General features: G+C 33.5%; 10 protein-coding genes and 2 pseudogenes across 15 annotated transcripts in view; 6 read left to right on the top strand and 6 right to left on the bottom strand.

The window, feature by feature from the left end:
* Window positions 1-3,021, bottom strand: part of LOC118057298 (rust resistance kinase Lr10) — a 3,275-nt gene extending 254 nt beyond the window's left edge. The window contains exons 1-4 of one of the 2 annotated variants that reach the window (XM_035069833.2): window positions 2,206-3,021; window positions 1,902-1,934; window positions 1,100-1,129; window positions 1-992 (exon numbers count right to left, since the gene is read on the bottom strand). The exon at window positions 1-992 is cut by the window's left edge and continues 254 nt beyond it. In XM_035069833.2, coding sequence (XP_034925724.1) covers window positions 1-992; window positions 1,100-1,129; window positions 1,902-1,934; window positions 2,206-2,944 — 1,794 coding nt within the window. In that variant the 5' untranslated portion in view covers window positions 2,945-3,021. The remainder of the gene's footprint in view (window positions 993-1,099; window positions 1,130-1,901; window positions 1,935-2,205) is intronic. The other variant, XM_073404807.1, reaches the window with a different exon arrangement.
* A 3,559-nt stretch (window positions 3,022-6,580) lies between these two features.
* LOC118057302 (rust resistance kinase Lr10) lies at window positions 6,581-9,161 on the top strand. Its single transcript, XM_035069836.2, has 3 exons — window positions 6,581-7,362; window positions 7,685-7,711; window positions 7,811-9,161. Exons 1-3 carry the CDS (start codon window positions 6,681-6,683, stop codon window positions 8,923-8,925), a joined length of 1,824 nt encoding a protein of 607 aa, XP_034925727.1. The 5' UTR covers window positions 6,581-6,680; the 3' UTR covers window positions 8,926-9,161.
* A 3,824-nt stretch (window positions 9,162-12,985) lies between these two features.
* Window positions 12,986-15,528, top strand: LOC118057301 (rust resistance kinase Lr10). The gene is made up of 3 exons (XM_035069835.2): window positions 12,986-13,792; window positions 14,107-14,133; window positions 14,233-15,528. Exons 1-3 carry the CDS (start codon window positions 13,108-13,110, stop codon window positions 15,345-15,347), a joined length of 1,827 nt encoding a protein of 608 aa, XP_034925726.1. The 5' UTR covers window positions 12,986-13,107; the 3' UTR covers window positions 15,348-15,528.
* Window positions 15,529-16,274: 746 nt separating this feature from the next.
* On the top strand, window positions 16,275-20,394 carry LOC118057299 (rust resistance kinase Lr10). The gene is made up of 3 exons (XM_035069834.2): window positions 16,275-17,085; window positions 18,033-18,059; window positions 18,162-20,394. Exons 1-3 carry the CDS (start codon window positions 16,386-16,388, stop codon window positions 19,274-19,276), a joined length of 1,842 nt encoding a protein of 613 aa, XP_034925725.1. The 5' UTR covers window positions 16,275-16,385; the 3' UTR covers window positions 19,277-20,394.
* Window positions 20,395-23,757: 3,363 nt separating this feature from the next.
* Window positions 23,758-28,330, bottom strand: LOC118057303 (putative RING-H2 finger protein ATL21A; annotated as a pseudogene).
* Window positions 28,331-28,476: 146 nt separating this feature from the next.
* Window positions 28,477-29,080, bottom strand: LOC118057235 (uncharacterized). Its single transcript, XM_035069751.2, has one exon. The coding sequence runs from the start codon at window positions 29,018-29,020 to the stop codon at window positions 28,655-28,657; it is 366 nt and encodes a 121-aa protein (XP_034925642.1). The 5' UTR covers window positions 29,021-29,080; the 3' UTR covers window positions 28,477-28,654.
* Window positions 29,081-31,067: 1,987 nt separating this feature from the next.
* Window positions 31,068-42,699, bottom strand: LOC118057296 (glutamate synthase [NADH], amyloplastic). 3 transcript variants are annotated; one of them, XM_035069829.2, is made up of 22 exons: window positions 41,922-42,699; window positions 41,718-41,837; window positions 41,212-41,325; window positions 40,965-41,117; window positions 40,650-40,750; window positions 40,468-40,564; window positions 39,896-40,005; window positions 39,633-39,736; window positions 39,324-39,503; window positions 38,880-39,223; window positions 38,722-38,792; window positions 38,155-38,624; window positions 37,158-38,027; window positions 36,661-36,815; window positions 36,212-36,373; window positions 34,500-36,110; window positions 33,945-34,157; window positions 33,574-33,842; window positions 33,001-33,306; window positions 32,522-32,789; window positions 31,977-32,234; window positions 31,068-31,724 (listed from the first exon to the last, which is right to left on the bottom strand). In XM_035069829.2, exons 1-22 carry the CDS (start codon window positions 42,330-42,332, stop codon window positions 31,431-31,433), a joined length of 6,681 nt encoding a protein of 2,226 aa, XP_034925720.1. In that variant the 5' UTR covers window positions 42,333-42,699; the 3' UTR covers window positions 31,068-31,430. The 3 variants fall into 3 exon arrangements, with proteins under 3 accessions (XP_034925720.1, XP_034925722.1, XP_034925721.1); XM_035069831.2 differs by lacking the exons at window positions 40,468-40,564; window positions 40,650-40,750; window positions 40,965-41,117; ... (1 more) ...; window positions 41,718-41,837; window positions 41,922-42,699 and adding an exon at window positions 40,267-40,380; XM_035069830.2 differs by lacking the exons at window positions 40,468-40,564; window positions 40,650-40,750; window positions 40,965-41,117; ... (1 more) ...; window positions 41,718-41,837; window positions 41,922-42,699 and adding an exon at window positions 40,275-40,298.
* A 26,070-nt stretch (window positions 42,700-68,769) lies between these two features.
* LOC118057225 (uncharacterized) lies at window positions 68,770-73,734 on the bottom strand. 2 transcript variants are annotated; one of them, XM_073404760.1, is made up of 7 exons: window positions 73,491-73,734; window positions 73,329-73,382; window positions 72,518-72,595; window positions 71,475-71,548; window positions 70,812-70,929; window positions 69,588-69,646; window positions 68,770-69,243 (listed from the first exon to the last, which is right to left on the bottom strand). In XM_073404760.1, the coding sequence occupies exons 1-7, from the start codon at window positions 73,590-73,592 to the stop codon at window positions 69,165-69,167; spliced, it is 564 nt and encodes a 187-aa protein (XP_073260861.1). In that variant the 5' UTR covers window positions 73,593-73,734; the 3' UTR covers window positions 68,770-69,164. The 2 variants fall into 2 exon arrangements, with proteins under 2 accessions (XP_073260861.1, XP_034925630.1); XM_035069739.2 differs by lacking the exon at window positions 72,518-72,595 and having other exon boundaries at window positions 73,491-73,726.
* A 567-nt stretch (window positions 73,735-74,301) lies between these two features.
* LOC118057211 (splicing factor SF3a60 homolog) lies at window positions 74,302-80,166 on the top strand. Its single transcript, XM_035069714.2, has 12 exons — window positions 74,302-74,608; window positions 74,697-74,810; window positions 74,954-75,058; window positions 75,652-75,794; window positions 75,959-76,055; window positions 76,587-76,751; window positions 77,456-77,527; window positions 77,908-78,066; window positions 78,264-78,341; window positions 78,961-79,089; window positions 79,449-79,595; window positions 79,768-80,166. The coding sequence occupies exons 1-12, from the start codon at window positions 74,435-74,437 to the stop codon at window positions 79,912-79,914; spliced, it is 1,530 nt and encodes a 509-aa protein (XP_034925605.1). The 5' UTR covers window positions 74,302-74,434; the 3' UTR covers window positions 79,915-80,166.
* Window positions 80,167-83,382: 3,216 nt separating this feature from the next.
* LOC118057191 (probable plastid-lipid-associated protein 14, chloroplastic) lies at window positions 83,383-88,437 on the top strand. Of its 2 annotated transcripts, XM_035069692.2 has the most exons (13): window positions 83,383-83,954; window positions 84,112-84,155; window positions 84,232-84,310; window positions 84,399-84,512; window positions 84,765-84,947; window positions 85,048-85,134; window positions 85,612-85,718; window positions 85,813-85,900; window positions 86,216-86,296; window positions 86,424-86,500; window positions 86,628-86,763; window positions 87,162-87,224; window positions 87,683-88,437. In XM_035069692.2, exons 1-13 carry the CDS (start codon window positions 83,640-83,642, stop codon window positions 88,316-88,318), a joined length of 2,010 nt encoding a protein of 669 aa, XP_034925583.1. In that variant the 5' UTR covers window positions 83,383-83,639; the 3' UTR covers window positions 88,319-88,437. The 2 variants fall into 2 exon arrangements, with proteins under 2 accessions (XP_034925583.1, XP_073261000.1); XM_073404899.1 differs by lacking the exons at window positions 84,112-84,155; window positions 84,232-84,310; window positions 84,399-84,512.
* Window positions 88,438-94,271: 5,834 nt separating this feature from the next.
* Window positions 94,272-124,438, top strand: LOC118057192 (probable plastid-lipid-associated protein 14, chloroplastic; annotated as a pseudogene).
* Window positions 124,439-130,235: 5,797 nt separating this feature from the next.
* On the bottom strand, window positions 130,236-131,625 carry LOC118057207 (probable carboxylesterase 7). The gene has a single exon (XM_035069710.2). It carries the CDS (start codon window positions 131,583-131,585, stop codon window positions 130,497-130,499), a length of 1,089 nt encoding a protein of 362 aa, XP_034925601.1. The 5' UTR covers window positions 131,586-131,625; the 3' UTR covers window positions 130,236-130,496.
* Window positions 131,626-144,179: the final 12,554 nt, after the last annotated feature.

Raw genomic sequence — 144,179 nt, 5'->3', positions numbered from 1 at the left:
ATCTCCTTCAAGCATCTCCACAACTTTGCTCATTGAAGGACGATTAATAGGCTTCATCTGTATGCACCACAGTGCCACTATAATCATCTTCTTTGCCAATTCATTTTCATCTTTTGTGGCATCTCCAATTTCAACCCTTCCATCAACAACTTGGTTGTAAACCCAGTCAGGGAAATAGTTTTCGCTGTTACTCTCTGTCACCGGATTTGTACTCTGTCTCTTTCCAACCATTTCCATTAACAACATACCAAAACTATAAACATCAGCTTTGTAGGAAACACTACCGATGTTTTTATAGAACAATTCTGGTGCTATGTATCCTATTGTTCCTCTTGCTGCAGTAAGCATGACAGTGTTGTTATTTGTAGGATATAATTTAGCAAGTCCAAAATCAGAAACTTTTGGAGTGAAATTCTCATCAAGAAGAACATTGTGAGGCTTAATGTCAAAATGTAGAATCTGCATGTCACAACCTCGGTGTAGATATTCGATGCCACGAGCCACTCCCAGAGAAATTTCATGCATTTTTTGCCAGCTTAAAGTAGTATTCCCTTGTCGAGATAGAACATATTTGTCAAGTGATCCATTAGACATGAAATCATATACAAGCGCACGCTTTGATCCCTCAGCACAAAAGCCAATTAATCTCACAACATTAACATGGTGAATCCTTCCAATTGTTGCTACTTCATTGATGAAATCTTGACCATTTGCACTGGACTTGTCCAGCATCTTTACTGCTGCAAGATGTCCACTACGGAGCTTCCCTTTATAGACAGATCCATAGCCTCCTTGACCTAACTTTTCCTTGAAACCATTGGTCATCTTCTTAATATCCGAGTAAGAGTACCTTATAGGTGCAAAGTTATTTTGACTTTGCAAAAATTCTTCAATAATGTCATACATCGATAAATGCCTCCTTAGCCATCTATATACCAAGAATGCGAACACAAATGGACTGCATAGTACAGTTCTTGCAATGATGAGTCCCGCTGTATAGTAAAAATTTCAGGGAAAAGAAAGTCAGCTGCTATTGGCATCTTTGCCTGCTGGAAAAGATGATTTAAACTTATAATCCAAAGAACAGAAAGGCTCTTACCAATCATCATCAATATAAACCACCAAAGTACTGTAAGAACAAAATAACATTAATCAGGGAGTCATAATCAGATAGCTGAAACCCAATTACACTATCTTCTATTAAACCAAATGCAAGCTGAGATTGGCAGGGGCTAGAAACACTGTCCTCATGAATACACACCCTGCCTAACATGATCACATTCTTTGGCTACCTATGCATAGATTCAGAGGCTCCTGCTATTTTTTGGTATTTGTGCATACTGTTGGTGTAACATCCCGGTTGACGAAACATAACATGTTTAGTAATGGGAATAGCAAATAGTATGGTAACTTGTTTTTTGTTCTCAATTCATTTGGTGGTTATGGAATTTCTACCGAAATTTCAGCGGAATTTCCCCTATAGTTAAGTTAAGCATGTTATGTTTTGCCAACCGGTGTGTTACATTTCGGCATTAGAGCCCTGGTTGGGGTTCTAGGAATGATGTGGTGATAAAACTAAGCATGTTATGTTTCGTCAACCAGGATGTTATAGTTGCAGCTTCGTTTTGTAATCCATATCTATAAACAATGGCTAGCATCCATTTACCATTCTATCAGGTCCGTATGCATTGTGAACTATTTTCCATTTCTAAAATTCACTGCCAAAAATGACCTCTTTAAAGACTACATTTTTATCTACATTATGATGACATCTTGTTGCTAGATAAACATTTTCTGCAGAATTTTTTCATGGTGCTGTGGGGGAAGTGATCAGTGCTAGCTGCTAGGTGTATGCTTATGCAAAGCAAGAGCCGGTAATAAAATGGAGAGAGAATCCTTACATCTGATTTGGTTGATTATTTGGTCAAATATACCTACACATTACGAAAAACAGATAACATCAGCAAAAAAAAAGAGGGAAGATAAATCTATAACAGAACAAGAGTGCTGCAATTTTAAACAAAAATGGAATAATTTATGACCAAGTGGCTCAGTTGGTGCCATTAACTCTACCCAGATGGTTTCTTTATCAAAACAAGGTTGGTATTGTCACATATGCAAGGAATTCAAAGTTTCAGCTGAGCTATGATTTTTCTTGAAAACAAAGGGATCCGCACAAGGTAAAACAAGACAGTAATTGCTTACTTTCTGTGGGACAGGAAAAACCTTCGCTTGGGAGGTAGCACTTTTCTTTTCCTTTGCAAATTCCACAGTTTACCTCTTTCCACCAAAGCTCAAATCCATAGACAAGTCTATTGTGGATGTCCATGTAGGAAATGTTTCTGTAATCTTTTATCGGCGACGATGACATAGCAATTAGCTCCACTCTGCACAAGTTCTCCACATATGACAAATTGGCCTCATTTAGAACATAAGAATTTGTTCCATTGATGCAAGGAGCAGTGTCCACATAAAGAGGAGACTTCACCGGATTCGCACACTTCATGAACATCATTATCTTCTGTGATTCATTACTGGGTGACCAAAAAGAGGTTCGCCAATCAAAAGGGTCTCTGTAACTGAAGTTGCTTCCTGTCAAAGAATGCTGAGGGAGAGAGGAGCAGTTACCCTTAGTAACATTAGAATCAACAACTCTAATTGTGGAGTTATTGTAATTAATGGACTGTACAAGGTATCTTCCTGAATACATGTACAGGACTGTCTGATTGTTCTCACACGATAGCTCGTAGAAAGAGAACCCACAGTTTGGTGGATCCCCTTTCAGCCTAAAAGGCAAGCTGATGTTATGGAGACTGCCACAAGAAGAAGGAGCACAAACATGATCAGTCTGTGATGTGCAAGTTTGGACTTGGATACATATGATGAGAAAGAGAAGAAGAGCTGTGCCTCTGTGACTAGCAAGGAGGATCTTTGTTGCAGACATCTCAAGAAAGTCAGAGGTTCTGCAATTACGAGGGCATGAAATGTGTTGATAATGTAAAAATAACTAATGTGTATTTAAATATAATTAGTTCTTCTAAGAGGCTATTTGGCATTGGAATACACGTTAAGAAAAGCATTTACACTATTCATAGTCATATTATCAAATGTGATGTCAGTCATGCGCACAAATTAATTCAAATTTGACTTATTCCCTGGTTTGGAAAGGTATCCATTTATTGAAAAAAGAAAAAAGAAAAAAGCCTATGGATATTGCATTTTAAAATGCTATTGGAGTCCCTTTCAAAATTATTGGGATTTCCTGCATATGGGCAGAGTTAGCTTATGCATCTTTAAGAACAAAAACAAAAAATCCATATTCATAAAGAAAATCATAAATATGAGTTGTGGAAAATGCAAAGGTGACAAATTTGACTTCACTTTCCCCCACCCTTTTCTTTAATGTATCCATGTTTGACTTCTTCTTAGCAGTTCCCCATCACGACATTAACTGCTCCAAGAAAAAACAATGGTATCCGCTGCATCTGTGTGCACCACAAAGCTACAATAATCATTTTCTTTTCTGTTTTCTTTTCATCTTCTGCTGCATCTCCAATTTCAAGTCTTTCTTCAAGAATTTGGTTATAAACCCAAGAGGGAAAATAGTTTTCACTGGAACTCTCTGCCACTGGATTAGTGTTATTTCTTTTTCCAGCCATTTCCAACAACAACATTCCAAAACTATAAACATCAGCTTTATATGAAACACTGGCGATGTTTTTGTAGAACAATTCCGGTGCAATATATCCTATTGTGCCTCTTGCTGCAGCAAGAGTGACAGTGTTGTAGTGTTGTAGTTTGTTGGATACAATTTAGCAGGCCCAAAATCAGAGACTTTTGGAGTGAAATTCTCATCAAGAAGAATTTGATCCCTCAGCACAGAAGCCAGTTAGTCTTACCACATTAACATGGTGAATCCTTCCAATTGTTACCACTTCATTGATGAAATCTTGGCCATTTCCACTGGACTTGCCCTACATCTTCACTTCTGCAAGACTTCCACTACGAAGCTTCCCTTCGTGGACAGATCCATAGCCTCCTTGACCCAGCTTGTTCTTAAAGTCATTGGTTATTTTCTTAATCTCTGAGTAAGAGTATCTTATTGGTCTGAAGCTATTCTGATGTTGCAGAAATTCTTCGATATTCTGATACATTGATGTATGCCTCCTTCGCCATGTGTAAATCAAAAAAGCAAACACAAATGGACAGAAAAAAATTTCCCTTCCAGCAATTAGTGACCCTGTGCAGTAAAACCATCAGGGAAATGATTTCAGTTGCTGTTGGCATCTTTTACCACCTGGAAATTATGCGATCGAAAGAACTTATGCATTCAAATATAAAAATTTTAAGTGCTTAACAATGAGCATCATTGTGAACCAACGTTCTACTGCATGAACAGGAAAATAATTAGGTGGGTTAGATATATTAAGTTGAAAGCTAGCATATTTTCCCTACCCCATTCTACTACCATCTAAAACAAATGACCCGATAGAGAAGCCAGGGATAGCAACTTCTTGCAGTTTAGGATTGAGGCTTTGTTTGTTGTTTTGTTGTATTTTATAGTATCTTGCTTTTAGATAAACATGAACATTGCAGTTGCAACTCTTAATTATGCTGGAAAGAGCAACCACAGCTTGGTGGATCCCTTTTTTAGCTGGGAAAGGTGAGCTTACATTTCGGATATTGCCACAGGAAGAAGGAGCACAAAGGTGACTAGTCTATGCAGTGCCAGTCTGGACTTGGAAACTTATGATGATGATGAGGAGGAGGAGGAGGAGGTGGAGCAGGAGGAGTAGGAGGAGAAGAAGAAGAAGAGAATCCATGTTGCAAACATCTGCAGAGAGAGTGAGAGGCTCTACGATCTTTGATGCATGTATAATTAAAACCTTTCCTTAGTTTCTGTGAACATACCAATTCTTCACCCTCTGTATAAGAACATAAGATAATTTCAACAAAACAATAAACTCTGTAATTTCCTTGTAACATTTTACTTACCATGTATCAATAATCATCAAAATGCATGATATACGACGCTGTCACAAATCATATATTATCATTAGGCTCCAATAAACTCTGTAATTTATCTGTGAGTACTAATCCATAAATCTGATTTGCTCATGTAGACCCAATTGAATGTCAATCATTGATTTTAAGAACCAAATCATGACATTTCAAACTCCAATGACTAGAATGTATCATTATAAACTTACAGGGACCATTGATGATTTTTACACATCATCTTCCTCAAATTTCATGCGAATCCCTTCGTTCAATAACAGTAACAAAGCCAAATCAAAGATCATTACAACAACAACGATCCTCTTACTTCTAAATTCATATAAAACCATTAAATTTCTCAAAATTTCTAAAAGAACATTAATGCAGATAAAGTAAAAGCATATATGAACTTCAAGAATGACAAGAGTGGAGTTTGTTCAAACCTTTTACCCTACTCCCCTTGTTGGTTTGGAAAGGTGAGAGACCCCCCTCCAGGAATTCTGATGGGGAACCCTTTTCATATGGCCAACATTGGATCATGGCATTTCACGTTTGGTTAATATGTAATATAACTAATCAGCGGGTTATATATTATTATATTCATATAAATACATATTTATTATTAATAAAAACTTAATTTATTTTTAGTATTCATATAATATTATATTAATAAATCTAAAATAAAAATAAAATTCACTGGTGAAAAATATTTTGTAAAGAAAATTATAAAATTATTATAATTATGAGATTCATATTGCATCAAAGTATTGTTTCTAAAATGTTCATAGTTGATGCTTTCTTAAATACAAAATATTTATTAGAGCCGTAAAAACTAGTACATATTATTTTTATTTTTTTTATAAAAGAAAGCAATTATTCTCATAAGCTAAGGTATAAGAGATACCTCGAATTAATATGTAATTGTTTGTCACAAGACATCTACATTGAACTAACCTGCATGAGAATTTCATATGAAAAGATCATCTATATCTATAGAAAGATTCATGTGACAATACATTGTGTAAATAATTATTAGACTTGAGATTATTAAGTCATTTTATATATAGAATATTATGTTTTGATTATGTAACATGTTATTTTAATTGAGGTAATGAAAGACAAATATTTAATATAGTATAAATTATATGAAGGTATTTGAATGATTAAGAAATAATTCACCACTTTAATTTAATTAGAAAAAATATTTTATCTTTTTTTAAATAGTATTAACTAAGAAATTTTTAATTAAAATAAAATAAAATTTTATTTAAACAAACAATCACTGTCAAAATAAAAACTCTATGTTCATTAAGAAAATAGACACATAATTTAACGTTTTTTTTAAATCAATTTAGTGCTGCCTCTAGGGATGGATCATGGAAGAAGGAATCTTGCTCAGCTTTTTCGTGGAAATTGACAAACTTGACTATACTTTTGCCGTATCTTATGGTCTCAAGAGTTGATGCTTTCTCGAGGTGACAGATTTGACTCCTGAATCTTCCCAGCACCACAACATCGTTACCCCACACGGAAAAAAATAATATATATTTTTTATTTCAAATTGAGCTTTGAACTATTTCAAGTCAACTATATGTGTAAAGAGCCAAACCACAAGTTACAATCTCAAGAAAACACCATCATTTGCAGGGCAGCTGAGCTCAAAAGAACCTCTGTCTTTGGAAATGGATCTCTCTGTAGTTGGCTTGTTGATGCTGGTCCTTGTAGGTCATGGAGTTGGCCATCCTGGTCAACTCGTTCCTGATCCGTGCCCAGAAGCGAGTTGTAAGAAAGGCGGTCCAGCCATAAGATTTCCATTCATGCTCAAAGAAAAGCAGTCAGATAACTGTAGCTATCCTGGGTTTGAGCTATCCTGCGACGGTAAAGAAACGTTGTTGCAGCTACCAAATTCTGTGAAACTATACGTCAACAAAATTGACTATGCATCACAGTTGATCTTTGCTGCTGACCCAGATAAATGCCTTCCAAAGCAACTCAGAAGCTTCAATTTGTCTACATCTCCTTTCCAGTTTGGAGACAAGCAGCAGTATGATTATGCATTTTTCAACTGTACATCGTTGAAGGGAGATACATATCAGAGACTGGCTTGCCTTAGTGGTCCTGGATATGATATTTTTGCCTATACATCTGATTATCTCATCAGCTATACAGACCTGACATCCTGTACTAAGATATATAATCTGTCATCCGTTCCAATGGAAGTCATGAGGCAGGAAAACATACTAAATTTGACTTGGTCAGTGCCAGCATGTAGACTTTGTGAAGCACAAGGCAAGTTCTGCAGATGGAAGAATATCAGTGCTAGGCTTGAAATTGAATGCTATGACAGGCCTAAATCAAAAGAAGGTATGGTCTTTCTTACACCTTTCTCAGTTCACTTTTAAACTATTGGATTATTTGTTAGTTAATAAAATCAAACTTGTTTGTGAGTTCTTCAAGTGTTAGTAATGAAACATACAGTATCCATGTCAAGTTGAACAGAAAAATAAGTATAAGTAATCTTAATTGGAGATAAATCAGTCCAGTTATCAGTAGATTGGGTAGTTGATAAATGATAGGAATTAGGAATTTCTGCTAATTAGTCCTAATTTGCATAGAATGCATAGATTATGATTGTCAAATGCATGCTGTTGAAGAAACTGATGATACCATAAATTTTCTTTCACAGGCATCAGGAAAAAGATAGCGGCTGCAGGTGAGAATTCTGCGAATACAGCATTTTCAACTTCTTTCCTTATCTTGCAACTTCTAAACTAAATTGATGACTTCTAAACCACAAATGTTTTATTTGCAGTCGCGACCGTGGGTTCGTTTCTTCTATTACTGGTATTTTTTGCAGCCTACCGTGTCTACAGCTCTGACAAAGCAGCGAAAGAAAATCAGAAGAGGATTGAAAACTTTTTGGCGGATTATAAAGCTTTCAAGCCCACCAGATATACGTATGCCGACATAAAAAGGATTACGAATGAATTCAAGGACAAGTTGGGTCAGGGAGCGTATGGAACTGTGTTCAAAGGACAGCTTTCTGATGAGATCTCTGTTGCCGTGAAGATCCTGAACAATTCAACAGGGAATGGAGAAGAGTTCGTTAATGAAGTGGGAACAATGGGAAAAATCCATCACGTCAACGTTATTCGCTTAGTCGGCTACTGTGCTGATGGATTTAGAAGAGCTCTAGTTTACGACTACCTGTCAAACGAATCACTAGAGAAATTTATATCTTCAGAGCATGGCGACGCAACCGCTCTTAGTTGGGAGAAACTTCAGGATATTGCTCTTGGCATGGCCAAAGGAATAGAGTATCTTCACCAAGGTTGTGATCAGCGAATCCTCCATTTCGACATCAAACCTCATAACATCTTGCTGGACGACAATTTCAATCCAAAAATCTCTGATTTCGGTCTGGCAAAACTATGCTCCAAGGATCAGAGTGCTGTTTCCATGACTACAGCTAGAGGAACCTTGGGGTACATTGCACCTGAAGTGTTCTCGAGGAACTTCGGTAATGTATCCTACAAGTCTGATGTTTATAGTTTTGGAATGGTGCTGCTTGAAATGGTTGGAGGGAGGAAGACTATCGATGATAAGATAGAGAACAACAACCAAATCTACTTTCCAGAATGGGTCTACAACAGCCTGGATAATGGAGAAGAGCTGAGAATCAGAATTGAAAAGGAGGGTGATGCACAGATTGCCAAGAAGCTGACAATTGTAGGACTTTGGTGCATTCAATGGCACCCCGTGGATCGTCCCTCAATGAATGCTGTAGTTCAAATGCTGGAAGGCGCAGGGGACACATTAACAATGCCTCCCAGCCCTTTTGCTTCTGCAGGTCAAGGAAGAAGGAATGTCAATATGCCGGGGAGACCTCTTCATCAAGCTTTGGAAGTGATCTCAGAGGCAGAATAATCGTTTTTTTTTTTTTCAGGAGACTTCACTTGATTTACACTCTTCAGTGACATCCTTAGCGTGTTCATTGCTGAATAGAAGCCGGTCAAAGAGGTCTCCGTAACTGGAGTATTTTCCTGAACTACTCGATTGTTCTCACAAGCTAGCTCATATAAGGTGTACCACATTTTGGTGGATCCCCTAAAGCTTTCAATAAATATGATCAATGCATACAAAGCATGAATCTTTGAACTCTATTCTGTGGTCCTTGAAGTGATAAGAATGAAGGTTGATTTCGAATGTTCTTCGCCTTTCCCCTGGATTGGAAAGGTATGAGCCAGACTCCAATGGATATTTGAATGTTTCAACAGAACTACCATCACTGCTGATGCAGTTCCCCATAAAAAATATTGAGCTTTTCCATATGGCCAGCATTTGCTAGCTTGTGCATTCCACCCAAAAAAAACAGAGGAAAAACTCTTCTGCTCTGAATCAACTTCGTGAAATAGCATAGTACTGACTGTTCCAGATATCTGGTTCTGTACCAAACATCCAGTTCAAGGACTTTTGAGTTTTGACGAGGATAAATCCATCCTACTCTGAATTTGGTCCTGGAGGCCCTTCAACTTCAGAATATTGTTTGTGTGCGCGTCCCGTGCTTTCATAGCTGACGAGGTGGATGGGTTGCTAACTCTGTTAGGCTTGTAAAATTGAGGGTCTGATATGTGCCTGGGTGACAATTGAGATTAATATAATAAAATTGAATTTAAAAAAGTCTATACCCAAATTTGATTATTGTCGGTATTTTCTGAAATAGTTACTTTTCGTCCCTAAACTGTTGTAATTTGACTAATCAAGTCCCTTGACTGCTGATTTAATCCATTAATTCCATTAAATACTCGTTTTGTTTGCAATCAGACCATTCATCCATGATGGAATTAGCAACGAGTTTCCATCACACTCGATACATGACACATTTTTATGTTGACAAATCTATCATGATCCTTAGTTCTTAAAAGGCAAAAAAAGCTAGGAAGCGATATAATAATTTTAAAATAACAAAAAAAAATCAAAATATCCCATAATTCCATTAAAATAATTAAGAAAAAGAAGCAGTGATTTAAAGATAAGTTTTTAATTTAGTTACGGGATATCTTAGGGTTTTACGTTGTTGTTATTTATATTATTTAATTTTCTTAAATAATTCAAAGTTCATAAAAATCAATATAATTTGCTGATCGTTATTTTTCTTTTACAAATTGAATACCAAGCTAGATTTAGTCAATATGAACATGTATCAAAACACCGCTAATGTCTTTATAAATAGTACGGCGACTTAAATTGATCAAATTAATAATATAAGGACTCCATTAATACATTTTGTAATATGTTGAAAATCATGGATTGGAAAAGACATTTATACCATTTGATGAATAGGTAAGGGTATAAATAATTTAGGGATATTTTGGGTCTTTTCATATATTTTTGATAAATATAAATAGAAAATCAATTAAAAAAAATAGATATCTTGAGAGGGAGGAACGTAAGAGAAGAGGAGGGGAAGAAGGGGGAAAAGAGAAAAGGAGGAAGTACAAAAGGAAAGAAGAAGTGAAAGTTAGAGATCTTGATGTTTTAGGCTGGAGTCCATTGGTTTAGTTAGAGGATTTTGGGTAATTTAAGATGTTTAATTGATGTTTTAGGGTGTTAATTTGGCTTAATTGATTTGATATGAGGACGGGATATATGGGTTTTTGAGGAACAGATTAGATTATTTTAGGATATATAGTTTAGGAGACTGAAAGATTGGCATTCTAAAATCCCGATCAACTTGTTAACTAGTTGGCCTGATGGTTTTAGTTGACTAGTTGATCAATTTTGGCCGACCAGTTTTCTTGATGATTTCGGTCAACCGGTTGGTTAACTAGTTGACCGAACAGTAAGGGTTGATTAGTTCTTTTAGGTTCGATCAGTTTGAAAAATATTTAGGATCGATTGGGTAGATCTATATTGGTTTCATAATTAAGTTTTGGTCTCAAATCTTAAAGTTGTAATCTTTTATGTTATCTGCTATGCGTTGCTTTTTAGTAATTTATATATTTGTTATAGATTCTACTGACATTCCTCCTAGTGATCCTCAACAATCTCCAATTCAACATTTGTTTTTCTTTTGCCCTTATTTAGGATCGATGAGTTTGGGAAATGTTTAGAAATGATTGGGTGTAGCTATATTGATTTTATAATTATGTTTTGGTCTCAAATCTTAGAGTTGTAATCTTTATTTATAATATTTGCTATGAGTTGTTTTTGAATAATTTATGTATTTGTTATAGGTTTTGCTAATGTTCCTCTTAGTGATCCTCAACAATGTCTAGTTCTATGTTTGTTAGTCTTTTGCCTTCGCTTTTCGAGTGAGTGAGGTGCTTTTTGATATGCATGTAATATAAATATGTATATGCTTATTATACAATAAGTACAACTGATTATGTTTTGAATATTTATAAATGTTGCTTTATTTTTTGAGTACTCATCAATTCTTGAATTTGCACTCGTATTCTGATGAATTAAATTCTATTTGATATGATGACATTTATTTTCTTTGATAATTATATGAATATTTGTTATGTCTTGGAATTGGGATACTTGTTAGAAACTCCATATTAACATAGAGTAGTTAGTCTATGTGCACATGGTAATTTGTATATCTAGCTGGTGAGAGAGGCATCAGCTTGTGGCGACTAATTCTCTCACGGTAATCAAGGCCGCAAACCTTTTTGGTTATCAAAACCTTAAGGTTTCATTTGCTATCTAACATGTATTCTATTATTTTATGCTAATATACTTAATGTATGTGTGTGTGTGTTTGCGTTAGTTTTTTTCATCTATTATATCTATAAAGTATATTAAATATCATTTCCTCCTAGAGTTTATTAAACTTGCCCCTCCTTATTAATATTATTTTTGGGTTCTTAGCTTTTGCTAACATATTAACTTTGTTGAGAGTTCTTGTTTTTTTATTTTTGATTGATATATCTTTCTTGTTTCCGTAAAGTTTTTCTTTTAGCCTTGATTTGATGCTTTAAGTACATCATTATTACACTATTTATTTAAAATTTAAATTTTTATTATTATAATAAATATTGTGAAGTATCTTTTGATTTTATTGGTTTGAATAATATCTTGAAAGTTTACAAAATATAATGAAATTTTATATAATTTATTTTTGGTGTGTGTTGAGGCTTAATATAGGTGGGGTTGGAAAATACTAACAAAACATCAAAATTAGGTGTGTTGAGGCTTAATGAGGTTTGTCATTTATAATCAACTTGTTTGAAAACATCAAAACCTTCACATAAAATAATCATCACTAAATGGGTGTTAGAGAATAATATAAATTATGTACTGCAACCTCACCTAACAGCTTAAGTTATTAAGTTGAGATTGTTCTTTCACATGGTATCAGAACCTTAATGACCTAGTGGTCACGAGTTTGAATCTCACCATCCTCATTTATTTAATAAAATTAAGCATAAGGTAATGTGGGCATGTGCAAATTTCAAGCCCAAAGGGCTTTCACTTGAGGGGGTGTGTTAGAGAATAATATAAATCATATACTGGAACCTCACCTAACAGCTTAAGCTATTAGGTTGAGATGGTTCTTTTACAATGGAAACATTGTATTGCTTTAGATGACCGTACTTTAGTTTTCAAAAAATATTTGATCTCTCTTAAAATGGAAGAAAAATCACACAAAATTTAATGCTTTCTCTTGGGATGGAAGAAGGATTCTTGCTTATCTAATCCCATGGAAAATTTACAAACTAGAGTAACTAGACAACAACTTATGACTTATGCCTAACCTTTGGTTACAATTTCATGCTTTCTTGAGGTGACAGATTTGGCTCCGACTTCCTAGCAATTTCACATACCAATCTCACTACCTCACACGCAAAAATATATTCCACAAAGACAATGACAGTTCTTGAAATGTTCATACATGATTTAAGTCAAGGGAGTAAAGTATGCAGAAATTACTCGAAAGAGCAAAACCACAACTTATAATATATATTTTTTATTTCAAAATGAGAAAGTCATTGAACTATTTCAAGTCAACTATATGTGTAAAGAGCCAAACCACAAGTTACAAACTCAAGAAAACACCATCATTTGCAGGGCAGCTGAGCTCAAAAGAACCTGTCTTTGGAAATGGATCACTCTGTAGTTGGCTTGTTGATGCTGGTCCTTGTAGGTCATGGAGTTGGCCATCCTGATCAACTCCTTCGTGATCCGTGCCCAGAAGCAAGTTGTAAGAAAGACGGTCCAGCCATAAGATTTCCATTCATGCTCAAAGAAAAGCAGCAAGATCACTGTGGCTATCCTGGGTTTGAGCTATCCTGCACGGACAGGAAAGAAACGTTGTTGCAGCTACCAAATTCTGTGAAACTATACGTCAACAAAATTGACTATGCATCACAGTTGCTCGTCGCTAGTGACCCACATAATTGCCTTCCAGGACAACTCAGAAACTTCAGTTTGTCTACATCTCCTTTCCAGTTTGGAGACATGGAGCAGGATGATTATTCATTTTTCAACTGTACATCATGGAAGGGAGATACATCTCGGCAACTGGCTTGCCTTAGTGGTCCTGGATATGATATTTTTGCCTATTATTCCTATTCTTCCATCGGCTATAGCGACCTGACTTCTTGTACCAAGATGTATAATCTCTCATCAATTCCATGGGAAATCCTTTGGCAGAACAATATACTTCGTTTGAATTGGTCAAGGCCAGAATGTGGACTTTGTGAAGCTCGTGGCAAGTTCTGCAGAAGGAAGAATAACAGTGCTGGGCTTGAAACTGAATGCTATGACAAGCCTAAATCAAAAGAAGGTATGGTCTGTCTTGCACATTTTTCTGTTCATCTTGGAACTATTGGGTCATTTGTTAGTTTAGAAAATCAAATTTTCTTGTCAGTTCTTCAAGCATTAGAGATGAAATATATAGTATCCATGTCAAGTTGAACATAAAAATAAGTTTGAAGTGAACTTAATTAGAAACAAATCTGTCCATATATCATTAGGTTGGCTACTTGATAAATGTTTGGAATTAGGCTCATTAGTCATGGTTTCCATAGAATCCATGGATTATTATTCTCAAATACATGCTGCGAACGAAGCTGACGATACCATATATTTTCTTTACAGACATCAAGAAAAAGACGGAGGCTGCAGGTGAGAATTCTGCGAATCTGGCATTTTCAACTTCTTTCCTTATCTTGCAACTTCTAAACTAAATTGATGACTTATTGATCACAAATGTTTTCTATGCAGTCGCGACCGTGGGTTCGGTTCTTCTATTGCTGGTATTTTTTGCAGCCTACCGTGTCTACAGCTCTGACAAAGCAGCTAAAGAAAATCAGAAAAGAATTGAAAACTTTTTGGCGGATTATAAAGCTTTCAAGCCCACCAGATATACGTATGCCGACATAAAAAGGATTACGAATGAATTCAAGGACAAGTTGGGTCAGGGAGCGTATGGAACTGTGTTCAAAGGACAGCTTTCTGATGAGATCTTTGTAGCCGTGAAGATCCTGAACAACTCGACAGGGAATGGAGAAGAGTTCGTTAATGAAGTGAAAACAATGGGAAAAATCCATCACGTCAACGTTATTCGCTTAGTCGGCTACTGTGCTGATGGATTTAGAAGAGCTCTAGTTTACGACTACCTGTCAAACGAATCACTAGAGAAATTTATATCTTCAGAGCATGGCGACGCAACCGCTCTTAGTTGGGAGAAACTTCAGGATATTGCTCTTGGCATGGCCAAAGGAATAGAGTATCTTCACCAAGGTTGTGATCAGCGAATCCTCCATTTCGACATCAAACCTCATAACATCTTGCTAGACGACAATTTCAATCCAAAAATATCTGATTTCGGTCTGGCGAAACTATGCTCCAAGGATCAGAGTGCTGTTTCTATGACTACAGCTCGAGGAACCTTGGGGTACATTGCACCTGAAGTGTTCTCGAGGAACTTCGGTAATGTATCCTACAAGTCTGATGTTTATGGTTTTGGAATGGTGCTGCTTGAAATGGTTGGAGGGAGGAAGACTATCGATGATAAGATAGAGAACAACAACCAAATCTACTTCCCAGAATGGGTCTACAACAGCCTGGATAATGGAGAAGAGCTGCGAATCAGAATTGAAAAGGAGGGTGATGCACAGATTGCCAAGAAGCTGACAATTGTAGGACTTTGGTGCATTCAATGGCACCCCGTGGATCGTCCCTCCATGAATGCTGTAGTTCAAATGCTGGAAGGAGCAGGGGACACATTGACAATGCCTCCCAGCCCTTTTGCTTCTGCAGGTCCAGGAAGAAGGAATGCCAACATGCCGGGGAGACCTCTTCATCAAGCTCTGGAAGTGATCACTGAGGCAGAGTAATCATACAATGCTCCATACTAGATAATCGTTTTTTCAGATGAATATTTTCCTGAATACATGTAGAGGACTATTTGATTGTTCCCAAAAGCTACCTCATACAAAGTGTAGCCACAGTTTGTTGGATACCCTAAAGCCTTCAATAAATATGATTAATGCGTGCAAAGTATGAATCTTTGAACTATATTCTCTTGGCTCTTGGAGTGATAAGAGTGAAGGTTGATTCCAAATGTTTTTCACCTTTCCCCTGAACTGGAAAGGTTCGTAAAAGCCAAACTCCACTGGATACCTGGATATTTCAGCAGAAATATCATCACTGCTAATGGAGTCTCCCATGTGGCCAGCGTTTGCTTGTGCACCTCAACCAAAAAGAAAAAATTATTTTGGTGTTGAACGGTTTGTGCTCCCTGTAGTCTTGAAAGTTATTCATTTGAACCCTTGTACTCCGAATCTGATATGTGCCGAGGGGACTGGTAAGATTAAATACGCTAAAATTAAATTAAAAAGAAAAACAAGAAAGTTCGAGACCCAAATCTGAATGGTGCCAATTTTTTATGCAAGGGCTGATTGTAGATGTGGTCCTTGTTCTATTGTAGTTTGACTAATTGAGTCTCTCAACTACTAATTTAATTAATTGAGTCCCTCTATTATGCATTTAATTATTTTTTTTGCAACCGTAATTTTTATTTACTAAAATGTTTTTGACTTATGTTACTTTGTTAAAAATCTTTTTTTCAAACAATACTAATTTTTTTTATAATAAAATTTAACGTGCTCTAAAAGGAAAAGGAAAAAAAAAAGCTGCTGGTTCCTCAAGTTGACATATTTGACCTTTTTCCTAGCAGTTACGCATCATAACCCAAAAGGAAAAGAAAAATAATGGTATCCAGACTTGCAGGCATTAAGAAACACTAATTTAATGCTCAAAAACTAGCATTGATCAAATAGAGTAATAAAGCCAAGTCAAAGGAAATATTGCTAGTCAGTGGAGATAAAGGCAAACCAACAAGGATGTTTCAAGATAAGATCATTTGTTAGGGCATGGAGCTGAAAATATTCCAAGTCATGGACATGGATCTCTCTTTACTTTGCTTGTTATTGCTACTCCTTGTAAGCCATGGAGATGGTCTTAAAGATATGTGCCAAGAAGCAAGGTGTAAGAAGCATGGTCCAGTCATAAGATTCCCGTTCAGAATCAAAGGCAAGCAGCCAGATTACTGTGGCTATCCTGGGTTTGATCTATCTTGCACTGACAGGAAAGAAACATTGTTGGAGCTGCCAACTTCAGTGAAACTCTACATCAAGAATATTGATTATGCATCAGAGTTGATCACTGCAACTGATCCAGAAAACTGCCTTCCAAGGCAGCTCCTGAACTTCAATTTATCAACATCTCCTTTCAAATTTGCAGCACGGTTGCAGAGGGACTTGGACTTTTTCAACTGCACTTCAAGGCAGAGAGACTCTTATCTATGGACGTCTTGCCTTGGTGTTCCAGGATATGATATTTATGCCTTTATGTCTGGTAGTATCGTTACTTATTTCGACCTGACTTCTTGTAGCAAGATGTATAACCTTTCATCGGTTCCAGATGATTTAAATAGCAGGGACAACATTCTTCATTTGAATTGGTCAAAACCGGCATGTGGACTTTGTGGTGCACTGGGTAAGTTCTGCAGATTGAAGAATAACACAGATAGGATCGAGACTGAATGCTATGACAAGCCTAAATCAAATGAAGGTATAGCTTGTCTTACACTCTCTGCTTTAGTCCAAATTGTGTGTTTATTTTGGAACTGTTGGATTATTTGTTTAGTTAAGAAAATGAGATTTAAGTATTCTTATTTGGAATTCTTGAAATACCCATCAAAAACACTTTAAACCCACCTCTAGCTTCCATCGTCCAGTTTGCTCTTGATCGGATCCTGCTTTGATCCTTTCCAATGGATCTATGGAAGAGGAATATGATAAGTTAGTGCTTTGAGTTGTTCGCTTTGATAATTGACATTCTACAACCTGCTGCTGCATCTGGTCTAACTGCCCTGTTGCTTTCATTTGCAAAAGGCTGGTGTTTTAGTTGTTTTTTAGCTCAGTTTTTTTTAGGCCAAGGCATTGAGGTGGATGAAGGTCTGCAATTTGGTTGTTGGAATTTAGTGTTCTACAGAGAAAGTTCAGGTTGGTAATGGTTAAACAGTTGAAGGCGTTTTCAGGGGACTAGTTAGAGGAGATGGTGATCTTGCGAGGGGAGTTTTCTTGGGTATAATGCAGGTGGATTTGTAGGGTTTAGCTAGTTAAGGCGGAATGGAGTTTCTTGTTTTGAGCTACTAGTACTTACACAGTCAAATCGGAGTTTCTTGTAGTGCTTTATCATACACTGTTTTGGGTATTGGTGATTTGCAGATGTTGCTTGGGGAATGTTTGGGGACAGAATCTCCTTTTATCCAGAACTATTTAGTGAGTTGTTGTATTGATATACAGTGGGATTTGCTCGCCTTTTCCCTCCTTATTAGGATCATTTAGAGGATATGTCAGCTTTTCAAAATTTAAAAGTATTCTTAATTGGAAACAAATCGGTCCAATTGTCGGTAGGTCGACTGTGTTGATAAATGTTGAGCATCAGTTACTTGTGCTAGTTAGTCATGATTTCATAGAAGCCATAGAAGCTGACAGTTCCATTTTCTTGTGCAGGCATAATAAAAAAGATAGTGGCTGCAGGTAAGATTTCTCCAAATTTGGCATTTTGAGCTTCTTTCCTTGCCTAGCATCTCCTAAACTATGTACCATGTCTTTTCTTGACTAGAAATGTTTCCTGTGTAGTTACAACTGTTGGTTCAGCTATTCTGCTGCTGGTAGTCTTTGCGCTCTATCGTGTCTACAGCTCCGACAAAGCAGCAAAACAACATCAGAAAAGGGTTGAATCTTTTTTGGCAGATTATAAAGCTCTCAAGCCCGCTAGATACACCTATGCAGACATAAAAAGGATTACAAATGAGTTCAAGGAGAAATTGGGTCAGGGTGCGTATGGAACCGTGTTTAAAGGAAAGCTTTCTAATGAGATCTTTGTAGCTGTGAAGATCCTGAACAATTCAACAGGGAATGGTGAAGAGTTCGTTAACGAAGTAGGAACAATGGGAAGAATTCATCATGTCAACATTGTTCGATTAGTCGGTTACTGTGCTGATGGATTTAGAAGAGCTCTAGTTTACGACTACCTGCCAAATGAATCACTAGAGAAATTTGTGTCTTCAGAACACGGCAAGACCTTTCCTCTTAGTTGGGAGAAGCTTCAGGATATTGCTCTTGGCATAGCTAAGGGAATAGAGTATCTTCACCAAGGTTGTGATCAGCGAATCCTCCATTTCGACATCAAACCTCATAACATCTTGCTAGACGATAATTTCAGTCCAAAAATTTCTGATTTTGGTCTGGCAAAACTATGTTCCAAGGATCAGAGTGCTGTTTCCATGACTACAGCTAGAGGAACCATGGGGTACATTGCACCTGAAGTTTTCTCTAGGAACTTTGGGAATGTGTCCTCCAAGGCAGATGTTTATAGTTTTGGAATGGTGTTGCTTGAAATGGTTGGAGGAAGGAAAACTGTCGATAAAGAAGTAGAGAACAACACCCAAATCTACTTCCCTGAATGGGTCTACAACAGCCTGGATAACGGAGAAGAGCTGATAATCCGGATTGAAAAGGAGGGAGATGCACAAATTGCAAAGAAGCTGACAATTGTTGGTCTCTGGTGCATTCAGTGGCACCCTGTGGAGCGTCCCTCAATGAATACTGTAGTTCAAATGTTGGAAGGAGAAGGAGACAAGTTAACAATGCCTTCTAGCCCTTTTTCTTCGGTAGGTCCTGGAAAAATGAAATCACATTTACCGGGGAGACCTCTTCATCGGATATTGGAAGTGATCTCTGAAAAAGATTGACCATGGAATGATCAACAGTACACAACTCCTTTAGCAGTGTAAATTTTCTTTTATTCATGGATTCTGATCTTTGAATGCTACATCAAAAATTCAAAAATGAAGATGACAAACAAAATCTTATTTAACAGCAATGACCATGCCAGTAACAATTGTTGAATCTTACTAAAATCATAACTCAATCTGCTTCAGAAACTTCAAATATTGTATATGGAGTACAGTGAAGAGTAGAGACAAGATGCAACCAGAGTGTCTAATTAAACTAACTGAGTCTCTACAGTGTAGTAGCATAGAGCGTGACCACGTTTCATCTGTAGAATCTATCTACTGTACAGGTTTTTCTTCTGGAAAAAGAACAGGCTTGGGAGGCAATTCTAAGCTTTCAATCTCTTCTTCAAGCATCTCCACAACTTTGTTCATTGGAGGACGATCATTAGGCTTCATCTGTATGCACCACAATGCGACTATGATCATCTTCTTTGCTATTTTCTTTTCATCTTCTGCTGCATCTCCGATTTCAAATCTTTCGTCTACTATTTGTTTATAAACCCAGGAAGTGAAGTAGTTTTAGCTGGAACTCTCTGCCGCCGGATTCTTATTCTTTCTTTTTCCATCCATTTCCATTAACAACATTCCAAAGCTACAAACGTCAGCTTTGTAGGAAACATTTGGAAAACTTTTGTAGAACAGTTCTGGTGCTATGTATCCTATTGTTCCTCATGCTGCAGTAAGAGCGACAGCGTTGATATTTGTAGGATGCAATTTTGCATCAGAAACTTTTTTAGTTTTTTCATCAAGAAGAATGTTGTGAGGCTCGATATCAAAGTTTAGGATTTGCACATCACAACTTCGATGCAGGTATTGAATCCCTCAAGCAGCCCCGAGAGAAATCTCATACATTTTCTCCCAGCTTAAGGAAGTGTTCCCTTCTCCAGGAAAAACACATTTATCCAGTGATCCATTCAGCATAAACTCGTATACAAGGGCACGTTTTGATCCCTTGGTGGAAAAAAATATATATTATTACTGCGTTGACGTGGTGAATCCTTCCGATTGTTGCTACTTCGTTTATGAACTCTTGGCCATTTGCACTTGACTTGTCCAACATCTGCAGCAAGAAATCCGCTACAAAGCTTCCCTTTATAGACAGAGCCATAGCCTCCTTAACCCAACCTGTCCTTAAAACCATGGGTCATTTTCTCAATTTCTGAGTAAGATTGTCTTATTTGTATGAAGTTATTCTGATGTTGCAGAAATTCTTCAACAACAACAATATCTGCAAAACAAAATGACAATACAATAAAATCAGCAAATAAGAAAATGAAATTAACAGATCAGAGAAAATTGTTAGAAGAAAACTATTGAAGTAACGACCTTTGTTTTCAATGCAGCACCTCTCCTTTCCTCTGCAAATACCACATTTAGCTCCATACCACCCAAGTTTAAATCCTTAAACAAGCCTTTTGCAGATGTCCCTATAGGAAATGTTTCTGTGATATCTTATCGGAAATGATGTCTTAGCAACCACCTTCACTCCGCACAAGCGCTCCACTTTTTTCATATTATCAGTAACTAGAACATAAGAGTGTTCCAAGGAGATGTGTTCGCATAAAGAGGAGACTTCGCTGGATGTGCACACTTCATGAAAATAATTAGCGGACGTGACTCTTTAGTGAATCAAAGCCAAGCAAAAGGGTCTTCACAACTGAAGTTGTTTCCCGTCAAATAATGCTGAGGGAGAGAGGAGAAGGTGTCCTTATTAACACGGGCGTCGACAACTCTAATTATGGAGTTATGGTAATTGATGGACTGTACAAGGTATTTTCCTGAATACAAGTGCAGGAATGTTTGATTTTTCTCACAAACTAGCTCATATAAAGCTTAATCACAATTTGGTGGATCTCCTTTTAGCCGAAAAGGAGAGCTGATGTTATGGAGATTACCACAAGAAGATGGAGCACAAAGATGATTAATCTGTGATGTGCAAATCTGGACTTGGAGACATGTCAGAAAGAGAAGAAGGGCTATGCCTGTGAGACCTGCAAAAAGGATCCTTGTTGCAAACATCTGAGAAAGTGAAAGGTTCTGTATCCTCTGTCTCTTAGGGCATACAAGTTTAGCATGTATACATGTGCAAGCTGGACCTTCTGATGTTACCAATGCTGACAACATCAATACTGACATATATATTCTTTTTTCTATGGTCAGTAAAATAGTGCTTGATTTCGAAACTTTTTTCCCATCTTCCCTTGTCTTGGGAGCTATCTATACCAAACTCCCATGGACATCAAATTTTTCAAATGCTAATGGAGTACCACCTTCAAAACTATTGAGCTTTTGCACATGGCAGGCATTAGCTTCTGCATTCTTTTTATTATTAAGGGAAAACTCATGCTCCTAAAGAAAATCACACAACTAATGGTATCCTCACATCAGCGAATAGTAATTTTTAATTGCATTGATTTCAAAAACATCTACATCAACAAGGCCCAAGTCCTTGTAGCATTTCAAGTCAATATTAGTAAACTGAACAGAAATGGAGCTCCATTGAACTAGTGTTGGTGATGGATCTCTCTTTGCTTTGCTTGTTCTTGCTGGTCCTTGTAGGCCACGGAATTGGAGTTGAGGATCATTGCCAAGAAGCAAGGTGTAGGAGACATGGTCCAGCCATAAGACAGGCAACAAGACGACTTTGGTTATCCTCGGTATCATCTATCTTGCTCTGACAAGAAAGGAACGTTGTTGGAACTGCCAACTTCAGTGAAACTGTTGATATTGATGTGCTGAACAGTAATTATTTAGTTTACTAGAGTTAGTTCAAAGTGACTTGTGTTTAATTTATCTACATCTGCTTTCAAATTTGGATATCAGTTCCAGAATGGTTCAAGGAAATTGTACATAAATCTAATGTTGAAGAACATGGAAGTGTTGAGATTTATCGATGTTGCTGTGGAGTTTCTTCGGACATTAGCACAGTTAAGAAAGAAATTGACAAATAATCAACAACTAGCACTCACGAGTTACATGGAACTCTCTGAAATTATAAAATAATATGCAAAAAATTAAATTGAAGAGAGAGAAGAGAGAAAAAATAAAAATAAAAATATTAGAAGCTCACCGAAACTTCGATAATAATATTACCGGTACTATCAGAAAAATTTTTACGAAACGAATCCAATAACACAAAAAAAATCATCAACGATGACTGAAATAGATCACATGAGCTATCCAAAAGTAAATAAGTCTCGTTATTTTTAAAATACTCGTGTGATTCATTTTAGTCTTTATTAATAATATTTTTTGATATTATTATATTTGTTTATTCAAGATCTTGTTAATAATATTTGTGATATTGTTATTAGAGTTTTATGTACCTCTAAGTTTTTTCTTACCTTTTCTTTTTTACTCTCTTTTCTCTACTCAATTTAATTTTTGCATGCCATTTTATAATTTTATTGAAGACATGCTAGCCATGAGTTGTAGATATCATCCGTTATTTTTCTAAATACTTCATGGACTGTTATTTCATTAAAAAAAAAATATATATATATATTTGCACTGAAGCACAAAAAAATCTATGCTGCTGTGTATTATCCAAGAGTTAGATCACCATGCATGACAAAATTGTCATGAAAGATCCTAGTGACATTACAGCATACCGGAAATCCATGATCAGTACACATATTTCTTGCTGGATTGATGATTACTTTGAAAAACTATCAAAGACAGGTTACTAAAAATCCTTGAATCCTTGAATTTCTTTTTTAAAAAAAATCTTTGAATGTTGGTATTGATAGTATGGTAATGATTATTTTTTAAAATGATTTTTTATTTAAAAATATATTAAAATAATATTTTTTTATTTTAAAAAAATTTATTTTTGATATTAATAAATAAAATTTTAAAAATATATATTTTTGAAACAGAAAACAAATCTCAATATTTTATCTCACTGCAGCAATTAATTTGGACAACAACCTATGCCCCTTGTTTTTTTTCTGAAAACTTGTACTGGTATCACCTGCCTCTTGATTTTAATTACTTGATTTTTCTACTGAAAACCTGCACACTCCTCGACTGCTAAATCCACGTCCTTTCATTGAACCTTCAACCGTTGATTTTCCTTCCTCCGCTGCTTCCTCAGATAGCTGGTACAAATAAAATACAGATTCTCACTTTGCCTTTTACTTTGGAAAGGCATCCGCCTGCCTTTGTACCTCTGGCATCTCAATCTGTTTTTTTGAGAGACCTTCCGCCCCTTTTGTGATCTCCACTGGAAGTGTTTAAAGAACTCAGCACAGGTAGATGATCTCTTCCGTCGCTTAGATCAATCCTGTGTGCACTTTTCTATCATACAGAAGTATCAGACTTGCCATTTTGCTTTCAAACTTCAAAATGATCTCTTAAGGACTCATAACTAATGGAAATGTTACAAATATAACCTAGGCATCATCATCATCCATGTTATGATAGAACCGGACTCCTCTCTCTCAAGATTCAGCTGTTTCAAAAGAAGATGGACAATAGTTCTTTACAAGTAATATTAATATTCTAAGTTTCTAACACAAGCAAGCAAGGAGTGTGACCCGATACAATAGTTTTGATCAAGATTCAGCTGGTGGCAATCTTTCTGGAGAATTTCTGCAGATGGGACAAGAAGCATTCAACCGAAGCCATTCATCAATGCAATCAGAATGGAAGCAGTGCTTGCATTCAGGAATTGTCTTGAGCGTCTCCTTATGCTTGTACTCACACAAGCATATTGAGCAAGTGTTGTCGTCGGGCTTAGGCAACCTTCTGCTCTCGCCGAGGACTATCTTGGGATAGGACTCGATTGTTGGTCCATCCAGCCCAGCAATAATAACTACAGATTCTGTATCAACCGTGGAATCGACTTCCGGTACACCGCCTGATTCGCTGCTGCTTCTATGACAGTATTTGACCTTGCCACAGATGAAGCATAGGAGACCTAGTAGGATTAATGCCCCTGGTATTCCAGCTGCTGTGGTGATGGCATAGATAGCTGACCTTGGAAACTCTGGTCATGTTGTAGCCACTAGATTAGTTTATGGTATAATTCTAATATCAGGAAGAGTAATGTTATTTTTATTGAATATTAATGCTTCCCACAAAAACTCTGATATTATTCAAGTTTAACTGAGACGAACAAGAGAACACATGTCTCAACAAAGATTGAAAAATATTTGCCACTCATTTTCCCAGGACAAAGTTTACTCCCTCTAGAAAATTAAGAAGGATGTGTTGAAATTATGTTTTGTTATTTGAAAGTGTTTAACTAATCAATATATAATATCAATTATTACATTTCAAGCGAGGAGGAGGATGCTACATTTCTTCAGACCAATTCTTGGAGAAATATAGTATATGTAATAATTGGTCAACACTTCAGCTCTAGCAAGGCAGCCAATCACTAGCCTTAATTAAATTATCCAAAATGCTAACCTCATGCAACTAATTAATCTGTTTTCTATAGAATATCATACGGATAATAAGTTGCTAGGTGTATATATAGGGATAAGCTGCCAACTCTCTACTTGTTCATGAGTTGATGATCATTAAATAAATTTAACAAAAAAAAAACTTGAAACAATATCTCCATGATTAATAAGATATAAGAGGTTTATTATTTTTATGATCTCATATTTGAGCCCTGTGATTGTTTATATGATAACCACTAGAGATTTACATAATTGTTAATTTCAAAGTCGGTAGGATTAATCGAGATGCGTACAAGCTGATCCAAATATTTACTTTAATCAAAAATAAAAAGCTTATTACAGGAGGCTTCTCTGAAATATTCATATCGTTATTATAAATTAAATTATAACCCAAAAACAATATTGTTTTTTCTCTAAGTTCATATATAGTTTTCTTAAATCAAGATTAGATTTTTATTTTTATTTTTTTCAATTGGTTTCTAGGTAGCTTTCCGCACCTAATGTATTTGTCAAAAAAAAAATTAAAACTTTCTCGAATTTAAATCCGAAATGATAAATCAAAGAATAATCATACTTAATTAACAACTCACGCTAAACTAATTTACTAATTTATCAGAGTTTAACATTTCAGTCCCTAATCACTAACCAAAAACAAAAATAAAAATTCTAACCTCCGTCAGCCTCTACCAGCTTGGATCATGTCCTACCCAAATGGGATCTTTTTTAATTATTATTTGGGAACATGATGTAATAGAATTTGAGTACTTCAACTCTTAGAATTATATTTTTTATTTTAATTCCCTTGATTATAAAACCTAATCCAGTATAGTAAGTTAATCTGGTAATTCACTGATTTAAAACTTAACTTAAGTCAGGTTGAATTGATTTTTTTATCAAAAATAATATCATTTAAGAGGTTTCAAAAAAGATACTATAGAATTTTTATTTTAAAATTTTCAAAATATCAAAACTTGAATAAATGAATAACTCACGGTTACTTCACTCAACCCATGACCAGAATCTTGGATTGAGTTGACCTGCTTACCACTAGACAATTGCTATACCAAGGAGGTACCGATTGTCATGATGATGGCCATATATATATATATATATATGGGAAGAAATTAGGCAAAGATCAGATAGAGAGTATGAAGCAAATTACCATGATGAGGAAGATTTGAGCAAACAACTTCACTAGAATTGGTCTTGAGGGCACACCGTCCACCCCTCGACTCGCAATTTCCGCAGTCAGGTTCTTCCCAAGTGAGATGCAGGTCCTCGCTAAGGTCCGAGGACGAAATTTGCTGATAAAATGGCCAGTCAACTGGAACAGGAACCACCCTGATTAAATTACAGGATGAATTCCCATTCTGTAGAGAGCTTACAACCCTTAAAGAAGATGTAGCAAAAACTGTGTAAGTAGAGCCACTAAGACAAGCTATTGGATTCAGCCCGTATTTCCTATAATCAGAAGATGAGCAATTAAAGAACGTGAAAGATTGATAGTAAAGGCCAATAAAAGGAGAGCCAGAGAGTTTAAGCGAGAGGATTCGATCGGCAAGGCAGTTTCCCTGATCATTAATCCATATTTCTTGTGTGACATAGTCTATGAAGAGTGTAGCTCTAGCATGGTCTCATTGGAGCTACCACAGGATATGTCAAAACCTGGATAACCACATGCCTTCGATTGACGATTTTGAATCCGAAAAGGGAATCGAATCACTGGCTCGGTGCGGTTACAAGTAGTCCTCAAGCAAAGGTTCTGACTTGTTGCAATGTTTAGATAGGAGATCATGATAAGGAAGAGGGAGATGGAGGAGATGACTTTGAGAGAGTACACCATTTTGGTGGAGAAAATCTGATGCTTTGTGATATGTAGAGACCAAATGAAGAGCAAAGATTTTAATAAAGAGAGGAGTTGAGGGGGGTTGATACTAGTGCAGGTTCCACATGCTGTAATGTTGGAACTTAATCACACAACCACATAGAAGGAACAAGTCTACCAGGACATCTTTTGTAATAAAAAAATCTAAGTCAACCCTGTCGTTAAATCATAACAGAACCAAGGATTCAAATTGCCATGTATGATGCTTCATTTTCTCTGGTGTCATATAGGATTTACATGTAGGAAAAAGCTGCGATTGCTTATTTCAATCGATTAGATATGGAGAAAATGATCGCTTCTTGACTCGTGTGGATACAAATTCTACCATGATTTGTACAGCCATGATTGTCCTTGCCGAGCTAGCAAAATATTTTTACAATTGCATAGATATGAACGGAGTTTGATTTCGAAAAAAGCTTATGTCATTAGATTGATTTTTAGATTTTTAGATCAATTACTTCTAATAAAATAATAGTATTTTGTTTTTTCATAGAATATTTACCTGACTAGATTTAAATCAGGTTTAATTGAATCAACTGAATCTTTAAAAACGTTTTTATCGGGTCGAATGAGTTTTAGCTAGGTAAATATCCTTTTCAATTCGACTAAAAACCACCGAACAAGCTTCAGGTTCGTATCAATCCGCTAGCCCGAGTCGTGTTTAACAACTTTGGATGAGGGCATTTCAAACTACAATTTACCGAAATCAGGATGGTTGGTATCCATCATTATTATAGAATCAACAGGTGATCATGTGTTGGACGCCGATCGTCCAGATTTCTGCATTTGCGAGATGGTGTTTCTCTTATCAAGATTTCCAATCATAACATGGCTGACTGAAACTTGTTTGCATATGTGAGATGATGACATAGACAGGAAACTTTTCAAGTGAATTGTCTTCCAAGATCAATTATGGCAGGATGGACGTGAATGCATATATATATTTGAATACCTTTTGAGAAGATTTGCAGATTGGATTCTGAATACACATTGGTTACTTCAATTGGATGAAACTGAAGTTTTCAACTTCATATTCAAATATGAAGTTAAAACTCGTCAATTATGACGGCTAGATTGTATAAATTACGAACCAAAGGTTAAGATCCACTTGGTCCTGTTTGAGCCTGACTCGTAGGTGCACCAATCTCCATAGCATCAGCCTGCGGGATTAGCTCGAGCCCAGGAGGTGGGGAGTTCCACTCTGCCCGAAGAGATGCTTGACTGCACCAGAACAAACCATATAAATCTGCACAAAAGTTCCCCACTTTAAACTGGTGATGCATCTCACCCTCCAAAATCTTGAATAGCTTGCTCAATCAGCGGGATTTGAATTAAGTACTCCAACAGCCTCTCCATGGGATCTGACTCAACCTCAAGAAGTCTGCAACCACTCTCCCTTCAAAGTGCTCATCTGGAATTTCTCCACCAGCACCAGCCCGTACCGATTGCCCAGTGAGCTACCATCTACATGTAACTTCCACCAGCCAGCTGCCAGTTTTTTCCCAGAGATTTCTTGACAACCAGACTGCTTAGAAGTCGTAGCAATCCTTTTAAAACCCAGAAGAAGGCATTTTTTCTTCATATTTTGCCTAACAACAATCTGCGACGGCAGATCCACCATGAAGAAGTGCCCAATCCTATTAAAGCCATCCAGAAGACAATACAAAAACGAAACAATTTATAATAGAAGGCATATAAGAAGTAGTAACCTACATCCCATTCTGTACAAATATGCTTTATCACCTGCTCTTGGAGGACTAGAGAGAAGCACAGGCACAACAAGGCATAAATAAGCCATGCAGCGCTCTTCATAAGCGAAATAGTGTGGGCTAGCAGAAGATGACAACAATCTTAAAGAGTTGAAAAACACCACATGTCCCATTCAACACTCAACAAGATTGAACAACAACTACACCCCATTTCGTAAACTTTGATGATTCATGGTTACAACCCAGAAAATCACTACAATCAATATTATTAGCAAGATCCAAAATTAAACTAGCATTAATAAAAACAAAAAAAAGGGGAAAAAGAAATCTAAAAATCAGAGCAACGACCATTGCGTTCCCAATCACCAAATCGAGTAGGCTCAGGTCCTTTCGGCCCACCAATCTCACCAGTCTCTTTATTCACATACTCTCCACCATCTTCATCATCTTCTTCATCTTCTTCATTTTGAGAATCTTGGTGGGTTATTTCTTCCTTTTCTTGTTTCTTGACAGTTTCTTGATCTTGATTTTCTTGTGGCAGCTGCTGGGTTGCAAGCTTCACGATTCGGTCCGTGTATTCGGATCTAACGGGGGTTGTGTCTATGACCCAAGTTTTGGAGATGGTGTTGGATGATGATGATGGTGTTAGTGATGAAAACAGACGGTTCAGATTGATTCTTCTTGCTGCTGCCATTTTTGGGTTTCTTGTTTAGCTCTCTCTCTCTCTCTCTGCATCTGCTAAAGTGAAGAACAAAACCTATCACGTTTTTATAAGAGAGAGAGAAAGACAGACCACGGCGCTGTTTCAGGGCTGTTTTGCTGACACGTACTGCTCCTATAACCTGCCACGTGCTAGAAAGATATAAATTAAGAAGCACGTAATTTTTCAAGTAAATTGTGATTTAGTCCCTAATTTCTTAAAAAACTATTGCAATGCGAAACACATCTATATTATATAGTCAAGAGAATTCCAGGCATTAAATTCCCACAAAGGCTGTGATTTTCGAAATTAGTCTCTGGTAATGTGATTTATAATCTTATATATATACATTAGTTGCTGGTAGAGGTCAAAGGTACAAGCTCATGGCTCTGGTGGTACGGTGTTCTGATGCTTCTTCAAGCCCTTTCTCACCACCTTCATCCACTCTTTTTTTCTCCAGATTGCCATTGTTACCGTCAAGCTTCTACATATCCAGCACAGTTCACAATCTCAACTCTTCAGCAAACACCACTCCTATTATACACAAACAGGCTTGTGCAAATAAAGCTTCCCGCACCACCACCCAATACTGCTGAGGGGGGCACAGCTTCTCTTCATCCCAAATGCACAGTAACCATGAGTGAGGGCTTAAGAACGGCGCCGCCATCTTCTTTTCTGGTCCAACAAGCAAATCTTTTCGTCACCTCTTGCAGGTCGGTGGCGTCTTCTGACTTCACAACTAATAAGCTTATGGAAGAAGGGCAAGGTGTAATCCACGGTGGATTGGAATGGTGAAAGTGATAAAAAAAAATGGTATTTTCAGGGCATCAATTCGTCATTCTATAATTATTAAGAGGTATGTTGGTATTTTTGCAATTTTTATAGTGAAATTATTTGAATACCCATAGAAGTAAAAAAAAAAAAATGCTGTAACTATTGTCTAGGAGCATTTTTTGTGTTTCACTTTTTTAAGCATAGTGTAAATATTATATTGTTCTTAAAATCAAATTTCTCAAAGCATGGCTATAGGGACTTGTTTGTAATTTTATAATAATTATTTAGTCATAGAGATAATGTGATAATTTGATTAAAAATTATAAATAAATAAATTGTTGAGATTTATATTGCACACGTCAGCTGCTTTCCCATTTTTAAATGAAATATGTAGCTTCCTCTGGTGATAAGAATCGTTGTTCCGCCTTGTCATTCAATTCATCTCGGCATTCTTTTTTTCTTCTTAGACAATGCATGCATGTTAACTCCTTCCAATTTGGTTTAGTTTAATTTTCCTTTTTTTCTTTTATTTTTCTCTATACCTTGATTTGCACGCTACCCCTCAAATAAATAATGTAGCCCTTCAATAACCATTGTCACACCACATCATTCAATTCATCTCAGCATCCTTTTTTTTCTAGGCAGCATATACATTGTGATTTTGTTTGATTTAGAGTTAATTTGATTTTTTTTTCCTTCATTTATCTCTCTTCCACCTTGATTTGTCTGTTACTCCTAAAAAAATCACAATAACCCTTCAATTTATTTTTCCTTGTGATTTTTTTATTTGAAAAAATATTTTAAATTAAAAAAAAATTAAATTTCACCATCTTTCAATTTAATCTTATTATTTTGATTAAAAATTTTAAAAAAATAATTTATAAAATTAAATTTTTTATTTCATTGCATAATTCTTGTTTTATATTTTGATAAGTTTTTTATTGGAAGATTCCTGATTTCTTTTTAAACTTTTATAGGAAACTTCTATCTTCTATAACAATCCTAGCATTGCCTTCACCATTTTCTTACATCCGGAAAATCTTCTTATATCTGGAAAAACTTGCCCCGCCGCTGGCCATAAATAGAACACGGAGAAGCTCTCCAATCCATCCTCTAAATTGAAGGCAGCATAGTTTCAAGTTTCAACCTTGCCATAGCAAATCGAATTCAATTGAAGTCTGCACTTCTTTATGTATATAGCTAAACCATAAGGCACAAGGTTATCCTTTATATGTGTTACTCGAGAACAAATAACTGGACAATCAAGAACAAAACAATTTCCCACAAATTTCCATAAAATATTTGAACAAAACTGTACATTATTCCTCGACAACTACCAAATGAGCTTAACAATTTTCAAGCAAGCTGGTTCAAAGCTATTAAAAAATAAAAAATGAGCACCATAAATATCCTAATTTCTATACCAGCTGCACAATGCTACTTTTCACTTCTGCTCAATCCTTCCTAGTCCCCAGGGTTCACATGAGGGAACCAAGCACCATTCTGGTGATCTTCAATTTATTCCTTCCACAGCATCATTCTATGAGATGATTGACCCTAGAATGATGCGCATCCTGTGTATCCCTTTTCAGCAGTCTGAGGAAGAGAAGAAAAAAGATTCAAGGGTTGTCTACGTCATGACAGTGTGCTTGCTGCTGTCTTGATGTCTCTTGGTGAGGTCCTGGTGCCTCTTGACAAGGTCATCCTGATCGGTGTTAATGGTAGCATCCTCTTCTTTCATGAGATATTTGTCCACCTGGGAAGCAGCTTGTCGTCCTTCTGATATTGCCCACACAACTAGGGACTGGCCTCGCCGGCAATCCCCAGCTGCAAAGATCCCTTCCACATTGGTTGAGAAGCGGCCATATTCTGCCTTGAAATTCGATCTATTATCTTGCTCCAAGCCCAACTTCTCTGCCACATTCTGTTTAAAAAAAGGAAAAAAAAACAGCATGAGAATTGTTGTGCAAGTATAAAAGAATTAAGGGTGAATTTTCAATCTTTTTTACAATTCTTATAGTTCTGTTAGTAAAATGCTATTTTTTGACATTCTAATTTACTATAGTGCTTAATTATTTAAATATAAATATAACATGATGGACATTTGTGTTTATCAGATGTGATTATATTCACTCATTTTTAAAAGAAGGGAGAAGATGAGGAAGGAAATACGAACCGGCTCAGGACCAAGGAATCCCATTGCTAGTAGGACTAGGTCAGCTTCAATAACTTCCTCAGAGCCCTCAACCTCCTTAAATTGAAATTTCCCTGTGGCATCCTTCTCCCAATGGACACGTACCAGCTCAAGTCCTTTCACATTCCCATTCTCATCTCCAATGAAACGCTTAGTCAACACCTCATAAGACCTCGGATCTTTCCCGAACTTGGCAGCAGCTTCCTGGTGCCCATAGTCTACCCGGAATACTCTAGGCCACTGCCAAAAGAAATAAATTAGAACAGGTTCACGGCATCTTATACTTGGGTGTGGTGCCCAAGCCAGCATGCATTTTGATCATGTTATTTTTATCCAAGTTCGTGAAATTATGTAAGAGACCGATGGACATAAGATGAACCAACAAAACAAATAACAAGCATTAAGCACAATATAATCCAGATCCAAACAATCCCCCAACACCTCCCCCCTCCCCTAAAAAAGACAATTGAAAAAACCAGAGGGCAGTGGTTGAAATCAACATGCAGCAACAGAATGAAAGATCGTACCTGTGGCCAAGGGTTGCCTGGACCTCTAGTTCGTGGTGGCTCAGGTAGAAGCTCTAGATTTACAATGCTACTACACCCATGGCGAATCGATGTCCCAATGCAATCTGTTCCAGTGTCACCTCCACCAATGACAACAACTTTCTTGCCCTTTGCAGATATGTAGTTACCATCCTGCAAATTGCTGTCAAGCAAACTTTTGGTATTTGCATGAAGAAACTGCATAGCAAAATAGACGCCTGACAACTCCCGACCAGGAACCGGAAGGTCCCTGCAAAAACAAAATTATTGAAGTTAACCATATCATCCAACACTTCATTAAAGTATTGTATTCCTATCAGGCAGGTAAGAATGTTCTTAACAAAAAAAATCACTTCCTGAGAGACCAAAACTTCTCCAGCCAAAAAAAAAAAAAAAGGTTGTTAACAAGGATCCAGAATCCAACAATGGTATCCAATATTTGCTTTCTGCTCATGACTTACCTAGGTTTTGTGGCTCCCACTGCCAAAACAATTGCATTGTTCTCCTCTCGAAGCCGATCAAGAGAATACAAAGGATCAATTCCAACATTAGCATTTACCACAAAATTGATGCCTTCCTCCGACATAAGGTTAACACGCCGTTGAACTATATCCACTTTGTCAGTTTTCATGTTGGGAACTCCATACATCATTAGCCCTCCAATTCGATCAGCACGCTCATACACAGTCACCAAATGGCCCATTTTGTTTAGTTGATCAGCAGCAGCCAAACCAGAAGGCCCACTTCCAACAATAGCCACTCGTCTCCTGCAAGAGAAGGTATATGACATTACATTCTTCACTCATATAACATAGTGTATTCTCATACAAAAGAAATTCAAAAATATTTTAATTGTATAAAATCCAATACAATATTGCCATTTCAATCAATGTCACATTTAAAATGACACCAGTTGCATAGAAGAAACCTTTATCAGTTCAAAAGATGAAAAAACCCATGATCAGTTCAAAAGATGAAAAAACTAAGCAATAAAAGGCTTCTACTCATAATGCCAAGGTAAAAAAATGGTATACCCAGTTCTCTTGAGGGGAGGCCGCGGAACCATCCAACCCTCCTCAAAGGCCTTGTCAATAATTGAACATTCAATGTTTTTTATAGATACTGGATCATCAATTATGCCAAGAACACAGGAACCTTCACAGGGTGCAGGACACACTCTGCCAGTGAACTCTGGGAAGTTATTTGTCTCAAGTAACCTATCTAATGCTTCACGCCACCGATTTTGATGCACTAACTCATTAAATTCAGGGATTTTATTTCCAAGAGGGCATCCTGAGTTCTCCTGCATTTACCATCGAGAAGAATAAGGTGTAAAAATTCATTTCAAAATAGTGTAGAATTGACACCTGGTGCATATGCAGGATAAAGGCAGAATAACGCTTACCTGGTGACAGAAAGGAGTGCCACAGTCCATGCAACGGGCTGACTGGGTCTTTAAAAGAGGGCCAGGTTTTGACTCCTCCGTAACTTCCTTCCAGTCATTCATTCGAATATTTGGATCTCTGTACTGAACACCTTCACGCTCATAAGCAATAAACCCTCGATGTTTAACAGCATCATTAACACGGGTAGGCCTTTTCAGAGGTCCATCTTCTACCTTCAGTGAATTTCAATGTCTCGTATTAAAACATGTACAAAAACCATTTCACCAATCATAAAACTGCATATGCTCCATATATAAAGCATGAATAAGCTCAACTTATTTGGACAATTTTCACTAAACTCTAATAACCCCTTCTAGTAGTGTTTCAAATAATTATATCCACACAAATGCAACTCAGTTGTATCATAATTTTGTTTCATAAACTATATAACAAACTGTGAAAAATGAGTATTCCATTTTTAAAACTGCCATCAATATAGTAATTTTAAGAACCGTAATACAGATAAACAGTATACAAGACTTTTACATGAAAAAAGAGACTATCAAAGAATTTACCTGAATGGAATTCCCATTCAAAGATGCAGCTGCCAGCTTCTTTAGCTCCTCAAATGCATCTTTCTCCTTCAACTCTGCTTCATCTTGCTCCTCAGCTTCCTCAGCTTCTTTAGCAGCAAGGTCAGCAGCCTCTTTTGTGGCAGATTCCTCTTTCATGTTGGCAAGAACACGTTTGTAATCCCTCGGGAAGACCTTAATAAATTTAGGTAGAAGATTATCAAAATCAGCAAGTACTTCTCTAGCTAGCAGGCTATTTGTGTGACGCTGGTGTTGTTGTATCATCATTTTTAGAGTTGTAATGTCCTCCTCTTCCTCGACTTTGTCAAGATCTACGAGTTCAGGATTGCAACAAGATCTGAAATTCCCATCCAAATCAAGAACATAAGCAACACCACCACTCATACCAGCAGCAAAATTCCTTCCAGTTTTCCCAAGCACAACAACAGTTCCACCTGTCATGTACTCACAGCCATGATCACCAACACCTTCTACAACAGCCTTTGCCCCAGAGTTGCGGACACAAAATCTTTCTGCTGCCATCCCATTGAAATATGCTTCACCACATGTGGCTCCATAAAGAGCTACATTACCGATCACAATGTTTTCTTTTGGATCAAACAGGCTTCCTTTTGGAGGATAAACTACAATCTTCCCACCTGATAATCCTTTACCAACGTAGTCATTGCCATCCCCTTCCAGCTCCAGCATGATGCCAGGGCAAAGGAAAGCTCCTAGACTCTGCCCAGCACTTCCTCTGAGTTTGATGTGAATAGTATCTGCGGGAAGCCCTGCCAAGTGGTAACGCTTAGTAACTTCATGACTAAGCATCGTTCCAACAGCACGGTTCACATTGCAGATAGGTGTTTCAATGTACACAGGAAGACCTTTTTCCAATGCAGCCTCAGAGAGTTTGATGAGTTTATTATCCAAAGCCATGTCCAAACCATGATCCTGCTTTTGGACACAATACTGAGCAGCTTCAGGTCGAATGTCGGCAGCAGGTCTAAGTAACAAAGAGAGATCAATATTTTCCAGCTTCTCGTTGCTCTTAACAACTTCTTCATCAACTTCAAGCATGTCTGAACGACCAACCATCTCATTCATTGTACGGAAACCAAGCTGAGCCATGATCTCCCTGAGCTCCTCTGCTAGCATAAAAAAGAAGTTGATAACATGTTCAGGTTCTCCAGCAAACTTTTCCCTCAGCACTGGATCTTGAGTAGCAATGCCTACAGGGCAGGTGTTCTTATGGCACTTTCGCATCATGATGCAACCAAGTGTTATAAGGGGTGCAGTGCTGAAACCAAACTCTTCCGCGCCAAGAAGAGCTGCAATGGCCACATCTCGTCCAGTTTTTAGTTGGCCATCAGTCTGAAGAACTGTTCGGCCACGAAGGTCATTGGCAACAAGTGTTTGATGGGTCTCGGCCAAACCAAGTTCCCATGGGAGCCCAGCGTTCTTGATGCCAGTCCATCGAGAAGCACCTGTACCTCCATCATGACCTGAGATCAAAACATGGTCAGCATGTCCCTTCACCACCCCACTGGCAATGACTCCCACACCAGCTTCGGATACCAACTTGACACTTATTCTGGCTGCTGGATTGGCATTCTGGGAAACAAAAAGAGAGAGCCAAAGGTATAAGCAGGAGTGACCAACAGGTTGAACATATGAAGCAAGGACATAGCACATGAAGCAGTAAATGCACATACCTTGAGGTCATGAATCAATTGAGCAAGGTCTTCAATTGAATAGATATCATGATGGGGAGGAGGACTAATGAGACCCACCCCTGCAGTAGAATTTCTGGTAATTGCAATGTCTCCTATGACCTTATGGCCAGGAAGCTCACCTCCTTCACCAGGCTTGGCACCCTGTGATCCAAGACACACAAAAATCAGTCTAAATCAAATGACAAAAAGTAAACAAATTCAGTTCATATTTAATCTCACCAAATGCCAAAGCTATCACTTAAAGATGCAATGCACCCAGGGGTGCTTTGCAGACACAGCATCATCTGCCATGAACATAAATCCATAAACAATAGGAACCTCTGTTCCAACAGGAAAGCAGGGGCTAAATAGGAACACACAACGACAACAGCAGGACCATGACATAAACAGGAAGTTTCAGTTTCAAAACGTGTGATTTTGACAAATACCTGAGCCATCTTTATCTGCAGCTCATCAGCATTTGTAAGATAGTAACTTGACACTCCAAATCTCCCACTTGCAACCTGCTTAATTGCACTCCTCTTTGGGTTCATTGAACCATCAGGAAGAGGCTCCATCCGAGATGGTTGCTCACCTCCCTCACCTTCAGTGGAAGAAAAATTAAAAAGAAAGAAAGAAATTACAACAAGTAAATATGAAGCAAATGTAGCGAGACAGAAGAATAGAAAAGGAGTTTAGAACCATAATTTTAGTAAAAAAAATTCAACTATGGAAGACCAAAAATACTTGTTATTAAACTTAAAAAAGCAAACAGGGTGATTCTATAATTTAAAAGCCAAACAGAGTGATCTATAATTTAAAAAACGAAAAGAATAAAAGGTGTTCTTGAAAAAGGTGAGAACATAGCTATCCTCTCCCCAAGTAGATAAGTGCTTTTGCAAAATGGAAAGATAGACAAAAGGACTTTATGACTTGCAGAACATACCTGTGTTTGATTTTCCTCCAATTTTGTTCATAGCCTGAGCCAGTGTGGTGTGTGCCTCCAATGATATTGATCCATAACTCATTGCCCCAGTACAGAACCTTTTAACAATCTCACTGGCTGATTCTACTTCATCCAAAGAAACTTTCACATCTGCCTCTTTGAACTTCAAAAGCCCACGCAAATTACAAGCTTTGTTTAACTCCTGAACACGTTTAGAATATTCCTTATAGGCAGCCACACTATTACCTCTGGCAGCTTCTTGAAGCTTTGCAATAGCAAGAGGATCATTAAGGTGAATCTCACCACCTTTTCTCCAATGATAATCCCCCGGATTGGGCAGTGCTACAGCTTCTGCACTTCCAGGCGGGAGAACACGGGAAGGAAATGCCAACTCATGCAAATGAAGTGAATCACGGGCAAGCATCTCAAATGTTGCTCCTTCTACCCTGCTTGGAGTTCCTGCAAAGCACTTGTCAATCACTTCTGATGAAAGGCCCAGGCCTTCAAAAATCTGAGCACCCTTGTAGGAGGCCAAAGTTGAAATTCCCATTTTGGCAAGCACTTTCATCATGCCATAGTTGCTTGCCTTGAAATACTTCTTGACTAGCTCATCCTTTGTGTGGAACTTGCCAGTGGATTTTGGTGGGATCTTGCCATCAACCTGTAATCTCCAAATGGCCTCTACAGCTAGGTATGGGCAGATAGCATCTGCGCCAAAACCAACCAACGTACAGAAATGGTGCACTTCACGTGGTTCAGCAGATTCAACTATCAACCCGACTTGAGTTCGCTCAAGCTTTTTTACTAGATATTGGTGGACAGCGCCAACAGCCAAGAGGGAGCTTGCAGCAACACGCTTTGATGAGAAGGCTAGCATGAAATAAAACCCAAAAGAAGTTAATTCACTGCCCATGTAGATCACTATGCTGTAGTAAACTTCTAACTGCATGAGTTTACAAGGCCTTGGTACATGTAAATCGAAGAATAGAAGTCATACCTCTGTCAGAAAGAACCAACACAGTATAACCTTCCTTGATTGCCTCATGAGCTTCAGCACAAATCCTATCTAAAGTCTCCTCCAGTCCCTTCCTACCCTGTTCTTTTGAATAAGTTATGTCGAGAACTTTGCTTCGCCAACCTCTAAAGTTCATTTTTTTCAATGCTTCCATTTGCTCAATTGATAAAAGAGGGCCTTTTAGAGAGAGACGGTGGCATTGTTCTTCAGTTGTTTCTGTCAAATCACCTTCTGGCCCAATCATGCATTCCATTGAAGTGACAATCTTCTCTCTGATGGGATCAATTGGAGGGTTTGTCACTTGAGCAAACATTTGCTTGAAGTACTCGAAAGTGAGTTTTTCCCTGTTAGACATGACAGCCAAGGGAGCATCATTTCCCATCGAACCAAGAGCCTCTGTAGCGTCCTTTGCCATGGGAAGCATCAGCATCTCCAAGGCTTCAACAGTATAGCTGCATGAGATTTATACAAAATCAGTATAAACTGCTTTTAAAAAAGTATTGGCTTCCAGATTCAAAGAAAGTTGATGCAGCCATAAGATTCACATACCCAAAAGCTTTTAATGGTGCCAGCAAACCATGAGTGCCCATATTCTGCATGCTGGTGTCATCATCAGATGCCTGAAGTGATGAAAAATCTAACTATAATGAGACTTGCAAATGCACAGAGGGAAAAATGAAGTATTTGAACGTTTGTATAACACATACAGGAACAACCCCAGAAATGGCTGGAGCAACCCTCTCAGATTCTTGAACCGAGTCAACTATGTCACTTAGTTCAATCTTTTGCCTCTTCAGCCACTCTCCATAGGGCCTAGCTAGGGAATATTGTTGCTTCAAGGCTTCATCATCTACAACACTATGCTTCTCAAAATCCACCAGAAGCATCATTCCAGGGTTAAGTCTTCCTTTCCTAAGGACATCTTCAGGAGGAATATCCACAACACCAACTTCACTGGCCATGATAACTCGTCCACTTCGTGTAACATAAAATCTTCCTGGACGTAACCCATTGCGATCCAGAGTAGCTCCTAAGTAGTGGCCATCAGTAACTGAAAACAAAATAAAATAAAATAAATTAGCAAAAAGCAAGAAATCAAATATTGCACATGACAGCATTTGAAGAGCACATGAATTGTTCAAAACAATTACATGAGATAAGTGCAGGCCCATCCCACGGTTCCATAAGAGCTGAGAAGTATTCGTACAGTGCCTTCCTTTGAGGATCCATATTCTTGTCATTTTGCCAGGCTTCAGGAATCATCATCATGACAGCTTCAGGGAGACTTCTCCCAGCTCGAATTAAAAGCTCCAGCACACCATCAAAAGCCCCTGCAATTCAATTATAAAAAAATAAAAGTCAAAGACGAGTCAATATAAATATGATATCAAAGAGGCAAATGTAAACACACTGGTTATATTGATTTAAGCCTCTATAAATTCAAAACAAAAGAAATTCACCTGAGTCGGAAGAACTAGCATCTACAATTGGAAGAAGCTTCTTCATCTCATTCTTTGAGAGACCGAGCTCCTTGCACTTTATTAGGCCCTCACGAGCCTTCATCCTGAAAAGCAATATTGGAAGTTACTATTCTTTCCCATAAAAAAAAAAAAAAAAAAAAAAAAACCATAATCATTCCAGAGAGATAAAATAGCATATTACTATGCAGTTGTAGATCAATGACACTAAACAAGGCCAAAACTGTCTCAGTTGGGGTGCTTACCAGTTTACATTGCCTCTTAGCGTGTTTATTTCCCCATTATGGCCCAAGACACGCATGGGTTGTGCACGATCCCAGCTAGGAAATGTATTTGTTGAAAATCGTGAGTGTACCTGAACCAAAAGAAAGGAACCAAGAATGTTATTTCAAGAATTCAGCCACTAAATTCATGAAAAGTAAAAGTGGTTTGAAAACCATAAGCATGAGAGTTGTCTTTAGGGCACTTCAACAAACTTTTATTGCAGCGTCTATACAAGAAACACTCAAACCTTAAGCTACCTTGACCAAACACCAACTGGAATTTTCCACCTCAAACAAGTGATCATATAGAGCACTGCAGTAAGTTTCTTACTTTCAACAATGAGGTTTCTTACCAACTCACCCATGGCATCCAATTCAGCATCCAAATTCAAATAGAAATCAAGGGAGTGGAAGAACTTAAGAGATCATTCAACTTCAATGCCTCAGAAGTCATTCCTCAACCTTGCATATCTTCAGTTACCGGTGGTTCCCATGCTGTTTGTTGAAGCATGTGTTAGTGTAATAGGAGAAAAGTGAAAGGATAAAATATTTACCAGGGCCATGTAGCTCGTAAACCTTTCATTGCCAAGATCTGCATAATAGTAACCCTTCAACTGTTCAGGCTTCAACTGACCTTTATAAACAACCGTCCTGCAGAATTCAATCAAAGGAATTGATAATTCTGTCAAGAGAAGCATTAGACAGGACCATATAAAATAGCTTATGACACACAAACCTTGAGGAAAGGGAACAGATATAAAAGTCCCTAACACCACCATATTGAAGGTTTAGTGCAGCTCTAATAGCTACCATTGATACCCTCCTTAATATGTACATCTGCAAAAACAGTGCAAACAATCATCAACAACGTAACTGTGGAACCTGAAGGTATAAAAATGCTCACTTGCATTGTTCAGAACCTGAAACAAATCCCTTCTTCCTCTTCATCTCCCCAATTTCTACCTCAAACATGGACAGCTACAATTACTATGTGATGCTAATTACTTCTTTTGCTATATACTATTTAACAAAAATTCGAATAAAAAGCTACCTGCTGCTCAAAATCAGCCTTCGACCTAGGAGTGGCTGTAAGGAACACTTGCTCAATGACAGGCTCGGTCTGCAAAGCAGAATTTCCCAGTCCAGAGTTATCTGTTGGTACTGGTCGCCACCCAAGTACAGTATGCCCAAGAGACTCCGCAACCTTCATTGCCATCAAAATCAAAAACATTAAGGAACAACGTCCAAAAAAAAAAAAATACTTAAGGTTATTTCAATTTTGACGGTCTCAAAATCACCTTATTGAATACATTCTTGCTTTCTTCCTTACGATTATCAGATGTGGGCAAAAAGAACATGCCAACTGCATATTCCCCTGGTGGTGGCAGTTCGAACCCAATATCCTTAGCAACCTGAATAAACCAAATTGAAGTAAAATCAGCACCATGATTTAGTTTCCTTTTTAAATTAAATTCAGTAAAACTATTAATTCAAGGTCCAAAAAAATACATTATGCATGCATAAAGGGCAAGAGATTTTAACAAAAAGTGCCGATTTTCACAGTTGTTCTCAAGTATTCATTAAATTCCCGAGCCTAAACCATGCAAGGATGCATTTGAAACAACAGATATGATTTCAGATGAAATATCAGTTTTTTTTTCTGTAAAAAAATATTATAAATGGAAAACATAGTGGGAAGATTGTAAGGAAATTAAATCCATTAAATATATCACCGTAAAGTCATTTTCACCATAACAAAATAAATAAATAAAAATAGAGAACAGCAAAGGAAATAAAAAGACACCTCCTTGTAGAAATCATGAGGAAGAGCCACAAGAATACCAGCCCCATCACCAGTATTCGTCTCACATCCACAAGCCCCTCTATGTGTCATCCTCACCAACATCTCCAAAGCATCATTTACCTTCAAAAACAAACCGAAAAACAATCATGTGCATAAAAGTCTTTAAATAAATAAATAAAAAGAAATTATCTTGAAATATCATACCGTTTTACGACTGCTATCCCCGGATAATTCAGCCACAAAACCAACCCCACACGAATCCTTATCAAACGATGGGTCATACAACCCAAGCGGCTTCTCCGGCACACCGGACAATGCAGACCGGACGACAACTCGAAGTTTAGGCTCTCTACCCGGTCCATCCGACTGCCAAAAATGCAATCTCTCCGATCCAGCAGACCCCCGCACTTTACTTCCCAAAAACGATTTTCTCTCAACAACCACCGATTTCCTCGTCGAAGCACATCGGTTTGCCCTCGCGCTCCGCCGAGAAACAGATGCTACTGTGGCAACATTGAGCGAAGGAGAAAGAGAAGACGATTTGCCAAGCGAAGAAAACGGAGCTTTCACCGATTTTGGTTGAAGGAGAGCTCCAGAACTCGCTGCCGCCGACATTACTCTCGTTTACAAAAAAAACCTGAACAGTGAAGCTTTTTATTGTTCGGAAAAGCCAACGGGATTGGATTCGTATAAAGGTTACAATCTGGTAAGGATTATCAGCTTTTTTATGGTTATTTGTTGTGTAAGAAATAGTTTTTATTTTATCAGAGTTTCACTGAAAATCAACCACTAACCCACTGATTAAGATCCGGAATTCAGATTAACGGAACTTGAGAGATCCGAATACGAAGAAAACAATCAGATAACACACAGAATATTCAAAAAAAAATTGATAGGAAAAAAAAAACAAAGCAGCGCCGACGGTGAGCGGGAAGGGGGGCTGCTGAGAGAAAGTTTATGGGTAAGTGAGTAGGTGTGTAATTGGAACCGGCGAGTCAAATTTATAGAGAAGAGAGACCGATAAAAATGGAGAGGGGGGGAGGAAAGAAAAGGCGGGGGAGTGGGGTCGACATGGATGCCAAATTTAACCTCACGATTGATGAAAAGAGTTTGACAGCTTAGATGACACGTGTGTAGTATCCCTATGCGGCACGCGACAGCCGCTCATGGTGGGTCCCAAGGAGAAGGGATTGGGATAAACCCACCCACCCTTTTCCGTCGGAGGCAACAGATGAGAGGTTACTGTTTGTTTTTAGGTTCGGAGCCGAAGCTAGTTAGGTTAATTAAGATGTGCTTTTTATTTTGGGAAGTGAATGTTTTTAGTAAATAGACGTTGAAAAGGAAGGTGGTGTTTTTTTACTATAATTCGCGGCAGCGGATTGATATAATAAATTCATAACTTGACCTTAACTGAATTTTAATTAAGACTAGTTTTAATATTAATTTGGTGAATTGATCTGTTTTTTTATTATAATTATTAAATATGTAACAATGAATTAACACAATAAATTTATAATTTAGAACTTGTACTTAACTGGATTTTAATTTTAAGTCTATGGTGAATTTTTTTATTTTTTACCATAATTATTAAATCTTGAATGGTGAATTGACATGGTAAATTTATTATTCAGAACTTGATTTGGATTGGATTTTAATTTCAATTAGTTTTAATATTAATTCAGTGAATTTATTTAATTGAATATTGAGAACAATTAATTTTTTTGATAAAAATATTAAAATAATATTATTTTAAATAAAAATAATAAACATGAGTTTAGATTATAATTCATAAATTAACCCAATAACTTAATAATTATACCATTTTTCAAGTTAAACCTTGAGATAAGTATGGTAATTATATTTTTTTACCGATCTGTTTTTTGTGTGTGTGTATTATACAAACGCTACACATTGAGTATTAATATTTTTCACACTAAGTTAATTATTTAAAATTCCTGCAAATTATATTTTACTATTTATAAATTTGACACGTGAGAGTTCGTGTGAAAAATTAGCATAAGAAGTTGTTTTATTAAATTATTTTGATATATATATATATATATATGAAAAATTGTTATTAAAATTGTTCGCGGAATTGCATTGGTATATAATTTGATGTTAAAATATCTATTTTCGTCCAATAAAAGAAGTAAGTGGCGACGTGACGTGACGCTATACGACGAAAATGAACGAGACCAAAAAAAAAAAAAACCGAAAATTACATACGCGGCCAATTGTAAACGTGATTTCTTGATGGCAGGGAGGTTTTTTCTTTTTTATGCGGCCAGTAGTTAAAGTGACTGTTGCCCATTCCAGTTACCACCATAATTTTAATTAACGTTGCCTAATTAAGGTAATTCCATTAACTATTTTAAAATAATATTTTTATATATTTTTTAATTTATTCAGACACCCAGAAACAGAAACTATCATATTTCCAAATACTCACGCTTCATGCAAATCCATGAACCATGTTTGTTGCATTTAATTAGTATCTCATAATAAATAACATAGACATATCTGGTTAAAAAACATAAAAATGGATATTAAATAACTTTTTTTAAATGGTTTTTCAGTGATTTTTTTGTATTTTCAAAGCAATAACAAAATAAAAACATATTTTTTTATTCCTATAATTTTTATTAGGGGTGAGCAAAAAAATTTAAAAAATTGATTAAACGGGAAAAAAATAACCGAAAAAAACCGAACCATGAAAAAAAAATTATTAAAGCAATTAGAATTTTAAAAAAAACCGACTGATTCGGTTCAATTTTGGAATTTTAAGCCTGAAATTAAAAAAATCAAACCGAACCGAACCCAAATTAAAAAAACCAAGCCAAATCGGAAAAAAAACCAAGCCCAAGCCGAGCCAAATTAGTTTTTATCCTAAAAACTTAACCAAACCAAAATATGTCAGTTTGAACTTGATTTCAATTTGGTTTTCGGTTTTTTTATATATAAAAAAATTAATCTAGTTATTTTTTTTATGAAAACCAAATCAAATAAAAAATAATCACCCCTAATTTCTATCCTCCAACAATAATAAAATGCTACATTATATATATATATATATATATATATATATATATATATATATATCATGCTTTGAAATTATATCGCATTTAAGCCACTCATACAAATTTATATGGGAAAGCGAAAAAAAAAAAATTATCCAGTCACGTGAAATTGCCCTGGATAGTTCAATAACTTCCTTTCATTGAAAAAATCAATATCCGTCCAGAATAACAATGCCAGGAGTTCATTTATTTATTTATATAATGCAAGAGTTTTTTTTTTTTTGAAGAATTTAATCTTTTTAATTTTTTAGTTTTTCTTCTTTTTTTCTTTTTCAGTTTATAAATTTTATTTGTTACTGTTTTTATTTTTCTATTCAATATTATTAAGCTTTTATAGTTTTCTTATTTTCCTTTTCTATTTAGTGATGACAGGTGTTTATAGTTTATTTTATATAAAATGCTGTGGTAGCTTTTTGATGAGTAAACTTTTAATAAATAAAAATTAAGTATTTTGAATATCTCTATGTATTTATTATGTTTTTAATTTATGAGAGTTTTAATTTGTATAACAACCTGGTTATAATTCTTTTATCACTATGTTAAGAAATGTAGATGATAAATTTATTTATCTCATGCATTATTTTTTTTATTTAGGGTTGAATTCAAAACGAAATTACAATAAATAAATAAATAATGTTTTATGTAATATAATAATTTAGGATTCGATGAGCTTTCCGGGAAAAAAAAAAACAAAGTGGATAATTTATTATAAAAACAAAATAAAATATCCAATGACATCCCATCATAGGCAAATCATATAAAATGCTATGCAAAAGTTTTTTTTTTTTCATGAAAGTGGATAATTTATTATAACCCAATTAATAAGGGATTCACTAAGTTGATAAAAAGGTTCGGTTCGCCAAACTTGATTAATTAAAATTTTAATTTTAATAAACAAAAAATAATCTAGAAATATCCCGATTTTAAAATTAAAAAGAAATATCCACTGACATCATCTATTTTGAAAAGTTAACCAAGTTAATGCTGATTCATTTTTACCAAAAAAAAAAAAAAAAGAAGAAAAAAGGGCATTGACCTTTCACACCAATAGAGAGGGATCACACCCTAAATAAAGTACTTTAAAAATAAAAGAAGCCATTATTAACTCCCTCCCTTTCCTCGAAGCTCTCCCCAGTTTAAACTTTCAATGCAGTGGCCCATTGCGTTATCAGAAACCTATAAAAGTGATTTTTGATGGCCATCCTTTATTAATGGTGGATTTTAAAGTAATTTATATTTAAAAATATATTAAAATAATATTTTTTAACTTTTTAAAAAATTTAATTTTGACATCTGTATATGAAAATATTTTAAAAATACTAATAAAATTAATTTTCAATTAAAAAAAAATTAAATTGTAAACAATCGCATTATCAAAGACCTCTTAAACTCAACGCGGTTATAAATACTACTAGATAACTAAGAGTGTGTTTGGCAAGTGTGGTAGCGGTTGCTTTTCAAATAGTTTTTCATGCCGAAATACATGGCAATGATGTTTTTTTATTTTTAAAAAATTATTTTTAACATCAGCACATCAAAACGATCCAAAAAGTACAAACCGAACTCAATTTTAGCCAAAAAAAAATTCAAAATTTCAGCAAACGCAGGTTCAAACTCACTACCAAACGGTCTTTTATTAAACAACATTCATGAATCAAGCTTGAACGGGTCAAGGATTGGGTAATTATTTTTAAAAAATAATATAATAATATAATTTTTTTAAAAAATACATTAAAAAAATCAAATTAAATTTTAACCAGATCATAAATCAACCGGTCATGTCCCTTAAATTTAACCATGTCAATTCCTACTCAGTTTTTTTAAACCCAATCCTTGTTAGTTTCGATTCGAACAGGTTTCGAGTCTTCCCACAGGACCGGGCAGCCCGGATTTAATAACAGTAATCGCCGGTCAAGGAGCGAAAAGAGGTCAACGAGAATTCACTTAAACAAATTTTTGGGGGGAAGGTGGATTTTGCGCCACCTACTACCTTTATGATGGTGGCATCTACCATTTTAACAACGTGGAAACTGCTTCTGGGCCAAAGTTGCTGAGAGCCAAAAGCGCAACGAAACTGCCTTTGTCTTTTATGTAGCTTTTTTTTACCTATAATATTTTATTAGCCTTCAAATTTTGCTCCTGCTCAGAACTTGCCTGTCTTGATACAGGACCAGCTGGAAAGGAGCTCATAAAAAGAGAGCCAGTAATTTTTCGCAGCAACAAGTAATATTTATTCTTGCGCTATTATTTTATGGAAAATGGAAAGAGGTATTGTACTTTGTAATATATATATGTGTGAGATTATTTAAAAATAATAAACTACTAGTATATATATGAAATAATATACAAGGATAAATAAGTTTATAATACATAAAATACATTATATTATTCTAATAGTGTGTTTGGCAGTGTGGTAGTGGTTGCTTTTTAAATAACTTTTCATACCGAAATGCACGCCAATGATATTTTTTTATTGTTAAAAAATTATTTTTAACATCAGTACATCAAAACGATCTAAAAAATACAAATCATATTAAATTTTAGTAAAAAAAAAACTTTTGAATTTTTTAAAAATACGGTTAAAACTGCATTTTCAAATGTTACCTAAATCAACCCCATTTCTTTTTCAATGTGTGGTAGTTGACTCGCAAAAAAAAAAAACAACTCCGTGGTTGGTGGCTAGCAACCCGTAGTTTAATTTATATATGGTTTAATATATGATATTTTATCTTCCTTTCAGCTTTTAATCCAGCCATGAACTTCTAGGAAATGGTCCCTATATAATGAGTTCGAATGGTTTAATCATAAATTAGCAACATTATAACTCACATGCTTTATCCCCACCTACTCCCATGTCTCAATCCTCTAGCTAACCATTATTACTAAAAACTGACTGTTTAGTAGAAATTATTTTTTTAATAATTTTTATTTAAAAATATATTAAAATAATATTTTTTAATTTCTTAAAATTATTTTTGACATTGACATTAGGAAACACAAAAAAAAAAATTAAATCTAAAAAAAGTCTATAATTTTTTAAAAGTGTTGTTGGACCGAAATACCCGCTAACAAAGTAAAAGGGACATGAAATTTAATTTCAGGCAAAGACAGGGACTGCTTTGTAAGGAAAAAGTTATAAGAACTCCTTGTTATCAAAGTTTGGAGAATTACGAAGTTTTCTTAAATATACAGGATTGTATTCTCCCGGTTGTTGTTGGCCATTGTAACAGGACAGGACAGGCAAACCTTCTTGTGTTTTAAGGTTGGAGTTGGACCTTCGGGCAGACTTTTTTTTTTAATTATTCCTCTTAGAAATAAATTAGTTTGGTGAATTAAGAATCTTAATTTCTATAGTCGGATTTTGACTATTTGTTGTCTACTTACTCAAGTTATACTTACCCATTAATTTTCAATTATGGTTTTGGTTGGTTGATACATACATGTTCTTTTATATATATATAGCATTTCACTTAAGTTTTATTTATCAGCCTTGTCATGGGTATGTGAAATATATCACCACCTAACTTCCATTGACTTGTTAGGTGATAGCATGCTTGGCAAACAAATTAAATGTATAATATTTGAAATTGTGACTATAGTGGAGAAAAAAAAAGAGAAAATGATCTGGTCTATTTTTATATAATATAATGAGATAGGTTTTAATTTATGTTTATAGTTTTAAAATTGAATTTCCAATCTATTATTCTGTTTTTTTTTTTACCTAATTTTATGATTTAATACTATATATATATATATATATATATAAAAGCAATCCCTATGAATGAGGAGAGAGCCATCAAGGAGATAATTATACAAGGGAAGAAAAAGTTATAAGAACCGATTCAATCCGATAGTTTAAATCGTTAGGTGAAATTTCAGGATATAATTTATATTATTTTTTAACACACCCTTTAAAGTAAAAAAAATTTCGGCTTGCAACTTACACAAGCCTATATTATATTGTGCTTAAGGTTTTTCAAATAAATGGAGATAATAATATTCAAACTCATGACTGTCTGGTCATCAAGACTTTGATACCATGTCAAATAACTATCTACACTCGATAGATTAAATTGTTAAGTAAAATCCTAAGATATGATTTATATTATTTTTTAATAGAAAAAAGATATGAAAATGAAAGAGAGGTTTGATCCCATATGGTATTGTAAATATATTTGGGAAAATTTTAATTAAAAATTAAAAAATTATTACCTGTGTGTTTAATGAAATGAAGTAAAGATTATGATAATCAACAAATCATTAAAATAGTTGCTTTAGGTAAAGATCAAAATTAAAGAATTAAAAGATAAATATATACAACTACCTGTCATCTAATGAGACAAGGAGTTTTTAAAATTTTTCTTCTATTTAATTACAATATGAAAATATAGTTTTAGCACAAATTTAATAATTTAAATGTTGTTGAAAATATATAATTGCTAGTATAATCTTTTATTAATGTATTTTTAATAAGCCTGATCTAGTTTGTTTCCTTGTTAACATGGCAATGAAGTGTAAATACGCCCTCCATGGACAAAAAGAAAAAGAAAAGGAAAAAGATCATGAGCATGTGTAAACATGTTACTCTTAACTATCACAATTGTATTCGATAAGGTATATTTGCAAGGGTATGTTTGACTCGAACAATCAATAATTTGATGTTTTTCATATATTGTAAAGATGTTAAAATTATCCAATTAGAATCATAAAAAAAAATCAAAATATCTTCAAATTATTTTTTTAATAAAAACATAACCGTTAAAACATTTCTAAATACAATTTAAATTACCTTACTGCTCTCAAAATATGGGGATTCAACCAGGAGATGGGTTTTTTTTTTTCTAATTTGTATATTTGTATTTTTTTTTCATCATTATTTTTTTCATTTAATCCTTTAATATTTACTTAATTTTAAATTTATCTTTATAAATAATTTCAATTTATTTTATATAGTATTAACACGGTCTCAAATAAATATTTTAATATATTTATTCTTGATTTTACAAATATATATTTTTGTATTTATTATTCCAAAATAAATAAATAAAGATACATAATGGTCTACCCGTGGCAACTAGATACTGTTTGTTTTTATATTTTAAAAATATTCTTGAAAAAATTTGATTTTTTTTTAAATTAATAATATTTTAGTGTTTTTAGATTATTTTAATGTGTTAATATCAAAAATAATTTTTAAAAAATTAAAAAATATTAAATTAATATCTTTATAAATAAAAAATATTTTAAAAAATAATTATAATTACATTTACAAACATGTAATAATATAATAATAGGATGCATTTGCTACCAGCCTACCAGTATTTCGTTGCATACTTGGTGCTATACTGTTTGTCAATTATTATGTGTATAAAACAAGCTCTCTCCGTCGCGGCCACCTTAGCTCTTTAACCAGACATTGAAACTTGAAAGGATGAAACTGACCGCCGCTGTCTTGTCTAGTTTTTTGGAAGTTCCCAAGCAGAACATGAAAACAAGACATGCATAGTCTTCTACCGGCATGTATTTTGTTATTGCTATAATTTTTGGTGCTGTAGTTTTAAATATTATATTATTGTATTTTTAACTATTTTTTTATTAAAAAATCAGATAATCCATATAAAATTATAATATATATTGATTAACTAAATATTTTTAAATACATAATCAAGGCTAAAAGACAAACGACACCAAACTATATCTCAAAAACAAATAATAGAGCCTTACTGTCACATTTTACAGAGAATTCTTATATTGATCAACAAAGATCCAATCCTGTGATTTTAATGGCATATTTATGTGATAAATCGAGTAGATAACTTCACACACATGTGACGTTACCACACACATATATCCATAATATTTTCCCCTTTTTCTTTTTTGAAAAAAATGGTTTTTGATTGGATTTAATGGTGGAAATTTTGATCCCTTGTCGATGGATTGATTGACTTTTTGTTGTTTTTTTGTCCATAATTCATGTTGCTGGAGGATAAGATAATGACTTTTTGGATTATGTGCCTTCTTTCTTAACTTTTTTCCGTGGCCAATAATCCGTTTGTTTAGCTTTACCTTTTGTGTTTAAGTTAGGTGTTTGATAATATAATAAATTATATTATATTATAGGTTTATTAAAAAATTAAATTTAAAATATAATTTTTATGAAGCAGTTTTTATATGTTTTTTAACTGAGTTTTGTAAAAAATAATTTGTTTTTGTGTTTCAAAAGCATTTTTTTTAAAAAAATTATTATTTTAATCTTAAATTAATTTTTTTAATTTTCAGATCATTTTAATATGATAATATCAAAAATAATTTTTAAAAAATAAAAAAAATATTTTGATACATTTTCAAGTAAAAAACACTTTTGAAAAACAACAACAACAACTAAATATTTTATACATGTTTTTTGCTACATATAAACCTCAACTATAATTTTTATAAAAAACATATCTAAATCCACCTAACTATATATTTTTTAAAAAATTATAATCACAAAAGCTACTACAAAAACAGACACATTTTGAAACATCCCATCCTGGTAGTTGTAATTTGAATAGAAATTGAATTTCAATTGCAATTATTTTCAGAGGAGTATTGACATGATTTATTTTCCTAAAAAGTATTTTAAAACCTAACATAAATGCTCTGGGATAGCTATGAATACGTGGGTTTGAGAAACATATGACTACAAGGGATTGTCTTTTAAAGAGGTTTGCTATTTTTCTTAACTATTTGGGTTTAAATCTTGGATCATCATTTAGAAAAATTCATAGAGTCTCTCTCTCTCTATATATATATATATATGTGTGTGTTTTTAGAGAAATTTAATCTCCATTGATAAGCGAGCTAGTCCAATTTTTTTTAAAAAAAAATATTTAGGTACATAGAGTAAATAGTAAATTATAATTCACTTTCCACTCCATGAAAAGAAAAGAAAAGCAGCCTTGGGCTGTTTTTAATGACTTCAGTTTTAAACGTAATTAATTATGGAATCCATGAATAATAAATAAAGTTTCATTTATTACCGAATACTAGTTTTCCTTGGTTTGCTTCAACAGCAAACGGTCACAAGTCCAATTATCTATACACTTATTTTGTTTTTTTTTTTTCAAATTTGTTTTCCCAAGTTTCTAGTTGCCAACTTGGTAATGTATTGAGTAAAGGATAACTGAAAAAGTAAATAGTAAATTGTGGGTAGAAATTAAAATTCTTAAACTCTAAAGTTACAATATTAAATTATAGAGAAATTAACAGGAAAAACTCATATTTTGAAAAGTTTTTATTCAATAATTTGATTAAAAAAAATAACACGTAAATTGTTTATATAGAAGTGAAAACCGATATAATCAAAAGAATTCAAAGCATGTTAGAAAAAATAATAAGAAATCAAAATTAACCGGGGAATAGTTAAAGCAACAAGAATAAAAAACTTCACGTTCTAATTTGAGTGCTTTCCGAGCCTCTAATTATAGTAAGATGAATTCTTTCAGAACTTGCATGTAGAATCTCTTAACAAATTTTAAAATGTTACAATTATCAAATCTAAAATTATATATATATTTTTTATATTATATTTGATGTATTTATTTTTTTATATAGATTTATCTTATTTATTCAAGGCATGTTTATTTTTACGTTTTAAAATTATTTTTTTATTCTTTTAGAACTTGCATGTAGAATCTCTTAAAAAAATTTAAAATGTTACAATTATTAAATCTAAAATTATATTTGATGTATTTAATTTTTGTATATAGAATTTACCTTATTTATTTAATACCTGTTTATTTTTTAGTTTTAAAATTATTATTTTTTATTTAATTTGTTTTTTGTGTTTTCATATTATTTTAATATAATAAAATAAAAAATATTTTAAAAAATAGTCTCTATCAAAATCCTAAATATAAACACATTGGCAATATAAGTTAAAAAAAAATTGAATTAATTGAAGGTTCTTTTCTATAAACAAGATGTTTGTATAGTTGTGGCCATGAAAACAATGTGACGTGAGTTCAGAGGAGAGCTGATCACGCTAGTGGCAGAAAAAACAGGCATGGTCCATCAAGACGAGGCAGCCAACGACGTGTCACTGATACCAATCTCCTCGATTATTTGTCCGTGGGTGGTCATTGTGTATTTTGTAACATATAAAAAACATTGAAAAATATATATAAAAAATTAATTTGATATTTTTTAAATAAATTTTTTTTATAACATCTTGGAAAATAAAAGTCTCCATCATGCACCTACACTAAAAGCTTATTTGGTAACGTCTTCCGCCTCGAGTCTCAAATAATTGAATATATTTTTGTCTAAAATTATTATTTTTATATAATTTTAGATTGTTTTGATGATCCAATATAAAAAAATAATTTTTTTAAAAAATATTAATTAAATATGTTTCTAAAATACAAATACAATAAAAAATAATTTTTTTGTATTATGCACGAAACTGTTTGGAAATGCGGTTAAAACTGCATTCCCTCAAAAAAATTTTAAAAATTTTTTGCTAAAAAATATTTATTTATTTTTAAAATGTTTTGATATGTTGATCTTAAAAATAATTTTTAAAAATAAAAAATATTATTTTAATATATTTTTAAATAAAAAATAATTTAAACCGCAAATACTATTACAATCTCAAACAAACCAAACATAGCCGGCCATGAACTATGAGACAACTCTGTTCTCTTGTTGTTTACTGCAAAGAATTGTCTACTCGCTTCCATACATATATTTGGATGCTAAGAAGTAAGAACACACGACCATCATTTTTGGAAGATTCACTGTCTTTACCCTTCTCAACAAAACAACTGGCCTTGACATTAAGGGTAATAAAGATATTTGCATTTTTTTTTTCTCGATTTGAAATGATTATAATACTTTCTAAAGCAAAAGGAAAAGAAAAGGAATTGCCATGGTGGGCCTGTTTAGACTTTTTATCTTTTGAAATCACAGTAAAATAATTGCATTGTCCTTGAATCAATTTTTATTAAGATTATGTCTAAGCGCTCTCGTCTTTCTATCATGTTTTTCTTGGTAATTTATGGGTGGAATCCGGGGCAATTTGGTATTTTAATTGAGATAAAATATTATTTACAACGAGTTGATTGTTCAAGTAGTTGCAGGTTGCGTCTACACATTTTAGACGATGTGTGCAATGTCGTTCATTGACTAAACATTGTCTTTTAATAGTGTTTACATCCTAACTACAACTTTTTTATTCTTAAAAGACGTGAATGACCAAAAATTTTCTAGTTTGGCATAAATAAACTTTTTTGTTTTTTCATTCTTCTTCTTGATTTTGGCCTACAGGGTTTCAAAGCATATATTTTAATTTATTTTTCTTTTATATTTGGTTTTTTTTTTATTTGTTTTATTTAAAATATTTTTTTTTTATTAATTCAACTTGTATCCACAAAAATGTTTTGTTTTTATTAAAAAGCCTAGCCGGGTGAACTTTCAAGTTAATATTTTATTTGACTTGACTAAAAATCCAACTTGAATTATTGTGATTTGTTTTATCTAGTAATTACTTGTTGTGATTTGTTTTGAAGAAAGAGACAAAGACAATAAAAAGATAGAGTAAAATTCATAACCTACTAAAAATAATATTAATACTCCACTTAGAATTTTTTTTTTATATATCTATTTTTTTATATAAAAAAAAACATAATTAATAAGATATCACTATTTATCAACACCCTAATTTTTTTTTTTTTAATGAAGCCGCCTATCTCTCTCTCTCTCTCTCTTTTTATATATCGACACGTAATAATATGGCTGAAAAAATCTAGGAAATCATAGTGGCATCTAAGGCTCCGTTTGTTTGCAGGAAAGTGGTTTCCTTTTGGAAAGTGAATTCCGGGAAAGTATTTTCCGATGTTTGGCAGTGTTATGGAAAATGAACTGGAAAACATTTTTCAGTGTTTGGTTGTGTTATGGAAAATGAACTGGAAAATAATTTATTAATGAATTAATTTTTTTTCAAGTTTATCTAATATATATATATAATATTTAATATAAAATATTTAATCACTTACAATAAAAAAAATAAAATCTAAAAAGTATTTATAATGATGAATTTTTTTTATTATATCCTGTATTCATACATAGCTTATTAAAATAATGAGGAACAAATCTTACAAATTAAAAGTTGAATGAGAATGAAATTGAAAAAAAAAATATAATTTCATAAATTATCTCAAATAAAATAAATAATAATCAAAATAATAGAGATCAAATCTAAAAAATTTTTTAAAAAATGAAAGATGAAGAAATTAAAATAATAATAATCAACATTTCATAAATTATTTCAAATAAAATAAGTAACAATCAAAAGAATGAGGACCAAATTTGATAGATAAATTTTTTTTAATAAAAATATGATAAGGAAAAAGCAAATAGCAATTATAAAAATAAGGACCAAAGTTAATATAAAAATAAAATTTTAAGAGATGAAATTGAAAAATAAATATTCAAAACAAAATATATATACCAACCAAAAGTTTGAGGATTAAATTTAATATAATCAGCAAATAATGACATTTCTAAATTTTTCACAACTTCCGGAAAGTGTTTTCCCCTCAAATTTTTCAGGAAAACACTTTCCTGAAAACCAAGCCAAATTTTCCTTTTACTGGAAAGTGTTTTCCATTGACTAACTTTTCTACTGGCAAACAAACACAAGAAAGTTTGGAAAGTGATTTCCCGGAAACCACTTTCCGGAAAACAAACACAGCTAAAGGGAAAACACTTTCCTGAAAACCAAGTCAAATTTTTCTTTGACTAAAATTGACTGGAAAGTGTTTTCCGTTGACTAGAAAGTGTTTTTCGTTGACCGAAAAGTGTTTTTCGTTGACCAACTTTTTTAATGACAAACAAACACAAGAAAGTTTGGAAAATGGTTTCCCAGAAACTACTTTCCGAGAAACAAACATGGCCTAAAGCTATTTGACATGACCCATGGTTCTAAAGCACGAGTCATTTTGAGTTCCACACGTGGTTCCATTCTTTCAAAAGCTAAAGTTAAGATTGGGTCCATGCTGCCTCCTAACCCCCTAACCATGCATTATATTAACCCCATGAATTAGACCTAACTAAAAGAGCTTCAATTATTTGTTTGATTTTTAACCTTTAGACAAAAGCATGCAACTAGCATGGACACATTCTCAAAAGCCAAGGTAAACACGGTACATATGATTTTATTTATTTATATATATATATATATATATATATATATATAATTATTCTCATATTTTACATAAAAGTCAGCGTTGTGACATTACTTGCTTGCTTTACCGCCTATGTTGAGAGGTTTGGCATGATGAACACTTCCTATGATCACCAAACATGATCCCACCTACCTTCGACTATTATTAACTTTAATTTGCATTTGCATTTGCATTACATGACGTCGAAGATGATGCCAACATGGAGATTCTTGTTTTTTTTTTGTCTCTACCGACTCTTTTTTTTTTTTTTTTTAAATAAAAGTTGTAAGCCGTTTTGCAAGTGTTTGGTGAGCGCGTGATTATTGCAATCTAATGATGTATTTGATGGATTTATAGAGTTGGACGGATGAACTAGATTGAATATGATAAAACTATCATATAAAAATAAATGAGATATAACATAAAAAAATATAGTCTTTTTTCCTGTTTTATGTGCACCAAAAATATCAGAATTGAAATTGTTTTATTGCCATGTAATGAAAATCACCCAACTAATGCTTGTTTAAGTATGCAATTTTTGTTTAACGACCTTTACAATGCAAAAATATTTTCTAATTTTAAGTGAAAGAACTTTATATTTGTTTTTATTTTTCCAATTTTAAATTAACATCCACCATATATATATATACAGCAAAATATTTTACCAACACAAATCTCATTCCGACCAATGTAGAATGAACCATTTTTAACATGTTTCATTTCAAGAGCCTGTTTGATATAAATTATATTCTAGTATCTCATTTAAAAATTTAAATTATTGGGTTGAGATGATTTTTTGATATGGTATCAGAGTCTTGATGACTAAGTAATTTTAATTTCAAATATCACCATCTTTATTTATTTGATAAAAATTAAGTACAATGTAATGTAGGTCTGTACAAGTTTCAAGATTAAGAGGCTTTCACTTGAGAAGGGTGTGTTAAAGAATAATATAAATCATATCCTAGAACCTCATCTAAAAACTTAAGCTATTGAATTATTGTGATAATGATTGCTTTTTAAAATATTTTTCACTATTTAGAGATGCATTGAAATAATATTTTTTTATTTTTTTAAAAAAATTATTTTTTTATCAGTATATCAAACAATCTAAAAATATAAAAAAATTAATTTGAAGTAAAAAAAAATTTAATTTTAATTTTTTAAAAATATTTTTAAAATACAAAAAGATGCGGGCTCCAAATTTCAATTCAATAAGGATGAGAGTTCCTCTATGATAATGGATTATTCTTTAGATATATTATTAAATTAGAATAATTGGAGTAGCTAGCAAGAAAAATCGTGGACCATCATAATTTGAAAGAAAAAAAAAATCATTTCCCTATTCTTTTCCTGCTGTAAAGGATATTCGTTTCAACATATTATAATTCCCAACAAGGAATATATAAATAAAAATTCCAACATCTCTTTCGCCTGGATGATTGCTGCTTCACTGCAATTATTGGGTTCTTCAGTTTGGTTAATCTCTTAATTTCTCTTTTAACAATGGTTGCAGGTTTATTCAGGTAAATCAAATAAAATCAATAAAGTTTAATTGATTCGATTAAATTAACTAGAAATTAATTAGTTTTGACTGAATGAATTCAAATTTAAATAAATTTATCTTTAAATTAATATTAAATCAACCTGCTCGGCCAACTAGATCTGTAACTATAATCATTACAAGAAAACGCAGCTACCACGATGTTTTGTGACTTTTGTCTCTCTCTTACAAGTTCTTTCTTCAGGGAAAGGAAATTCGAAGGGAGAAAAGGGAATTGCTGCTGTGTAGTCAAGAGATGCACCTGTCATATGAGCATTATAATGGAGAAGGGATATCTAAATTAAAATCCATAGTTGTTTGAATATTTCTTAGATCGGCAACATTGCTATATCTTTGCTTAAATTTCAGGAATTTGAACACATAAATAAAGAACTCTTTCTAAATCCCTCTTATTATTAATTGGATTCTATGATAAGAAAATGTAATTGGATCATTCGATTTAAAAAACAAAACAAGAGCAAATACTAAGTTGTTTTTATTGTCTATCATATTATCTATAATTTATTAATTTTGTAAGATTATAAAATACCCATGTAGTATTACACATTATTTTTTTTTATTAATATAAATATCTGAGTCAAGTTTTCTGTACATCTCAACTAATCTTACGAGTCTTAAAGTTAACGACTATATAAATCTTTAATGGTTATCATATTAGTAACCACATGACTCGAACCTGAGACTATATAAAAAATAAATCTCTTGATTTCAACTTTTTAACACTAAGCACCTACTAAATAATTACTACATTATTTTTAATAAAATCCAAGGTGTGATTGATTTTTATAATCAGGATGACTACGATTGATTACCGATTTCTTGGTTGGTAGCAGGCATATGCATAATTCTCCATATTCAAAATTCAAGATTCATGTACTATAATACTTGCAATTCTTGAACCAACCACCCCCAGGAATTAAAATAAATAACGTGTAGAGCAGCTTGCTTAAAACATCATTATGAAATCCAAGTCAAATTAATAATAGGGTGTGTTTGGCCTTTTCTATCGTCCAATTTGTGAGGTGGAATCTTAATTTGACCACCATGAATCTAAAATTAGTGTGCAATTAGAGTTCTTTAATATCCCTTTTCCTACACTCCCAATGCTTAATTAATCGAGGTTTATTTATAATCAACCATTTTAATATCCCTGCAGGCTTTAATTTACAAAAAATTAATTATGGAGCAGAAGTGATTAACAATCAAGCAGAAATAGGGGTTGGTATTAAATTTATTTGTTAAAAAAAGAAATATTTAGGTTTAATTAGCATGTAAACTGGTCTAATTAGCGAAATAAAAGTAATAATCTTCTATGATTAACAATAAAAATGGATAAATATGTCAAAACCAGAGAAAAGTGAATGCCTCACCACACTAATGTCAAACCATAGGTTAAAATCCACAAGGGAAAATTTTGACTTTTTCTTCGCGGCAGATCCTAATTACTTACCAGCCACGAGAGTCATTTTCAAGGGACGTGGCAAGTTATTTGGTGTAATAGCAATATGATTTAATTAGGGATAGAAATTAATTATAACAACTTAATTACATGGAGGTTGCTGTTCGATTTATTCGAATAATTAAAGACGAATGTAGAGAGGTTTTTACTTTTATATATGAGGGAAGAAGTGAAGATATAATTAAAAATATTTATCAAATATGAAGGTGGATAGAGTATTCTTTGATTCGATAGATTGATTTCTATACTCGTGTGTGTATATAATTTACCGTATCTATAATTCTTAGTATATATTTAAAATAATTTATTTAGTTTTTTTCCTAAAATTATCTTAATTATTTTCGACAATTGATGCAGGGGATTTTTTCTTAAAAAATTATATTTTCCTTAATTTTTTTTTAAATTTTTTAGTTTAGGAATTTCATTCTTTTCCATTTTTATTTTCATATGTAAATAGAGAATAGTTTTCTTATTTTTATTTTTGTATCCAGTATTAATATATATATTTTAGATTTTTCCATATAAAGAGATGTAAAAGCTTTTTAGCAAGTTAGATTTGAATAAATATAAATTAAATGTTTTGGATGTCTTTCTATAATTATGATATTTTATTTATTTATTCATTTTTTTTTTATCCTTGGGGGGTTTTATTTATAAGAAATCTGGTTATCCTTTATTTTTTGAACATGCTAGTTGACATTATAGCCCAATAATTCTTGATAGTTAGATGATATATGCTAGTTTTTATTAGAAATTTTATAGGTGGGATCATGATAAGGGTGATTATTATAAAAGTGCTCCTTGTGGTTAAATGCTATGTGTTGTTGTTAGAAATTCTAGTTGTGAGGCCTTTGATTAAGACAATCTGTATAAAAATATTTAAAATCTAAAATGATATGACTTTTATAAAAGTTTTAAACATTCTGTAATAAAATGATATGTATATAAAAAAATCATTGAATTTCCAACCATGGTTTCTAATCGAAGAATATTATGTTTGATTTTTTATGGAGAAGGATAGTCTTTATGAATAATTTAAACTCAAGAATGAGTTCCTTCCAACCTATAAAGACTGATGCATGAGCTTTTTAGTAAAATAAATATTTTTTTTATTTTTTTATTTCTTCTTTCTCAATTTAGGAATTTTTTTCCTATGCTTTTCTAGTTTTACTATTTGAAGATAATTTTTTTTTTTAAAAAAATATATATATATATATATATGGTTGCAATATCTTTTTTGGCAAGGTAGATTTTGATGAATAAAAAACTGAACATTTTGAGTGTCTCCTTATTTTGTTTTTTTGGATTTTCACTCACAATAGATCCCATTATCTTTTGTTTCTTGATTACGTCAATTAATGACATGTCTTGAACCAAAGCTAAACGTCAAGTTCTATAACCTCCACACCTTACTCATACGGTGAAGTAGACATTCAGTTTTGTGATGACCGTAAGAGGGAATTAGAAATTTTAATGGTTGGAATGTATTAAAATGATATGAAAATAATATTAATTTAAAATAAAAAAATAAAAAAATTAAATTTTTAAAAAAAACACTTTTAAAATATAAAACCAAATAAGATCAATTGAAAAACAAAAAATAATGGGATCTGAATGTCTACTTCATTATACAATTGAAAAAGAAAAAAGAAAATGAGAGTGTAAAAGTGGAGGTTTCCCCCAAATAGCATAGTGAGGGAAAAACATACCCTAACCAACACAATTGAAAAAGAGAAAAGAAAGAATGAAGGCAAATACTCTTAGAGTCATTAAAAATAAATATCTCATTAAGACAAATCTATAAACATCAAAAAGTTATTTTTAAAAATTTTAGAAAGTTACATACGCTATCTAAAAATAACAATATATTTATTTATTGACGAGTGTAACACACATAATAACAACAAAAACTTTACTTACCCTTATAATGCGTGTAACACACATAATATATTATTGCTGGTGCGTGTTTTACACGCGCGATATAACACATGCATTACATGTGCCAGATTCAAAGAAATTTTAGTGCTTTCAGTCGTGCATGTAACATCTGCACGTCTTGATCTGGGTCCTGTGCGTCCCATAAACTATGCTAGTCTGGAAAAAAGAATTCCACTACACTAATTACATCAAATATTAATGCATCTCTCTTTGTTAGTGAAAAGTCGCGTGCTAATAAGCATCAAACACACTCATGAATAATTAATCTTTCATAATTTTTATAAATAATAATAAAAAAAAATCATGTGTACTTCTTCCAATGGAGACCCGCCTCGTGTGATCAAAGAAGGTTGACATAGAAATTAGAACACGAAGATAAGTGCAAACGAGGCAACAGATCTCCATCTTTCATCTTCCATCCATATACATTTTATTGCTTTAGCACAGGGTAAAATTAAATTTTACTCAACTCCAAACCTAGCAGTAGTTTGGCTAGGCAACTGAACCGAACCAAAACTTAGGTCATGGCTCCATAACCAAGCAACTAAGAAATTCGTTACATGTCTTTCATCGATCGAAGAATCAATAAACAAAGAGAGAGAGGTAGAGGAGAGGAAGGAATAAAAGGGAGATCGAGCATGGAACATGGCGCATCTTGTAAGCTCCGCTAGGTTTAGTTTATTAATATCAGCACATTCAAGGAGCTACGAGAACAAATAATAAGCTGGATCCATAGAGAGCAACCCTATTTTATTCACCTAGCTCAAGGAATCAAGGAAAACAGATCATTTCTAGGCTTAAAAAACATGTAACATTAAGTTAAAACTCGAAAAAAACAAAATCTAATTCCATGTTTATATATCATAGAACTTTATATTTTTTTTACATATTTTTTTAGATGAAAGTTTTTTGAACTTGAAATTTTCATATGCTAGCATTACTTTGTGATTAATTTTTATTAAATAAATAAGAACGGTGAGATTTAAACTCGTGTCCGTTTGGTTATCAAATTCAATCAAAAAATTTAAGATATAATTTATATTTTTTTTTAGCACATCTTTTCAAGTAAAAGTTTTTTAAACTTGAAATTTACACATGCTAACATTACTTTATGATTAATTTGTATTAAATAAATTAAGACGGTAATATTTAAACTCCTGGCATTTGATTATCAAAACTATAATACTATATTAAAAAACTATCTTAATATAAAAATCTAAATTATTAGATAAAGACTAGAATATGATTCATGATGGATATGAACATCTAGTTTTACCACCAGGACAGAACCCCTCGCGACACTCTAGTTTTGTCTTAGAGAGAGTGTCAAATTTGCTTTGTTGGAGTGATTCATTGATGATGGTAGTTGCGTGGGTTACATCAATAAATTGAATATAGAAATGAATTATCAAACAACTTTAAACAGTTTTTGTAAGTTGGAAACAGTTGCTTTTCCTCTGGCTGCATTTGCAGAACTGAAAAATCACTTGTTTAATCAAGGAATAGCATCTTCATTACTATTTAGAGGCTGTTTGAGAGCACTGAACTGCGTTTTTTTAAGATTTTTTTAGTATTAAATCAATATTTTTTAACACTAATATTAAAAACAAAAAAAAAAATATTATTTTAATATATTTTCAAATAAAAAAATATCATATACAACAAATCTCATTAATATCTTAATAAATGCCTAACGAGACACAATCACAAAGTATCTGCAAATGGGGCCGTGGACTTAGCTCTTGAGAGATAAAAAATTAATAAAATTATGATCTTAGCATTTCTATTATTAAAAAAAGAAGATAAAATCATTGTTAATGTAACATCCAATGCATCTCTCATGGCATGCACATTTAACTAAGTGGTTTGAGAGTTAACCATGGGCTTGTAGTGCTAAACAATGAACATAAATTAAAAAAAAGGGTGATTGCTACAATGGTTTCAAGTTATATTGGTACTTGGGTTTTTTTTTTTTTGTAATTTATAATGATTTTGGTTTCAATTTGATTATGTTTTTTTTTTTTTTTAATTCAACTCGATTTTTTTCTGTTCAGTTTTTTGTTAATTTTGGTTTAATTTGGTTTGATTTTTAAATTTCAGGCTTATGAAACTGAAATCAAACCGGTTAGTTTTTTTAAATATTATAATAGGTTTAATCGAATTTTTTTCACTATTCAGTTTTTTTTTGTTTTTTTTCCAGTTTTCTCTGTTTAATCAGTTTTTTGGTTTTTTTTTTTGCTCCCCTACTATTTATCTAATTTAGCTATAAGAAATAAATTAAAAATTTAACCAAAATCATGATAACTTGATACCATGAAAAAAAATATTTGAAAAATAAATTCAAAGAGAAAGTTAATGCTGATGATTCTAATCATACAGAACTCTCGGCTAGTGTTTAATTACTATATATCAAGATAAAGTATTTTGTTATCTTTTTATTTCTGTTTTGTCCAACGGAGAGTGACAAAGTTAAACTTTCTTGCTATAAAACAATGCTATATACATGCCAAGAAAATTTACACCATCCCATATACAATTCATGCCCCCAAATGGATATTTCTAAAAAATAAAAATAAAAAAATAATAATCCAATGGGGATAACTTGGAGAAAATCTTGCATTAATTTGGTGATGTAGAAAGGGTCCAATATTATAGAATTTTTCTTGCCACACCATTTTGTCACTTGCGCATGAACAAGTATAGGAGCAAACAAAGATTCCCTCTATTATATATTTCATAATTATTCCTTATAATTAATTTAACTCTCTGATCGTGCCATACAATTTCCGAATTACATCTACACATAGATTAAACAAGCCATGACCTTTGCAACTAAAATTATTGGAAAACAACAATTAGAAACTAATCAAATGCGGCTTCTCGGGGCAGATTGGCACTAAATTCTTATTATTTTATAGAGACAGGGAGAGATCCATGCATGGAAGAGACACAAGGGTTGGTTGAAAGGTCGGCAAGAATGCAAGCTCAGATCTTATAAAATGGTCAATGGATTTGATTAATAAGCTCTTTTGGATTACTTTTGATTGCAAAAGAAGCAAGATAGTGTTTGTTCATCGTGGACATGGAGGCAAGTGGTCAAGTTCTCAAGCACTAAAGAAAATTATGATTCATTTCAGGAGGTGAGGAGTCCTCTTTTCTGTACTCCTTCACAGATTCAAGGGTCCGAGCACACGCAAAGAGCCAAAGCCAACTCCTAATTGCTTATATTTTTTGCTGTTTTGGTCACTGATTGGATTGCATTTCACATGTTGGGATCTTGCATAGGACACAGGGTTGTTTTTATTACTGGCTTTCAAGTGGGGTCTCGTATTCTGTTTAATATTATAATAATAATTGTTTTTAAGATGTATTTTATTTAAAAATATATTAAAATAATATATTTTTAAATTTATTTTTAACATCAGCACACCATAATAATTTATAAACACCAACATAATAGTTTAAAGAAAAAATAATTTAAATTTTTTAAAAAATAATTTTTCATCCTAGAAACAAATAGGTTCGAAAATATTCTTGGCAGAGACTATGCCCTTTGACTGCAGGTGTGTGTCTATATATATATATATATATATATATATATATATATATATATATATATATATATATATATTTGTTGGTAGGTCCATAGTGTAACATTTCTTTTCTTTTTCACAAAAAGTTAAGCTTGGGTTTGGTAATTGGAGGTGAAATGTTGGAGGAATGCTAGCTCGCATCTTTTTTAGCCCTAATTGGTCAAATATGAAAGGAATGAAATAATTATTTGTAGGTAAGCCATGAAAAGCTTCTTTTTTCTTGCTGAGGAAAACATATCGGAATCCAATACTATCTTTGAAGATCTTCTTTCAATCAAAACTTTAATAATGACTATTGATTATAAAGTACATTCTTGTGACCTTCATCAAACCATCTTTTGGATTTTTCGACTTGCTAGGTCTTGGTCATGTTATTCCAAGCATATTTGTTAATTATGTGCTAAACATGAATTTATTTAAAACATTCAGGATACAAACTTCAACCGAGTTTTTATTTAAACCAGATAAAATATTAAATTAGTAAAACTTAATTGATTTGACTGAATTTTTAATGATTTAGTCAAGACGACTAAATCTTATCCAATTTTTTTTTAATAAAAATAGCTACCCATGAATTAATAAAGTTTAATTGATCTGACTGGATTTTTAATGATTTAGTTAGACATGACCAAACCCTATCCTAAACCTTTTAATAAAAATAGTTACTCATGAATCAGTAAAAATTTAATTAACCTTGGCTGGATTTTTAATGATTTAATTAATACGATCAAACTTGTCAAAACCTTTTAATAAAAATAGTTACACCCATAGTTTTAAGACTCGGCGTGATGGTAGGCCTGGTCCAAGATCTAGATTCTGAGTTCTGATTATATAACTTTTTAATAAAAATAGCTACATATGAATATAAATTAGTAAAATTTGATTGATGTGACTGGATTTTTAATGATTTAGTTAGCATGACCAAACACTATCCAAAATTTTTTAATAAAAATAGCTACTCATGGATTAGTAAAACTTGAGTGATCTTACTCAAATTTTAATAATTTAGTTAATATGACCAAACTTTATCAAAACCTTTTAATAAAAATAATTACACCTGTATGGTAAAATTTAATTGATTTGACTGGATTTTTACCAATTTAATTAACACATCAAACACTATCCAAATCTTTTAAATAAAAATAGCTACCCACGAAATAATCCTGAGATTCAATGAATTAAACTTCATCAATGATATAAATAAATTATAATATAAATCTACCACGCCAGCTATCAAACACAACTTTGATACATACAAAGTTTCAAGGAGAAATAAAGAAACATTGACAAGATTTATACAGTGATTTCTTGATTTTTATAGGATGGGTGGGAGGTTGGTTTCTAAAATATTAGTAGCTGTTCATGGACCCTACATGAGGAGTGGGTAGCTGGGAATGTCGAAGGAAATGGGTTTGAAACTTAAACCTAAACAAATATCATAAGAGATATAACCTTATGAGCATCATGCTGTTTACTGGGGTCAAAGAAAAATTTGACTTGTTTCAGGAAAGTGTTTTTCCTTTAGCTGTGTTTGTTTTCAGGAAAGTGGTTTCCGGGAAATCACTTTCCAAACTTTCTTGGTGTTTGTTTGCCAGTAGAAAAAATGGAAAACACTTTCCAGTAAAAGGAAAATTTGGCTTGGTTTTCAGGAAAGTGTTTTCCTGAAAAATTTGAAGGGAAAACACTTTCCGGAAATTGTGAAAAAATTAGAAATGTCATTATTTGCTGATTATATTAAATTTAATCTTCTGATATTAACTTTGATCCTTATTTTTATAATTGCTATTTGCTTTTTCCTTATCATATTTTTATTAAAATTTTTTATCTATCACATTTGGTCCTCATTCTTTTGATTGTTACTTATTTTATTTGAAATAATTTATGAAATGTTGATTATTATTATTTTAATTTCTTCATCTTTCATTTTTTTTTTTTTTAGATTTGATCTCTATTATTTTGATTATTATTTATTTTATTTGAGATAATTTAATTATATATTTTTTTTCAATTTCATTCTCATTCAACTTTTTAATTTGTAAGATTTGTTCCTCATTATTTTAATAAGCTATGTATGAATATATGATATAATAAAAAATTCATCATTATAAATACTTTTTAGATTTTTTTTATTGTAAGTGATTAAATATTTTGTATATATTAGATAAACTTGAAAAAAATTAATTCATTAATAAATTATTTTCCAGTTTATTTTCCATAACACAACCAAACACTGGAAAATGTTTTCCAGTTCATTTTCCATAATACTGCCAAACATCAGAAAATACTTTCCGGAATTCACTTTCCAAGAATTCACTTTCCCCGGAATTCACTTTCCAAAAGGAAACCACTTTCCTGCAAACAAACGGAGCCTATATCAGATTATACATACCTTAATTAATTTCTTAAAACCTGAAATTAAAAACCACAACCATGTGTTTCATTTAAAAATAAAAATAAAAAATCAAATATATTTTCTAAACAATTTTAAAGTAAAACTTGTCTTTTTAAATAGAAAATATCTAAAATAATATCTTTTTTATTCTAGCTGTTTCTAATTTTTTTTTGTTAGGAAACAACAACCAAACATTATAAAAAACCGACTTTAAATATGATTTTGAGTTTTTTGACAGGCTGACATGCCATGATAAATAGTCAGTTGGTAAAGGTGGTCTAGTGATAAGAGTTTCAGATCAAGAGGTTTGCTCCTTTTGTGGTTTTAGGTTTAAACCATGTGGTTGCTAATATAATTGTTATTGGAGGTTTGTATAGTTGTTAATTTTAGAGCCAATAAAATTAGTCCAGATGCATATAAGCTGATCTGGATATCCATATTAATAAAAACAAAAAAAAAATAGCCGGTTGATGAGTATCAATTTGGAAAAATTACAGAGGATGTAAGAAAAGCGGGGTATTATTAAGCATTTCAATGAATAAATCAGCACAATGATGCTGTATATGAGAAATGATGATGCGAATATTTCACATCTACGACAAATCAAAAGTATTTTCTTAAAAGAAATAAACTATTTTAAAGACAAGACCCAACTTAATTGCATGTCGATGCTTAATTGCCCATGTTGGGACAATTCAACATCATCAAGAATCACCTACCACCTTTGGGGTCAATTATGTTTTAGGCCCAAAGTCTTTGAATTTGCTTCCAAGACTGGTAGTGTTCACATGGACAGCAGCAGCATCAGAGGAGGGCATTTGCATTCTGCACCACAAGTTCTCAAAAATCTAGGGCGCAAGACCATACAAGCAATCATGTCACTGACTTTAATCTTGCACGCAGGACATGCTTGGGGTATAGCCATGGTCCATGTATAATGGAGAAAAGGACTGATCACTTGCCTCTGGAGCAGTAAGTAGATGCTTCTACTGATCAAAGATTTGTCTACTTGGGCATAAAGTTATGGTATTTTGAAGACACGTTCTATTCTGAGGTAGGTAGGGAGCTACCACCATGGTTGTTCAATGCAGATCTCTCACAGGCTGCTTTAGATGCAATGTTTATATCATCACAGGTCACCATTAGGTTGTGTCCAAAGCATGGATGTGGAAAGACGTCCATCATTTTCAACCTCTGATGAGCAACAAGACTGATACTAAACACCTTTTTGCTTTCCCATCTTCGAGACATGCGAGATTCCCGATCCATTTTTCTTGTTTATACCTCTTGGAGGGATGTATTTGCTGGTCCGGGACTTGGTATCCATCGGGGATATTATTTGCCTGGCCTAAAGGAGTAGTTGAGCTGTCTTTAAACTTGGCCCATTTGGGCTGTCAATTCACTTCTTGTTTTAGCTATCAAACACTCGTATTTTTTTTGAATTCAACTCTTGGATTCCTTATCTGCAACACTGCATGGAGGAGTAAAAACCCGATCCTCTTTATAGCATGAACCCCATCTAATCAAAGCATGCATGTAACTTTCTGTGGTTTATTCGAGGTGCGTCCACCCATCTTGTATTCCTCCAAGCCCAGTTCCTTTCACCTTCGACAATGGTCCAGTTTGAACTTTGAGGCATCTTTAAGAACAACAGACTGGGCTGGGTAATGGATTCTTTTATCTCATAGTCATGCCCAAGGTTCTCCATGTAAAGGTCGTTCGAAAAACCTTAAGTTATGTTATGCCTGAGGATTTTAACCAAACAGAATGCTTGGTAGGATAAGGAACTGTCAAGGTTGTTGTTTCGAATGAAACCATATCATGAGGGGGTAAGTGGCTAACTATTAAGCAAGTGATCAGGAAAGAGTTCATTCTTCATATTGTCTTTTGCATATTTACAACTTGCGAGCAGATAGTATTTTTTGCAAAAGCAGAAACTGTAGCCGAATGTGCCAGGTCTCTTCGGGGTCAAGGCCATGTTCCTTTAGCCCAAGGAAAGTTGAAAGGAGACGAGGTAAAAGTAAATGAAGTTGAAATACGAAACCAAGAACCATATAATGCCAAATTAACAATCAGAAGTGCCAAGCTCTAAACTCAAGTGGAAAAAATTCTTTCTGCACGAACTCAGATGAAAAGCAGGGAGACAGCAGCCATAAGCCAAAGGTTTCAAGAATCTCTCATTTTATTGCCCTCCTAGAATTTGCATTAGCCATGAGCCTATAACTCAGTGTCGAATAACCGGATCATCAAACTAGACACCATTCTCCGAGCAAAAGGAATATAGCTCAGACCGTACCTGAAACAGCTTAAAGAAGACATATTAGTGGTGCGAACAAAGCATTTAAAATGCCCAATTGAACTTCTTATTGTTAAACTAAGAGAAGCTATTGCAGAGATGTTGCCTGATATATAAGATAAATAGCTGGAAATCATGTACTGTAGTCTGAAAATTCTGAGAAGCGACCATGTACTGTCTATGAAAACCAAATAAGAGCGCTGTATAATTTCCATTCCGAATATTCTGAATATCCTTCTGTACTATATATGATATCGCAAGTCTTTACTGTACAATTCTAATCTTGTATCCTCATGCCTTACCATAAAACTATTGAAATGGGTGAAAATGAGAGACAAACTTACCAGATAAGGGCACAAATCTCGAATATGATTGCAAACACTGTTAAAATCTTGCTATGAATCTGCAACATGAAAAAAAAGTGCAGAAAACCTGTTTGTAAGCCATTGTGAAATAAATAGAAATGATCTAAATCTGCTTCCACAATCAGAAAGCATTTTTAACTAGAAAAATGCATATTTAGGGGTGTTTTAATGTCAGGTATTCATCCCAATTGCAGTTCTCTTATATTTATTTATTTTTTAATTTTCTTTTCCTATTTGGAGATGTCTTTGTTCTCCAAATTGATCTTGAATGTTATTTTTCTCTAATAAAAGCAGGAGAAGCTTTAGCTTTATAAAGGACAAGGGGACCGCAATGCGTGATGACAAGGCCATTTTAGTTTATCACCCTGTTCAAACCAGAAGCTTTTCAAGATTTGACCTTCACTGAAATCTTGGTGAATTTGTGAAAGAGGGAGAGAAGTTCTTCTGAAAGACAGCACAAGAATGAAAGTACAAGGAATGAAAGCTCATCAGAAGGCACAAACAGAGGCAAGAATGATTTCAAATTTACCCACTCGGCTACAATTCAGAGGAATTTCGAAATTTCAATGCTTCAGTATATCTTAGGAATTCACAGACGGTGGTAAAAGGAAGTCCTATGCTTCATTAATTAGTGTTGCTGAGGCAGAAAAGTTTCTCGGCAGTGCAACTTCATTTGCCAATTAACAATGCAAATAGATACAATGGCATGTAGTTATAAATAAAGCCTGCATTATTTAAATTTGCATCCATAACTCAGAATCAAAATGCCAAGATGGTGTAAATTCTGCTGTGGTAGATAGAAAAGAACGCGATGACGACAAAGAAAAGGAGGGAAGAAGGTGAAGAAAAGAAAACAAAATACCAGATAATTAGGAATGCACTTATCAGAGTTATCAGTCAAGAAGCACCTTAATCTTTACAAAAGGAATTGTAATGGGAAATCTAACAGCTTGAGGTAAAAACAGTTAGGTGCACATGATAAATAAATGATAAGGCAGTGAAAAGAAATGAGCATGATCCAGAATATTGATATACTAAGAGAACATGTTTGGGGTTGAAGATTTAAACAATCTAAGGATGGTAACCATATGGGTCACGAAAAGCAATCATAATTTACTGCACTTTAATTTCCCAAGTTTTCTCCGTTATTAAGGGGCACTAACATTATTATATTTGACAAATGAATTGAAACTGTTGACTTACCAAGAGAGCAAAAATGAGGGCCAGAACAACACATCCGATGTAAATAACTGTTGCATATATGCGGATAGGGTCAAACATCATACCTAACTGTCGCCCAGGTCCAATGAGGAAGGCTGTGCTGCCATTCACAAAACAAGTTTAGAATGCAAAAAACCCTGAGAAGAACAGTGATTCAGTTGAACTGAATTGCAGATGATCTCAGGGATACTATCTGTGTGGAATCATGGCACTCTTTAAGATATGTAAACTCTCTTCCAAATACACAATAATACTGCACTGAACTTCGAGTGCCCAAAATTCTCAGATCAAAAGTGATCAGATTAAACTAGTTTTTGTCAGAAGATTCAAAGTGTTTATAAAAATAAAGAATTAAAATGAAGCTATGCCAAGAATCGAAGAAAAGGAGACAAAAGTTCCTTTGTTATGATGAATAAGAACTGGTGTTTTTGTTTTACATGTGATGAGAGAAAAGCAAAAAAGCACGGAAGTTTTCTAATACCAGTGGAAGGAAAAAAGATAAATTCAAGAGTGAAAGAAATATTATAAATCAGGATGGGATGGGACAGAATATAAACTTGTTGGCCTGCACAAACCAGCAAATGGAGAGATTAAAAATATAAGATTCAAAACGTATTGCTAAATTGAGTAAAAATGACAATGTACCTTCCAACTGCCAACACATTGCCAAAGGTGAACAATAGTGCAAATTTGATAGGCTTGGCAAAGACAATCAAGGACTGCAACACATGCAAAATTTGTAAAGCTATCAGCATTTTATACAGCCAAATGCTTCCATAGAAATACAGCTTTTAAAATGTCACAATAAATGGTCACAAAATATTCCTTGAACATGCTTAGATTCTCAATGTTCTATAATCCCATATTTTCCCTCAACTAATCTAAGGTTACCTCCTTAAGCAGGAAAGAAAAGGGACTGCTTCCTAGTAATAATGGGACTTGCAGCTTCTTGAGCAAGATGTAAGCAAGACACATAGAGTTTATATGCTCATATAAAAGGAAAAAGGTTAACTTAGGAGATCAAAATTTACAGATATTGGTAATAACACACCTCTTTGCAATTAGGTATATTAACAATCTGACCAAAGGGGAAGAACCTGAGAAACATTTCTCTAGATACACATCCTATTCATTTACTGCTTTCCATTTTTTGACAGCCTCAAACTATATAACTATAACACTAATAAAGCACAACACATATCATTGTTAACCTCTAAGATATAATCTAAACTTCTATTTATTATGCTGATTTTGAAATGCGATCTTCTTTTAATAGATTGGCTTAATGATCTAATTTGAGGACAGCTTACTAAGTGTCTTTTCCATGGATGATAGAGAGGGTTAACATATAGAGGTAATGCATTGTTTGAGAAAAAGCAAAATAGATGGAAGTTTCAAAAGAAAGAAAGCAAATAAATTGAAATTGTTAGCAAGGGGCTCTATATATGGTCCATGCTTGTAGGCTCTAGACTGTTATAGACAGTCCAGAAGCAACGATTGTCAAACATCTCCAAGATGCGAGGAAGTCTCGTATTCTTCTCAAGGCAAGCTTAGAGGACTGTTCCTCAGTATATATTTCAGAGCTAACCCCTTATAAACCAACAAGCCAAGGTATGCTAACACCACCCCAAGGGAGTGATGGTTTCATATATGAGTTATATAAATGGTGCTCGAGGCATCCTACTCACAAGGTGTGATAGATGTAGTGGAAGCATGACAAAAGCCAAGTGATCTGCAGATGCTGACAACTTGTCCCTCTTAGATGCCTTGGCAGGGAAAAGGAAGTTTAATATCAAGTTTGCTATGGGCTGTACCATGTTGGTATTATGTAAAGTAGTCTAATAAAAGACATGCTGCAAGATGACAGTAGTCCTTGTATAGTTGTATTAGATAACATGCCTGAATAAAATGGCCAAAGATCAAGCAGAAAAGCTACTAACCTTCCCAATCAAAATAAATCATCACAATCTTCTATAGTTTCCCTAAACGCCAAATCATTAGCGAACAAAAGCACTACGAATGACCATATAAAATTTTGGAAACCATCGTAATCTCAAACTTCAAACTAGCTTGCTTAAGGAACTTCCAACGAATGGTGCAGTCCAGAAAAGACTGAACTGACAATATTAAATTAGTAGAGCATGAGTTACAAGACCCAACTCTATATTCAACTGAAAACATTAAACATTCTATGAACTCTTCGGAAGCAATTCCACTGTTTTATAGACAAACATTCAGTTCAAGAAAGAAATTTAAAACCTTGGACACAAATAAAAACACAGAGGAAGAAAATCTTTAAGCTCCTTAAAATACTATAATATTTCTACCATTAATTACTTTCAAAATTTCCTCTTTAAAAACCAAACTTACTGCATAATATCACTTCAAAAAGCCCATTAAAATTCAATCACTAACATTGCATAAAGAACACAGTTTATGCTTCAATAAAACCCAAAAAGAAACAAAAAGATGAACTTTAAGCACAAAAGGTGGACATACCAGAAACATAAGAATCAAACCAGCGGCCAAAGAAGCAGCAAATGCATACATTCTCTGCATAAACAAAAACCCAGATAGAAAAAAAGCTTTAAGCTATCAAAAAGATAAATTTTTTTTAATCAAGAAATAAACAAGATTTGAGGTGGAATTAGAAAAAGAAACCTGTGTAGGAGAAAGTGAACAAATCCCATCTGATTCTTCTTCTAATAAACTCTCCTCTCTCTCCCCATCATCATCTGGTATGAACTGATTTAGCTTCCACATTACTATATTTTTGGCAAAAAATTAAGCCTTTTCAATGCTTTTGATCGTTGTTCTTCTTTCTAACAACATTCTAAAGTTTCTCGCGATAGAATAACGGGTCTCTGAGAGAGAAGACAGGACAGGGCAATGCTTATATGAGCTGGCTAAGCAGCTTATACAGTCCTCGTTGAAAAGCCATTATTTCTTTCTGGTTCCTTTACTTTGGATATTTTGAGCATGATGCTCTGAGTCTGGGTAATTACATGGGAACCCCTAAAACATTTGTGAGATCAGAAAGGTTATTCAAAAGTTTTTAACCTTTGACCAAATAATGTATAGTATTATTATAATTCTTCTAAATTATAATGGTCTTCATCTAAAGTTTAATTATAATGTTGCAATTCTCATTATTTTCTTTATTATTACATCCTAATTACATAAACCTTAACCCATTTTTACGCATTTAAGGTGAATAATAGGTTAAATAATCTTATGATGAAAAAAGGATTCATCAAACAATATATATATATATATATATTATGCTAAGATAAAATTAAAATTTGAATTCATTTGCAAAAAAAAAAAAAAACTTATACATAGCAAATTATATCATTTGAAAAGCAAGAAGTTACTAAAATAATTATATCAAACTCCGGGGCATGCAGTGCAATTTACTTTCCAAAGTAAACATTACAGAAAAACGACGACGTTATCGAACATTTCTATTGTGACAATAAAAATAAAATAAACCAGACCTGCACTCACCACTGCAACTTCTTTCTCAACAGAAAAAACCCTAATCAAAACCACACTGAAATCCACCATAAGTTTCACCGGAACCGGAGGCAGAGGCCACCGTGAAGATGTCGTCGACTCTATTAGAGGTGACTCGAGCCTCTCACGAGGAAGTAGAGAGACTCGAACGACTTATCGTTAAAGATCTCCAAAATGAACCAGCAAACAACAAGGACCGTCTTTTTCAAAGCCACCGTGTTCGTAACATGATCGAAAATATCATTTCCACTACTGAGAAACTCGTAATTCTTCTCTCTCTCTCTCTAATTAATTAAGTCCTTTTCAATTATAATTATAATAAGTGTTTGATTTTGTTATTTTTTTTTTCAGGTTGAGATTTATGAAGATAAAGATAATGCGAGGAAAGATGAGATTGCGGCGCTTGGTGGACAAACGGCGACTGGAACCAATGTGTTCAGTGCTTTTTATGATAGATTAAAAGAGGTAATTTGTTTTTTCATTAATTTTGATTAAATAATTTATCTGATAATTAACGGTTACTTGTGATTTATTGAAATTACTTGTATTTTATCTTATCATTATCATTACTTTTCTTTGTTTCTTTTTTTCGTTTTTTGCCTGCGAAGATCCGTGAGTATCATAGAAGGCATCCAGCGGCGCGTGTGGTTGATGCTAATGAGGATTATGAGGCAATGCTTAAAGAGGAACCAGTTATTGAGTTTACTGGTGAGGTCAGTCTCTCGAACTTGTGTCACTTAATGATTATTTTACCTTAGTGCAGTTGTTGATATGTTAGGGCTCTAGTTTCATGTATGGATATTTGAGGTGTTTGTGCTAGGCAACTGGGATGCTGTAGTTTATAGCATTTGAGGAAACTGATCTGGGTTATTTTTATCTACTTTTTTGCTCTGTAAGTGTACCTACTCAATTAGATGGTGTTATCATATAATGTATATGTGAGCTCTAAATTAGGCGTTACATTTCAAAATCTTGAGATTTGAGATTCTGTTGGCAGTTTCAAATTCATTTACTGTGAGATTTGTTGCCTTTCAGTTTGATATTTTAGGACTTTAGTTTTATAAATTAATATCTGAATTTTTATGCTAGTTAACAGATAATTTAGGGCTGTAGTAGTTTCTAGTTTCTCCCTTCATATAAAAGTGAAATAGTGACTGCACAACATTTATTATCGTAATTGATGCATTGTTTATGCAGTGGAGAACAAGTATGCTCCTTTTTTCTGCCAAGACTTTACCTAATTATGCTGTATGTTTTTGCCCAGCAATTTAAATTAACTAATACTTTAGCTGGATTTATATTACAGGAAGCATTTGGGAAATACTTAGACATGCATGAATTGTATAACCAGTTCAATAATTTAAAATTCGAGAAGCCTATTGAATACTCTACTTACCTTGACATTTTCTCCCAACCACATAATTTACCCCGTAAAGTGAAGTTTACAAGGTATTCTCTCTTTCTCCCCCCCCCTGCCCTCCTGAATTTAGTTTTTTGAATTTACTTTAAGTTAATGATCACATGTTATATTCACCTGCATCTGTAACTCACTTGAAATTATTTATCCAAGTTAATGTCTTTTTTGTTTCATTTTTTTTTTCAATTTTCTGCAGGCAATACAGGGAATACATGGAGAATCTACTTGAATATTTATTTTATTTTTTCCAGAGGACAGAGCCCTTGCAAGATCTTGATAGGATTTTGTCAAAGGTTTGTTTTATATGATGTTTCCCTGCCATTTTTTTTTTAAATTCATCTTCTCATGGTGTTTGTGATGTTCTATTATACGTGCCTGCTTGATTTATGTGATGCTAATGCTAGTGTTGAGCTGTAATGTTTTTTTCTATCTAAATTCCAAGCGCTGCTAAAATTATCTCTAATCATTTTTTGTTTTACCTAAAGATTTGAAGTGTGAAGTTTTCATTAGTACTTTATAGGCCTATGGGGCTAAAAAATGTGCTACATTTAAATTTTATGATGCTAGACTTGGCTCAGCTACAATTCATACCATATAATGTTAAGGACAAAACAGAAAGAAAACCCTGTTTTCATTTTATTTTAAATACATTCTCTGCCACAAGACGTGCAAGACATTTGCTCACAAGAAATGATATTATGGCATTTTGATTGCCTGCCTCTTTTTACTTGCAAAAACTCAAGTCTATAGAACAAAGGAGATTTTGACCATGCTTGGTCTGAGCCAATCTGTGCTTCATTTAACAATGTAGATTATTGTTGTAGGTTACCACTGAATTTGAAGAGCAATGGGAAAATGGCATGGTACAAGGATGGGAAAAGAATGTTCAAGAAAATGGGCATGTGCCAGCTGATCATACTGTTATTGATCTTGATTTTTACAGCACTGTTGAGGAGCTTAAAGAAGTGGGCCCTGAAAAATTGAAGGAGGTAAGAATATCATTGTTTGCAGCTGCTTTATATTTCCATGAATCATTTTCTTTTTTCCTGGAAATCTATAATCATAGAGCATTCTCTTGCTGAATGCTGATAGTTTATGTTAATGTCAAAGAAACAAGGATGTACTTCTGTGTTTTGTTATCACCAAGTGTCAGCTGATGCTGACATGTTGCTACTGTTATTACTCTCCTTATAGTGTTGAGCTTAAAGTGCAAAATTGGATTCTGTTCTTTGTTGTTGATTGCTTGGTATTTTAACATTTCTGTTCTTTGTCGTTGATTGCTTGGTAGTTTAACATGAAATACTCTGATATCATACAATGTGATCAATGTTAAACTACTATGATATCATGCAATATGATCAAACACGGGAAAATATTAATTATATCCATAGCATCACTGTGGAGTCACATTTCCTTGTTGCTGTTTGCTTCATTAGTTTAATAAGAAATATTCTGATATCAGACAGTGTGATCAACACTGCAAAATATTAAAAATATCCAGTGGGTAGCCATGGAGTCATTGAAGTATGTAATATACAAACTACGCCATAACTTGGGCAACTGTTATTATTGTATTTCTCCATCATCATTTCATGTTTTGTGACAGTTTTGCTAGCAGAATTCTATCTTGTTGCTTTAGTTGTCCTTTCTAATTACCGGTTATTAAATCGTTTGCTGCATGTTTTCCTGGCAGGCATTGGCTGCATTGGGGCTCAAGAGTGGCGGTACCATTCAGCAGCGTGCTGAAAGGCTTTTTCTCACAAAGGTTGGAATAGTTCTTTTACCTTGTATGGGCTTTGTAAGTTCAGGAATGAAAAAGATCCAGTGAGCATCCCCATTGTTTCTAGTTTCTTAGTTAATCATTAATCTTCTAGTAAGGGAGGGGTTATATTACTGTGAAAATTAGGATGGCCAGATAGTGCTTTGTGTGTGCACTTTGTTTATTTATTATGTTTCTTTAGGGGGGAGGGGGTTATATATATTTGTTTGTTTGTGTTTTTGTTGTTAAGCATCTAACCTCAAGCTACATAAACAGTCTTATTTCCTTAAATTAAATTACTTCTCAACATGACTTTTTTTCCCCCTTAATAATAGATTTAACGTGGCATTTCATGTTTTACTTAATTATTTGTTCATTCTGTGCAGCATACACCTCTTGAAAAGTTGGACAAGAAACATTTTGTGAAAGGTTCATGTGCATCAGAATCGAATGGAGGTGCTGTGAACTCAAAGGAAGTTGTCAATTCAAAAGAAATTGCCCTGATGGAGACCAAAATGAATAAATTGTGTGATTTACTGGATGAGGTTAGCTTTGGTGTAGTCATCCAGTTTCTTTTCCATCCTCTTGATCAATATCGCATTGAGATTTTGTTCTTTGGTTATCTGCCAGCTTTTTTGTATGTTTTAATAATGTGCATTTGAATATCGGCTGCATGTGCCTTAAATAATTGGTATTTTTTTTGTGGTAGTTGGATATTTGATTTTCCTGTGACCCTGTGCAGACAATTGTACGGACAAAAGAAAATGTTGTGAAGAAGCAGGCTTTGACATATGATGAAATGGAAGCAGAACGTGAGGAGGTATGTTGTCTTAGGCTCTGTTTATTTTTGCGGTTGGAAAGCGTCTTTGCAAAAATTTGAATTTTGTTTTGCTTCTAATTAATTTTTTTGTGTGTTTTTAAATTGTTTTGATGTGCTGATGTCAAAAATAAATTTTAAAAAATAAAAAATACAATATTTCAATGCATTTCCAAGTGAAAAACACTTTTAAAAACAATCGCTATCATAATGCCAAACATGCTCTTAAGCTATTGCAAACTCTTAAAGTGCTTTAGTCTTTTTAACTAGAGTGCGAATCATAGCTTTTTGTCTAGCATTTCATTATGACCTTCAATTTTCTTTTGGTACCTGCTTTAATTTGAAGCAAGCCATTCGCACCATGGTGATATAATGGGATCAAACCCCTTCACAACCCATTACAAGCAGAATATATTTCCTCACATATACTGGTCGGGTATGCTATTGGCATATTGGCAACTGTGCATCTAGAGACCATTTGTAATACAAACAGCAAGACCATTTGCATGAAACTTTTCTTTCCATCTGCTTTTATTGGATGCTTGATTATTATTGTGGAAGAAGTGAAACTTTAATGTCTGGGATGACAATAATCGATAATGCGATGTTGAAACTGATGCAGGAAGAGACACAGGCTGACACTGAAAGTGACGATGAAGAACAACAGATTTACAATCCCCTCAAGTTGCCAATGGGTTGGGATGGGAAGCCTATTCCTTACTGGCTGTATAAACTTCATGGTCTTGGTCAGGTATTTCTCCCCCTCATTGTATAAACCCATTGCAGTCATTGCAAGTATTATATCTCTTCACCGGTATCTTTCATTTCCATCAGCATTTTGGTTTTGGAGTTTGTTCTTTCTACATTTGGAGAGTAGTTTTTTCTGTTGTATATTTTTTTCCCAGATGTATTTAATTGATGTGTGAAAGTTTTTATCTTCAAGTTGAAATAAGTAACACCTAGTATCATTATATATCATTATGATGCATGTAATACTTCTCTTATTATACTAGTTGTTTAGTGGAGGATCTTTGTCTGTAATCCTTGTCTAGTTATACTATTTGATAGTTTCTATGGCTAGAGGATCTCAATTATTTTTCTGCATGTCAGGAACTTAAATGCGAGATATGTGGGAACTATAGTTACTGGGGTCGTAGAGCGTTTGAGCGGCATTTCAAGGAATGGCGTCATCAGCATGGAATGCGCTGCCTTGGCATCCCAAACACCAAGAACTTCAATGAGATCACATCGATCGAGGTGCACTTTCTCAGACCTTGTTCTGAAATCGGATCCTTTCTTTGTTATATGCCTTTTATTTTGTTTATGCCACTCAAACTCTGATTTTTTTAATGTGAAATTCTTAGTTCAGATCTTGTATGTTAGTTTGGAATGTGACACTTGCATTCATTTTTTCACTTTTTTTTTTCAGGAAGCACAGGAATTATGGAAGAGGATACAAGCGCGGCAAGGAGTGAACAAGTGGCGCCCAGATCTTGAGGAAGAATATGAAGATAAAGAGGGCAACATTTACAATAAAAAGACATATACTGATCTGCAGCGCCAGGGACTGATTTGAAGTACAATATACTGCCAGAAAAGCATCCTTTTGATTTTGAATTTTCGCGGTAAGAGTGACCTGCCCAACCCAATGCTGGAGATCTTTTGCAGTTCTCAAACATTTTGACAACTTAGGCATGGCTATGTAACTTTGATGTATTTATTTGCTAGCATCTAGTCCAAAAGCTTCACTTATAAAACGGATTAAATGAAATCCAATATAATGGATAAAGCTGAATTTTTGTAAAATAAGTCGCACCTTCATTATTCATTGCTTCATCTCTCTTTCAGATACCATAACTTTGATGTGTTTGTATTTGAGGTAGCGTACGTGTTTTTTCTTGAAGTAATTTATCAAGTGTTTGATTACGAGTTTCAAATGTGTATAAACATAATGGAATTCACCACTTGCCTAAGCTTGGACCTCGATTTTGAAAAAGAAAATTTCCCCTGCCCTTTGCATGTTGGACCACAACTGCATCTCTTGGGACTCCTAAAAAACATTTCAAATTACCTTTGTATCCTCTTCCCTTTCCTCTCATTCATCTCACATTAATTTATCTTATTCATTTCACATCATCGAACAACAATTTAAAAACAACCCTCGGTACTACAGCCAACTACTCCAAAACAACAACTTCTATTATGTTTAGGTCTCTTTATAATATTATATTGGTTGTGAAATTAATTTTTATGTAATTGAAAATTAAGATTACAATTCATGTCCTTTTAGGTAATTTTATTACCAACATCAAATTGAACCATAATTTTTAGTCCAATATTTTGACATGTATTTTCATGAACATGAAGTTGAACAATACTTTAAACCAAATATATATTTTAACCACACCCACCATAATAAAAAGTAATTTATCAAAAGCTTATTTTTAAATCTTAATTATTTTATAACAATAATAAACACACTCTGAATTAGCATTTTCTATGTGCAATGTTCAGATAAAAAATCAAAGACAAGTTGAGAATATCTCGAGGATCACCTTTTTGTATACTCTCTTAATGGTTTTATATATATAGCCAGCATATCCACATGAAAACGTGCTAAACCAGTCACATATTAGTATTCCCAGTGCTGTTAAGCTTGGGTTTGAGATTATCTCTATATCAATTATACGTAGTAAATAATTATTTTTTAAAATATTTTTTATTTAAAAGTATATTAAAATAAAATATTTTTTATTTTTTAATAATTATTTTTAACATTGACATATTAAAATAATATGAAAAAATCAAAAAAATATTATTTTAAAACAAAAAAATAATTTTTTTTAAACAAATAGGGCAATAACCTAACAATCTTATTTCTCATCTCTCCCTCCTTTGTTTATTATAGTGTTGAGGCTAAGCCTAAGTATATTTGATTTCCCTTAATGTATTTCTAATAAAACTGTGATCAGAGTCCTGGTTTTTGTTACTGGGATCCAAAAATAAAAAATTAGATGTTGTTAAATAAATATAATAGAAACATAATAAAAGGATATCAAATGCAATCCCTCATTAATATCAATAGCTCAAACTTGTATGTAACCCTTTGCAAACAAAGTATTTCTCATTCTCTTGTTCATAAAAGAAAAAAAAATACTTTCTGAACATTATGAATATCAATAAGTTGTCCAATTGTGTCTTTTCTTGCCAAGTTCAAAGCTAGAAAAGCTTATTCTTGACCTTCTTGCACAAGTTGCAACACCATGCCCTTTCTCCCTTAAGTTCAAATCTAAAAATGGTTTGAATGGGTTAAACAAGTTTTTCTAATAGAAATATACATAACTTTTAATCTGATTATTGAATCATATTAAAAAATTTTATTATATTCTAGAAGTTTAATTGTATAGTAGATCATTTTGTAATTAGTTGGTAAGGTTCAAAAATTAGTGTTCATATTTTTCTTTTAATTTTCATTGTAAATCTTGAATTCATTTCCTAATTGATTTTAGAGTTTTATTTAATTTAAGATTTTATTAGTTAGTTATGGATTAGATGCTATTTAAACAATTTCTATGCTATTTTTTTTATAGAATTATTGACATTCTAATATTGAAGGGTTTGAAGGTTTAGGTGGTTTTGAATAGTTAGTTGCAAATCTACCACAAGTGGATGACATAGAAAGCCTAGTAGTTTTGTTTATAAATTATTAGGACAAAACTAAGCCTAAAAAGAGGCTTGACCATGCTAAATGACTAGTTAGTTGTGGATTTGCCATAATTGAATTGTATGGAAAGCTTATTAGATTCGTTTATGGACTATTCATATAGAGTTAAGCCCAAAAAAAGATTCAATGACACTAAATGATCAATTTAATGAGAAAATTTATAATTTTCAATTTAATCATTAAATCTCATTCAAATTTGGTTAGTGTAGATTCAAAGTTTGTAAATATATTAGACTAGTAAACAATGATATTTAATTTATCATAACAAGACATGCTAAACATAAAAATGTTTTCAAGAAAAGTTAAGAGTTTATACAAGTTTAAATGCAAAATAATAATTCATGGTAAACATGCTTTCAACATAAATATAATACTAGAATACTAACATGTATATTAAGCATATATCCAAACTTACAATTGTTATTAATTTAATTTCCTAGCATAATACTAATAATAAAAATATCTATGCTTAAATTAAAACAAAAAAAATTATTTATTTGTTGAAGCATTTTAAAGTAATAAAAATTTTTGCTGTTGTCAATGAAAGAATTTGTTATCCTTAAAACTTTATTACTTCTTACTTGTGTAATTAAGATATAATATCTCTCAAGATTCTAATAACACTGCTTAGACTTAGATGCATTTTAAACAAGATTTTAGAACCAAAAAATTATAAAACTCAAATATTTCTCCACAAGAAATATTTCTCAATATAACTTTTGGATTTGAAAAAAAAAAAAACAAAAAACTAAAGCTTAAAACGAGAAGAAAATATTAAAAATATAAGGTTAGAAAGAGTATTTAAAAATATGAAAAATTCAAGTTGGAAAATTCATTCACCCCTATGAATTTTAAAAATTAAAAGGTTGAAAAATTAATTATTATCATTATCAACTTTTGATTAGCCACTATAAATAAAAAATTAAATTTTAAAAAATTAAGAATTCTTTAAAATTAATTTTTTATTCACACATAATTTATTTAAATTATATTAATTAAAAAAAATTCAATGAGATTCTATAAATCAAATTTTATATGTAATTAATTGATTATAACTAGTCAAGATCAAGAAAACTTTCATATTAAATTTAAAAGTTATTATTTGACTCGGTGAATCAAGTTAATATTTTTTGTAAATTAATTTTATCGAGTCAACTTTCAGTCGGATTGATCAATTCAATTTTGAAATAAGATTCAAATTAATTATAATTTTTTTAAATTAACATGATAAAAAAGCTGTGCTTAACCAATATGCACGACACGGTAATAGACTAACAGCACTGCTATAATATAATTATTTTTTAGCTCCAAAACAAAAACGTGGACAACAACGAAAAGTGACGTGGCGGAGATAGGAGTGTGCACGGAACGCAAAACACAGAAAATAACGGGAGGTAAATGCCGGAGATATTTGGAAAAACAGACGTTGACACGAGCCAAGCCCAGGGCTCTGTACTCCTTCACGCAACTCTCACACTCTCTTCTCTATTTCTTCACACTTTCCTCTCCTTCCTTCTGTTAACTAACTCCTCTCTGGATCAAAAAAATTCTGAGAGTTGTAACGGATTGATCGATTGATGGCAGCGACGGCGGCAATATATGGAGTCGGATTCTGTTCTTTTTCTGATAATTTGTCGACGAAGAAACTGATTAAACGACGTGGTAATGGTAGTATCATCGGTGTGAGAAGTATTTGTTCTAGGAGAGAAGTAGGGTCGGTGGTGAGGTGTTCGTCGTCGAGTAAGGCCGTGGCTCCGTTGGAATCGGAAGGAGATGGAAGGAGATGTGTGATTGAGGAGGAGGAGGAGGAAGGAGGAGGAGGAGATGTTATGAGGTTCAAGATGTCTGATTTTAAGGTGCTTGATCGTGTCAGTATTGGCCTTGGTGGCCGGGTAAGCCAGAAAACTCTACTTCAATTATTTTTTTAATCTTTATTTGTTAAATATTGTTAATTCCGTTGTGATTTTCGGTTAGTGTTTAATGTCCAAAAGTGATTGTTCTTAGCACTGATAATTATTGCATGGATAACTGAAATGGGGTTTGTTTTAGGCGGATGAGGTGGTTTTCGAAGCAATAGTGAAGGATTCTAATAGGTTAGCTTTCTTTCCTTATTTGATTTTGTGATATTGTGTGATTATTGGAGGTAATGAGTATAATGTGGAATTGCAGCCCTTTGCATAACATTAAAGTTGTGCTTAGGAAACTTGTCAGTACTCAAGCAAAACGTAGAGGAATGCGAGCAATAGAGGTTTGGGGCTTTGTTTTGGAGTTTTGTTTATTTTGTATTTGAGGTTTTGAATATTGGTGTAACCTTGGTGTTGTTAAAGTGTTTTTAGGTATTGAAGAAGCTGGTTCGCCGTAAACTTATGTACCATTCTTATTCGATGCAAGTTTATGGTTATATTTCTTCACCTACTAGTGGCCGTGGTTCGTTTACTCTGGTACATGGGGTATGTTCTGTTTCTGTGAAAGATTTTTATATTGCGTATGCATTAAATGTTTCGTTGTGTGAAGCCATTTAGTTGTTTATGCTAGGCAGGTTAGTCTTTCTACAAGACACATGTTGGAGATTTTATGTTTATTGGACGAGCCTTCATTTCTCTGCATGTTGCGCGTGGAAGCAGTTCTTCTCATATTACAATTTTTCCATTTGTGAGTTCAGGGATTTGAAAATTTATTTCTTCCTTTCTATTTTATGGCAGTATCATGGTAGTTTTTCTTTGAGACATTGGCTTCAACAATCAGATTGGCTTCCTACCTTGGAAGCCACTCTTGCATTGGATGAGGATTCTGTCAGGAGGGTGGGAGATGACACGGTTGGAGGATCTGCTGTCTCTCGGCAGTTGCGAATAACACGCATATTGATGAGGGATCTCTTGATTGGAGTATGTATATCTTAATTGTATTCATGTATTATCTGTGCACAAATAGTTGCCATTTGTTGTGTACAACTAAAGTGTAAGTTGTTTGTTTTGCTTACTTAAGGTGAACTACTTGCACAGTCATGGACTTGCGCATACAGAGTTGAGGCTGGAGAATGTGCATATAAGCCCAGTGGATAGGCATATTAAAGTAAATGCAAGCTTTCCCCCCTTTTTATGATGTTTTTGAATTTTATATTCTCTGAATTTAGAATTAAATTCGATATATATAGATTAAGTAAAGCAATTCTGTAAGGAGAAGGGTGTTTGAGGAAAACTCTTGTTGATTTGTGTTGTCTGATATGACAACACTTGATGCACAGCAATTTCCATTGATCTAGTGAAGTCAAATTTTATTTCTGGTATTCTGCTTTGAAAGTTTGGTGGTTCTAGACTTATGGTTGAGGAAAGGTTTATTAGCACAAATATTGGGGAACGAAACAAGACATGAATAAATCAGCACCATTGAATTAATGCACCTCCTACACATGGGTACAACTATCCACTGTTTTCTGCTCCATAACTTCTGCTATAAAGCACTACGTCATTGATTAAGCTTTGTTACATGTGGTTTCTTTCTTGCATTGATGTCTTACTTTGTGAAACTTCTGAAATTCCAACTTTTCAGGTAGGGATACTAGGGAACGCTGCTGACTTTTACGAGGATGGTCCAAATAGTAGCACAATGGACAACAACATGGACAGACGACAGATGATGATTGCATTTGACATGAGGTATGAATAGATAGATAGACCTAAAAGTGTATCCAGCTAGTGCTGCTAGCAGAGCTGCTGATGTACTGAATTCTGTTTCATCCATGTTGAAAAGATGTGTAGGATTTATGATGGCAAAAATGGTGGTGCGGGAACTCATGGATCCATTAATTTTCTTGAAGTTCAAATCATTCCTCATGAAGGTACAGCATGCGACCCCCCCCCCCCCCCTTTTTTTTTTCCCTGTAAAGCTTTTGGATTAATCAATCCAGAACCTGGTGGAATTTTTGTTGACTTGCATTACGTCTCTGGATAAGATCAAGTTTCTCTTCATTAATTTCTACCAGTTTCTTGAAGACTGGAATGCATTGGCAGTCACTTTATTTGCTCAATAAGAAAAAAATCCTATATTATCATCATGCACTACTCATCATGTGTTGGTACTGATCCTAAGAAGTTGTACTGGCATATTGAGTGTTAACTGTGTTACCAAGTTTCTCTTTTATGGATGAGTGCAGGGGAATGATCCTTCATGCTTGCGTGAATTTTTATTGCAAATCCTCAGTAGGAATTCTCCATCTGGAAATGTTGGACTCCAAGTAAGTAGTACGAATGCAAATTACCATGCTTTAAGCTACACCTTTCACAATATCCAGAAAGATTGTTTTTTGTAAGTAAAAGCCACATGAATTATTAGGATATTTAAGTTCATTTTGTTTCTTCTAGATACTCGATCGAAACTGGGGTGCCGGTTGGAACCTTTTATCCTTGTTATTGGCAACCAAACCTTCCAAAAGAATAAGGTATTCATCAGTTCATCTCTTATTAGACAATAGTAAAGACAACACGAGGTTAACCATATTGAATAGAATCTGAATTAATTTGAGAGAGATGAGGCATCTATGATGACTATTTTGATTTGCTTTGCAGTTGTTTGGATGCCCTCAGGCATCCATTTCTGTGTGGACCAAGATGGCGGGTGGCGCCATCCATGGATATCATCAGATGGGGTCTTGGCTCAACTGCAGTTCGAATTACAGAGGAATACATTTATAAGCAGCCCCAGGTGCGTCTACAGTTAGCATTTCTAAGTTCTCTATTGCCATTCAGATGGATTCATCGGTTGTGACTCTTTCAAGCCAGTGCCTTGAGTGATTAGCTGGAAATTTTGAAAGTTTCATGTTCTGAGCATAGAGAAGCGCAACCATGCATCTTGATCATTTATCAGAGGCTTTGTGAACCTAGAAAGTATCCTGTTTTTCTAGGGAAGCACAAGTATGAGATGGAACAATTATTGTTACTAATTAATTTCCTGTTACTTGAAAGATATCTTAGTGTGCTTCTATTTCTATTTGAACTACTAAATGTTTGCATGTAAACTCATTATATATCTGGTGTTGGTTTATAGCTCGCAATGACATTAAATTGACAATGTAAACTGACTGGTGAATTCTGATGTGATAGCGTAATAGGCTTTCCTATTTTATCGAATTGATGGAGATGCTGAATGCTCATTCAAGGCCAAAGGTTAGCAATTATCTGCTTTGTTCGTAGCTTTTGTAGATTCATTAATTCTTTTGCTCTCTCCAAAGAGTCATATGGGTCTATGTCTAGTTGCCTCAAAGATATTATAACTTGTATCATTCATCACCTTTACTTTCAAAGGCTTCTTCTAATTTATGGTCACTTGTTCTTTGCCATTTACTCTCTCGTTTTGTTAAGTGAACACTTTATGTGAAATGGTCTAACTGCTAAATGCATTGATACAATAGAAAGAAAAAGAAGCTAGAAACTTATTTGGTTCTTTAGCTGTTGTACTTCTTCAGCAGCCAATAATCTTTGGATTCTTCCGTCTGGTAGAACATGAAACATTTTATTGATTGATTATGCTTTTACCATCTATCTCCAACGAGCTCGGGATCGAGGCCTTGTTATTCTCAAAAGGTTACTCAATATTGAAATTTCTGCTCTATTTCAATGTGCAGAACTGGTTGGAGTTGCTTCCAGGAAAATGGCGTCTATTATACTGTACTGGGAGACAAATAGGATTGACCCTTCGTCAGCCTTCTGCTCGTGTCCTGATTGGTGATGTTTATCTAACTATAAATAGAGCATCAAAACTAAATACTAGTATTTCCTTCACATCGGACATTGGCTTCACGGTCATGAATGGTCGAGACTGGCCTCATGACAAAAGTGGTATAACTGGGAAATTGGAAGTAAACTCTTTATTCCGGTTGACATCCGGGAGACGGTTGTATCTTAAGGAGGAAAAGACATCAGAGAAGCTATCCTTTGGGCAACCAAACAATCAAGATTCTTTAGCCCAGAAATTGTCAGCTAAAAAATGGAGGAAGCTTGTCCCGCATAAGGAGTTTCCATCGAGCCTTCCAGTGGCCAAACTTGTTTCAGCTGACATTGAGGTGACAATGAGTCTCGGGGACAACCTTAATCAAAATGATGTTACACCAAGCAACATAGTTCATGAACTTCGCGTGCAAGTTCCACCTGAGATGTTTGATTTGTCTAGGCTCGTCTGTGGAACATATGTGGACTCCAGACTGCTAGTCCTGCGCGGGGTCAATGGATCAGCTCTCTTATTTACAAGATCTATGTGTTGATGAAACCTGTAGATAGCCATTGCGCGCAAGTACTGTAGATAGAAATTGCTGTTGGGAGTGTAATTAGCTGTTGTGTAATTTGTACAGTCGATTAATCGAAGAAGATTAACCTCTTCGCAGTGCGGCCTGATATCTGAGTGGATTGTCAAATGTTGCAGTGTTATAAAGCTTTATTTGAAAAAAAGGGCCAAGCGTTTCAATGTGACCGGAATTTTAGTGACCTGTTGGAGCTAATCGGATCAATAATAAATAAAAAAAAGCAACATTATTTTAATGAAAAAATTGACCTGTATTCTAACTCTACATTGGATAACATTAAATGGAACCAATATTTTTTCATAAAGTTTTTTTACTGCTATTTACATCAAAAAAATAAATAGATATATAATCATTCGATGAAAAATCATTTGAATATTTCATTTTCTCTTAAAAAATAAGTGTGTGTGTATCGAATAAACATCTAATCCAATCACTAGGATTATTAAGTAATAAAGAGTGGGGTGTTCCAATTTTGGATGAAAAAACTAACAGCATCTCATCACCCGGATGTGAAGTATCAGATCATCACAAGGAGAATCAGAAGACTATTTTTGTAAAAACTTTAATGTCATAAAAATATGCATGTGGTAGGGCCCGGGGGTGGACTTGGTCTTCTTCTTTGTTTTGTAGGCGCCCACCATTCTCATCATCACCGTGACCATAGCGCCATTGTAGCCAATAAAGAAAAGAACCGCACGAGTGCCGTCTTTATAGTTTTGTGACGAGGATTCCCTGATCGAACCAAAAAGCCTCCTCGTCACCAATTAATGCTCTATGATTTTATCAAACCCACTTTGATATCATAATTTTAAACATGAAATAATACCTCTTATAGAGCCAATCACGCAACGGATTTAAGCCAACATCGTTACTTTCTTTCGTCAAGATGCCGAATATGCAAAATAATTATCATTTCATATGCAAGAGCGCGATCACATATACCGCATTACTACGACGACGTACCCTTGCATGAGAAGTGGCCTCGCGAGCTACCTATATATTGCGTTATTCAGAGATCAGTAATTCCATATTATTGAAAGAAAGGTGCAAAAGGAATCAACATCCTGAGAGACCTTAGCAGATGGGATGGCTTTTGAAAGTTAAACATACTAATTGCAGAAGCAGCACAAATATATGAGAATTCAAGAAACATATTAATTAGGGAAATGGATTAGATCCGTGCATAGCCAAATGTAGCACCAAAGATCTTGATTGCCTTTTGAGCACGAACCTTGTAAGAGATTGTTGCAGTAGCTCGGTTCTTATGTTTAATAAACCTGACCTTGTCACCAACTTGCAGCTTCTTGCTCTTAACGAATGCAACCCAACCTCTTGTGAGGTCTGGCTTCGGGTACTGTCCTGTCTTGCGGATGGAGCATTGAAAGGTCCAAGCTTTGCCTTTCTCGTCTGTAGCTTCAAAGGTGACGGCATGGCTGCCTAGTTTGAAAGGTGGAAGAGACCTGAGAAATCTGATAGGAACTGACAGCCTCTTCTTAGTATCAGTCTTTCCGAGGATCTTCCAGAAGTTTGCCATTTTCGAGGACAAGCAAAAGCAAAGCAAATGAAATGAGTTTCTTCTTGCTTGTGGGAGCTTTCCATTTCCTTGTTTATAATAGCATCGGGTATGCGAAACATTAAATATTAAAAAATATTATTTTAATTTTTTTATGATTATTTTGCACACAAGTCTAAAGGAGATGATAAAAAAAATACTAAAATATCTTTTCTTTTCTATAAATAGTATTTGTACATTTCTTTTAAAAGAACCAAAATCAGTAAAGTAAGACCACTAAAAAAAAATCAATTAAATATAGTTATATATAAAAATAATAATAAAACATTTTTTTTTTCACTTTAATAGGGTCTTCAAATAGTTTTTTTTCATTAAAATAAATATAATAAAAAAAAATTATATTTATACTATTTAAAATATTATTTTATCAATCTGGCTATTCAAAATATCATTTTTCATCTGAGAAGCTGTAAGCAACCACCAGGACCTCCCTCCGCTTCAATTAAAGTAAAGGTAGTTACGTAAAGAGCTAGCATGATTTATCCACCGCGCGATATCGCGCGATAGCGCGTATAATGTTAATCGTGCGATCTCGGTAGATAAGAATGTTATATATATATTCAGATAAAAAAAGATCAAAAGAAGAATGATATACATATATATTGTAAGGTAAGAAAAAAAGAAAAAATAAATCCATGTCTAGTGCTAGCTCCAAGCGTGGCAATCCCTACGTTGTCAAGACTCTGCAGTCTGAATTGATGTGACCATTAAATAAAAAAAAAACAATAATAAAACATGGAATTTTAACCAAAAATCAATTACGCAATTTACTTCATGAGGTTTCTCCCGGTGGTGTCTTGAGCATTGAAGATATTTGTGATAGCTCTTTTTTTTTTTTTTAATTATAAAGAAAAAGATTATTTGATAAGGTTAATAGTTTTTTTTATACTATTGCCCATGTATAATTATGTTTCAAATTTTAATTTTATAAAATTTAGAATAATCTTTTCTATTTTACTTTACATAAAAAAATTCATCCCACAATAATTATATATACACACACTGTTTAATGATAAAATTTAGATGGATTGCCATTTCTTGCACTAATAGATGCTAAGCGGGTGGAGCCAATTTTTGCTTTTTATATAGAAAAGCAAGTGAAATGTTGTTATTTATGTAATTAAGTTACATAAAATGTTTTGATTTTACAAAGTTATTCGATGCGGTGATAAATCAGCATGTTATTTACCTAAAAACCATGTTCAAGTTAAGAAAATAAAGGTAAGGTGATATCCTAATGTCATTAAGTATATCTAAGTACTGAGCTTAAGTATATATGAGTTTGGTAAATTACTAGATCTAATATTTTTAAATTTAATCAAGCATTTAGTTTAAGCATATATAAATTTGACGAGCTATCAGACCTAACATCTTTTTGAGTTCATGTATAGATGGGTCTGATGAGTTATCTAACCCAGTATTTTTGGGTTTAACCAAGCATTGAACCCAAATATATAAGTCGGTGTGGTGAGCTACAAGACTTTAGTATTTTTAGGTTTAGTCAAGTATTGAGCCCAAATATATATTAGTCTGGCTAGCTACTTGACTAAGCATTTTTAGGTTTAGTCAAACGCTGAGCCCAGACATGTATAAATCAATCTAGAGATCTACCAGACTCAACATCTTTGAGTTCAACTAAATGTTGAGCCTAAACATACATGGATCTAACGAACTACAAGATTCAACATCATTGGAACCAGCCAAGCGTTGAACCTAAATACATGTGGCTCTAATAATCTTATCATGCTCCATATTGAACCACAAGATTTGATGAGTCAGAGATCTTTTTCCCTGTGATAAGTTAAAGATCTTTCTTCTGTGATGAGGTAGAAATTTTGTTTTCCTCTTGAATACATAAAAGATATTTTAACACTATCAGAAAAAGAGGACTTTGGGGGTCCTCCCCTCGATAAAAAAAATAAGAATCATAGACTCTAATAGATATTGGCATTTTCTCTAAAAAAAGATACTTAAACATCAGAGAGTCGCTAAATTTACAAAAAGAAACCTATTATAGGCATCAATCACCAACCACTTTGGCTTACCAGGCACTAGGTATCGGTTATTAGCCACCTTGGCTGATAAATAATCAACTCGATATAATCAAGAGATTAACTGATTATTCAACACATAAATCTTATTTCTAAGCTACTCTTGTTAATTGACATTGCCGATGAAAACTGATAAAAACCATTGACTATTCTTCAAAAACTAGTTTATTAAATAGATGTCATGTCCGCGCGATGCCGCGGGCTTTGTGTGTTGTCGTGGGTTTTGTAAAAAAAAATTATATAAAAATTATATGGAGAAAAACTGTTGCAATCCATAATGTTTTCAAGAAAAAAACTACAAAGCTAACTTCTTAACTAAATTAATATTTAAAAATAAAATGAACAAAGAAAATTTTGGAAAAAATCATAGCAAAAAAAACCGAAAGGAAAAAAAAACCATACAGGAAAACACTGTAGCAATCTATAATGTTTCGTGAGGAAATCTACAGCTGTAATTCTCAACCAGCTCAATATTAAAAATAATAAAATCGATAAAGAGAATTTTAAAAAAAAAATCATAACAAAAAAAAAAAGCATGTGGGGAACACTGTAGCAATCCACGGTGTTTTAAAGAAAAAAACTACGAAGCTAAATTCTCAACTAGCTCAATATGAAAAAAAAAAAAAAAAAATGACAGACAATTTTGGAAAAAAAAAATCATAAAAAAAAAATCATGTGGAAAAACACTGTATCAGTCCATAGTGTTTTAAAGAGAAAAAACTATAAAGCTAAAAATTTCAACCAGCTCCATATTAAAAAAATAAAATCAACAAAAATAATTCTGAAAAAAAAAACACAAAAGTATGAAAAAAAGAAGAAGACAATTTTGGAAAAAAGAAAGAAAATTTTTTTTTAGGGAAATCTATAGTTGTAATTCTCAACCAGCTCAATATTATAAAAAAAATTCGACAAAGATAATTTAAAAAAAAAACATGTGGGGAAACACTATAGCAAAACAAAAAACCATGTGAGGAAACATTGTAACAATCCACGGTGTTTTTTTTTTAAAAAAAATATTACGCAAAATCGACAAAGACCATTTTGAAATAAAAAAGAAGAAAAAAATTCATAAAAAAAAAGGTCATGTAGGGAAACATTGTAGTAATTCATAACGTTTTAAATAAAAAAACTATATAACTAAATTTTCAACCAGTTTAATATTAAAAAAATTAATAAAGATAATTTAAAAAAAATACACAAAAACAAAAAGGAATAAAAAGAAGAAGACGACAATCTTGAAAAAAAATGAAAAAAAAAAACATGTAAAGCCCCAAAAAAAAAAAAGGGGGAAAAAGGAAAAAAAAAATGTGGGAAAAAAAAGAAAAGAAAGACAAAACAAAAAAAAATGAACAAACAAAAAAGAAAAGAAAAAAAAAGCATGTGGTTAGTAAAAAATTATAGTATTTTCCCCGTACCTTTTAAAGTATTATTTAATATCTCTAATTACCATTAAAAATTAAAAAAAAAATATAAACTAAAACACCCCTCCAGGAGGACATATGATGGGCCTTTCTACAGTTGTTGATATATCTGTTGTCAAAAATCCAATAACTCTTCGAAGGGAGTAACTACCACCCTTTAGGACAAAGCGCTTTTGGAAAAAGAGAAATCAATTTCCATAACTAGCACAAAGCGCTGTTGACTTCCCCTTGCCCATAAAATTTCCACCAGATCTGTTCTTCAATTGGAAAAAAGAGAAATCAATTTAGGGTTTTCTTAGGAGAGAGAAATTATGTTTGAAGAGAGATTTGTAGTGTTTGTATTATATTATACACGAGGAAAATTTTATATTTTCATTTAAATTTAAAAATTATATTTACCTAGAATTATAATTATAAATAAAAACTGGAGTAAAAAATATGGATAATGAGAATAATTTTTTCATTAATATATATATATATATATAGAGTTAACATAACTAAAAAGTCAATTCAATCTCGAGTAAAATTAAAGAAAAAGAGTCGAGCTATAAATTACGAATTTTTCAAATTGAATTCATCAGACACAAGGGCGGAGCAGGGATAGTTAATAGAGGGTAAAAACTCAAAATATAATTTATTATAAGAAAATCTATCTATTTAAAATATAAAAAAAAATACTATATTATTTTATATATAAACACTAAATAATAAAAAAAATCCCGAGCCTGCTTGCCTCCCCCGGTTCCGCCCCTGAATTTCGACATTACCGGTTTAACAACCTTAGCATAACAATCTATAATAATATAATTATTTTTTTTTAGCTCCAAAACAAAAACGTGGGAAACAACTAAAAGTGACGTGGCAGAGATAGGAGTGTGCAACGTACGCAAAACACAAAAAATAGCAGGAGGTGAAAAGTAGGAGGTATTCGGAAAAACAGAAGTTGACACTAGCCAAGCCCGGGGCTCCGGATTCCTGCACGCATCTCTCACTCTCTTCTCTGTTTCTTCACACTTTCCTCTCCATCCTTCTGCTAACTAACTCCTCTCTGAATTAAAAAAAATAAAAATTCTTAGAGTTGTAACGGATTGATCAATTGATGGCGGCGACGGCGGCAATAAATGGAGTCGGATTCTGCTCCTTTTCTGATAATTTGTCGACGATGAAACTGATTAAACGACGTAGTAATGGTATTATCATCGGTGCGAGAAGCAGTTCTTCTAGGAGAGAAGTAGGGACGGTGCTGGGGTGTTCGTCGCCGAGTAAGGCCGTGGCTCCGTTGGAATCGGAAGGAGATGTGTGATTGAGGAGCAGGAGGATGAGATGTTATGAGATTCAAGATGTCTGATTTTTAAGGTGCTTGATCGTGTCAGTATTGGCCTTGGTGGCCGGGTAAGCCAGAAAACTCTACTTCAATTTTTTTTTAATCTTTATCTGTTAAATATTGTTAATTTCGTTGTGATTTTCGGTTATTAACACTAAGGATAGTGTTTAATGTCCAAAAGTGATTGTTCTTAGCACTGCTAATTATGCCATGGATAACTGAATTGGGGTTTTTCTAGGCGGATGAGGTGGTTTTTGAAGCAATAGTGAAGGATTCTAATAGGTTAGCTTTCTTTTCTTATTTGATTTTTTGATATTGTGTGATTATTGGAGGTGATTAGTATAATGTGGAATTGCAGTCCTTTGTATAACATTAAAGTTGTGCTTAGGAAACTTGTCAGTACTCAAGCAAAACGTAGAGGAATGCGAGTAATGGAGGTTTGGGGCTTTGTTTTGGAGTTTTGTTTATTTGGTATTTGAGGTTTTGAATATTGGTGTAAATTTGGTGTTGTCAAAGTGTTTATAGGTGTTGAAGAAGCTGGTTCGCCGTAAACTTATGTACCATTCTTATTCGATGCAATTTCATGGTTATATTTCTTCACCTTCTAGTGGCCGTGGTTCGTTTACTCTGGCACATGGGGTATGTTCTGTTTCTGAGAAAGGTTTTGATATTGCGTGTGCATTAAATGTTTCGTTGTGTGAAGCCATTTAGTTATTTATGCTAGGTAGGTTAGTCTTTCTAGGGCAACCCTGTTGGAGATTTTCTGTTTTTATTGGACAAACCTTCATTTCTCTGCATGTTGCGTGTGGATGCAGTTCTTCCCATGTTTCAATTTTTCCATTTGTGAGTTTAGGGATGTGAAAGTTTATCTCTTCCTTTTTATTTTATGGCAGTTTCATGGTAGTTTTTCTTTGAGACATTGGCTTCAACAATCAGATTTGTTTCCTACCTTGGTAGCCAATCTTGCATTGGATGAGGAATCTGTCAGGAGGGTGGGAGATGACACCGTTGGAGGACCTGCTGTCTCTCGGCAGTTGCGAATAACACGCATATTGATGAGGGATCTATTGATTGGAGTATCTATATCTTAATTGTATTAACTGTGCACAAATAGTTGCCATTTGTTGTGCACAACTAAAGTGTAAGGTTTGTTTTGCTTACTTAAGGTGAACTACTTGCAGAGTCATGGACTTTCGGATATAGAGTTGAGGCTGGAGAATGTGCATATAAGCCCAGAGGATAGGCATATTAAAGTAAATGCAAGCTTTCCCCCCTCTTATGCTGTTTTTTTATTTTTAGATTCTCTGAATTTAGAATTAAATTTGATATATATAGAATAAGGAAAGAAATTCTTTAAGGAGAATTGCATTTGAGGAAAACTCTTGTTGATTTGTGCTTTCTGATATGACAACACTTGATGCACAACAATTTCAGTTTATCTATTGAAGTCAAATTTCATTTCTGGTATTCTGCTTTGAAAGTTTGGTGCCTCTTCAACAGCTTTGAATAATAGGAAATTTTTGTGGTTCTAGACTTATGGTTGAGGAAAGGTTTATAAACACAGATATTGAGGAACGAAACAAGGCATGAATAAATCAGCACCATTGAATTAGTGCACCTCCCACACATGATTGCATTTGACATGAGGTATGAATAGATAGATAGACCTAATAGTGTATCCAGTTAGCGCTGCTAGCAGAGCGACTTATGTCCTGTAGATAGCAATTGCGTACAAGATGTGTAGATAGAAATTGCTGTTGGGAGTGTAAGTAGCTGTTGTGTTCTTGCTCGTGTAATTTGTACAGTCGATTAATCGAAGATCAACCTCTTCCAAATGCAGTGCGGCTTGATATATGAGTGGCTCGTCAAATGTTGCAATGTTATAAAGCTTGATTCGAAAAATGATTCTAAACCTTAATAAGATCGAAGACAGCCAGAGGTAGTCAAGATGATACCAAACAGACTATAAAACCATCAGCTTTTGCTTTGGTACGTTCATGCTCAATCGTTTTTGCAGCCACGAACCATTCTCTAGATTCCGACCGACCTAAAATGATGCTATGGCTATTACCAGTCGAACACACACCTCTAAGATCTATTGCTCATGTCAATCCAATTATAACCAGAGCGTCAAGATTAAATGTCATGTAGTCTTTATTTCACTTGTGATGATGGCTTTCTTAGTCATGATTATAGCTGTTAAACTCTACGTACCTTGCTTTGTTGATTGATTCGGAAAATTCAAGACATGGATTAGGCTGGGTTTTTTTTTTAATTGAATTTGATAACATATTGTTATGGACAAATCATTTCAATATGGTCGGAATTTTAGTGATCCGTTTGGAGCTAATCGGATAAAAAATTTGACTCGAGGGTGACCCGCTGACCCATAAATTGGATATTCTCTGGATTTGTTTAACAGTTAAGATCATTATAATTGTCGAGATTCGCCTCCAAAAAAATGCCATCCCTCCGAGATATTATGGAGACCCAATTTTGGATGAAAAACTAACAGATGTGAAGTATCAAATCATCGCAACGAGAATCATAAGACTATTTTTGTAAAAACAATAATGTCATTACATCTGATGGAAATATATCTTTTAAGAGTCTAGGGCCGAGATGTAATAATGCATGTGGTACGGCCTGAGGGTGGATTTGTTTTGCAGGCGCCCACCATTCTCACCATCACCTTGACTCTAGCGCCACTGTAAGCCAATAAAAGAAATGAACCGCACGAGCGCCGTTGTTTATAGTTTTGTGGACGAGGATTCCCTGATCGAACCAACATTAATGCTCTATGATTATATCAATATTCTACCGAGGAGGATTCAGGTAATTTATAAACCATAGCTATATATTATCTCTCTATTTCAAGAGGTATAATTTCAAGATGATCAAACCCCCACTTTGATATCATAATTTTGAAGAAATAACACCTCTTGTAGAGCCAATCACGCAACGGATTTAAGCCAACATCGTTACTTTCTTTCGTCAAGATGCCGAATATGCAGAATAATTCTCGTTTCATATGCAAGAGCGCGATCACATATACCACATTACTACAACTACGCACCCTTGCATGAGAAGTGGCCTCGCGAGCTACCTATTGCGTTATTCAGAGATCAGTAATTCCATATTCTTGAAAGAAAGGTGCAAAAGGAGCATCTTGAGAGACCTTAGCAGATGGGATGGCTTTTGAAAGTTAAACATACTAATTGCAGAAGCTGCACACATATATGAGAATTCAAGAAACTTGAAACTCACCCAACTTCGCAATCTAACATGTCCCCCTGAGCGGGAAACATGGCTCCATTTCATTCACTACTGGATATAGAATAAGCCACCCATTAATTAATAACAACCAACGTGTAGTTTAGTAGAGTAGAATTACGACTGAGGAAACTTACTAGAGTAGATAGAATTACGACTGAGGAGAAGTAAAATGCAAAAGTACAGAAAGGGACTCGATGCAAGCCAGTGCATGAAACCGACACTATTATTTGCTAGCTTGACTTACAGAGCTATTAAATAGGGAAATGGACTAGATCCGTGCGTACCCAAATGTAGCACCAAAGATCTTGTTTGCCTTTTCAGCACGAACCTTGTAAGAGATTGTTGCAGTAGCTCGGTTCTTATGTTTAATAAACCTGACCTTGCCACCAACTTGTAGCTTCTTGCTCTTAACGAATGCAACCCAACCTCTTGTGAGGACTGGCTTCGGGTACTGTCCTCTCTTGCGGATGGAGCATTGAAAGGTCCAAGCTTTGCCTTTCTCGTCTGTAGCTTCAAAGGTGACGGCATGGCTGCCTGGTTTGAAAGGTGGAAGAGACCTGAGAAACCTGATAGGAACTGACAGCCTCTTCTTAGTATCAGTCTTTCTGAGGATCTTCGAGAACTGTGCCATTTTCTAGGACAAAGCAAAAGCAAAGCAAATGAAATGGGTTTCTTCTTGCTTGTGGGAGCTTTCAATGTGCTTTATATTTATAGCAGGTTTTTCTCCATCGCGCGATGGAAAGACGCGATCTATTTTTTCTCCATCGCGCGATGGAAAGTGATGCATACTTTCCATCGCGCGATGCGATCTATTCTTTCCATCGCGCGATGCGATCTATTTCGGTTTAAGTAAGTCGTGCGATCTCTCGGTAGATGGAAAGGACAAAAGAAAAGGCCACTGAAGAATGTTTTGTAAGGTATGAAAGAAACATCCATGTCTAGTGCTCGCTGCAAGCGAGAGGAGAAGGGGAAATGTGCGAATTTATTCTTCTTAATTTATCTCATTTTATAGTTTTAATCTCTTAAAAATAATATTGAATTTCGATTAATTAAAACATAAAATCCTACAAATATATATATCATTTTTGACTTATAAAATATATTTGAAAGGGGACGAAAACGCAGCCTCTTGTTAGACCTTCTGGGCAGCCTCTTGTTGATGACTGGGATTGCTTGAAGGGCCTTGTAAGTCTACGTATATATTAATTCATAACTACATGTTTGTACTCCGGCTCAAGAAACATCCTCCACTAGTAAAATTACATCACGGGGGGAGGAGGAGAAGGGATCTTTCTTTGTGCAGCCAACCATTCACTGATCTCACGCTAGCTGCCTCCTTGTTTGTAAATTGCAATATGCAGGTGGAAGCTTATGAGAAACAGTGTGGAGGTCTGTCATGGTATGGAAAGAAGTACACGAGAGTGATAGCAAACATGTGCAATGCTGGGATAAATGTGGAGCAAATGATCGGTGCATCCACCGGAGCATGCTCATCAAGGACTACAGGCTCCCTTCAAAACGAATTAGACAGATAGAAAGTGGTACGCTGGTATATGAATGTTTAAAATGAAGCTCTCTGATCTTTCTACAGATATATAGTCACGGCGATCAAGCATAATGTTAATCTTCCATATAAATAATCATAACACATGAAGGATGTGATTTACTAGTTATTTCCGTGCTAATTGTTTTTATAATTGCCATGTTTATGCTCATAACTAAAATGTGATGAATCAAAATCATACAAGTTGAGCAAAATGATGAAAAATTACTTAAAAACAAGATTGAGACAGTAAACTGATACAGAACCGGGAATATTAAATTTATGTTCTTTAAGCCACGAGAGCCGCCTGCTTCCCTCTCTCTGCCAACTGCTCAGAACCCAGATTTTCATGCCACGTCCCTAAAATAAAGAATTAGCAGAGAGAGTCTCTCGGTAAATCAAGGCACTCTGTTTCTTCCTTTTTAGCTGTATTTTCTTTGCTGTTTAATTCTCATCAATTCACGATCTTTCTGTGAAAACGTTCTTGATAGAGGAGTACAATTTACACGAGTATCGGTAATAGCTACTACACCTAGTTCCAATGAAATTAATCAGGAGACAGCAAAGACCTCCATGACTAATTGCAAACGCCACGAAAACTATATATGTAAAGAGAGATAGTCTCGACTGTATATCCATGTCTAGTGCCTCCAAGCGAGAGGAGAAGGGGAAATGTGCGAATTTATTCTTCTCAATTTATCTCATTTTATAGTTTTAATCTCTTATAAATAATATTGAATTTCGATTAATTAAATCATAAAATCCTTCAAATATATCATTTTATACTCTCCAATGAAAAAACTCACATTCAATTGTATAAAATATATAAGTTAAGCTATCGAGTTAATCCTTGTATACGTAATATATATGCATTCCATTTTCATTCTTTAATCTATGTGAAATTTGTTGCACACAAACACATTCATATCCCAACATCGCACAGTCAAGACTCTGAATTGATGTGACCGTTAATTGTTTTTTTTTAAAAAAAAAAAAACTAATAAAACATCGAATTTTACCAAAAATCAATTACACAATTTACTTAATGAAGGTTTCCCGGTGGTGTCTTGAGTATTGAAGATATGCATGCTGCGCTGTTTTTTTTTTTTTTTTTTGTCTAATTATAGTTATGAAGAGAGAATTATTTGATTAGGTAAAAAGTTTTTTTTCTTTATACTAGTGCCCATATATCATTATGTTTTAAATTTTAATTTTATAGAAGCTAGAATAATTTATTTATTTATTTTATATGAAAAAATTTATCTCACAATAATTTAAATAATATATATATATATATATTATAATTTTCATTTTAAAACTACAACTAAAATAATTTTTTTAAACCGTAAGTATATCATTATTGTTCTTTAACACACATTATCTTTAGCTTTCAAACGCATAACTAGTACATAGTTTAATGATAAAAAATTAAATTAATTGTCATTTCTCGTATTGATAGATGCTAACTAGGCCGAGCCAATTTTTGCTTTTTATATAGAAAAACAAGTGAAATGTTGTTGTTTATGTAATTAAATTACATAAAATGATTTGATTTTACAAAGTTTATGTGTAACGCAATAATATATCAATGTGTTATTTACCTAAAAACCATGTTTAAAATAAGGAAATAAAGGTAGAGTGATAATTCAATATTATTAAGCCTAGCCAAGTATTGAGCTTAAGTATACATGACTCTAGCAAATAACTATATCTAGTATTTTTTTTTTGCTCAACTAAGAGTTGAGCCCAAGTATATATAAGTATGATGAGCTACCAAATCTAGTATTCTTTTGAGCCCAAATATATATGGGTATGACGAGATCCTATACCTAGCATCCTTAGACTCAGCCAAGCGTTGAGCCCATATATGCATAGGTCAATTTGGTGAGCCACCACATCCAAACATTCTTAGGCCCAGTCAAGTATTGAGCCCAAGTATACATGAGTCTGGCAAACAACTATATCTAGTATTTTTTTGCTCAACTAAGTGTTGAGCCTAAGTATATATGAGTATGACGAGCTACCAGATCTAGTATCTTTCTAAGTCCAAGTATATATAGGTCTGACGAGCTCCTATACCCAGCATTCTTAGGCTCAGCTAAGCGTTGAGCCTAGGCATGCATAGGTCAATTTGGTGAGCCACCACATCCAAATATTCTTTGGCTCAGTCAAGTGTTGAGCTCAAGCATACATGAGTCTGGCAAACTACTAGACCCCGCTTTCTTGAGCTCAACTAAGCGCTAATCCCAAACATGTATGGTTCTGGCAAACTACCAGACCCAACATTTTTGGGCTTAGCCAATTGCTGAACCCAAGTAAATGTGGCTCTAACAATCTTATCATGCTTCGTATTGAATCACAAGATTCTGATGAGCCAGAGATCTTTTTCCATATGATGAGTCATGGATATTTTTTCTCTAATGAGTTAGAGATCTTTTACCCTCTAATAAGTTAGAGATCTTTTCCCCCTTTAGCACATTAAAAAAAATATTTTAATACTATCAGAAAAGGAGGACTTTGAGGTCCTCCCCTCGATAAAAAAGATAAAAATCATGAGCTATAAAGATCTATTGGATCTTAAGAAAAAAAGAATCATTCTTTTCTAGCTGATAGAATTTTTAACATATATACTTTCAGATTCTATCTCTCTAATAGATTTTGGCCTTTTCTCTAAAAAAAATATATTTAAATATCAGAGAATATCTAAATCTACATAAAAAAATATATTTTACAGGTATCAGTAACCAGTCACTTTTCCTTACTAGACATCAGATATCAGCTACTAGTCATCTTGGCCAGAAAGAAGGAACTAGATTATTAAAAATAAGAGATTAACTGATTATCCAACATATAAACCTTATTCCTGAGCTACCTGAATTTTTTATTATCTTATTAATTGACACTGTTTGTGAAAACTAATAAAAAAAACATCAATTATTATTATTTGACAATTGATTTATTGACATTCTTAATTATTGGTAAAAGTAGAAAATCAAAACACTTTTGTGATGGGCCATATCTTAATGGAAAGTAATACTATCAACTATTCTTTCACAATTGGTATATAACATCACTAATCACTTCAAAAACTTCAAAAATAAAAAGTTAAAAATATAAGAAATGTATCTTAACTTGTCAGATTCTAAATTTATTTTCTAGAGGTTACCAGTTCGAGTCCCACAAACCTCAGGGCCATTGAAAGCTTACATGATCATTAACTTTAGAACTTGTAGCGTTAATTGAGATAAACGCAGACTGATCCAAATTTTAAAAAATAAAAAATCAAAACACTTTTGTAATGGCCATATCTATAGTTATTGACACATTACCCCACACAAAGTAACTATCACCCTTATTCTTTTCTTCTTCTTCTTTTTTTCTTCGCTGGGCCACCCAATCCAACAAACTAAAATAGAGTACATCAAACTTAACATAACTCTTTTCTAATTATCGCCGTAGTTTATTTCAATCCAAAGGCTACCCGTGAACCAGTTCTTAACCGTACACATGGCTGGATTTAAGACCAAAGAGGTAAGAAAATACAAATTACTATCACAAAGCTTTTAGGTTGTTTACTTTCCCATGCCCATAAAATTTCACCTAGATCTGATCTTTAATTGGGAAAGAGAAATCAATTGAGGGTTTTCTTAGGGGAGAGAAATTATGGCTGCCAGCCACAAAAGAAGCACCAGACTCCTATACTTGCTTGAGTGGGGTTAGAGCTAGCAAAGGAAAGGTTGTCCGGTGTGCAGGACACAAGTCCATTTCTATACATGTCTAAATTTTTAGAGTCACGTGCATGTACCACGTTTGCACTCAATGGAAAGAAGCTCTACCATGCTTTAGAACTGTTTTTTCACCAAGAAGATGAAGTCCATTAAGCTAGCCGATGGGACTCGTTTTTTATCAAAAAGATGAATTACATCAAGCTTGCCTGTTTGGTGATCGATTCATAGAAAATGATTTGGAAATATTTGTTTTTGCATTTGAAATTAAATTTAGTATATTTTAAAGTATATATTTGGTTTGAAAATAAATATTAAATTGATGTTTTTTTAATTTTTTTAATGATTTTAATGTGCTGATATTAAAATAATGAAAACCCTAAAAAAAAATGAATTTTCAAGTGAAAAATATTTTTAAAATAAAAAAATTTAAAACCATATTTAATCCATGAATTGAGTTGAAACTGTTCTTAATTTTAAAATTACACATGAGAAATTAAATCTTGTAATATAAGAGATACCATATTAAATTAGATATCTGAGATCAGATTCCATTCAAAAGATTTTCCTTCCTTCTTGTTATAAAGAGATAAGCATATTATTAGTGAGAAATTAAACGATAGGGATTAGAAAATCAAATTGGAAATGGTTGATATGAGACAAAACTAAAAAACAGACACAATCATCAATGCATATCAATTCAATTCTCAATTTGGTCACAATTAAAATTAAACATTTTATCAATTTGGTTCCTAATATTTCCATTATTTCTCAATTGAATCCTTTATCCACATCCAATATCTACTAGTATTATCTATAACTAGTACATAGTTTAATGAGAAACACTTAGATTAATTGTCAAGCCATTTTTTTTTCTTTTTATAGAAAAGCTAGTGATGTGTTGTTGTTTATGTAACTAGTGTGTGTGTGTGTGAGATACTTTAAAATATAATATTTATCTCATCACTCACGCACGTTCATGTCTTGACATGTTGAACTCTAATTCTCCTTTGACCGTTCTAGAGCTTTGATTTGATTTTCTTCTGTCAACAAACATGGAATATCTCTTGGAAAAACAATATCGCACGACACAGCTGAAAAAGAACCCCACATCGCGCGATTCCCATGTATCTTAGTGAGGCCGCTGCATCCTTGTCAACTCACACTCGTTGCCCAACAAGTGCCACACACTCTAGTTACATATCCCATGTATCTTAAATTTAAAACAAAAATATTATCAAAAAAATATAATGAAAAGAGAGGCCTGGAGTCACATCAGAACCCCTATTACACAAAATGGATTGATTTTCCAAAGTTACATGACGGAGTATATAGAAAAATATATGAGATAAGGGTTTCTTAAGTTCTAAATTATATCCCTAAACTCTCTCTGTAAATAAACTTTGATTGTATAAATTTTGAATGCCTAAAATATGAAATCTAATAATCTATTCTGAAAAAATAAAGAAAACCGGCCAAGTTAATAAAACATAAATCAAATAAAATTTTGAAATGTAGTTAAAATTAAAAAATAAAAATAAATCCAAAACAATATATTTTAAATCTAATTTAGATATAAAATTGACCCATTTGATTATAGTAAATTGTTTCATTATAGAACTATTGACAAAGTTTTAGTTTGATGGGTGTATTTGAGATTATGATAGATGTTTTATTTTAAAATATTTTTTAAAAAAAATATTTTAAAATATATATTTAAAAAAAAATTATTAATTTTGAAGATCAACATATCAAAATTATTTAAAAATATATTAATTTTTTTTTGAATTTTGAGCAAATTAAAGTGTGTTAACTACGTGCTGTCAATCTCCCCTTAATAATTAAATTAAAAACTATATATGTTTGTATTATAACTATATCTTGGACGTATCCATGTAGATCATAGCTTAAAAATCACTGTAGAAATATTAAACATGCTGTTTTTATAGGGACAATAAAGAAGTGGTAAGACTCTGATTTTCGTACACACTAAAGTCTCTGATCTCTTCTCTCCTTGGCATTTCTATTTTTTTTGTTTTTGCACGATAGATGAAAAAGACAACATGAAAGAGAATACACATGGTGTGAAATCGCACGATAAGGGTCTGTACGAGACATGTCATGTATCTTAGCTTTCTGTGTTTTATATTTTTTGTATTTATAACTGTGTTAAGATATATTTTAAAAAGGGTATCATGGACATATCTTATAACAGGCTGCAATTTCTTCGGGCATCTGTCATGTGATTTATTCTAGTAATGCAATTTAAAATTTTACTTTAACCATGTTTTGGATTATAGATTTTTTTAAAAAAATTAACTAATTGATGAGATGGAGTTTAATAATTATTAAGACATGGTGTAAATAATTTTCAATAAAAATGGCAGACCTGGATAATTATATGAATCAGGATGGAATTATCTTCAGAATTTTTCTTTTTGCATGTGAACATGAACATTTCTGGGCACATGGTAGTGGAAAGAGGAAGGGGCCCTTGTGATTCCTGGTAGTAGTAGCCATCTTGATGACGACAAGTCATAACACATGAGAATCTTTGTTGGATGGGACCCTCTAGTGACGGATTGGTAGCTTAAGTTGCTTAATACGCAAGGGTCGTGAGGCACAGTTTACAAGGAATTTTACAGTTTTATACATAGTTTTAAGACTCGGTCCGGTTTAAGATCCGGGTTTCAGGTTTTAACCGGATCGGCCAGGTCAAATTATTTAAAAAAAAATAAAACAACATTATTTTAGTAAAAAAATAAACGTTAACAAGTTTGCAACCAGGTCTTGACCGGGCCAGCTGGATAACACCGATTTTTTTTTCAAATCGGCTAGGTTTCAGTTCTTGATCAACCCGCTGGGCAGATTTCAAAACTATAATTTTTATATATTATTTTGGGATTGTAAATAAAGATTACCATTTCAATAATTAGACATTAAAATTTATATATTAAATACTGAAAATGTATAATTTATTTTTAAAAAAAAAATAATAGAACACAGGCAACGCAACCCTAAATAGCAACTTAACGGATCACCTCTGTTTTGTGAGAGGATTACATGAGCAAAACTTATTACTGACCTACTCATGTAAACTCCATGGAATCTATTATAAAATGATTGTGGGATTCATGACGTTATAATTACGGATCAACAATAAATCTCACTCGTACGGGTGATAAATACCCTTTCTTATGGATGGGAGTGAATTTAATTCGTTGTTTAGTAAAGTAAATTGACTTGTCGTCTGGGGTAATAAATGAAAATGGTAAGCATGTCGGCTATGAAGACTTTTGTAAGAGGTTAGCTTCAAATGAATGTACGAAGCCATTGATGTTTCAGTTGGTAAGAAAAGAAAGAAGAAGATGAATTCCTCACAAGGATCTAATTACAGCCACAAGAAGAGAAGAGAAGAGTCTTTGGACGTTTACCGATAGTAGTAATAATTTAAAATGTTTTTTTATTTAAAAATATATTAATATAATTTTTTTTTAAAAAAAATTATTTTTGATATTAGCATATTAAAATAAATTAAAAACATAAAAAATTATTTTAAATATATTAAAAGATACATGAAGCTCTAATAAAAAACTAAAAAGAGAAACTATCTTTTTTATAATAATAAAAAAATAAACATGCATACAAATATTTTTTATAAAATAAATATTATTATTTTTTGAAAAAATCCAAGGAATGAAATAAGACATTTTAAAAAGTATCCATTATATTAGTAAGAATATTCGAGTTCAAACAAAGAAATCTAACGCATCGTCCCATCCCATTGTATTATATTTTTTTTCTATATATTATCACATTACATTAAGAAAGTATATATATAAAAGATATTGAAGCATTAACCTATAAACATCACAAATTAAAAATTTACTATTATTTTTTTATTTTTAATTATTTTTTACATTTTAAAATTATTTTAATGTATTAATATTGAAAATACTTTAAAAAAAATTCAATATATTTCTAATTAAAAATATTTTATAAAGTAACTGCTATTAATAAATTAGCTACGAATCTTTCCACAGTGGACTAGTCATAGTGTTTTGGGTTTGTAGAAAAGTTATAAAAAAATTAATAATAAAAAAATGTATTTAAAAAATACATAATTAATCAAGTCGTCTGCCACACTTTTAAGTAAAACAATTAATTAAAATTGTCTGAGAAACAAGTTGAGATACTATCTGTAACTTGGAAAGTCGCAGTTAGCATATACAAGTAATACGACACATGTCATTCAGCTGTGAGGAGTGAGGATTGTGTGATGACCTCTCAAGGGACCTGACTTGTAAATTGACTTGTCGGCTGGGGTAATAAATGAAAACAGTAAGCATATCGGCTTTTGAAGAGAGGAGTTTAGGAGCCATGGTGCCACCTCTCTCTCTCTCTCTCTCTCTCGCACATTTATGGTCCTAGACAGCTCAACTTCCCGTGATGAAAATATGGATCAACCCACGCAAGGTTATTAAAATCGTTTTTTTAACACAAAACGAAATATATAATATAAATTTGTATTGTAAACTCAAATTATAAAATCATAAAATTATAAATAAAATATTTTAATTAGTTATATATTAACAATTCCAATCCAATAACAAATAATTAAAATATAATTAAAATAAATATAAAATAAATGATATAAATATCCAAATACTTTAAAATATATAATTCAAATAATTAATTGATTAAAAATGTTGTAACCCATTTTTGGGTCCCATGAAAAATAAAATAAATAGCCAAAAGAGGCTAGAAAAATAACGGAAGGCAGAAGCACTCAGAAAATGGTTAGAAAACTGGTCAAGGAGTATAAAGATACAAAGATTGGATTTTTGACAGTATTTTCTTGAAGGATGAGAGCCCTATTGAGAAGGAAATTTTGAATTTTGAGGAGAAGCCCAAATTTGGATGTTTATGGACTTAATTGGATTTTATTTGAATTTATAAAGGATTTGATTGCAAGAAAAATTGATTTTTAAGTCAATTTGGGCTTTAATTAGAAGAAATTAAAGTTCTGGGGCCAAATTATGATTTTTAGGAATTTATTAAGTCAAATCAGGGGCTTAATTGCATAAATATTGAAGTTTAAGGGCCAATTAGGGACTTAATTAAGAAAATCCGAAACCAGGGACCAATTTGGAGAAGGCGCAAAGATAGAGGGGGTCTGTTTGGAATTGTTTCAGGGGCTTAATTGAAGAAATTGGAAGTTTATTGATCAATTAGGGGCTCAATTGCATAAATCAGAGGCCAAGGACCAAAATGAAAAAGGCGGCCAACAAGAGGGGCGGGGACCGAATTTGAGGGACTGATTTGAAGTTTAGCCATTTAAATGAAACGGCGCGTTTTACCCAAAACGACGCCGTTTCATTAAAAAAAAAAAAAAAGACCAGAACGGTGTCGTTTTGAACGACACTGTTCATCTTCTTCCTTTCCCCCGTTTTAGCAGAACCGAAGGCAAAAATTTCGAAAATTCTCCCGCGTCTCTCTCCTCGCCCCCACCACCGCCGAAAGAGCCGACCAGCCGTTGCGTGATTGAAGGCGCACTAACCATGGTCTCCCACCCGTTCTGCCCCTATAAATATAGAAGAAAACCGAAGAGAAAAAAAGGGAGAGAGGATCGGGAGAGAGAGGAGAAAGAGAGGAGAGAGAGAGAGCGAACCGAACACTTGGAAACAGCCGCAGCGCCGCCGCCCGGAGCCACCGTGCACGAGCCACACCACCGCCAGCGACCACCTCCTCCACGCCAGGTACATTTTCTTCCCCCCATTTTTGTGTCTTCTGCAGGTTTGCCTCCTGCATGCATTCTGCATGCAGGAGGCGGGGGAAGAAAATTAATTCTTCCCCCGCTGGGCCTGGGTCTGCTGGGCCAGCCCGATGCTGGCCCAGCCTTGCAAGTCTGGGCCGGTCTTGGCCCAGACCGTAGGAGTTTTTCGGGCCGAGATCGGCCCGTCTCTTTTTTTAGGCTGAGCCTGGCCCATTCATTTGGGCCGGCCCAGCCCTATAATATATTATATATTATTATAAATTATAATATATATGTGTATATGTTATATATATATATATAAAATATTTATAAAAAAATCTGAAAAATCTAAAAAAAAATGTTGTTACTTTCCTTTCATATATATATATTTTTTAAGGGGGTTTTGTATTTTTTTTTTTTATATTATGGAGGTATAAAATCAGTATTTGAAATATCTGATTTTATTCGAGACACCTGAAATTTTCAAAGATAAATTTTTTTTTTTTTTGCTTTCAAAAAAAATTCTAAAAATTCCTTAAAAATATTATTGATTTTTTTGTACATCTTTTTAAAAATGACTTAATATTAGTTTGTATTTTTTATGCTGTGGAGATACAAATTCAGTATTAAAAATACCCGATTTTCGTCAAAAAAAAAAAATATTTTCTTGCGTGTTGCATACGGCCAATACACTAACATGTTTTGAATGTTCTTTTTTATATATAAAAAAAAATATTGGAAGTTTTTTTGAAAATGTGTTTTCGCATGGATTTCTTAAACACAAATCATTTTCTTGCATTTGTGGATTTTACAAACCTGTTTGTAAAACTCCAAAGGGTATTGGCCAATATTCCAAAAACTATAAAAATCTTTATTTTGGGAGGAGAAAGTTGTGGTTATTGTTCACCGCTAATGTTTGGATGAAGAAATCCTTAAAAGGACGAACATCCAAAATATTATCGGGAGTAATAAATCAACGCACATGTTTGAAAGAAGCTTTGGTTGCGATCGAGAACATTTCAAAAATTATTTTTTTTTTCTCTCCACGGTTTACGAGTCGTGAAAAGTAATTGTTTTTTTAAGAATTGTGAAATTTTCTTCGTTTTTTTTATTCTCTTTTCCTTGCGATTTATGAGTTGACAGGATTAGAAAACACCAACACCATAGACTATAGAGCAAACCAAACACCAAGCAGCTTACCTCAGGTAGGGCGTATTAGGGGTGCTAGTACCTTCCCTTTACGCAACCAGTCCCTTGCCTTAGAATCTCTGAAAGACCAGTTAGGGTTCCTAGTGACCAAATACTAGGTGGCGACTCCAAAAGAACCAAATCATCAGAACACTACGAAAATCGCCAACCGATGTCGTGCCTTCTTTAATTTATAAATTTTTGTGGGGGGTGTGACAGTATGGCGACTCCACTGGGGATGTTAGGACTAAGCTTGATTTGTTTGTTTGTTTATGTTATATGTTATTGGTTTTTGTTTTCTTATGATGTTTTGTTTAAAAGCTTTAGCATATATCTTTACATTCTATCATACATGCCATAGTCATGCATCACTTTATTATTATTATTATGTTTTGGAGGACACACACATGTAACTCTAAGTTTAAGTGGGGGACTAGCAACTTGCCTTATGACTTGAGTCAAGGCTTAAGTTTGTGTAAACCCCAACTCTTTGCTGAGTGTTTAGACTGATAGTGATTGGTACACGTGCCATCCCACTATCTGCTGGACCTCCATATCGCCTTTACGAGGGTGATCACTGGAACAGCAAGAGACCCTCTTTTTAGAGACCTAGTAGTAAACCTACCCTATGTCTCACGTAGAAGAACTAGAACCTATCCTTAGGATGTATGTTCCATAATATCTTTTTGCAAGTCATACATTCATACCCAATGAATAAAGCATTTTTTATCACAATCATGCATTTTTTTTTCTCATACATCTATGCATGCATCGCCAGATCGTGAAACATAGGTCCCACATCCAGAGTCCACCAAACCCGATCCAGATCAAGAATGGAAAACGAAGAAAGAGCTCACTTAGAGTCGCACTACCAGACCGAGTTGGAATCTGTGAAAAATGAAGTTTCTCGATTGACCAATCTGCTTGAGCAACTTTTAAGAGCCAAGAACGGGGAGGGAATGTCTACCCAACCACCTATAAGGAGCACAGTCAGTTCATGTCCCGGGGGTATCTCAGAACTTGGGGGCAGATTCAATGATGGAGCAGCACTTTGCACCTGCCATTCCCATTCAGCCCCCTCAAGCTCACGTCACAGCAGATGGGCCTTCCGATAATAGGTCCACCGGATTTTATGAACGATGATAAGATATCAGCCTTGGAAGAAAGGTTAAGAGCAGTCGAGGGAAATGACTGGTTTGACCCCATGCGAGCGTCTGAAATATGCTTGGTACCGAAACATCACGGTACCAAAAGATTTCAAGATACCGGAGTTTATAAAGTACACTGGGTTGGAATGCCCAAACACTCACCTTCGATCTTATTGCAATAAGATGGCTTGAGGTGATTCATGACGATAAGTTACTGATCTACTTTTCCAAGACAGTCTATCGGGGTCGGCGCTAAGTTGGTACATGAGGCTGGATAATGCCAAGATCAAGAAATGGAAGGATTTTAGTTGAGGCTTTCCTTAAGCAATACAAGTTCAATTTGGAAATTGCTCCAGATCGAACGAGCCTTATGTCAATGGAAAAGAGAAGCCAAGAATCAGTAAGGGCTTATGCGCAAAGATGGAGGGACGAGGCCATGCATGTGCAACCCCTTTGATAGAAACGGAGATGGTGGCTTTGTTCGCCAATACATTCAAGGCACCCTACTATGAGCATTTAATGGGTAGCTCTTCTCAACATTTCTATGATGTTGTACGCATAACGGAAAGAATAGAGCAAGGGATTAAAAGCTGGACGCATAATTGAGCCATTGGAGACAAAAGGTTTTTTCGGAAGAAAATTGAAGGGTCCCGTTAACAACTTCGAAGGTGGGTCCAATGACAAGATAACGGATTCATATAACCCACAAATACCTACCTCCCATGTGGCCCACATAAACTTTAACAAACCTTTTTTTCCCTAATCGAGCAAATGGCCAGTCAAAACACCCAAAACAACCACCAAAGACCAAACCCAAGATACGTTTCAGAACAACTACCGCCATTACCCATGCCTTTGAAGGACATATATGCCAAACTACTGAGCATTGGACAAATAGCTCCTATCCCTACATTACCACTACAGCCACCATTCCCCATCTGGTATAAGCCCGAGTTGACTTGCGAGTACCATGCTGGTATTCCCGGGCATTGCCTTGAAACGTGCTATGGTTTCAAGAACAAGTTGTTGAAGCTCATCAAGATAGGATGGGTGTCATTTGAAGATACACCCAATATCAGTTCAAATCCATCGCCACATGACAAAAGTGATAGGGGATAAAGGGTTGGAAAACCTTGGTCAAGAATCGTCAATAATGAAGAAGGCGAGATCAAAGGAGAAGACAAGGAAACGCAAATGGGGAAGGAAGATGAAGCATTGCCTCGGTTGACTTTCCACACACTAGAAGAAGTTTCAGAACGGGTGGACCCAGGAGCTTCTCGTAGTTTTTCAAAATGTAAAACAACTTTATTTGCCTTAGCATGTTTTTGTCATTTGCTTTTGTCTTTTGCTTTTATTTTCTCTAGTGAGCATTCAGAGCTCATATTGTCAGCCAGATTTTGTGTTTGTCTTTAAGCCTACCTTTTCTTTAAATAAATGATGAGATTATGCACTTTTTAAACAAGGTTTAGTGGTTACAAATAAAGTATCATAAAATGCTACCCTTGAAATACAGCCTCACTTCTGGATAACATAATGAATTGATACATCACCTGTAAATTTTTTTTTTTCAAGACAAAAATAGAGTTTATCAATCCTAAACAATGTGCATTTTTGAAAAAAACACAATTTGTTGTCCTTTCACTCTCTAATGAGTTTTTTGTTGGTGGTTTTGTTTTGAGTCGAAATGAATTTCTTCTCTATATAAAAACCTAGACTAGGATCGCACCCCTACACTGGGGGCAAGACGAGATGTTTTATGAAAAGTTTTACGAAAACCAAGCTAAAGCATTTGACAAAAGCATGACAGAGAGGCAAATACAAGTCATACATTTTGAGAAAAGGACTACTTGAAGAAAGTCAAAGACTTCTTCTCCAAGAATATGATAGGCAACACGAGAGATAAATCCAGCATACGACTTCAAAAGCAAGTTCATGTTAAGAGGGAGTCTCATGAACTAGAAGAAGAGGCTGGGACCTATGTTTCAAAACCAGGTATAAATGCATGCATTGCATCTAATCATAAATCATTGCATATATATTTTTTGGATCGTTACAGGAGGAGATCTTAGCGCATTCCAACAAGATTATAGAGGAAGAAAGAATCATTGAGATGATTCTAGAACAACAAGAAGAGAAGATAATGGTTTTCAAACCCTGCCAGCAGGAAGAACGACATCGATAGCATTCGGTAAAAAGGAATCACCAAATGGGATTCCAAGTTGTTGAGATCGACAGAAGGGATCTCGTATTTCGATGGAGGTCGCCAGAAGGGACCTCATATTTCAGCTTTGAATAAAAGGAATCGTCAGATGGGATTCCAAGTTGTTTGAGATCGCCAGAAGGGGTCTCGTTTTCGATATTCATCAATGGAGGTCGCCAGAAGGGACCTCAACTTTCAGCTTTGGTATAAAAGGAATCGCCAGATGGGATTCCAAGTTGTTTGGCTAAAGGAGATCGCCAGAAGGGATCTCATATTTCGATGAAGGTCGCCAGAAGGGACCTCATATTTCAGCTTTGAATAAAAGGAATCGTCAGATGGGATTCCAAGTTGTTTGAGATCGCCAGAAGGGGTCTCGTTTTCGATATTCATCAATGGAGGTCGCCAGAAGGGACCTCAAATTTCAGCTTTGGTATAAAAGGAATCGCCAGATAGGATTCCAAGTTGTTTGGCTAAAGGAGATCGCCAGAAGGGATCTCGTATTTCGATGGAGGTCGCCAGAAGGGACCTCATATTTAAGGAATCGCCAGATGGGATTCCAAGTTATTTGAGATCGCCAGAAGGGATCTCGTACTTCGACATTCATCAAGGAAGGTCGCCATAAGGGACCTCATATTGAAACCATTTCTTAGAAAAAGCATGGAGTTTACTAAGAATTCTTCCCCCTGGGTAGGTCACCCATACAATGAGACCATCATTTTTCTTGGGTTCGTCACCCATACAATGAGACCATCATTTTTCTCGGGTAGGTCACCCATACAATGAGACCATCACTTTTCTTGGGTTCGTCACCCATACAATGAGACCATCATTTTTCTTGGGTTCGTCACCCATACAATGAGACCATCATTTTTCTCGGGTAGGTCACCCATACAATGAGACCATCACTTTTCTTGGGTTCGTCACCCATACAATGAGACCATCACTTTTCTTGGGTTCGTCACCCATACAATGAGACCATCATTTTTCTGGGTAGGTCACCCATACAATGAGACCATCATTTTTCTTGGGAAGGTCACCCATATAATGAGACCATCATTTTTCTGGGTAGGTCACCCATACAATGAGACCATCATTTTTTCTTGGGAAGGTCACCCATACAATGAGACCATCATTTTTCTTGGGTAGGTCACCCATACAATGAGACCATCGTTTTTCTTGGGTAGGTCACCCATACAATGAGACCCTTCTCCATTTTTTTTATATGGGTAGGTCACCCATAAGAATGAGGCCATTCTTCCCCCTGGGTAGGTCACCCAAAGAATGAGACCACTCTTTCCCTTTCCACTCGGGCAGGTCACCCATCATAATGAGACCATACACATATTTTTTTGTAAAGGAATCGCCGGTTGGGATTCCAGGTTAAAGGAGATCACCAGATGGGATCTCGGATGGATTTCCATGTAAGAATTCAGAGGATCGCTGGATAAGGATCTCGAGATGACTAAGTTTTGATCATAGTTTTTGGGCTAAGGAGGATTGTTATAAAGGACAAAGTTTCAGATCAATCAAGCTTTGACCGGATCAGTTTCGGGAGTTCCGTTTCGGGTTTATCTTTATAACACTTACTGCGCAAAATCCATGCTCCGTAAGTATTATAAAGAGGGGGCATCTGTTGTAACCCATTTTTGGGTCCCCATGAAAAATAAAATAAATAGCCAAAAGAGGCTAGAAAAATAACGGAAGGCAGAAGCACTCAGAAAATGGTTAGAAAACTGGTCAAGGAGTATAAAGATACAAAGATTGGATTTTTGACAGTATTTTCTTGAAGGATGAGAGCCCTATTGAGAAGGAAATTTTGAATTTTGAGGAGAAGCCCAAATTTGGATGTTTATGGACTTAATTGGATTTTATTTGAATTTATAAAGGATTTGATTGCAAGAAAAAATTGATTTTTAAGTCAATTTGGGCTTTAATTAGAAGAAATTAAAGTTCTGGGGCCAAATTATGATTTTTAGGAATTTATTAAGTCAAATCAGGGGCTTAATTGCATAAATATTGAAGTTTAAGGGCCAATTAGGGACTTAATTAAGAAAATCCGAAACCAGGGACCAATTTGGAGAAGGCGCAAAGATAGAGGGGTCTGTTTGGAATTGTTTCAGGGGCTTAATTGAAGAAATTGGAAGTTTATTGATCAATTAGGGGCTCAATTGCATAAATCAGAGGCCAAGGACCAAAATGAAAAAGGCGGCCAACAAGAGGGGCGGGGACCGAATTTGAGGGACTGATTTGAAGTTTAGCCATTTAAATGAAACGGCGCGTTTTACCCAAAACGACGCCGTTTCATTAAAAAAAAAAAAGACCAGAACGGTGTCGTTTTGAACGACACTGTTCATCTTCTTCCTTTCCCCCGTTTTAGCAGAACCGAAGGCAAAAATTTCGAAAATTCTCCCGCGTCTCTCTCCTCGCCCCCACCACCGCCGAAAGAGCCGACCAGCCGTTGCGTGATTGAAGGCGCACTAACCATGGTCTCCCACCCGTTCTGCCCCTATAAATATAGAAGAAAACCGAAGAGAAAAAAAGGGAGAGAGGATCGGGAGAGAGAGGAGAAAGAGAGGAGAGAGAGAGAGAGCGAACCGAACACTTGGAAACAGCCGCAGCGCCGCCGCCCGGAGCCACCGTGCACGAGCCACACCACCGCCAGCGACCACCTCCTCCACGCCAGGTACATTTTCTTCCCCCCATTTTTGTGTCTTCTGCAGGTTTGCCTCCTGCATGCATTCTGCATGCAGGAGGCGGGGGAAGAAAATTAATTCTTCCCCCGCTGGGCCTGGGTCTGCTGGGCCAGCCCGATGCTGGCCCAGCCTTGCAAGTCTGGGCCGGTCTTGGCCCAGACCGTAGGAGTTTTTCGGGCCGAGATCGGCCCACGTTTGTTTCTCGGGCCGAGATCGGCCCAATGTCATTCGGGCCGAGATCGGCCCAATGTCATTCGGGCCGAGATCGGCCCGTCTCTTTTTTTAGGCTGAGCCTGGCCCATTCATTTGGGCCGGCCCAGCCCTATAATATATTATATATTATTATAAATTATAATATATATGTGTATATGTTATATATATATATATAAAATATTTATAAAAAAATCTGAAAAATCTAAAAAAAAATGTTGTTACTTTCCTTTCATATATATATATATTTTAAGGGGGTTTTGTATTTTTTTTTTATATTATGGAGGTATAAAATCAGTATTTGAAAATATCTGATTTTAGTCGAGACACCTGAAATTTTCAAAGATAAATTTTTTTTTTTTTTGCTTTCAAAAAAAATTCTAAAAATTCCTTAAAAATATTATTGATTTTTTGTACATCTTTTTAAAAATGACTTAATATTAGTTTGTATTTTTATGCTGTGGAGATACAAATTCAGTATTAAAAATACCCGATTTCGTCAAAAAAAAAAAAAATATTTTCTTGCGTGTTGCATACGGCCAATACACTAACATGTTTTGAATGTTCTTTTTATATATAAAAAAAAATATTGGAAGTTTTTTTGAAAATGTGTTTTCGCATGGATTTCTTAAACACAAATCATTTTCTTGCATTTGTGGATTTTACAACCTGTTTGTAAAACTCCAAAGGGTATTGGCCAATATTCCAAAAAACTATAAAAATCTTATTTTGGGAGGAGAAGTTGTGGTTATTGTTCACCGCTAATGTTTGGATGAAGAAATCCTTAAAAGGACGAACATCCAAAATATTATCGGGAGTAATAAATCAACGCACATGTTTGAAAGAAGCTTTGGTTGCGATCGAGAACATTTCAAAAATTATTTTTTTTTTCTCACCACGGTTTACGAGTCGTGAAAAGTAATTGTTTTTTTAAGAATTGTGAAATTTTCTTCGTTTTTTTTATTCTCTTTTCCTTGCGATTTATGAGTTGACAGGATTAGAAAACACCAACACCATAGACTATAGAGCAAACCAAACACCAAGCAGCTTACCTCAGGTAGGGCGTATTAGGGGTGCTAGTACCTTCCCTTTACGCAACCAGTCCCTTGCCTTAGAATCTCTGAAAGACCAGTTAGGGTTCCTAGTGACCAAATACTAGGTGGCGACTCCAAAAGAACCAAATCATCAGAACACTACGAAAATCGCCAACCGATGTCGTGCCTTCTTTAATTTATAAATTTTTGTGGGGGGTGTGACAAAAAATATTAAATTATTTTTAATAATTATTTTAAGGGTCATTCATTAGTCGAATCCTAAATGTATTGATTGAAATTAAAAAAAAAAAATATCCACAAGATTAGTCATTATTTTAAGAACAATTTTTTTTGTTCATTTTTTTTTCAATGTACAAGATATTTGCATGTGATATTTCAAGAACATCAATAAAATCCTTTCTAGGTATTGAAATTATAAGAATAATAAATAATAAATTGTAACCCAATTTTGCTGCTTTAACTTCATAAGTTACAAAAGCATGTCAATTTATTTTTAAAATATTAAATTATATAAAAGTAAATTAAAACCAAAGCAATTTAATTAAACAATGAGTAAATTATTTACTTCAATTATGGACCACACAAGTAAAATATTCACCTAAACTGTGGAACACATAAAATTCTTCTTACCACTGTGACTGCACCAACCTCCTTTCAAAAACCACACCGTCCTTCTCCTCCTCTCTTGCATTTCTTCACTTTACTCCTCCTTCCATGGCTTTCATTTTCATCACCCTAAAATTCTCTCTCTCAAATCCCCCTCTTTCTCTCCTCCCCCTCTCTCACCTACCTTGTCTACATCCCCAACAAAATCCCAAACCCCAATTAGCGTTGCTGGTGCTCCCCTCTTCCTCTTCCTCCCGCCCTGTCTACGTCTCCAACAAAATCCCAGACCCAAATTAGTGTTGCTGATGCTAGCGGTGCTAAGGTTGAAACTTGAGAATGTGAGGTTTGGGCAAAAAGCAAAGCAGAGACTGTGAGTCAATAAATTTTATAAATTTTGTAAAATTTGAAAACTCGGTCCGAGTTGACTGAGTTTGATCGATTTAAACCGAATTTAACTAAGTTTGCTGAATTTCAAGTTTTTAACTCGAGTTTACACGTTATATATAAGTTGACTCGTAAAATCTTATGATTTTACGAGTCAACTCGTGAGTTTAACAACATTGAACACATTACTAATTTTTTAACAATTTAATTATAATTGTTTTTTAAATAATTTTTTATATTAAAATATATATTAATAATATTTTTTTATTTTTTAAAAAATTATTTTTTATATTAATAATCTTGATTTATGGAAAATGAACAGATATCTGACATCTTGTTTCTTTTAGAAAAAAATATCTTGTTTAAGGAGTCACCACCTAGTATTATGGTCACGAGGAACCCTAACTAGTCAACAGAGATTCTATGGTAAGGGACTGGTTACATAAAAGGGAAGATATTATCACTCCTTAAACGTGCTGCCTAAAGCAGACTGCATTGCTGGTTTTGTCTTAAATCGCTAAATATTTATTGGTTTATGCTCTCATGGTTTACTTGCGATATTCCTAACTATGACACTAGTGAATATTCGACTATGAATAATTATAACTCTAGCGTTGGTAAATATTACATAACTATAAAATAAATTTAGATCAATATTTTTTATTCCTAACTCTAACGCTAGTGAATAAACAAATAAAATAAATTCATTTTATTACGCATTCACATATTCTTTATTTTTTATGTGGTTTAAATAAAAAAACAACAACAATAAAAAACAATTAAATCAGTATTTTTATTCCCGACTCTAGCGTCAGTGAATTAACCAATAAAATAAATTTTTTTTTTTTTTCATGCATGCACATATTTTTAATTTTTCTTGCTAAATAAAATAAAATATAACGAATAAAAATAATATAAATTTAAACCAGTATTTTATTATCGACTCTAGTGTCGGTGAATAAACCAATAAATTTACATTATTTTTATTCATACATACACATACTTTTTCTATTTTTTTCTATTTTTTAGTATTTATTATTTTTTATTATTAATGTTTTTGGGGTTGGGCCCAGCTAAGCCCACATGAGCTGGGCTAGACCTAGCCAGCCCAAGCTAGTGACCCGGCTGGGCCACAACACGCATGAACTAGCTTCATGAGTGCATGGCGTTGTGCGAAGGTAATTAATTACCTTCGCACAGTGCTAAATGCACAGAAATCTTTCGAAACAAAAGTGAAGAAACAGAGAAAGCTTGCCTTGCAGCAAGTTGCTTCGCCGGAGTGTTAGTGTCTTGGGCGAAGATCGGTGATGGTGTCCATTGATAGGAAACTGGAATTCCTCCTTCTAACTCTTCCTTCTTGCCCTCTGTTTCTTCTGCTCTCATTTGAAAAATTGTCCAGTGCTCTGTTTTTTCAAACTCTCTCTACTCTCTCGATCTATTTCTGCCTTCGTTCTTTAGACCAGTACTTGTGAGGGGAAGCTCGTTTTTGGTATGGGGTTCTAAAAAACACTTAAAAATTTAGTTAGTATCTTTGTGTTTCTCTTTTCCGGTTTCTTTCGTCCCTCTCTTTCTAACCAACCTCTGTTTTTTCGATGCTCATTTGCTTATATAGAACCCGACAGGTTGGTAACGGCGGTATGCTGAGGGTCAACCACCATTAAGGCGCCTATAACTGAAACCAACAGACGATTACTGTGGCAACATCTCTCAGCCTTTACAGTAGAAAACAGTCGTTGGCTTAAAGAAGAAGATGAACAAAGTCCTTTCAAACCGACGCCGTTTGGGATATGAGGTGGCCATTTGTGTTTTGACCTATGAAGTTTCAAAAATTTTATAATTAAGACCCTGGTTTAAACTGTAATTTCCCCTACATTTTGATGCCTTTTACAAGTTAGTCCTTGGACTTAAATCTGTTGCAATAGTGCCCCAATTAACCCCAAACTTTGTTATTTCTTCAATTAAGTCCCTGTTTTAATTTAATTAAATCCAAGTCAAGTCTAAAACTTATCAATTCTCCAATTAAGCCCTTGATTTGATTAATTAAATTAATTCCAAGCTCAATTAAGTCTCAAAACTTATCAATTCTCCAATTAAACCCTTGATTGAATGAATTAAATTTAATTTCAAACTTAATTAAGTCTTAAAACTTATCAATTCTTCAATTAAACCCTTGACTTGATTAATTAAACTATTCCAAAAATTTAATTAAATCTTTAAACTTCCAATCATGTTGCCCTGAACCCAAATTTTAATTCATTCTTCATTTATTTCATTTTTACTTGTGTTTTCATCGTTATTATTTTTTTTAATTTTTTATCATTTTTAATAAATAAAATTAAAATAAAAGGGGTTAAAAATTAGGTTATGACACACTTGACTGGATTTAAGATCAAAGAGGTAAGAAAATCCAAATAACTAGCTAGAACAAAGCTTTTGGGTTGTTTGCTTCCCCTTGCCCATAAAATTTTCAATTTAGGGTTTTCTTAGGAGAGAGAGAGATTAAGTTTGGAGAGAGATTTGCAGCGTTTGTATATATGAGGAAAAATTTATATTTTCATTTAAATTTAAAACTACGAATTACAAATTTCTCAACTGAATTCGTTAGACATTCCGGGTTTAACAACCTTGAGGATAACAGTCTATAATAATATAATTATCTTCTTAGCTCCAAAACAAAAACGTGGCAAACAACGAAAAGTAACGTGGCGGAGAAAGGAGCGTGCACCGTACGCAAAACACTAAAAAAATAACAGGAGGTGAAATGTAGGAGATATTCGGAAAGACAGAAGTTGACAAGAGCCAAGCCCAGGGCTCCGGATTCCTTCACGCATCTCTCACTCTCTTCTCACTCTCACACTTTCCTCTCCTTCCTTCTGCTAACTAACTCCTCTATGAATCAAAAAATATTCTTAGAGCTGTAACGGATTGATCGATTGTTCTTAGCACTGATAATTATTGCATGGATAACTGAATTGGGGTTTGTTTTAGGCGGATGAGGTGGTTTTCGAAGCAATAGTGAACGATTCTACTAGGTTAGCTTTCTTTCCTTATTTGATTTTGTGATATCGTGTGATTATTGGAGGTAATGAGTATAATGTGGAATTGCAGCCCTTTGCATAACATTAAAGTCGTGCTTAGGAAACTTGTCAGTACTCAAGCAAAACGTAGAGGAATGCGAGCAATAGAGGTTCGGGGCTTTGTTTTGGATTTTTCTTTATGTTGTATTTGAGGTTTTGAATATTGGTGTAACCTTGGTGTTGTTAAAGTGTTTTTAGGTATTGAAGAAGCAAGTTTATGGTTATATTTCTTCACCTACTAGTGGCTGTGGTTCGTTTACTTTGGTACATGGGGTATGTTCTGTTTCTGTGTAAGATTTTTATATTGCGTATGCATTAAATGTTTCGTTGTGTGAAGCCATTTAGTTGTTTATGCTAGGCAGGTTAGTCTTTCTGAAAGACCCCTGTTGGAGATTTTCTGTTTATTGGACGGGCCTTCATTTCTCTGCATGTTGCGCAGTTCTTCTCATATTTCAATTTTTCCATTTGTGAGTTTAGGGATGTGAAAGTTTATCTCTTCATTTTTATTTTATGGCAGTATCATGGTAGTTTTTCTTTGAGACATTGGCTTCAACAATCAGATTGGCTTCCTACCTTGGAAGCCAATCTTGCATTGGATGAGGAATCTGTCAGGAGGGTGACACCGTTGGAGGACCTGCGGTCTCTCGGCAGTTGCAAATAACTCGCATATTGATGAGGGATCTCTTGATTGGGGTATGTATATCTTAACTGTATTCATGCATTATCTGTGCATAAATATGCTCACTTAAGGTGAACTACTTGCAGAGTCATGGACTTGCGCATACAGAGTTGAGGCTGGAGAATGTGCATATAAGCCCAGTGGTTAGGCATATTAAAGTAAATGCAAGCTTTCCCCCTTTTTATGCTGTTTTTGTAATTTAGATTCTCTGAATGTAGGATGAAATTTGATATATATAGAATAAGGACAGAAATTATTTAAGGAGAAGGGCGTTTGAGGAAAACTCTTGTTGATTTGTGCTGTCTGATATAACAACACTTGATGCACAACAACTTAAGTTGATCTATTGAAGTCAAATTTTATTTCTTGTATTCTGCTTTGAAAGTTTGGTACCTCTTCAACAGCATTGTATAACGGGAAATTTTGGTGGTTCTAGACTTATGGTTGAGGAAAGGTTTATAAGCACAAATATTGAGGAACGAAACAAGACATGAATAAATCAGCACCATTGAATTAGTGCACTTCCCACATATGGGTATACCTATCCACTGTTTTCTGCTCCATAACTTCTGCTATAAAGCACTATTTCAATTATTAAGTTGTGTAACCTGTGGTTTCTTTCTTCCATTGATGGCTTACTTTGTGAAACTTCTGAAATTCCAACTTTTCAGGTAGGGACACTAGGGAATGCTGCTGACTTTTACGAGGATGGTCCAAATAGTAGCACACTGGACAATAACATGGACAGACGGCAGATGATGATTGCATTTGACATGAGGTATGAATAGATAGATAGACGTAAAAGTGTATCCAGCTAGTGCTGCTAGCAGAGCTGCTGATGTACTGAATTCTGTTTCATCCATGTTGAAAAGATGTGTAGGATTTATGATGGCAAAAATGGTGGTGCGGGAACTCATGGATCCATTAATTTTCATGAAGTTCAAATCATTCCTTGTGAAGGTACAACATGCTAGTCCCCCCGTCCTTCTTTTTTTTCCCCTGTAAAGCTTTTGGATTAATCAATCCAGAACCTGGTGGAATTTTTGTTGACTTGCATTACGTCTCTGGACAAGCTCAAGTTTCTCTTCATTAATTTCTACCAGTTTCTTGAAGACTGGAATACATTGGCAGTCACTTTATTTTCTCAATATGAAAAAAAAAATCCTATAGTATCATCATGCATTACTCATCATCTGCTGGTACTGATCCTAATTAGGAAGTTGTACTGGCATATTGAGTGTTAACGGTGTTACCAAATTTCTCTTTTACAGATGAGTGCCGGGAAATGATCTTTCGTGCTTGTGTGAATTTTTATTGCAAATCCTCCGTAGGAATTCTCCATCTGGAAATGTTTGACTCCAAGGAAGTTGTACGAATGCAAATTACCATAATTTAAGCCACACCTTTCACAATATCTATAAATATTGTTTTTTATAAGTAAAGGCCACATGAATTATTAGGATGTTTAAGTTCATTTTGTTTCTTCTAGATACTCGATAGGAACTGGGGTGCCGGTTGGAACCTTTTATCCTTGTTATTGGCAACCAAACCTTCCAAAAGAATAAGGTATTCATCAGTTCACCTCTTATTAGACAAATGTAAAGACAACACGAGGTTAACCATATTGAATAGAATCTGAATTAAGTTGAGAGAGATGAGGCATCTATGATGACTATTTTGATTTGCTTTGCAGTTTTTTGGATGCCCTCAGGCATCCATTTCTGCATTGACCAAGATGGCAGGTGGCGCCATCCATGGATATCATGAGATGGGGTCTTCTCCTCGACTGCAGTTTGATTTACAGAGGAATACATTTATAAGCAGCCCCAGGTGTGTCTACAGCTAGCATTTCTAAGTTCTCTATTGTCACTCAGATGGATTCATCGGTTGTTCTTTCAAGCCTGTGCCTTGAGTGATTAGCTGGAAATTTTGACAGTTTCATGTTCTGAGCATGGAGTAGCGCAACCATGCATCCTGATCATTTATCAGGGGCCTTGTGAACCTAGAAAGTACCCTGTTTTTTTAGGGAAGCACAAGTATGAGATGGAACAATTAGTGTTACTAATTAATTTCCTGTTACTTGAAAGATATCTTAGTGTGCTTCTATTCCTATTCGTACTACTAAATGTTTGCAATTTGCATATAAATTCATTATATATCTGGTGTTTAGTAATTATCCGCATTTCCTTTTCCAAATGCAGTGCGGCCTGATATCCAAGTGGCTAGTCAAATGTTGCAATGTCATAAAGCTTTATTTGAAAAATGTTTCTACCTTTAATTTGGCTAAACCTTCATAAGAAGACAGCCAGAGGAAGTGAAGATGATACCAAACAGACTATAAAACCATCAGCAGGGGAACAGCTGAATTCTGCTTTGGGACCCACGAACCATTCCGACCTAAAATGATGATATGGCTATTACCAGTCGAACGCACACCTCTAAGATTTATTGCTTATGTCAATCCAATTATATCCTAAATGTCATGCAGTCTTTATTTCACTTGTGGTAATTGCTTTCTTAGTCATGATTATAGCCGTTGAACTCTACCAAGCTTTGTTGATTGATTCGGAAAATCCAAGACATAGATTAGGGCTGGGTTTTTTTCGAAGCTATTGTTACGGACAAATCATTTCAATGTGGTTGGAATTTTAGTGACCTGTTCGAACTAATGGGATCAATAAAAAAAAAAATAATAATAATAATAATAAAAAGCAATATTATTTTAATAGAAAAATTGACTCCAGGGGTGACCCGGTTACCCATATATTGGATATTCTCTGGATTTTGTTTAATTAAGATCATTATAATTGTCGAGATTCGCCTCCAATTTTTTTATGAAAAACCAACAGCATCTCCTCAACACCCAGATATCAAGTATCAAATTATCGCAAGGAGAATCATAAAACTATTTTTGTAAGAACATTAATGCCATAAAATATATGCATGCGGTAGGGCCCGAGGGTGGATTTGGTCTTCTTCCTTTTGTTTTGGAGGCGCCCACCATTCTCACCATCACCTTGACCATAGCGCCACTATTATTTGCTAGCTTATTAATTAGGTAAATGGACTAGATCCGTGCACGGCCAAATGGAGCACCAGAGATCTTGATTGCCTTTTCAGCTCGAACTTTGTAAGAGATTGCTGCAGTAGCTCTGTTCTTACGTTTAATAAACCTGACCTTGTCACCAACTTGCAGGTTCTTGCTCTTAACGAATGCAACCCAACCTCTTGTGAGGACTGGCTTCGGGTACTGTCCTGTCTTGCGGATGGAGCATTGAAAGGGCCAAGCTTCGCCTTTCTCGTCTGTAGCTTCAAAGGTGACGGTATGGCTGCCTAGTTTGAAAGGTGGAAGTGACCTGAGAAACCTGATCGGAACTGACAACCTCTTCTTAGTATCAGTCTCTCTGAGGATCTTCGAGAACTTTGCCATTTTCTAGGACAAGCAAAAGCAAAACAAATGAAATGGGTTTCTTCTGTGCTTGTGGGAGCTTTCCTTTTACTTATTTATAGGGGTCGAATAATATATCCCTAAAGGGAATATTGGCTTTTCTTTCATTGTCTTGTCTTTACATATTCGAGATCGCGCGATGTGGTGTGGTGATCGCGCGATCTCAAAGTCACATCGTTCGATTCCCACATCGTGCGATCTCCAAACCACATCGCGCGATCTCCAACATGTAAAGGCAACGGCTTGGACTCTGAATTCATGTCTCGCCATTATATTAAAAAAAATACTAATAAAAGATAGAATTTTAACCAAAAATCGATTACTCAATTTATTGGAATTAATTTTTTCCCGGCAGTGTCTTTAAGCAATTAAGTGTGTATCTGATTTTACCGTAGTTTTTTTATTTTAATTTTTTAAAATATAATAATTGTAGTTTCTTAAAAAAAATATATGTTTAATTAAAATTATTGTTCGTTAAATTTTTACTTATAAAAAATAAATAAAAACATATTATTTTAACTTCTATAAAATTAAAATTTAAAACGCATAAAAATATTTAACAAACTAGATAATTTTTTGTTATCTATAATAGAGAGAAAAAAACATAAATTATCATAATACTTTTTCTAAATTTTGGTCTCCTTAACATCCTTCATATTTTATCTCCGTTTTCGGAGACATGAAAAGAACGACCTTGGATTCTTTGCGCCGTCCAACTATCATTGTTATCAAGCATATTTGGAGGATTAAAGACGAATTATAAATAATTAGTGACTAAATAAAACCATTTAGCTTTCGAACGCATATTATCTATAACTAGTACATAGTTTAATGACAAAAAACTTAGATTAATTGACATATATATATATAATACTTTATAAATATAATATTTATCTCATTCTCATACACTCACGCACATTCATGTCTTCACATGTTGAACTCTAATTCTCCTTTGACCGTTCTAGAAGCTTTGATTTGATTTTCTTCCGTCAACAAAACATGGAATATCTCTTGGAAAAACATCGCACGACACAGCTGAAAAAGAACCCCACATCGCGCGATTCCCATGCATCTTAGTGAAGCCCCTGCATCCGAGTCAACTCACACTTGTTGACCATCAAATGCTATTTATTTAATAACTTAAAATTTTTAAATTAAAATAATTTTTTTAATATGATATCATAGTCTTATTAATCAAGTAGATAAGATCAACCCAATAGCTTAAACTATTCGGTAAAGTTTCAAAATATGATTTATATTATTTTCTAACACATCATTTCAAAGTGAAAGCTTTTTTAGATTTGAAACTTTCACGGATCCACATTACTCTATTTTTTTATTTTTATCAAATAAATAGAGATGGTGAAATTTAAACTTGTGACTATTTAGTTATTAAAGCTTAGATACCATGTTAAAAAATCATCTCAACCCAATAGCTTAACTGTTAAATAAGATTTAAGATATAATTTATATTATTTTCTAACATATTCCATATATCTTAAATAAAAAAAATTATCAAAAAAATATAATGAAAAGAGAGGCTAGAGTCACCTCAAAACCCCTATTACATAAAATGAATTGATTTTACAAAGTTACATGACGCAGTATTTAGAAAAATATATGAGATAAGGGTTTCTTAAGTTTTAAATTATATCCCTAAACTCTCTCTATTTATAAACTTTGATTGTATAAATTATGAATGTCTATAATATGAAATCTAATAATTTATTCTGAAAAAATAATGAAAACCGGCCAAGTTAATAAAACATAAATCAAATAAAATTTTGAAGTTTAGTAAAAATTGAATAAGAAAAAAAATAAAAATATATATATTTTAAATCTAATTTAAATATAAAAATGATCTCATTTTGATAATAGTAAATTGTTTCATTATAGAACTGGACATGTAGAATTTATTGACAAAGTTTTAATTTGATGGATGTATTTGGGATCATGATAGATATTGCAATTTAAGGTGTATTTCTATTTTTAGAAATACATTAAAAATATATATATATTTTTTTAAAAAAATTATTTTAAAAAATCAGATGTCAAAACCATCTAAATATATATAAATTTTTTTTTTTATTTTTTTTTATCAAACAGTGTCTTAACTATACTGTCGATCTCCCCTTAATAATTCAATTAAAAACGATTTTCGTACACACTTAAAAACGATTTTCGTACACACTAAAGTCTCTGATCTATTCTCTCATCGGCATATTTATTTTCTTTGTTTTCGCACGATAGATAAAAAAGACAACATGAAAGAGAATACACATCGTGCGAAATCACACGATAAGGCCCTGTACGAGACATGTCATGTATCTTAGGTTTCTGTGTTTTATCTTTTTATGTTTATAACTGTGTTAAGATATAGTTTAAAAAGGGTGCCGTGGACATATCTTATAACAGGCTGCAATTTCTTCGGGCATCTATCATGTGATTTATTCTAGCAATGCAATTTAAAATTTTACTTTAACCATGTTTTGAATTATAGATTTTTTTAAAAAAATTAAATCATTCTAGCAATGCAATTTAAATTTAAAAGTGTTTTCCCTTTAGTTGTGTTTGTTTTCCTGAAAGTGGTTTCCGGAAAATCATTTTCTAAACTTTCTTGTGTTTGTTTGTCAGTAGAAAAGTTGGTCAATGGAAAACACTTTCCAGTAAAAGAAAAATTTAGCTTGGTTTTCAGGAAAGTGTTTTTCCTTAAAAATTTGAGGGGAAAACACTTTCCGGAAGTTGTGAAAAAATTTAGAAATGTCATTATTTGCTAATTATATCAAATTTGATCCTCAAACTTTTGATTGTTGTATATATATATATATATATTTTGTTTTGAATATTTATTTTTTAATTTCATCTCTTAAAATTTACTTTTCAATATTTGTTTTTGAATATAAAATTGCTATATCAAAACAAAATTTATTTATTTATCAGTATAATTACATTTACTTTTCAAATAACTTTTTATATTAAAATATATGTTAATAATATTTTTTTAAATTTATTTTTGACATCAACACATCAAAATAATTTTAAAACACTAAAAAACATATTAATTTAAAAATAAAAAAAAGATAAAAAAAATTTAATTTTTTTTTAAATACTTTTAAAACATAAAAACAGATGAACATAAACTCCATGAAATCTATTATAAAATGTTTTTTTTTAGCTATTAAGTTGGATGTCCGGTTAGCTTATTATAAATAAAAATTTGTTTAAAATTTAATTTTTTAGAAAAATAGATTGTTTTATTGTGATAATATCAAAAATAATTTTTTAAAAATAAAAAATATTATTTTAATGTATTTTTAAATAAAAAAATATTTTTAAAAAATAACTTCCATATTATAAATTATTTTAATAAATATGTTAAAATTATATTTATCTAGTAGCTTTGTATTATAACTCCACAAATAAGAAGTTTATTGGGTTTTGGAAACCCATGCTCTACCTAACAGCAAGAGCTCTCATTAATAAAATAAACTCTTTTTTTTTTTTGTCATTTGCTGATCGAAATTAAAACCTTTCCGTGTCGAAGGGAAACTCGACTCACCAACAAAACGCGATAACCAATACAAACAAGCCACGTCACCTGTTTTGCAGAAAGAAAAGACGTGACATCTATGTTTTTTTCCAAACTCGAAGTATAAATTTGGAATCAACATGCGAGTCGCAAGAGTTTGAGAATTATTAAAAATCTAAAATGAAAGTGAAAAAGGAGGCAGACAAAAAGGTAACTTTCAACCTTAAAAAAAGATGATGTGACATCTATTTTTTTTAGTTTAAAGTATAATTATTAAAAATGGCTAGAGCCAGCTCGGCCTTTAAGAATCTTTATATCCCAATTCTGTATTTCTATCATTGACGAGGTATTTACATTTTCGACAAGAATACATGTATTTTTTTTTTTTCTATGGATAAGGGATACCAATTGATGAACTAATGCATTCAGAAATAACATACAAAATCTTTAAAAGAAATATAAAAAAAACTCTAATTTATAATTTTATCATTGTATCATTGTATATTTTTTTTTGCTTTTAAAAGAGGTTAAACTCCTTAAATAAACCTAAAAAAACTTAAATAAACTATGAAACTGGAAAATAAAAAAAAAGCAATAAAAATCATAAAAAAATTAGAAAAAATAAAATTATAAAGTATAATATTTATTTACCTAAACTTAAAAATAAAAATAATTAGAAAAAAAATAATTTCACTAAAAAATTGTAAACAGACAATAATAAAAATAAAATTTTTTATTATAAGTTAAAATCCATGAAAACCAAGAATACCATTACGAGGAGACTCTAAAAATACACAATTTTATTAATTCCATCTCTCAATACTGTTACGAGTTTACGACACTTTATATATAAAAAAAACCCGTAGAAAACCTGTTAATATTGAATAAAAAAATAAAGTTAAAAAACCCAACCCCTTCAAACAAGAAAAAAAAACTCGTGCATCATTAATTCTTTTTTTTATTATTAGACCATCATTTCCAAATTTATATATATCATGAACAACTCAAATGATGGCATTTTCTAATAAATCAAGGCTAATAACGCTCAGATTTCTTTTATGATCGCTCTAAAATCATCTTCTTCAATTTTTCTGGATTTGTTATTACATGTTTCTGAAAGAGCTGGCCCCGAGCTGATTTATGACGACATACCTACGTAGCATACATAGAACTACAATACAATGAACTCATACCATTCCATGGACAAATCAAGGAAAAACCCAGAGCCTGCAGAAACCAAGCAACATGATAAAATCAGGCCTCGTCTTTGTTGATGAAAGAAGCGATTCTCTTAAGCAAAGCCACAGCATTCTCGCAGGTAGGATCGTTCAAATGAAACACATGTTCATCGTCGTTGCCCTCCACAATCTCCGCCGCACCTTCCCACCCACCCTTGCTTAACCTCTCATAATAGTGCCATCCTCTTTCCCTCAAGAAATCCTTCCCGCCAATAATAACAAGCAGCCTGTCGCCCCCCAGGCTATCCAATCTTGGATCAACAAGTGGATTAATCAGAGGGTCATCCAGCCCACTTGATGTAGGGCATACAAAATTCCATATAGCATCGATCCTCGATTTTGATTCCAAATTCTCACCCTCTGTACCGATGGGTTCTTTGCCCCAGAAATATGGATGTACTAAGATAACACCTGTGAGGTCAATACCAGACAGTTTTTCTTGACCATACCTCATAGCAACTTGGTGTGCTAGGTTAGCACCAGCACTATCTCCGGCAAGAAAAACCCGACCGAAATCAGCTTGAGAGTTTAGCCACTCCTCAGGGCCGTCTCCGTTGACATGAGAGGCAACCCATTTAAATGCTGTCCATGAATCGTCATATGCAATGGGAAGAGGGTGCTCCGGGGCCAGTCTATAATCAACAGAGATTGCTATAACGTTGGACACCGCAACTAGATTGTTAAGGTGACCATGGTAACGAAAATTGAAGGGGTTTTCAATGCAAAAGCCACCGCCATGATAGTACACTAGGACTGGGAGTTTTTTATCAGGGTTGGTGTTATGTGGTCGGTAAAGTCTCGAAGAGAGATTTAACTCCGGTGAATAGACTGCATCTTTAGACAGGACGTTTGTTTTGGGGTCTAATCCAGAAGGGACAATGTCGGTGCCGCTGAGTCTCTCTACGTGGCCATCTTTGTAAATGCGAAGGAAGGGAGAATAATCGTAGGCAACTTCAGGTATGGTTGAATCCATGGAAAGACGGGAACGAATCAAAAAGGGGGAGTTCTTGCTTGTTGTGGATCTAGACGAGAGGAGAGAATGGGAAGAAGCAAACGGCTGAGAACCACTTGTTAGAGAAGGGCAAAGTGATAAGGAGATGCACATGATTGGTCAGGAATTGTATGAGAGAGGGAGTCTTCGATTATTGCGCTTTTATAAATAAGGATAGACGTTGCAGGTGTTACGGATTTTTTTTTGCTATGTGGTTTTTTTATTTAATAAAATAAATTGAAAGATACATGAAGCTCTAATAAACAACTAAAAAGAGAAGCTATCTTTTTTATAATAATAACATAATAAACATGCATACAAATATTTTTTATAAAATAAATATTTTTTTTCATAACCTAATTTTTAAATAAATAATAAAAATTAAATATAACTGACAATAGGGTTAAGACAATAAATTTTAAAATTTAAGGATAAAATTATCAGATTTGAGAATAAATTGGTCAGAAATTGAAGAATTAATAAGTTTGGAAATTTAATTAAAATTTGAATTAGTTTAATTAATGAAATTAGAAGAATTGATAAGTTTGTGAACTTAATTAAAACTTTGATTTAATTAATTAAATAAATTCAGGGATTTAATTGAAATTAATCCAAAAGGGTAAAATTAAAAAAATTAATTAAGGATCAAATTGAATAATTCAGGAATTAAGGACTGTTTTGTAAATAGTGTACCCATTTAAGGATTTAATTGAAATTAATCAAAAAGGGGCAAAATTAGAAGCATTAATACGTTTGTGGACTTAATTAAACTTTGATTCGATTAATTAATTCAGGGACTTAATTGAAATTAATACAAGGGTAAAATTAAAAGGGATTTTAATTGAGGTCCAACTATCAAAATTTCCAAAGAAAGCAGGGACCAAAGTGAAAAGGTGCCTCAAACACACAAACGGCACCGTTTGGAAGTTGTGTTCTTCATCCCTTCAGTTTCGCACGGAGGCAGCCGATTCAACAGGAAAATCCCAGTGCATCCGATCCAAAACGTGACCATGTCTTCTGCCACGATTGCCACGATCCCGTAGGTGGAGGTGATGGTTTTTTGAAGGTCTCTGGCCTTATAAAAGGCAGGACGAAGAAAACACACAGGGGGAGCACCAGAGGCAAAAAAAAAAAACCCAGGAGGAGGAACAAAAAACCGGGAACAAAAACTCAAGCTAAATCCAGACGAAAGAGAACCAGGAGGGAGAACTGGGCGAAAAACAAAGGCAGAAATACACAAACGAAGAGGAGAAAAACAGGGAGAAAACAGGAAAGGAGATTAGACCGAAAACCATAGGAGGAGACGAACAGGCCAGCAACAAAAAAAACCAGGGACGAGGAAGCCAGGAACCAGAGAAGAAAACAGGGGGATTTTGAGGAGCAAAACCGGGGGGGAAGAAGGAAAAGCCAACCAGAAACGAAACAAAAAAAACAAAGAGGAAGATCAGGGGAAAAAGACCGGGGGACTAAAAACAGAGAAACAGGGAGAGAGCAAAAAGACAGCATTCCCAGCTTTGCCTTTGCTCTCAAAACGCAAGCGGAGTGCAGAGAAACTGCAAGGGTCGGTCAGCCGCTCGTCTCCAGCTTCACCACACCAAGTCAAGAGCAGCCAAAGAAGCAAAGCCAGAAGAACAGAAGGGAAGTTTGAAACGGGTCCTTTGCTAAGTGTCGCCCAATCACTCAGGAGGAGCATCACTGTCGTCTTCATCGTCTCTGGCAGCAAACCAGGTAAGCCAATTTTTTTTCTTTTCGTTTTTTCTTGGCCTCACTTTGAGGAACATTGCACTGCGAAGGTAAATTAATTACCTTCGCACTGTGCATGCACGCGTGGAGATACTCCACGCGTGCCTCTTGTTGGTTTGGGCCCAGCCGGGTCACTGGCTTGGGCCAGTGACCTGGCCGGGCTGGCTGGGTCCAGTCCAGCCCAGCCACATGGGCTGAGCTGGCCCAGCCCAAAATATAAAAAAATATAAAAAAAATAAAAAGCAGAAAAAAATAATTTTAAAAAATAAAAAATTTGTATGCATGCATAAAAATAATATAAATTTATTGGTTTATTCACTGACACCAGAGTCAGGAATAAAAATACCGTTTAAATTTATATTATTTTTATTTGTTATATTTTATTTTATTTAGCTAGAAAAATAAAAAAAAATATGTGCATGTATAAAAATAAATTTATTTTTTATTTATTTATTCACTGGCGCTAGAATCAGAAATAAAAAAAAATATTGATCTAATTGATTTTATAGCTACATAATATTTACAAACACCAGAGTTGGAAATATTCGCAATTGAATATTCACTGGCGCCAGAGTTAAGAATATTATAAGCAAAATTTCATAGCATAAACTAATATATATTTAGCAATTTAAGACGAAATTATCAATGCAGCCTGCCTTAGGCAGGACGTTTTAAAGGCGATAATATCTTTCCTTTTACGTAACTAATCCCGAACCATATAATCTCGGTTGACCAGTTAAGGTTGCTAATGACCAAAATACTAGGTAGCGATTCCTTAAACAAGACAATTCCTCATTAAAAAATAGGATGCCAGAAATTCATTCTTTTCAAGAATACAATCAATTTTTTAAGGTTGTCGTAGTGTTGGGTGCGATAATTTGTTTTTTAAAAAAATCCAAGGAATGAAATAAGACATTGTAAAAAGTATCCATTATATTAGTAAGAATATTCGAGTCCAAACAAAGAAATCTAACGCATCGTCCCGTCCCATTGTGTTATATTTTTTTTTTCTATATATTACATCACATTACATTAAGAAAAAAATATATAAAAGATATTGAAGCATTAACCTATAAACATTTTACTATTATTTTTTTACTTTTAATTATTTTTTTATTTTTAAAATTATTTTAATGCATTTTATATTAAAAATATTTTTTTAAAAAATATTATTTTCAATACATTTCTAATTAATAATTATTTTATAAAATAACTTCTATTAATAAATTAGCTACGAATCTTTCTACAGTGGACTAGTCATTACTACGTGGTTGCATTTGAGTGTTTTGGGATTGTAGCAAAGTTATAAAAAATATTAATAATAAAAAAAATAAATTTGAAAAATGCATAATTAATCAAGTTGTCCACCACACTTTCAAGTAAAACAATTAATTAAAATTGTCTGAGAAACCAGAATAGGAATTAAGATATACATAGTAAATCTCGAATATTATAACATCTGGAATTGAGTTATAATATGTATTTTTTATAAAAACCTAAAACAGCTGAAATTTTAATTACTCATCTAAATCTACAAGTATGCTTTTTCAATAATGAAGTTTCCTCGAATAAAATATATATATATATACACACACAAGTAATACGACACATGCGATTCAGCTGTGAGGAGTGAGAATTGTGTGATGACCTCTCAAGGGACCTGACTTGTAAATTGACTTGTCGGCTGGGGTAATAAATGAAAATGGTAAGCATGTCGGCTATGAAGACCTTTGTAAGAGTATAGCTTCAAATGAATGTACGAAGCCATTGATGTTTAAGTTGGTAAGAAAAGAAAGAAGAAGATGAATTCCTCACTAGGACCTAATTACAGCCACAAGAAGAGAAGAGTTTAGGAGCCATGGTGCCACCTCTCTCTCTCTCTCTCACCCATTTATGGTGCTAGACAGCTCAACCTTCCGTGTGGAAAATATGGATCAGCCCACAAGGGCCCCAACCTCTTCCCCTAAGCAACTGACCACGTGCCATTCCAGTACAAGCCGCTGGTTAGCAAAAGGTGACTTCGACTTGCAAGGAAAGTTAATAGATTCATCATTCCCTCATTTATTATATATATCAAATCCGACGTGGCTAAGTATATTCATACCTTATTTACAATTGTGATGGTAGTAATAATTTAAAATATTTTTTATTTAAAAATATATATTAAATTTCTTTTTAAAAAAATTATTTTTAATATTAACATATTAAAACGAACTAAAAACATAAAAAAATATTTTAAATAAAAATAATTTTAAATTTTTTTTAAAAGATAGCTTGTATTGTATTTCTAAGCACATTTTTATTTAGTGTATCAAAGTGTTTGTAAAATATATTGAATGATTTTTTATGCAATCAACCTATAACATAGAAATTTAAAATGAAAATAAACAAAAATTAATGGGTCCGAGGATGCTTGATAAATTGAGATGCATTTAAACAATATCTCATTCAGCCAAAGAGAATAAAATTGGTAGCAACGTGCACATCACATGATAATTTCTTAAAACCAAAATAAGTTTAATAACGAATGTTGTCCAAACAATGACATGTCTTTTCTATCATCGATCCTTTGTTCTTTGTCAAATTATTTTTTCAAAAGGGACATCTTCCACGTCTTTATATATATATTTTTAAAAATATTACGAACAATATGTCATTCGTTTAGAATATTTTATGATCGTAAAAAGCAATTTTAATGGTTTAAAAAATTAACATCCATGTTTTTAAACTTTGAAACCCAAATTTCAAACTTTTTTTACTCAATAACATGGTCATATGAACTTTAAAAACCCATCCCTGACCACAAAAACATATTTTAATTGGACAAAAAAGCCTCAAAATTAAACCAAATCAAGAGTGTTTTTGGAACCCTGGTATTATTGAAGGTATAAACCACTTCCATTGAATTGTTATTTTAAAGAGAAATTCAAAGACACAAGATTTACAGTTCTATGTGGCTGATATTTCTTAATTACTTTCTCTCTTCTCTTCATACATTTAGGGACTAAAATAAATATATAAAAAAAAACTTGAGGATCAAAACATAAAAATTCCAAATAAGTTGAACCAAATGTGAAAAAGTGAATATTTCCATGCCTATTGAATAGTAAACATGTGGAAAGGTTTTCTCAAATGTGAATCAATTTTGATTCTTTATCTTTCAATTTTAGTTTGAAGAATATAAGGTTAATTTATTTATTTTTGTAAAATTGATAAATAATTCCCGTGGCTTTTAGCTCGGGGCCTGACATCAAGTTTTGGGCTTAGTCTGATTTGAGCGTATTTTATTTGGATTAAGATCCTGGCCTTTTTTCTTTTCTTTAATCTTTGGGCTTACACACACACACAGATATATATATATATATATATATATAGAGAGAGAGAGAGAGAGAGAGAGAGAGAATGGAAAAAGCAATGGACAACGCCAGGCAAGGCATAAGAAACCAGGGGTTAGTTTAAAACATGGTGGTGAATACTCCTGGGGAATCATCGACTATTTTCTGGAGAAACAGAAAATTCATAGAAAACATGTTCATATATAATTACTCTTTTTAAAACTATAAAAATTGGTTTCCATAGTCTTCATTTTAGAAACAAGATCACGATAGGTTTATTCTTATGTGTCAAAAATGTTAGCCATGTAATTTGATCGTTGTGAAGTAGATTAACAGCACCATAAATCCATGATCAGAGAATATTCTTGTGGTGATTACTTCAGAAAACGTTATTTTTCTCTTGCTAATCTCAAGGAATTTGTTAAGAAATTAAATGACAGAAATTATTATACCATAAAGCCATTCTTTTGCATTCCTTTGGGATGAGCCAGCCAACCTCATCGTCTACGTTACCTTCGGCCTGCGCTTGGATCTCTCGTCTGAGATCCCCTGTTCAAGTGCTGTCCCAGCTCCCAAGCATTCCTGTGTTTTCTCTTTATTTAATTATCTTGTTTTGCCAAAAGCATAAGAAACCACCTGTCTCCTCCACCTTTCAAAGAACTTAATATTCTTGATTCCAACTAATGGGGAAATTTAGCAAGTGCTTAGAAAGGAATGTCCATAATTAGCACTATAAGTACGTTATTGGTATCTTACGACACTTTATTTTGATCATAAAGACTCTAAAAAACAAAACATCTGACGATTGTTACTCATAATCTATACACCTTAATATCTTACGAAACTAGAGGCTTGTTAAGAGCTACATTATCTTCTTGAACCCGAGGGTGGCCTGCGAGGAGTTTGGTCCACACATCAATAATCAAAGAAAACCCAACTTGGATAACAAATAATTAGGTCTTTATTTTTGTAATATTTTTTTTATATTAAATGAAAAGAGAAGCATCAAACCACCCAACTTAGGCTTTTTTTTTTTTTTTTTTTAAAAAAAGAGAGAGATAAATATTGGTCCTTAAATGAAAAGAGTTATCACTTCATAGAGTTCAAATACTTGCAATAAAAAACTTGGGTGTTCGGGTCAATTTACGCATACTTCAACTAATCTTATGAGTTCTGAAATCAAAGACGATGTAAATCTTCAATGACCATTATATTAACAATCACAGGATTCAAAACTGAGATAACAGGAAAAACAAACCCTTTAATCTTAATTTTTTATTATTAGACCATTTACTAGATAGTTATAATAAAAAACATAATTGACAGAGAGGGAGATAGACACCTACAAATTCCAAACCTCATGGTTTATCTAATTAAGCAGATAATCAAAATCTTATTAGCTCTCATCATAAATAACGAAGGGATGTTAACGTTGGATAAAAAAAAAAAAAAACAAAGTGAAAGATCATGGCCATTCAAAGGCTTTGTTGGTTAATGATTTAGCTTCGAATGAATGTATGAAACCATTAATGTTTCAGTTGGTAAAACAGGAAAGAAGAAGATAAATACTATTCTAAGAAATTGCATGCTTTGAACCCGTTTTTTTTAATACTAAATGTCGCCGACTCCCGACCTCCTCCAACTCTTTTCAGTGATGAAAGTGTTTTCTAAATACTTTATCACACGACACCTCATCGTCTACCTTACTTTGGGCTCGCGCTTGGATCTTTCATTTGAGATCCTCAACATCGTGGTGTCCCACGTAGAATAATTTTCAACATTTATCCCAACATAATTATTTATGATTTAAAGAATAACTAAAAATTAAGAAAATAATCAGCTTATTTAGAAACGATATTTTGATCTTTAATTACATTATATTTAACAGAAAAAATATTAATTTCTCTCCAAAACATTGTTTCTTGTTAAAATAGAATTTAAATTTTGAATGGAACTCATGAATAAAGGGACTCAAATTAATATTTCTTAAACCATAGGAACCTCGTTAAAACTAAAATTGTTTGGGCATTCAATTTCTTTTATATTTGCCTAAAAAATATTATTGAAAGTGTAATAATATATTGTTTAGTTAGTTTGTGTATTAATCAATTTTAATTTTTTTCCCTAATATTTTAAAAAATACCTTCATTTGTTAGAGAATAATTTTACTTGAGTTTTTTTTTTTTTTTTTTAATGACAGCATGAGGTGCTTTTATTAGGAACAAAAGGCAGCTCCCACTTGTATGGTACGGAGATACTCTTGTGTTTATTGCTGTCGGCAAGGTAGTACACTGTGTACAGTGTGAGATCACAAGTCTGATGCAAGCGATGACATCAGCCCATGTGGCGCCCCCGCTGCTTAGGCTTCACGCGTGGCGTGTCCGTTTCACTAAGATGCTGCTTCTGTTTTTTAGGTAAATTATTTTACATGCTTTTCATCTCAACAAGCATAAGAGCTACATTATTGTAATTATATTTGGCACTGTTGTTAACTGTCGGGTCTAGTCACTCTGAGATGTGATTAATCTAGTGATTGGACCTCTTTATGTTCGTTAAAAAACTTATAGGTGCAATAATTTGACAAAACCAGGTCCACTCAATAGATCGATCACTGATTTAGGCGAACTTAAATGATATGGTGTTTTTTTTTAAATGTTGTTTTTATTTTTATATATATATTTTTTAGTTGGTTATTAATATTTTATATTAACAAGGAAAAAATTATGTTTTTTTAATGTGAGATTTGAAGTACAAAAAAAAAAATTAATTTTTTAATATGAGATTTGAAACTTTTTCGTATATATACTTTATATTCACAAGAAAAAAATTATGTTTTTTCAATATGAAATAAAAAATATTTTGATTTAAATACTTCAACTTAAAAGGATATAACATAGTATATTTTCAATATGAGATTTAAAACCTTTTAATATATATATATATTATATGTTCCAAAAAAAAATAATTTATTTTAAATATAAAAATTAATCTCACAATAATTTTAACAAAATATATATTTTTAACTAAATATATATATATATTAAAAATTATTATTTATCTAGTATATAAAAATTAATTTCACAATAATTTTAACCAATTACATATTTTTTAAAATTTACTTTTATAAAATCACATCTAAAATCTATTTTAAAAAAAAAATCATAACCACAAACACTAGCAGAGAACTCCCCAACATACACACTACACTTAGAACTTCAGTCCATAGTGAATATAAATAAAAAGCAGGCAGAGCCAATTATACTTCGTGCCGCCGGACGTGCATTTGCTCGTATCTTTGTAGCTTGTCAAAATATTGCAATTTTAACAAATAACAAGTACATTTGCCGACGGAAAAAGAAAAAAAAAACGTACATTAATACTATATATTAAACAACGACTTTCCTTGAAAGAAATCTATCTTTTTTCCTGACGAGAAACCTGAAAAATGTGCAGGTATGATGTCCAGGCCCAGGGGTGCCTTCAGATCTATGCTTCGATGTTTCGCAAGCATGGCAGCCCAGATTACATGGGAAAATAAAATTGGAAAAGGGTTTAATCGCTGGCAACCATGGGGCGGGACGCTACAGTTATATATACTCCTCAGAGACCCATTAAGGGTTCATGTAGCCAACAACAGCACCGAGTATCTTGATTTCTCTCTCAACTCGAACTCCATAAAAGGGTTTTTCAGTTTCTTGATTTCTACCCTTGTAAAACACGATCTTGTCACCCACTTTAAGCTTCTTCTTGTTTGCAAATGCAAGCCAACCCTTGGAAAGAACTGGCTTCTTGTACCGTCCTTTCTTGCGAGTGGAGCACTGAAAGGTCCAGACTCTGCCCCTCTCCTCTTTAGCTTGAAAATCTACCGCATGGCCGCTTTTGAACGGTGGGAGAGACTTGAGAAACTTGATCGGCACTGACAGTCTCTTCTCAGCGTCTGTCTTGGTGAGGATCTTGGAGAAGATGGCCATTTCTTAGGACAAACAAGAAGGATAATGGAAAGTTATTTCTAGTTGTTAATGCCAGCTTCTTCTCTGGGCGTGTGTGTCTGTGTCTGTGTCTGTGTGTGTGTGTGTGTCTGTCTGTCTATCTCTGTGTGTGTGTAGAGAGAGAGAGAGGGAGAGAGGGGGAGAGAGGGGGAGAGAGAGAGAGAGAGAGACAAGAAATTTCCAAAAAGGACATCGATCATCCGTCGTCTATCAGCTTTTTCCATCATCTCATGCTGTAATAATTTGAGTACAGTGCCATATAGGGATAGACTACCTTTTGTAAAAGACCCAAAAAGAAATTTGTGAAATCGAGCGATGTGTAGCTAAACAACAAAAAGTATCGTGCGATGTACTTGTGAAAATGAATACAATATACGTACGCAATATGCATGTGCGCAATATAATTTCATCTCCTCGTTTGTGTATAATATTCTAATTAAAAAAAATGATTAAAATTAAAATAATTGTATGGATTTTAAAAAAATAATAGATTTTTTTCAGATTTTTTAATATTAAAAATAAATTTTAAAAATAAAAAATACTTTTAAAAATAATGTGAAACTTGAAAACATTCCATTTTAATTAGTGATACGACGCTACCCTCTTCTTGGTGAAATCTCTGGTTTTGACTTTTTATTTTTTGTTTTGAAAAACAGAAAAGTAGCCGAAATTTATTTGTCCAGAAAATGGAGTCTTTTATTTTCTCTGCCAATATAAATGAACTGTCACTTAGCTTGTGTTTGTTTTTTATTGGTTTTTGTATTTGTGATGAAATAAATGTAATAAGATATTTGATAATAAATTAAATTATATTTTATATTGTGGAACTCACTAAAAAATTGAGTTTAAAATGTAATTTTTATGAAGCAGTTTTTACATTTTTTTAATCGAGTTTCATAAAACCTGTTTGGTTTTATATTTTAAAAGTGTTTTTAAAAAAATTAAAATTTTATTTTATTTTTTTCTTTGCTTCAAATTAATATTATTTTTATATTTTCAGATCATTTTAATGCACTGATATTAAAATTAATTTTAAAAAAATAAAAAATATATTATTTTTGATGCATTTCCAAATAAAAAACACTTTAAAAAGCAACTGCAACCATACTTCCACCAAACATTTCATACATTTTTATTACTACACATAAACTTCAACCATAATTTTTACCAAACACATATCTAAATCCAACTAAACCGCACTATTTTTAAACTTATTTTTTTTACAACCACAATTATAAAAGCTACCTAAAAAACAAACACACTCTTATATATTACTACTATCGAGTTTCAAAATTTCAATGTTGACTAGTATATTATTCTGCGTAAATATTTTTTTTATTAAAAGTTAAAAAAATAATAAAGAATGTTTAAAGTTTTTTCGGGTTTGGAACCATATCAGATCCAAAACATTTGAGACTGGTGATCATGCCAAACTTAAGAGTCTTAAAAAAAATACATTTAAACTATCATTAAAGTATTTTAAATACAAATTCTAATTATTATTTTCTATTTTTTTTATAAAAAAAATTTAAATTATCATTGAAGTATCATAAACAGAAATTCTAATTATTTATTTTTATATATTTTTTTATTTTTTATAAAAAAACATTTAAATTATAAGTATCTTAAATAAAAATTCTAATTATTTTTTAATATTTTTTATAAAAAAAAAATTTAAACTATCATTAAAGTGTCCTAAACATAAATTATAATTAAATTTTTTATAGGCTATTGGATCTGGCGGCCATGCCATACTCAAGAGCCTTGAGTATGACAAACATGCTTGATTTGACGAACAACAAAAAAGAAAACAATTGTGTAGTTTAGTTGTCAGGAGAGAGAAAATAAAGAAAAAACACACACAATCAAATAAACATGAAAAGATAAGATGAAAAATTAAAAATAAAACTATTATTATAATTCATAGTAAAATATCTCTTAATCTACATTGATTTCCTTATATCATTTAGCTGGAAGTTTATGTTAATGTTGCAACTATGAAAAAAGAATATTTTATCTAACTAACAATAAATTTTTTTGGGAAATAAAAAAAAAGTATTTGAAAAATAGTGATACGTTATTAACTTAACTAATTTTTTTTTAATAATTTGATTAGTTAAACTAAATTCAATTCAAACTGACTTGTGCTAATTCTAAAAAACATTTTTATTTATTAAAATAATATTATTTTAATAAAAATAATTAACCCAATAATAATTTATAATCAAATAACCCAAGATTACTTTACAAGTCAATCTGAACTTTACTGTGCTCTAACATTTATGATAATTTATGATCCACTACCACTAGAATGATTCCTCAATTAATGTACCAGTAAGGTTCTACCATCATATTTAACTCACACATTTAAGAGCCCATGTTAGAAGGAAGACTCTTACAAAGCAAATTAAAGACACGACAAACTAACAATTTTTTTTATAAAAAAAGAAAGAAAGAGAAAAGAAAAGAAAACCCAACCTCCGAAAGAAAACTAGAAAAATAAACGTATAATTAAGCCAAGGTAGATTGCATGTAAAAATTAAACAACCATCAGCGGAACCAAATGAAATAGCCTTTGGAGTTGATCAAATCTTTATTGAAGAAACCTCCATATAAACATTCGAAGGAATGCTTGCAAAAACTAGTAAGAATGCTATATTTGATCGACGCTTTATGGGTTGAATAATTTTTTTAATAAAAAAAAAATACAAGTTTTTCTAAGATGTTTTTAGATATAAAAAAACATATTCCCATATAAAGCAAAGTGAAGAGAAAAACATAAATCAATTAAAAAAATGTTGAAGGATAAAATTAAAATTAATCTAATTTATAATAGGATCTAAAAAAATAAAAGTTAACTCGTATTAACAATTAAAACCCGTGATCTTGACCATGAGGTTGGGACTAACCCTATCGAAAGGGAAAAAACAACAAAGATAAAATCTCAATTAAAAAAAATACCAACAAGAGAGTGAGTTTATATAAAGTTATTGACTTTATCACTAGAAAAACCCAATGTCCATCAAAGAAAACCTTTTACATGTACCGACTACCAATTACCTTGGTTTACTAAGAATCACCTGCTATTACCACAACTATTTGCCATATTGGCTTACCAAGGCACCACCTCCTAATAGCAGATGATGCTATTATCAACCACCTAAACTTTCCATATCAAGCTGGTAAACACTTTGACTAGGAAGAAAGAATCAAATTACTTGAACTAAGAGATTAATCAATTATTCAATGCATCAACCTTATTCCAAAGCATTTTGGATTTTGGGACTTGTCAATTGGCGTAATATGTGGGAAGCTAATAAAAAAACCACCAGTTTTTAAAATTTATTTTTGACATTTCCAAGCTATTCCATGACACACAACCAAGACAGGCCATGACATCGGCCTAAAAAGACCAACTCAGGTAGCCTTCAACTGTGAAATTTAACAATTCATGATGTCTACTTTGTGCCAACGGTTGAGATCTTTCCTAGATGAATCAAGGGCCAAAATTTTTCCTAAATAAAGAAAAAATTGCGCTCTTCCAACCCCTATAAATAATGATGGATTTCATGGACTGAGGATCAAGAAATTCGGGTCCAAAGTTAGTGAAAAATCAGTTTCCTCTACCAGTTTTTCTGTCA

The sequence above is a fragment of the Populus alba genome, chromosome 15 (assembly GCF_005239225.2).
Source record: "Populus alba chromosome 15, ASM523922v2, whole genome shotgun sequence".
Lineage (NCBI taxonomy): Eukaryota > Viridiplantae > Streptophyta > Magnoliopsida > Malpighiales > Salicaceae > Populus > Populus alba.
The sequence above is the reverse complement of the archived record's forward strand: the minus strand, read 5'-3'. Positions and strand labels throughout refer to the sequence as shown.

Excerpts from the sequence above, each read along its gene's own strand:
- LOC118057302 (XM_035069836.2), top strand. The coding sequence starts at position 6,681 with ATGGATCTCTCTGTAGTTGGCTTGTTGATGCTGGTCCTTGTAGGTCAT. Across the intron at positions 7,363-7,684 it reads CAGGCCTAAATCAAAAGAAG|GCATCAGGAAAAAGATAGCG; the intron begins GTATGGTCTTTC and ends TTTCTTTCACAG. Across the intron at positions 7,712-7,810 it reads GAAAAAGATAGCGGCTGCAG|TCGCGACCGTGGGTTCGTTT; the intron begins GTGAGAATTCTG and ends TTTTATTTGCAG.
- LOC118057301 (XM_035069835.2), top strand. The coding sequence starts at position 13,108 with ATGGATCACTCTGTAGTTGGCTTGTTGATGCTGGTCCTTGTAGGTCAT. Across the intron at positions 13,793-14,106 it reads CAAGCCTAAATCAAAAGAAG|ACATCAAGAAAAAGACGGAG; the intron begins GTATGGTCTGTC and ends TTTTCTTTACAG. Across the intron at positions 14,134-14,232 it reads GAAAAAGACGGAGGCTGCAG|TCGCGACCGTGGGTTCGGTT; the intron begins GTGAGAATTCTG and ends TTTTCTATGCAG.
- LOC118057299 (XM_035069834.2), top strand. The coding sequence starts at position 16,386 with ATGGAGCTGAAAATATTCCAAGTCATGGACATGGATCTCTCTTTACTT. Across the intron at positions 17,086-18,032 it reads CAAGCCTAAATCAAATGAAG|GCATAATAAAAAAGATAGTG; the intron begins GTATAGCTTGTC and ends TTTCTTGTGCAG. Across the intron at positions 18,060-18,161 it reads AAAAAAGATAGTGGCTGCAG|TTACAACTGTTGGTTCAGCT; the intron begins GTAAGATTTCTC and ends TTTCCTGTGTAG.
- LOC118057235 (XM_035069751.2), bottom strand. The coding sequence starts at position 29,020 with ATGGCAGCAGCAAGAAGAATCAATCTGAACCGTCTGTTTTCATCACTA.
- LOC118057296 (XM_035069829.2), bottom strand. The coding sequence starts at position 42,332 with ATGTCGGCGGCAGCGAGTTCTGGAGCTCTCCTTCAACCAAAATCGGTG. Across the intron at positions 38,625-38,721 it reads GCACCATTAAAAGCTTTTGG|CTATACTGTTGAAGCCTTGG; the intron begins GTATGTGAATCT and ends AATCTCATGCAG. Across the intron at positions 38,028-38,154 it reads GTTGGTTCTTTCTGACAGAG|CCTTCTCATCAAAGCGTGTT; the intron begins GTATGACTTCTA and ends ATTTCATGCTAG.
- LOC118057225 (XM_073404760.1), bottom strand. The coding sequence starts at position 73,592 with ATGTGGAAGCTAAATCAGTTCATACCAGATGATGATGGGGAGAGAGAG. Across the intron at positions 72,596-73,328 it reads GTTTGATTCTTATGTTTCTG|GCATCTAAGAGGGACAAGTT; the intron begins GTATGTCCACCT and ends TTCCCTGCCAAG. Across the intron at positions 69,244-69,587 it reads GAGATTTGTGCCCTTATCTG|GTACGGTCTGAGCTATATTC; the intron begins GTAAGTTTGTCT and ends AAGCTGTTTCAG.
- LOC118057211 (XM_035069714.2), top strand. The coding sequence starts at position 74,435 with ATGTCGTCGACTCTATTAGAGGTGACTCGAGCCTCTCACGAGGAAGTA. Across the intron at positions 74,609-74,696 it reads TTTCCACTACTGAGAAACTC|GTTGAGATTTATGAAGATAA; the intron begins GTAATTCTTCTC and ends TTTTTTTTTCAG. Across the intron at positions 78,067-78,263 it reads TGTGTGATTTACTGGATGAG|ACAATTGTACGGACAAAAGA; the intron begins GTTAGCTTTGGT and ends GACCCTGTGCAG.
- LOC118057191 (XM_035069692.2), top strand. The coding sequence starts at position 83,640 with ATGGCAGCGACGGCGGCAATATATGGAGTCGGATTCTGTTCTTTTTCT. Across the intron at positions 84,156-84,231 it reads ATAGTGAAGGATTCTAATAG|CCCTTTGCATAACATTAAAG; the intron begins GTTAGCTTTCTT and ends GTGGAATTGCAG. Across the intron at positions 85,901-86,215 it reads TCAAATCATTCCTCATGAAG|GGGAATGATCCTTCATGCTT; the intron begins GTACAGCATGCG and ends GGATGAGTGCAG.
- LOC118057207 (XM_035069710.2), bottom strand. The coding sequence starts at position 131,585 with ATGTGCATCTCCTTATCACTTTGCCCTTCTCTAACAAGTGGTTCTCAG.